Source organism: Crinia signifera, chromosome 4, assembly GCF_055691185.1.
Source record: "Crinia signifera chromosome 4, ASM5569118v1, whole genome shotgun sequence".
Lineage (NCBI taxonomy): Eukaryota > Metazoa > Chordata > Amphibia > Anura > Myobatrachidae > Crinia > Crinia signifera.
In genome coordinates, this window is record NC_139220.1 from 129929071 (window position 1) to 130064148 (window position 135078).

At 43.1% G+C, this 135078-nt stretch overlaps 1 protein-coding gene and 1 pseudogene across 2 annotated transcripts; one reads left to right on the forward strand and one right to left on the reverse strand.

The window, feature by feature from the left end:
- Positions 1-10124: 10124 nt before the first annotated feature.
- Positions 10125-109163, reverse strand: MSRB3 (methionine sulfoxide reductase B3). 2 transcript variants are annotated; one of them, XM_083182453.1, is made up of 7 exons: positions 108702-109163; positions 74372-74499; positions 47567-47675; positions 42204-42281; positions 27087-27115; positions 12557-12654; positions 10125-11031 (listed from the first exon to the last, which is right to left on the reverse strand). In XM_083182453.1, exons 2-7 carry the CDS (start codon positions 74445-74447, stop codon positions 10879-10881), a joined length of 543 nt encoding a protein of 180 aa, XP_083038579.1. In that variant the 5' UTR covers positions 74448-74499; positions 108702-109163; the 3' UTR covers positions 10125-10878. The 2 variants fall into 2 exon arrangements, with proteins under 2 accessions (XP_083038579.1, XP_083038580.1); XM_083182454.1 differs by lacking the exon at positions 74372-74499 and having other exon boundaries at positions 108702-109156.
- LOC146076187 (5S ribosomal RNA) lies at positions 61517-61635 on the forward strand (annotated as a pseudogene).
- Positions 109164-135078: the final 25915 nt, after the last annotated feature.

A 135078-nucleotide genomic window follows, 5' to 3' on the forward strand; every position in this document is an offset into this window, starting at 1 on the left:
CCAGAGTCGGAAGTAAAAACAGCTTAGTCGCAAGAGGTTGCCCTGCACCCAGCCCGCACCTGTGAGAGCATCCGGGGATACCATCTGCAGGACTGTGTGGTGGCACGCTACTTCAGGTATCTGTGTGAATGGACAACATACTATATAATATCTTAAACTAATCGATTACGTTATAAATACACACACTTTAAAATATCATAAAAACTTCACATCACAGTTTATTTGACATTGCTCAAAATTGCACTTGTTGGCTACATACTGATTTTGGTGTAATGGGTTGGGGGCCCAGTCATGTGTGAACTTGATGATGTTTTGACAAATGTTTAACATATTTCATTTATCATTTTTCTATATAGCTGATTATTGAGGCCATGTAAGGTGAATTGATTTGTATGTGTATTCTCCTTTAAGAGTCATGTTGGTATGTGTATTTTGTGTTTGTTGTACCTAGGTATTATATGGTGCTTAAGATTATTCAAATGTACAAATGACTATTTGAGTGGGTATAGAGTCAGGCTGGTATGGTCAGGAGTATAAACAAGGTTTAATAAAAACATGTAGGCAGGAAACATGCGCATATGTGTATTGCTACGTCGGACCATTGCTCAACTAGAGCGGCGATGGTCGGACTTGTGGAGGCGGCAGCCGGACTTCCTACAAGAACTGAGGCGCCGATTAAGACACTGTGAGTATTGTTGCATCCAACACATATTGATTGTTTATTGCTAATCTTTGCATGTGTTTGTTCATATTTGGCCATGTTAGCCTAATTGTATTAGTGTGAGAATTGTGAAACGAGTGTGAGTGTCAGTGTGAATGTCAGTGGTTTTTTTTAATTGAATTTTAAATTAGTAATTTTTAAATTTATCCTAACCTCAGATGTATTGTTTATAAAGAGTACTGTGTATTGCTTTCTAACTTCAGCAGTAAAATAATATTTTTTTTTTCACCAATCCCCATGGATTCCACCTACAACACAATTGAACAAAATATACACAGCACGACAAAGATCACGGCAGCAACGGTGGCAGGTGGAGGAGGCAGGCCAAGAAGAGGAGGCAGACAGGCAATGCACTACCTGCTCCCAATCCCCTACCCACTCCCAATACCTTACCTACTCCCAATACCTTACCCACTCCCAATACCTTACCCACTCCCAATCCCCTACCTGCTCCCAATACCCTCCCCGCTCCCAATACCTTACCCCTCCCCCCAGCCAATCCCATCTCCCAACACTCACCTACCCTCCCCCCACCACCCAGCCGGCAGGAATGCCATCACAAGATGTGGAGAGTGGTCAGTACACAATATGCCTCATAGAAACATAGATTTTTGACTTGAACTCATGTATTTGCGATGTAGTGTACATGCCACATGTAAGCTACTATGGTGTCCAATTATCACACTACATTTGTGGCTAAATATAGAGGGTTGTCCAGTTTGACACAGCCACAAGCCTAGGCCAGCTTTGCCAACATACATTTGTATTTGATGGCACAAGCCATACAGTTAATACACTAGACATCTGTGTGTCTCCCAACCATCGTAGTTAGTAACATGTTGACAGCAGGACCCTCTTTAATCCTGTATAGAAATGACTGTAGGGTTCCTAGCTCAATTCAAACAACTTTCGACAAAATATATTAACATGTGTAAATAATTAATAACACTAATGTGAAACCCCATTTCCCATGCCAACAGATCACCTGATCCAAGTACACGAGGCAGTGCAAGGAACACTGGCCAGACTACGCCAGTATTTGCTGGCAGCAGCGCTAGCCAACCTTTCAGACCTCCTGAATTTAAATTTTTTGTTATTTTTTTTTTCCAAATAAAAGTTTAGTACAAGTTAGAAGTTGTCTGTGTTTTGTTCAAATATGTTTGTGTATTGTGTTATGGTAAGGGAAATAGGTACATACTGTATACACATGTGTGATTGCTTTTTTATGTGTGGTATAAAGTGAAGGGTAATATATTTATTTATTAACTGTTTCATATATAGCGCATACATATTACGCAGCGCTTTGCAGAGTATAGTTGAACATTCACATCAGTCCCTGCCCCAGTGGAGCTTACAATCTATATTCTCTACCACATGTAAACGTGTACACAGACATTCTAGGGTTAATTTTGTTGGAAGCCAATTGACCTACCAGTATATTTTTGGATTGTGGGAGGACACCGGAGTACCCTGAGTAAACCCACGCAAACACAGGGAGACTATACAAACTCCTCACAGTTAGGTGGGTATTGAACCCATGACCTCAGCGCTGTGAGGTAGTAATGCCATAAACACCGTCCGTGCAGTTAGGGCCATGGTGGGTATTGAACCCATGACCTCAGCGCTGTGAGGTAGTAATGCCATAAACACCGTCCGTGCTGCCCCATAATGAATAAATGTTGCTGAATGTGTGGTGTGGTGTGTGTGTTTTCAGAATAAGGTTAGTGTGTGATGGCCATAAATATGACCATAATAATTAAAGCATGAATGTAAACACTGGTAACAGCAAACACTGGTTTTCCAAACACATGTACACATAAAACACACATTTGAGTCCAATTCAGAAATGTGTTTTGCAATGCTATCATAGATAAGTGATCAAGTACACACACGTACTTGCCCACATATGTATGGGAATGTAGTATATGGAAGTGACAGCATTGCATGACACAATAATTGAATACTCAATTTAATACTAACATTATTATGTGTAATGTTTATTAAAAAGATTAGATGTAGATGACATAATGGGTACACAACTGTGGCACATTGAAGGGGTGTTGAATAAACATTATATTGTAGTGGTGCAAAGGTAATTGCAGTATGTAAAATTGTGGCACCTAAACGCAGGTAGTTTTGAAAATACCACATTCTAAAGAATACATAGAAATATCATAAAGGTTAATGTTAAGTGCAATTTGGATTTAAAAGTATTTAATTGAAAGTAATAAAGACCATTGAGTTTGGATAATTGTTTAATAGGTTAGAAGCATGATTTCCATGCAGATTCATGCTGTGCTGTGTAAATATACAACAGAAGGCGTTTGTTCGGCTGTCTGGCCGCTTGGACGCTGAAAGACCGTGCAAACTTTGTGAGTTCCATTCACACATGGTGGTGTTCATTCATAATCACTCCCTCTTATGTGGTGGTCCGTCCGAACGGATGCGGAGGCCTTGTAGGCGTGTCTTTGCTCACCGTGTGGCTGTGCGGTCCGATACGAACGAACGCACATCCGACTGAGTGAACCAGAATAAGGCCCTTAAGGTGCGTACACACGGGGGCGATTTAGTACAATATCGCGGGAAATATGGTCGCATATTGCCCACGATGGGAGTGTGCACGCTCCCGTTTTTACCCCTGTAGTGATCGCTGGTCGCAGGAACATGCTCCTGCGACCAGCTGATTACCACTGCCGGGCTCCCCCCGGCAGTTTCTTTTTCATCAGCGACCATCTCTGGTCGCTGATGAAAAGGAGAAACTGAGCAATATATTGCTCAGCTATATATGGCTGAGCAATATATCTCCCCCGTGTGTACGGGGCTTTAGACCTGCACTTGTTAGGGCTCATCCCCAGTTACATTATCAGCAGTGACTAGATAATCTTACATTTTGTAAGCACATATATATATACTAGAGCATATTTTATCTATACCATATACTGTACCAATCCCCTAATTTTTTTTTAAACTTTCTTTTATTGAAGCATATGGAGAAATTTCAATACAATCCTTTCGTACATAAAGTACAATACACACACACATAAAAAAATAAATTTGTCAAGACATCGAGGTACAATCTACCAATAGAATAATAGAGTGAAGGTCTTTAGACTAAGGGAAAAGGTCATATAATAGCAATAGGAAAAAAAGGCAAATAGGAATGTCATGGCATGGTATGGTGGGCCCGAGCCCACATCCAAATCAATATTCCCACAGCGGGAGCTCCCAAATAAGAATCTAAATGATTAATGTTGTGTAATGTCAAAAGAAATCAGAAATCATGTACACTCTTACCGGTCTCATACCAAAGTGTATTCCAGAAACATTTCCATATCTGATCTTTTATTGCGCAGGGTTGAGTATCAATATAACTTTCCCATGTATTAAAAAAAATTTCAGGAGATATGTCTTTTCGCAGTGATACCTCCAACCACTCCATTTTGAAGATATGGTGTAGTTTATTAAGAAAAAGAGAGAATGGGATGCTGTGGGCTGCAACCAGAGTTGTAAAATCCATTTTTTCGCTGATATAATAATCTAAATATTGCCCATTCTAGGGTTAATAACAACACAGAGACTCTGGGGTAGATTTACGATTGTGCGCAGAGGGGTTTTTGCGCTATCCCCCTGCGCTAAAGCAGGGGATAGCGCTTCCCCTCATTTATCTGTCCTTATCGCCAGAAATGTCTGGCGCTGCAGGTCTCTCCTGCCGCTTGCTGGTGTTCGGCGTTTGCAAATTCAAACTGCGCATGCGCCGGGTACACAACGTCCCTGGCGAACATTACCCGTCGCATGCGCAGTATTAAACTGAAGACGCCGGAGACCAACAAGCGGCACCTAACATGAAAAACTGTGCATGCGCCGGGTATGTATTGCAAGAAAAAAGTATCCTGCGCATGCGCAGATAACAGGCGGACGGCAGCGCAGGAAACGTTATGGGAGGCAGCGTATCCCCGGCAGCAGGGGATAACGCACTCCCATAACGAAGCACTCTCTAATGATAAATTTGGGCGAATTGCAGGGGAGCTTCACCACGATAAAGTGGTGAAGCGAACCTGCGCCAATAAGGAACATTAGGGAACAATTGATAAATCTACCCCTAAGTATTGTGTGTTATATATTCATACCTGGACCCAGAAGCTCTTTATCACAGGGCAGTTCCATTACCATTGCACCACATCAAAGACACGAGTGGACAGGTAGTAGTCCCATCAGGTACCAACGATGTGGTGACAATAAGGTTCTATGTAACACATCGAGAAATAGTTCTACATAGGAAGCAGCTGGTACCAGTTTAATGGAAAATTCTAGAGATTTCAATAGTTTTTTTTGTAGTCAACATAGGGAGATGGTCTCTCCATTGTGTTATCCCAGTTTGTAGGTCATCATGTGGCAGAGGATCATGTAGAAATGAATAGTGGACCAAGATCGCCTTAACAGGGGCGTTTTCTTTTGTCAAAAGCGTATCCAACGGATTAGTGTAGTGCTTGGGAGAGAGCACTTTAGAGAGACCAGCCACATAATGTTGAGCTTGAAAAAATGCTAATGGGACAGATTGTAAAATTGGAAACTTGTCTACGGCCTGTGTAAATGTCAATGGTTTATTAGACGATCTGTCAACAAATTTGCCCAAGTTAGTGATCCCATGACACTGCCACAAGGTAAATGGGTAGTGGGCCGTGCCATGTTGAAACTGCAGGTTAGACACCAAAGGAAGATGAAAAGATATATAAGGGTTCAGTGATTGGTTGCGGCCTAGTAGATGCCATACTTTGTGTGTGGTCATGAGTAGCGGGTTATACTGTATCAGGAGAGGCAATTCCTTATCATGCCGATGCAGAAAAACAATTAGATTATCTTCATATAAACTGAGGATTCCACTGTGGTATTAGCATACATATCATTACCATGTTAATCAATCCCTAAGGTATCGTAGATGGGAGGCTTGGCTATATATTCCGTAATATTAGGGAGATTAATGCCTCCATTGAACTAGGTTGTTGCAATTTTATCAAACCAATCCTTGCCCTTTTGCCATTCCAAATGAATGTACGTATGATCTTATCAATGTCTTGTGTGTCACGTCTTGTTAATACCCAAATAAGTGCCATGCCGGGCGTACATAGCCTGGTTTTAGATAGAGGGCTGTTGATTTCTCGAATTAACTTCAAATCCCGAGACTGTGCCAAATTCCTTGATATGAGCTATCAGTGGTATCAAGGATCATCTAGGGTAGATATGAATAACAAGATGTCATCTGCAAAAGTGGATCCCATATACAGAGTGCTAATGCTGTACGGATCCCATATACAGAGTGCTAATGCTGTACGGATCCCATATACAGAGTGCCTGCCTATAGTAAACCCCAATTGATGCTTAGTGAGCATCGATGCTAGAAGACACTGAAGTCTATCAGCTAGTATCTTGGATAGTATCTTGAAATCAACATTCAATAATGTTATCGGGTGGTAAGAGGAAGGGAGTGTGATATCTTTGTCAGGATTTGGAATAAGGTAGATAAATGCCTGATTAAAAGTGGGGAAAATGGGATTACCATGTTGGATATAATTATAGAGATGAAGAAGTGAGGGTATAATATCAGGTTGCAGCATTTTAAAGTATTCTATGGAAAATCCATCTGGGCCAGGTGCTTTATTTAGACAGGATATCACCTTAGTAATCTCATCTTCCGTTAACGCAGCTTCCAGACTTTCTTGTTGCTGGGATGTCAGATAAGGCAAATTAGCCTCATCTAATAATCTATCATATAACGCCTGGTCTGCAGGGGTTGCCGTGTATAATGAGCTATAATAATTCTGGATTGTGGACAAGATGTCTAGTGTTCATTCTAGTATCTGCCACCTTTGAAAACCCATGCAGTTCCTCTTCCCTGCCTGGGGTGTCGCTAACTGCTGTAGTGCTTCTAGCACAGTGTGGTCTGTATATCAGCACTGATATGAAAACCAGACCTGTGCTAGAAACACCACAGCAGACAGCGACACCCCGAGCAGGGAACAGGAACTGCATGGGTTTTCAAAGATGGCAGGTGCTAGAATGAACACTTATGTCAGAGGTGTTAGTTAAAGTATTAGAATGGGTGTCTTTAACTGCAGCTATATGGTGTCTGCGGTTGGTCATATTTGCTAATACCAGTGCACCAGTGAAAATATTTTTGTTGAGTATAATCTAATTTAATTCTAGTTTGGGTCATCAAGAAGCTGTCCAAAGTTTGGCGAGTTTCGAGGTAGGCTTTATGGAAAGTGTCTGAGGGTTAGCAATGTATTAGTCTGCATAGATTTTTGTAAGTCTGTACAGTATATTGAGCATTGATCTCTTTGTTTTGTTTCAAAAAATAGGCATAATGTGGCCTCTCATCACTGCCTTCGATGTTTCCCAAAATAACACTGGGTTATCCCAATGTTCCAAGTGATCATCTAGGTAGTTTGCCCATTTTGATTTTAGGTATTGTTTAAATCGGTCAGAATGATAGAGATAAGATGGGAAGCGCCAATGAAAACTATGTGTTCCCACCGAGCATGCTTCAAGTGTCACAGAGATGGGAGCCTGATCCGAGACCACTATATCAGCTATAGAAGCTACAGTCGTGCTGGAGAGTAAAGGAGTGGAGAGTAAAATACAATCTATACAAAACAGGGATTTATGTACCTCTGAATGAAAGTGTAGGCTCTATCATTGGGGTTAAGCATCCTCCAGGGGTACACTAAAGAGTGCTCTGCTGGCATACAGGGAATAATATTCCAGTGGCGCCTGGAGAGAGCAAAGGATGTTAAGATTTATCTAGGGAGGGATCAGATACTGTATTAAAGTCACCAGCTACCCAATTGCCTGATTTATTTTCTACTAATAATGAACTATCACCCCTGACAATGGGCCTTTCTTCGTGTCAACTTGGCATTATTTCATTGTGTTAGTCTTGTGCCAACTACCTACAGCACTTAGCAGCACAAGTCAAAGCTTCTTTACAGAGTCCATTATGAATACCACAGCAGACTTTATCTACTGAGCCAAAGCAAATCAGTAGCATAATGATGGAATGGAATTGGTAGCTTAGAGCACCCTTATTACATAGATTTGTCTATTAATCTATATTCATTTTAAAATATGCAACTTGTCATATTGGCCCTTATTCTGGTTGGTGCGGTGTTTGCCGCTTGCGGTCGTACCGCCGATGTTTTTCGTCTGCGCATGTGCAGAGGTCACTCTGCGCATGTGCAAGCGGTTTCGCCGTACGTTTTTTTTAGACACCGCACAGGGGGCGGAGAGGGGCGTGAGGGGCTACTTAGCCTCATTACCCTATGCATATGCCCCGCGTTTCATGGGCGTTCCCATGCAAACGCTGGGCGTATGCATGGTAATAAAGCCGTGACGCATGTGTAGGGGGCGGGCATCTGACATCGCCGGATGTCAGCTGCCCGCCCCCATACATGATTTCATACGGACAAGTGTCCGTGTGGTCTAGGGTGGCGGGAGCTGGTGGAGCGTGCGGCCCTGCATTCGATGGTCGGCGACCATCGAATGCAGGGGCTGCTCCCAAGATGGAGGAGGCGTATCCCCGTCCACTTTCATGCGGACCGCCACATATCCGCGTACGGACGGTGGCGATCCGTATGGAAGGTGGGGATTCGCCTGCACGGTCCTGGCCGCATATTCTGATCTGGCCGCACAGATCAGAATAAGGGCCATTGTCTCATGTATGCACTAAGTAGGACATTACTATTCAATGCGCAATAGCACCTCCAACTACAGAAGAAGATATTTTCTTTCTATATTGAGAGCACTCCCAACAAACAATGGGAATCAGAATTATGAAAGCATTGCTGCTTACTGTATTTCCCCTCATTTGTAGCATGTGCATTTCTCTCACAGGCTATAATAATTTATGGCAAAGAAGTCAAGATGTGTGATACTAAGAAAAACAGATGTTACATTTTCTCAGGGCTTATTTGGTGATTCCACAGGAATTAAAGACCACAGCTGAGCTGGAGTCAGCAGGTGTGTGTAAAGTACTGAACCAAAGCCAATATATGTATAAGAATTAATGCCACTTTAGCTTCCTTGCTAAAGCGTCTCCACATCCCGAGTGCAGTCAGTGAGTGAGCAGAAGGGCAGCCTCTGCAGCGCCTGGAAACAGCTTTCCCATTACGCTGTTGTGCAGCTGCTAAAATATGTAGTCAGAAACAAATATGGTTCTTTACTATTCCGAGTTTCCTGTGTAACAGCTGTACACTAATATGATGGTGTAAGTGGCACATTTTATCCAAACTATTTACGATCACACATGGAGAACATCTATTTCATAATAATTCTGGCATTGGAGGTGCCAGGGCACGATGTTTGGACTGAATAGAACATATTATACTGTGTCCTTATCTGTACAGCAGGTAAATAGTGCACATGGGAAAGTTGTGAATGGACATACAATACAGACCTGAGCACATGGTGTTTTTAAGCTAAAATTCAAATCCATTTTTTTAAATGAGATAATATAGATGATAATATCTTTGATCTATTTTAAATACAAATCATGCTCACATATTTATATTGTTCATCACATATAAGACATGTGTTACTGGCTGTTACCCCACAGCTGTGACCGCTGTTTAGGACGGCCACAGCGAACCCTACACTTCTTATGTTGATCTGTCCTAAAGGATGGTCAGTATCTGCAGATGCTAAGGCTTCACCTTTAATCTCTACGTTTGAAGGGGCAAATTAAGTCTGCTCCAACTCTGATGCAACCAGGTCTTATGGTGGACATGGTACTAGAGATCGTTCAGGTACAGTCAAAATGTGAAAATGACTAACAGGGGCCTGACTGGAAGAAACATGAACTAACGGATCCTGAGCCAATCCCAGGGAAATGAGTACAGAAAATGTATAAGCGACATTGTCACAAACCAAGGACGACCTAGTCGTAAGCATAAGAAAAAACGCCACGCAATCTGAAAAAAAAAATACACAGCCCCCGGCAGCACTGCAAATACTCCCTAGAATAAGGCCCCCTAGGGCCGAAACGCATTGGGGACCAATCAGCATTTCCAACCTACACACAGCAGAGTTTTGCATGAGTGTTTGCTCTTCAGTGGAGGTGAGCCAGGGAGCTATAGAGAGGAGCTTTTTCAAACATACTGTACGAGTAGGCTCTGGCCCCACTTATTGGGCCATAAAGTAGGCTCTGGGTAAACATGTTACACATAAGATTGAGATTAGCCAGTCCATGAGCTTTCATAAACTTCCTTTTATTCTTTCCTTTTTCTTTTGAGTATTCTGAATAAGAAAATTAATGTACCCACAGATGCACTATCATGCTACAGTATATAACACAGCATTTCATTGTGAATTATCAGCATCACTCAGAAAAAAAGGGATAAAGACAAAGGTGAATACCTAATGTAATTTGCAATTTATTTTTCTTTGTAAGAACAAACTTTGGCCCACAGTGTTTCATTGAGTAGTAATAAAACTAATTAGAAACTTTTGAATATAATTCACACACCTCCATTTTGTATACACATCAATGACATAGCTGGAAATGAGTTATTGTTTAAAGGTTACTCAAGTTGTGTTGAGTTGTCATTAATTAAATATGTCCCAAGTGTTTTCCTCATAAGACTGATCTGCAGAGCTCCATGGAGACTGCTCTAGTAGGGAAATACAGCGTTATTTCAGATGATCAGGCTCAGGGAAGAGGGGTAACTAAGAGGATTGGCCTCTTACTTTCTGCACACGGGAGAGCATATTTAATTATAGTCTAAAGGCAGAGTTTAAATCAGTGGAAGCCAACTACGGTCCTCGAGAGCTACCAACAGTTCCCATTTTATAGACAACCTAGCTACTGCACAGGTGCACTCATTACTAGCTAAAACATTTTCAAAGATCCACAGGTGGAGCTAATGACTTCACTTGTGATTCTGTGAGGAGATCTGGAAAACATTAACTGTTGGTAGCTCTTGAGGACTGGAGTTGGCTACCCCAGGTTTAAAGAATAAATTATATGCAAAAGCAGAAAAATAATGTGTCTATATTGTACAGATAATGTATTATGATTTAGGCTTACAATTTATTTCTAGACTAGTAAGAAAATGCACAGTTCAGATAATGGTTATTACACTGCCGATTACTGTAGTTGTCGGTTATTATTCAGTCTTTCCAGGTGAGGCTGAGGTGCAGCTTCCTGCCGCATCACATTTCTCCTCTGGTATGAAGTTCAGTGATGCAGAGTTTATACAGTATCTTTTACCAGTTGGACGGGGCCCGTCATCGAAGACATGACCAAGATGTGCGCCACACTACAATAGAACAAGGTATACAGTTGTTATTTTCTTCTTCATTCATTTAACTTCACTTATAAAACAAGATGTCTGCTTATTATATGCTGTACAATTGTACATTCTATTTAATTAAGAAGTGATGGGGGGGGGGGGGGGGGGGTACATTGACATGTATACAGCAAAATGTTGCTTCTTTTTACAATGACCAGAACTTTGCATGTTCTCAACATCTCAGATCCTACATGCTCTACAAAGTTCTACATTCAGAGTTTAGTGTTCCCACGCAGTAGTGGCGGATCCAGGGGGAGACATTGGGGCAACATCCTCCCATTGCACTGAGTTTCAATCAGAGTGATCAATCAGTCCCTGCTGTTTGTAATCTCTAGTTTGCCGTGCTCAAAGACCTAAGATTGATTATACAGTAAGCAACAGTCTGAATGTGTGGAGTGCCACAGCTCGGCACTCTGCTAAGACCTGCGTCATCGGTCAATGTATCTCATCTCACTCTCTGCAGGACAAGGTGCTCCTGCTTTAACACAAGATAGTGGTACTAATGCATGAATGCTGAGCATGCTACCACAGTGGGGTTTCTAATGTATTTCATCTCTTGAAATTGGAAAGGTGTTATAATAACACAGCTATAGGCCATTGGAAAAATATGGCTAATTACAACATCTACACACCAGCCATTGCTCCCTTATGTTTCTAGCACATAAACCTGTATCATCATAAACAATATAACACTACACTTCTAGCTGTACTTATTACACACCAGATTTGTATCATAACGTTATTACATATTCATTTTTTCCAGTTCACGTATAAACAATCTGAACCATCCTGTATCTTAAATCATTAATTTGATGGTTTCCTATAAATAAAGTATACTAATATTAATAATAATAATAATTATTATAATAATAGTGTAGTTCAGGGTTTACAGGATTAGGACTGAAAAGGGGAGAAGTTGCCACCAAAAAAGAGATCCACCCCTGCCACGCAGAGAGACAGGGAGGCTCCATACTTCTGCCAGCAATGTGCTATTATTCCTAGTGTGCATGATATAGGCATTATAAGAAAGGAAGGCGCTCATGTACAGTCTCACGGCAGTGCACTGTGCCAATCTCCTGCGAATGTGACCAAAATGACCAATTGGCAGTTTCACTTTGAGGTATATAGTGTCAGTTAAAAACTAAGTACAGTAAAGTCTATGGGTGCAGGGTAAGCAGTGCAAGCTTCCCTTAACTAAAGGAAACTGCACTCCTCCAAAGTCTGGCCTTGGCACTCCTCCAAAGCCTGGCCTTGGCACTCCTCCAAAGCCTGGCCTTGGCACTCCTACAAAGCCTGGCCTTGATACGCCAACATAGTCTTGCCTCGGCACTACTACAAAGCCTGGCTTCTGCACTCCTACAAAGCATTGGGCTTATGTACTTCTCTCAATCATGCCTACAGTTTTCCATTAATTACTAAAGTAGATAATTAGTGTCATCTTTAATTGCTACAGCATGGATGGTCTTGCTCTAAACCATTGATATTGACTGACCTGACTGCAGCTAGTTTCCACTCTGTGCATCCCATATGAAAAATCATCAGTAAGAGTTATTGCTTCTGGATTGACAACATCATAAAATGAGGGCCAACCTGCACAAATCATAAAAGTTCGACAAAGTTATAAAAAATACATTATGTAAGGCAGGCAATTTAAACAGGAGTGGTATAGAAGTTCTACAGTAATTAGACAAGTCATTAGGTCAATTTTCATTTGGTCTATATCTTCAAAAACAGATTCTTGTTAAAAATGTAAAAATGTTGTTATGCCATATAATGCCACAAAGTAGTGGTGCCAAAGTCCAGACCACAAGAAATAGAAAAGTTAGAGAGAGAGGAGAGGAAGAGATTTAGGGGAACGATAGAGAGGGAGGGAGAGGAGAGAGAAGAGAATGAGGGGAGAGATTGAGGGAGAGAGAGAGTCATCCAGACTGTGCTAGTCTTCAATCGATCTACAATCCTCACAGCAAGCACGGATTTTCAAGCAGTGCTTGCTGTATTTTAGATCGATTGGCACAGTCCGAGTGAATGAAGCGCCATGATTGGTGCTAAAGGAGTCACTCTGAATCAGGTACTGATCCTAAAACTATAGTCCAGCAGGTGGCCAGCCAGCTAGAGGGTGGGGGGAAAAGCAGCTAGCTGAAGGAGCCGGGTGACCATCTCTGCGACCCCTTATATCTGGCACCTGGGACGCGTGCCCCCTTAGCCCACCCTCTAGTTGTGGCTCTGTCAAAAGGTTGACATGGAAAAGGTAGACAGTGGAAATGTTTGACAGGTACAAAAAGGTCAATATGAACACACAAAATGTCAACACACATTTATCTGGGTGTCATGTTCTATGTTTTATCGTATGTGACCCCCGAATATTGCAAACTTTTAATCTTGAGAGCGCAGTATGCTTCGGGCAAGATGCCTTGCTCTGCTACCACTGTGCTTGGCACAGGTTACTATTCCCAATTGTAGTCCATGCGGATGCTAAATAAAATATAAGTTGAACAGTATGTGAAAACCCCCAAAAATACCTGTTGGCTATATGTGTGACGACCATTGTCATGTGAACTTTTTCTACCTATTGAACTGAAGCACTGTTTACCTTTTACCTGTTGACCTTTTAACTCTGTTAACCCTATGGGGTCGACCTATTGACTGTCTATCTATAAATGGAACCCATCTTAACAGAAATTGAATTAATAACAGTGACTGTTATTTATTTCTGCTCAAGTTCTTAAGGTGCCCAAACACAGTGCGACAGGGCAACGTGCTCCCGTGCACATCCCATCGCAAAGCACATAAAGTATGTTCTGCCTGTGCTTTTAGTACTACATTGCATCGTATCTAGCACAAAAAGCACGGTCCTGTAGCACATTGTATGCTTTTTGTACTAGATGCTATGCAATCTTGTACTAAAGCAGAGTTCATCGCACCTTGTATGGGCACCTTAAAAGCACGGGCTGCACAGACTTTCTGTGCTGTGCGATGGGTTGTGCACGGGAGTGCACATCGCATTGCACCCGAAAAATGCACTGTGTAGGGGAACCTATAATATAAGACAGATGTGTGCAGTTTTTATTACGTTTATGATCAACATAATTATCGTCTCCAAGGTATTATTGAATTCTGTACAAAAAAGTAAAAATGTACATTAGGCCCATCAGAGCTTACAGTCTAAGGGCCTGATTCAGACCTGACCACTGTATGTTTGAATTCGCAAGGCGGACGTTTATGAAACGACTGCACATGCATACAGATCATAGCATGCTTGCGTGTCCAAATATCTACAAAATCTATCCTGGTCCCTAGCCGTTCGCAAGTTGATTGACAGGAAGCCACCATTTGTGGGTGATATCTGGACGTTTTCTGGGTGTGTCAGGAAAAACATAGGCGTGCCCAAACATTTTCAGGGAGGGTCTGTAACATCAGCTCTGGCCTCTACCAGCCTGTTTCTATCGCACAGTTAGAGTAGGTTCTGGTTACGCACAGAGTGGAAAGAATGGTATAATCGTACGATGGTGAGTGAGTTGCGAATGGATTTGAAGCTAGCTGCCACTCTGCGTGATTTTCGGCAGCCATTCGCACATTCTATTTAATGGTAGGGCACTGATAAATTGCCCAGCAGCATTAATGAATAACCCCCTAAAATTCTTTACCTCGCAAACACAGTAAGCCTCCAATAGTAGGGGTGTTGCTTCTTGGACCCCCACTCCTTTAGTTGCTGATTTAATTGGTTTGGAACTAGTATTGCTGATTCTAGTTATTGCCGCAGAGCAGGTTAGCACTTGGTACCTGACCTAATCTTGCAACAACAACAAAAACTGCACAAGCAGTGAAAGCAGTGAAACGCATTAGCATCCATCCGTGCTATCTTGGTGACTATCGAAACCGGACCAGCCCTGTACTTCTCCAGCTTGTGGGACTGCCATTAACCCGCCAGGATCGTTATTTCCTCATACAGCTTCACCTGACCAACTTACTCTTCCCATGGACATTCTCCTGAGGATTGATGTACATTACCCCCTACAGCCTTACAAGTTCTGAGGTACCTGGGATATGTATCATCAGCAATTAGATATAAGAGACATTGTCTACTGGGCAAAGTATACAATCCGCAAATGTAATAGAGTGTGATTTTGGAGGTGACACTCTGCGCACTTTGCATTACCACTCCCCTCCCACCTCGCCAGAAATAGGCTGTATTCTAACTGAATGTGCATGACCTCGTAGGTACCACATTTTTGTAATTTTGAGCCGTGTCCTAGAGATGCTCACTGCCCCCAAGAATGCCGGCTCTTTAACTGTGACAGGAGCCGAGTGCTTCAGGAGAGTAGCACACTCTACACTACAGAAGAGCAGACACTTTTGAGGGTGACACCCAGTGTGGGGCTCCAGCAGCCAGCCATGTCATACCACATCCGGGGGACACTTTTTATACAAGGTCCCCCAGCCGTACCATGAGCACCGTGGCTAGTTATGCCTAGACAGGGTCCGTGAGGGAGTTAGAACCTGCTGGGTCTTGTAGTTCACATATATAAAGCAATGCGCTTTTTTCTATTTGTTACACACATCAGCCTGGCATCCACCACTCTAAGACGCCGGGGACAGCACCAGGGGACCATATGCTTTTTGTCCCCATATTTTGGAACCAGGACCAGCTCAATGAGTCCAGGGCTGGTCTGGTTCAGGAGAGGGACCATTTTGGTTTTGAAAAATTCGCCAGTCTCAACCTGGTTTATTTGTTTTGCGATTTTTGGTAACGTTTACGAAAAATCACACTCTATTACATTTGCGGATTGTATACTTTATAATGGGAAAACATCTGGATGCGAATTGCACATAACAAAATGTGCGATAAATGTGTGAATTAAATCAGAATTCGCACACTGGGGGTTATTCTGATTCACTCGGAGAGGCACAATCACTCTCTAATGGACAAAACCATATGCACTGCAGGTGGGACTGATGTAACATGTGCAGAGAGTTAGATTTGGGTGGGGGTGTACTTTAAACTGATATCTATATTGCAGTGTAAAATTAAAGCAGCCACTATTTACCCTGCACAGAAACAATAAAACACCCAAATCTAACTCTCTCTGCACATGTTACATTAGCACCTGCAGTGCATATGGTTTTGTCCATTAGAGAGTGATTGTTCCTTATCGAGTGAATCAGAATACCCCCCACTATTACATTTGTGATTTTTTTTTTTTAACGTGCAAATTTTAACATATTTTGACCTAAAATGACAAAAGTCAGAAAATCACACCCTTTTACATTTCACCCTGGGCGTTGCACATGATTTGTTGTTCGGAACCCATCGTTATTGTCCACATCCTTTAAAAAATAATTTAATGTGTGAGCTATGACTGAGGTTGAGGATGTTTAATTAGTAATAGAAACATAAGAATACATTTACTAAAGCTTCTAAAAATAGTAATAATTGTGCTATGTAACAAGTATTGCAAACAAGAAGTACAATATTGAAAGGCAGCAATTGTATATAGTTAATGATGTTATATAGCAATATTTTACAGCATTACAAATAGTCAGATACGCCACGCAATGCGAAATTCTACTACCAACTATACTTCCCCCTGAAACTAGTTTTATAAAGTAAGCAAGTATGATTTACTGTATATTGCTGCACAAAAACTTCCCATGTTAAGCACAATAAGTTAAAATGTACTGGTGTCTTTCCTTTCCCAGGAGTCTAATATTTCAGGTAATTGTAAACAACATATAGATTATTCAATGATAACATGTGTTCAGCATTCCAAAGATTAAAACTGTCTGTATATACATGGACAGCAAGCAAAGGCTTTCCATTATCAGCTGTTGGATGCACACTTGTGTTCAGAATAATAAGATTATTTTATTACATAGTATAACAGACATATATCTATAGCACGCTCCTACAGTGCTGGCATTCAGTGCAGTCTGCAAATATTAGATTACCTCCAACAAAGGCCCTTATTCAGATCTGATCACAGTACAAATTTGTTCTCAAAATGGGCAAAACCATGGGGGTTATTCTAGTCCATTCTTTCTGACAAAATCCTTCTTAGATGGACAAAACCATGTGCACTGTGGGTGGGGCAGATGTAACTTGTGCAGAGAGAATTAGATTTGGGTGGGGTTTTTCTTCAAAGTGAGATCTATATTGAAGTGTAAAATCATGCAGTCAGTATTTTCCCTGCACAGAAACAAAATAACTCACCCAAATCTAATTCTCTCTGCACATGTTACATCTGCCCCCCCTGCAGTGCATATGGTTTTGTCCATCTAAGAAGGATTTTTTCAGAAAGAATGAACTAGAATAAACCCCCATGTGCACTGCAGGTGGGGCTGATGTAACATGTATAAAGAGAGTTAGATTTGTGTGACTTATTTTGTTTCTGTGCAGGGTAAATACTGGCTGCTTTATTTTTACACTGCAATTTATATTTCAGTTTCAACACACTGCACCCAAATCTAACTCTCTTTATACATGTTACATCTGCCCCACCTGCAGTGCACATGGTTTTGCCCATTTTGAGAACAAATTTGTACTGCGATCAGATTTGAATAAGGGCCAAAGTCCGTTAAACATTTCAAGCTGCAGTCAGCAATTTATGAGATTTGTGTATTTGTTTTCATTTTAACTATAGATGGTTTTATCAACTTTGACATTTCAAAGTGTTTCTGGATGCAGTTTTATGGTGCATTTGTCTAAGGCCAGGCAGGCTAGGTGGTAGGATTACTATAGAGGTGACCTATGCTTGGGCTATCATCAGCCCACAGGTTACATAGCTAACATGAGATGGGAAATGAAACACTTTGTCTTTATTCATATATATCTTTAGTATATTTCTATACACCTCAATAACAAAAGTAACATAAAAAAGATAGTGTTGTATTAAACATATCTGAATACAAAATGAGCTATAAACGGACACTCTCTAATGAGGAGATTGCATTCAAACAGTACTGCATTTTATTACCGTAATAAAAAAGGCATGTACAGGACTGGTCTAGTATTCTCTTTTAACCTGTACTTCACCTCATTTTAAACACAAAGAAGGTAAAATGATATCAAGTGGTATTCCTTTTGAACAGCCAAATGATCCTATATATGAGAAATTCTAGAATTACTTCCTTACATCAAGGCATTGATGAAAACCTGATGGGAAGAAGCCTGTAAACCAAAAGCCAATGGTGATCTATATGAGGTGATACAAGGGGTTAGTCACATACAAATCTACTAAGTAGAGTTTGGACTCTGCAAATTCCTATAGTCAGTAAGCAGCCTGTGAATGGGAAATGAAAAGGTTAAAAAGTTGAAGAAAGTTTCTGAATGAAATTACTCTAGCTAAAATGAAAGAGATCAATTTCCTTGAAAAACAGGAGTCGATCCGTGACCTCTCTCCCCAGGTATTTTACACACAGCCGTCCAAAAACATCCATTTGCACAGCACAGTAACTGGTTCAAGGAGCCAGCTAAAACTACAAAGACAAGGAACTCCAGTGAAGGAAATCCTTGTGGGAATAGAGGAATTCTATGACTCACATTCTGAAAATCCCCAGTAACACTCCAAAGACAAATGTAATGAAGGACAGCCACCACAACTGGAATGATATACAAGGAAAGTGTCCATAGGCACATAGTGCGAGATGACTCAAAATTAAATTATGGGGACACTCTATTAATTGGTTTCCACTTGTTGCATAGAGCATTATTTTTAACAAAGTGCATACAGCTGCTACATTAATTTTACCCCTAAGTAACATCGTGTCTAAATTGTAACTTGTTAACAGAGCAACAGACCGTAAAATGAATTGCATAGATTTGTTCTATTAAAACAACCATCAGCAGTATTACATTATACAATTAAAGAGGAAACATAAATGTTGAACAATGAAGAAAGAAGACAATACAGGAGTCTGTTTACTATTTTTTTTTTTAAATGTGTATGAAAACTGCTGTCAGCATTTGCATAAACACTATTAGGAACAATGCGCTTTAAGCTTTTTAAACATCTGGAAAGTTAGATCAGATTTCATAATAGGATGCAAAATAAGAAACCAAGGGGCCTTATGCAGACAGCATCTGCAAAGGTTATGCAAGGCTACTCAATTGCAATAATTAACAAGTATGTTTCACATCACCAATGTAAATAAATATGTAGGATTGTATCAGGACTACAGGAATACTTTACTTCCAAAAGGAAGACCATCAAACCAAGTCAAATATATGTGTGTGTTTGTGTGTGTATGTGGGTGTTCATATATTTGCTGGTCTCTACTACCTACTACAGTTCAAGAGATCAATTACAAGTACCTTATCTAGGAACAAAAACAGATGGGGGCGCCAGTGGCATGTTATCTTCCTACAGCACAACAGCAATATATCCAAATGGATGCATACTATAATAATGAGGCTTATTTTGTCTCTAATTCCAGTGTATATCCTTATTTACACAATGTTTTTCTTAATATAGGTGCCATTCAATAGAAGTGCAGCAGTTCTGAGCTCATTGACTAAATTCTTTACGTTTTCTTTAACCTCGACAATTTTCATCCGTATGTAGGGCAAATTGGATTTGCCCTATTCAATGCCCATGCTGATTTTTTGACAGCTCTAAAAAGGTAGCATGGTTGAAAATCACGTAGAACTGTGAATTTGCCACCGATCCACATGTTTTTGACCACTTTCAGTCGAATTTTTTGACTTTTGGGTCCATTTTCATCCATGACGATTCATTGTCATGGGTCCAATTGTAAAGCGCAACGGAATGTGCTGCGCTATATAAGAAACTGTAAATAAATTAATAAATGGGTCAAAATATACAAAAAATGTGTCAAACTCCCAGAATGGAATGCGGAGGGGCCTAATTAGTGCTGTATATTTCAGCTTCAATACCCCCCCCCCTATGAAAGTGAAACAGTCATTAAGGTAGAATGTGCTGATGTTTTACTACTGTCAACACACTATGCCTTCATTGCTGAGTGAGTGTCTGTTTTTCATTTTTCTAATAAGAGAACTGACAGGTTGGTATTTTATCTCTCTCTCTCCTATGATACATATGCTACAATATGTCTAAGATCTACCATTTGTTTGTTCACCTCTCCCTTGTGTTTTCCATGTGACCCTTACATATTTTCTTTGTCAACTCAGGTAATGCTCTGTATCACTCTACAAATGCTCTCATTTGTGTTTCATCAAATGCTTCTCTCTATTTTATTCATCCCTGCATCCATTTGTCTCTAACTCTCTGGTCCTTTAATTTCCTTATTCCCTCTCACCCATGTGTTTCTCACTCCTTGCTTCTCTTACTTAGCCTCTACACCTCTCACTCTCTACCTCCCTTTCTGACTCCCTGGTCCCCTCACACCTTACTTCCCTATCAGGTCCTGCTTCTGTATCCACCCTGCTTCCTTCTCTGTTCCTGCTTCCCTTCAGCTATTTTATCTATTTAACTTTGAGTCTCCCTCTCTAGACCATGGCCTTTTTACTCCTTCGTCCCTCATTGGTTGCTGCCTTTGGCTGTAGCATGGTATTTTTCCTTCCACACAGGCATCTCCCTCAGTCCCTCATATCTAGAAACCGCAGGCCGTTATCACCATTGGTTGGTACATAGGGGCCATTACAAGCTTTTACTTGGAGGTAATTGAATTTTCGGTACTTGTGTACTATCACAGCGCCCATCGCATCGAAGACCATATCGCATACGATGGTATGCGATGCGATATCGCGCGATGTTCCACAATGTCATTGGCATTGTATATGGCATACAATGCCATACAATGCGATGGGATGTGATTATAACTTGTATAAGCACCCTAATGGGTGCTTACAATGTTAAATGCATTGTAAGCATCCATTGCGATTTTGCCCCATATACGATATTAAATTGGGTGCTTACAATGTTAAATGCACCCCCACGCCACCCCCCAAGCATACCCGAACCGTGGCGAGTGCAGCGAGCCCGCGAGGGGCGGCGGTACGCGTCCTACGCCCTTTTCATACCCCCGCTATCCACGTCGGCGTGGAGTCGATTTTATATAGTGTGGCGAGCGCAGCGAGCCACCGCGCCCGAAGTGTGGCGAGCCCCGCGAGGGGACGCGTAGAACTTCACAGGTATACGCGTCCCCTCGCGGGGCACGCTGCGCTCGCCACACTTTGGGTTCACGTTTATACTTGGGGAGTGGCGTGGGGGTGCATTTAACACTGTAAGCACCCAATTTAATATCGTATATGGGGCGAAATCGCAACGCATCGCATGCCATCGGGTGTATGGCATGCGATGCGGTCAAAAATCGGGCGACTAATTATCGTGGGCGCAGTGCTAGTACACAAGTACCTAGTTTTCCCTTAAAGTTCTTATAGTATTATATTATCTGTAGCTGCAGCAAGTAAAAAAACAAATAGCTGAACCATATAATCTAGTATATCCAAATGAGGCAGTTTCCCTAGTTCCACATTAATGACGATCTAAAGATCAAAGATTGAAGCTGCTGATGGCAGGATTGCTATAAATACATGAAGCAAAGAGTTATTAAAGGTAAAATATATACCCTGTCATTATCTTTTGCCTGTTTAATCAACAATCTACCTGCAAACTGTTTTAAGTTTAATTTTGGAATCCATTTAAAATAGCCCATGTTTATGCTAAAAGGACATGAGAATGTGAGATATACTTCTACTGTCATGAGTGTTGTGAACCCTTGCAGCTGCCGGTGGAATGTGCCCCCAGCCAGAACATTTACTTTCAAATTATCAACTATTTTAACTATTGCGATTAATTGTTTCTATGTATGAAATATTTCTGCTTACTGTTCATGAAATAAATAAATGTACAGTGCTTGAACATTATATATTATCATTACTTAAATGACTTTGCTGATTCCTAAACGGTAGCTTTACAAGAGGATTCAGAGATAATATATTTGCCTAATCCTATTATATGTATCCTATTATATTTTAGATTTTCTATTTATTATCTCTTAAAATGCTAAAATAAAAGAATACATACAATATAGATAATATACACAAAATAAGCAATTAACCCTTTGAGTGCCAACGTTGCTGTGAGAGGTCCTCAAAATATCAGCTAAAAATGCCAGCGACTGTTCTTCTAGTATAAAAGCTCTGAGCGACGCTGGCATTTTTAGCTGATATTTTGAGGACCTCTCACAGCAACGTTGGCACTCAAAGGGTCGACCTATACACCAAGAACCTGAAAAACTTGTGCCAACCTTAAGCTTGTGTGAACCTTCTGGCAATGTCGTCCTATGGTATGTTGATCATTTCCAAGTGTCCACCTACTCACTGTTGACAATTAGTGGTCGAACAAGTGACTGCAGACCTAGATATTGTCGACCTGAGCTCTATGAGATTATGACTGCGGAGGGTCCGTGAGGAGCAAATTACACAAATCGTGCCATCGTAGCCCCGCTCCCTGCTGTGGCCTGTATTGCAAGCATTGCATTGGGGGGCATGGCCACAATGACATGATCGTGCTGGCCATGCACCCACACAGAGATCTTCCCATAAGCTCTGACTCAGTCCAGTCTCTTTTAAGACACCATCCAGTGGCCCTGCCCCCCGCTGCTTGGACATGGCTGCCCTCTCCTGGATTGAACAGCCTAAAAGTAGGCAAGTCTGCATATGTGTACCAAAAATGAATAAATAAGTATGAACATTGAGTTGTTTGTGTAATTGATCACTAATCAGCAATACGCCATACAAAGCTGTCATTATCAGGAATTGAACTCAAGCCTTCAAAGCTGTGAGGCAGTAATGCTAACCACTATGACAACCAGGGGGTCCTCAGTTTTAAGGTGATGTAATGTACTGTATGCCTGCCTACTAAATAAATAAAGTTATGTTATATAGCCGTAAGATAGGATTTACTTCAGCAGGGATCGATAAACAGAGAATTTGTAGTTGACTGCGAGTAGAAAGCTGCCACCCAGACAGAAAGAACAAAATGGCCAGTGAAAATTTATGAATGGATCGCAGATCACTATCAACACACTGTCATACTGATATCCCAAAACACTGAAGAGACTTTGCCATCTATGCAAATGTGGGTAAGTCTGAGGCTGCCACTTATCTGCAACTGAGGAAGGCTGGTAGTGGTCGGTGTTGGCATCAGAGACCCTCCCCAAAAACACCTGAGCATCGCAGTTATTCACCCAGAAACGCGGGCTTCCTGCCAGTCAAACTTTGGCTCTATTGCGTTTACAATCCATATGTATTTTCAGTCGCTATTCCCCCCCCCCACATGTGCAGTGTGACCGGTACACATGCAGTTATTTATCCCAGTTTTTTTTTTTAAATAGAGGTAGAGGTTCTTTCCAATGCTGTATGATAATGTAGGTATAACAGACTTTTATGACAGCACCCCCCCCCCCCCCCCCCCCAAACGAAATAACCTGTGTTATCTGGTGCCAGGCTGTCACATAGATTACGTAAGGCCCTGTTTATATGAAGGCAATCCGTACCACAAAAATCATAAAATGCTAAAACACACACTTGAAAGCTGTATCCCTTTTAATGTTTGAATGTATTTCTGTATGATTTGTGTATTTAGACATGGAGGTCTAATTAAAACCAGACCCTTAAATTTTGCTGATGATTTCATGGTAGCAGTATGCAATTCAGGCTGGTTAATGGAGGCCATGCACCTGGTGGATTCGAGATGTCACTTCACTCCTATAATTTCTCATTATTTCTAAATTTATTGTACCTAGTTAAACATATGCTCATTAAGCAAGGACCACTATATATGTTATTCTTTCAGAAACGTGTATATGTTTACATTTGTCCCTACACATTTTCAGTGATGTAAAGCATATCTTCTCATGTACTGTACTTATCTACCTGCTTATGTGTTTAATAGGAACTTTGATCTTCCTAGTGTACAGCACATAGATAGGGGGGAGCAGCATGACAGGCGAGACAATTGTTTTCAATACATTCATACTTCATACAAATCCTGGCATTATTCCGAGACAGAATAAATTGTAGTTTGGTGCAGTTTTGGGAAAGGCAGCTAATATGTCACTTTCTTAGAAAATAAATTTACATCAGAAGATCCTAATAGCTGGCATTAAACAGCGGTACTCAATTATGAAACATTGGATATGCACACCAACATTAACGCTTTAGTTTGCTTCTATTGCCTTGAGTTTTCCCCCATGGACCTTATAAAGGTGTTGGTATTGAAATATTGGTGGTTAGAATTGTGACAGCGGATTCCTGATGCTCAGAATGCTGACAGAACCGAGTAAGCATTTTAAGCCTAACCCTTCCCCACCCTCCTGCAGTCTAACCCTAACTGACCCTCCCGATGGCCTACTTAACTCTCCCCCAAGTGCCTGACTCTAATCCTGGAAACTAACCCTAATACGTACCTTGGGCATCCGTCAGCATTGTGAGCCTGTGTCTGAATTCTGACAGTCAGGATTCTGACCACTTTTTAGGTCTTTGCATAAGCATTACAACATCTCTTGGGGATTGTAGATCTGGTTCTTGTATGCCACTATATTAATAAGCTTGTATGCATTTATTCAAATTGCCCACAGGCTAAGAAAGAAGAAAGGTTACTGGTGTGAAACCTCCAGTGTTGTTGGTACTAAATTGAGCATGTGCAAGTTTCCTACAATTTGTTTATTGCCTCTTATCCCTGCTCCCTGGTGCTTTAAAACAGGGCGAGACCTAGTACTCAGTGCTAGGTGATTGTTTAGTATTTACTTTAACTCACTGTTTGACACTCTGGCAAAAAATATACTGTGTACTAATCTGGCTGTGATTCCTAACTTATTTCCCTGACTATTCCCTACAGTTACTGACCTACATATGTATCAGACATTTGCTAGACTTAAGTACAAAGTAGGGAAGGGTTTAGCAGCACTCGGGTGATTGTAAAACTGATTGCAATTAAATTGGCTAAATAAAGTGACATTTTCTACACTTAAACAATAATATTGTGAAGCACATAAAATGCAAAAAAAAGGCATACAATTTCAGCAGTTCAATTTGTCCCGGCTGAACACTACTGGAATAAATGGGGTGTCTGCTCCTATAACACCCCAGGAGATGGTTTTAAGTTCAGTCACAGGTATTAGGTATAATTTTGTTCTTTGTACAATTCTGTCAAACTATCAAATTTTTTTTCTTACGTGTGTAACTAACAGCGAGGAGTGGATCCAAAGCACTCCTTAGCAGGGGCAGGTTTGGCCATGTGAGTAGTGTGCCATCCTGCCATTGGGCCATTAAGGACAGATGTTCTAATCACAGGAGAGTGATAAAGGGAAGAGATATAAACTACCAGCAGCCCCATGCTTTCATTTTGAACATATCCTGACAGTTAAGAGCTACTTTACTCCACCATCACTCCCTAAGGCTTAGTACATCTTCCCCACAATCTAAATCTTTGGGCTCCAAGACATACAATATGCTGACAAACAATATGCAAAAATAAAAACATCTATCTATTTATACTTAAAGCCAGAAATCATAATATAAAACTTAATGTTTTATGCTAAGTTTAACAATTATTCCTTGTCTGTGTCTTTACATCTTTATGAATTTAAGCAGTGAAAATGTTGCTAGTGTACTTTCATGTGAAAAGATTATGTAATGTAAACACTTACAAAGTGAGAATTTAACATTGGAAGTAAAACGGTTACAAAATGCCATACTACTCATAACAAAACAGGCCTTATTTAAAGAAATTGGCACAGAATAAGAGACAACCCTATAAAAAGAAAACATACATCATACATAGATATATATACATGTGCATTGCACATGGATATCTATACTGGGTTTAAAATACAGGTTTTTGTAAAGGAACATCTCTGTGCATAGAACTACACTGAATAAACTAAGAAGAACATATTTAAATACTCAACAAACAAATAAAGTTAACAATTTAGGACATACCTCTTATTAGCCACAGTGTCAAAGAATACTACATACAGAGTTGTCTCAATTCCAGAGCCGTCAATAGGGGGGTGCTGTGGGCAGGGCCGGTGCAAGCCCCCGTCCGCTCCAGGCAAAACCCCCCGTGCCGCCCGCGCCTAGCCGGGGGGATGGTGTGTACGATACTGCAGCACGGGGGGGGGGGGGGTGTCGGGTTCGGCGGGTGCGATACGGCACGGGGGGGGGGGGGTGTGTGTGTGTGTGCGGGTGATACTGACGCGCTGAAATCCACCCAGCGGGGAGCAGGAAGCGGGTGGCGCGGGGGGAGCAGCGTTAATTAACGGGTGGGATGGGGGTCGGGGAGGGGGATTACATACTCACCTACTCCCCACTTTCTGGTACCTCTCTATGGTACCTTGGCAGTTCAGTACTGCCCTCCAGTGGCCGGCGCCCTAGGCAAATGCCTAGTCCTGCCTAGTGGTGGCGCCGGCCCTGGCTGTGGGTACAGCTGGAAGGGCCCGGGCACCTCATTTTGCCCACAGCAACCACCCCGACTGCCTCCGCTGTGCTGCGCTCAGTGCGCTGATTAAAGCAGTGCAGGCTTATTCAACCCAGGACGCCGGTAGCCAATTGAAATGCTGCATGGGCTTTTGAGCCAATCAGTGCTCACGTACCGGCAGTCAATCAGAGCAGCTGCCGGTACGCAAGCTCTGATTGACTCACCGGCCGGTGCTGCATTTTAATTGGCTGCCGGCATCATGAGTTGAAGAAGCCTGTGGTCTGGGACCACCGGGCTGCAGCTCAGCGGAAGAGGAGATGGGGGAGCAGCGGCTGGGTTACAGTAAGTCAAGTAAGGAGGGGGGGGGGGCGCTTGGGACTGGAAATGTTTGGCCCCCAAAATTCCTGATGGCAGCCCTGCTCAATTCAACTATATTATCCATAGTCATGACCATTATTCTACTAGAGAATTCACAGAAAACTACCTTCAGTTTGTGTAAACAGCATTAGGCCATTGTCATCTATTCTTGTACACCCTTCTTAATTTGGGTTTTGTTATTTAATGCATGTTAATGACTGCAATGGGCACATTTTAATGTTTGCATGGCGCAGTTAGACATACCTGAGTTGGAGTCAAATTTTTTTTCCGATCTGGAATAAAAGAAAAGCCATATGTCATGTTGTAGACCACATTGTAGTCAAAATATTGTATAAATATTTGTAATAAATATTGTAATCAAAATTAGAATACAATTTTAAAAAATACTAACCAAACACATTAATAAAATGACATGTATGCTGTGTTTAAACATAAACATTTCTATACACAAATTTTACACTTTAATAAACAATCAATGGGTCCAACGATTGAGTCATATTATCAGCAAAATCCAACATGGGAGAAAAGCTCAGTTTGCCAATTCTGACACATCAGTTATTTGTCCAGTTGGATTTTTAAATTTGCTGAGAATTAGAGATTATCAATTGGGGAATTGGGCTTGATGATGTGTTTGCCCCTTTTGTTGTTACATACCATAGTTAATAAAAACATATGTTACAATGTTTTACATAATGTACAAAATAAACAATTAATGTCATTGATGTATGGACACTGCCAATATCATTGAGAATCTCATCGTTCTGAATACACCAAACAGTAAGTTTCTCCCTATTCTTGCTTCAGGACAGCTGATATTTGTCAAAGCACTAACCGAAATTGTGGCACAGGAATACATGTCCACGTTAATGTGGCAAATAAAAGTTGTACTGGACTTCAATAAATGCTTTTTACATTTCATCCCACAGATGCTGTGTTTAGATTTGATGACTGAAAAGGCCACATAATATTCTTAATTCGTTTTGGCACACAATAATTTGTTTGCTAAAAAAGAAAATTTGGGAATTGTAGTTTTGTTGTTATAAAGAAAACCACCTGCTTTACTTTAGTCTTCATATATTATTATTTATTAACAGTTTCTTATATAGCACACACATATTCCATACCGCTGAACATTCACATCAGCCCCTGCCCCAGTGGAGCTTACAATCTATATTCACTACCACATGTACACACACACACAGGCATTCTAGGGTTAATTTGTGGTGAACCAATCTGCCTACCAGTATATTTTTGGATTGTGGGAGGAAACCGGAGTACCCAGAGGAAACCCACGCAAGTACAGGGAGAATATACAAACTCCGCACAGTTAGGGCTATGGTGGGAATTGAACCCATGAACCCAGATGTTTAAAAAAAACCTGCACAGCTACCATTGCATCAACAGACACAATGGCCCTTATTCAGATCTGATTGCAGTACAATTTGTATGGAAAATGGGCAAAACCATGTGCACTGCAAGTGGGGCAGATATAACATGTTAAAACTAAAATCTAAATTGCAGTGTAAAAATCATGCAGCCAGTATTTACCAACAAAATAACTCACCCAAATCTAACTCTCTCTGCATATGTTACATCTGCCCCACCTGCAGTGCACATGGTTTTGCCCATTTTACAAACAAATTTGTACTGCGATCAGATCTGAATAAAGGCCAATGTTTGTCACATCATTAGGCCACCATAATGACTTATTGACACCTAAAATAATGGAACCATAAACTCATGTGGATTCCTCCCATAAATGTGAAGCAGCAGAAACAATAGTTAATTTCCGGTTTTACATCAATAGAACTTTTAAAGACATATCCATGATAATGTACAAGGAGCAGTGCAACCTTCTACACTCATATATCCGATCAGTGTTATTAGTTACTATTTGGCTAGTGTCCATACTAAAGCACCAGAGACACTTTTTCACTTCAATCTGTGGTAATATCCATTTTGCACAAATGGGTTGGACCTGCCTACCTACATTAAACTACATTTTATGTAAGTATAATCTTATAATTGCTAGAGCAATCAAATACATGCAGAAGGCATGTTTACGAAATACTCAACACAAATTATCCTAATGTCCCATGATACGGGGGCGCCAAACAGAAATAAAAAAGTAAAATACTTGACCATATTGATTAAAAACTTGAACAAATAGTTTTTCCAGCAATGGAAAACCATATTTTATTTCTCTAGAAAATTTAAATGATGAATCAAAATGACTTTATTCATAATGCCTAATATACATTTATTTGTGCCCTTCAAAGGCTATTTTTCCTAGGTTTACAAGTAGACTGCATATAAATTAACTGTGTGTTAAGTAGCCAAAAGTCATAAACATTTTATACCAAAAAATATATAAAATAAACATAATGCAGAGACAAAATATTATAACTCTAAAAAGGGGGGTATTTATTCCTTGCCAAATTTATCATCAGGCAGAAAAAAAATGATTTGCCAATCAGTATTCAATCACTGTAGTTTTTGCCCATTTTTTAAATACATTTTCACCCATGCCGTTTCACTTTTTTTTTGTGTGTGTATGGGCGAAAAAGGCGGCAAATAAAAAAAAAAACAAGTGAATTTGTGGCCAATTCACCACTTCATGCAGTTTTTTTAATGCAGAATTTTTAACTCAGCACAGAGATTGAATATGGTGAATCTATTTCGCCTTAAAAATGGGCGAAAATGTAAGATTTTTCGCCTGGCTAAAAATCCGGCAAGGATTAAATTCTAATTCTCAAAATTATAATATTCAATACATTAAAAATATGGCTACGTGCGGAAGCCTTCTTAATAATTATTTAGCTTCTATTGGGTGAGTTCATAAACTTTGTGAATTCCCATCCTACTGCAACATTCCATCCTAATTAAACTATTTGTTTTAAGTACTTTCCATTTGTCAAAATGTAAATATACAGTTGCTAAAATAAAATTGCTAGAATAAAAACTGTAACAACATCATTAATTAATTTATTTATTTATCTATCAAAGAAAGAAAGTGTAATTAACACAAACTACTGTAACTGTCCAAGGTTTTAAACAAAAAAAAAATAACATCTAGGGTGAAATGTAATAGGGTGAGAGAATCAGAAAGTGAGCGATTTGGTAAGAAATGAAAAAAAAAAAGCGGCAATCATTTACACTGCACTGTGGCCCTTATTCAGATCTGATCGCAGTACACATTTGTTCTCTAAATGAGCAAAACCGTGTGCACCGCAGGTGAGGCAGATGTAACGTGTAGGGAAAGTTACATTTGGGTGGGGTGTGTTGAAACTGAAATCTAAATTGCAGTGTAAGAATAATGCAGCCAGTATTTACCCGGTGGGAAAAATCAAGAACAGAATTTTAGCAAGGAATAAAAAAACATGATAAGGCGGGGCAAGGAGCGGGCCACTGTATGGGAATCTCTCAACACAAAGGTGGTAATGATCATTTTATTATGGCAGTAGAGTATACATTGCTGGTGCAGGTGAATGGATTTCTCCCTATGCACATGGGATGGATTTCCATGGGCAGGGCGGCGTTCACCTGATCACTGGCCTCCGAATATACTCAGCCCATCAATCTCTGAATCAGACCCCAAGAACAGAAATGCACTGAATAAAATGGCCCCTGCTCCCACCCTTGGAATTCAAAACCAGCCATTTATATACATATTCTTTTACATGAAAGATTTTCAGCAAAGTCTTTTGCCTCCTGAAAATCTCTTGCTCTTTGGGAAAAATAGCTCAGTGTGTACGCACTACTTTGGAGAAAGGTATATCCTGATTTTGGTAAAGTCTTTTGAAATTAAAATCTCCTAATGTTTATTGGCCTTTAATGAGACATGGACCAGGGGAGGTAGAAGCTTTGTTCAAAAGGGTCAGACTTAGTAAGGCTGTGGGTCCTTATGGAGTGTTGCCATCTAACCTTAAAGGTCCATACACACTGGGCAACTATGCCCAGCCGTTATTATTCCGTCTCGACCCCCTGAACCCCCTGAACCATCTCGACCCCCTGCAGTTCGCCTGCCAAGCAAACAGAAGCGTCGAAGATGCCGTTAACCTAGGGCTGCATTATCTCCTGGAACACATGGAACATCCAGGCTGCTACGAGGGGGTCTTATTAATTGACTTCAGCTCGGCATTTACCACACTTGCCCCCTGCTATCCTACAGCCCAAACTTCTCTCCCTAGGAGTTCCAGAATCTACCTGCTCCTGAATTGTGGACATCCTGATGGCACAGAACTAGGTGGTGAAAGCTGGAGCCTTCACATCTGCCATACGTACGATCAGCACTGGTGCTCCCCAGGAATGTGTCCTTTCCCCCCGTGCTCTTCTCCCTCTACACTAACGACTGGACTCGAGTGACCAGTCAGTAAAAATCATAAAATTTGCTGATGACACCACCATCATCGGCCTAATCAAGGAGGCAGATGAGTCTGCATACAGGTGGAAAGTGAACAGGCTTTCACAGTGGTGCGGCAGAAACAACCTGGACCTAAACCCAATCAAAACAGTTGAGATGGTATTAGACTTCAGGAGAAAACCAAATGTCAAGGTCCCACTAGTAATTTCCAACATGGTGTCATGGGTAGAGACCTTTAAATTCCTTGGGACAAAAATCTCTTGCAACCTCAGATTGTCCAAAATGCCTACCATAACACAATGAAAAGAAAAGTGGTGGAAGACTTTTTGTTTGTTGTAGATAAAAAAAGGACATTTCATGCTTCGTAGGTTGTTCCGGTTGGCACTGAGATCCACTCATGTTGCAAATTGCTCCACACTGGTCTGTCCACACTGTTCCCACACAGAGCTTTCACTTGGCATGGATGGTAATTTCTGTGTTTCATCACTGTACTCTGGTTTTGCTGAGAATCCTGAATGCCAGGCTCCCATGAAGACAATGGAATGGGTGCTGCCATCTTGAGGTAGTCCTTAGACCCTACTCGTCCTATGCAGACATTGCTCCACGACCAGCTGATTGAAATTTCCAATCAGCTATGATTTAAATGCTATGATTTGTGCTGTAAAAAGGGCTTCTTGTCAGGACTATATAGCCAGTACAACATATCTTGCTACTACCTTGCAGAGTTTGCTCCCTTGATGCAGACACATTGTTAAAGCACTATGTCACGGGTGTCTGTGATTCATTTGCAGCCCTGGCTTTCCCATAGATGTGAATGTATCACGCCTGCGAATTTCAGGAGTTGACAGTCACACTGCATAAGTTATGCAGCAAGGCTGTAACAGGACACATCTATATACAGTATATGAATTACATATGAAAACTACTCATTCCACACATTTATATAGTTTCAACTCAAGTAACAGAATTAGGTATTTTAAACCCCAACAGTAAAAATAGGTCCTTTTAGGTACTAACACTCAGATTAGGTCATTTTAGGTGTAGAAATTAAGTATATTATTCCCTGGTTCATGCAGTAAAACATAATAAGGAAATTAAAACTGTGAGTGTTAGAATTGGTTAGAACCTAAGAATCCTGGGCTTACTAATTATAAGTATGTTAGTGACACTACATCTGTGTGCTGTGCAAATGAGTCTGAATTATAATAAATAAATAAATATATGCAAAGTACTATGATGAAGTAGCTATGGCTTTTCTATACACGGTTGTACTTGATCTACAACTGTTTATATTTTTTAGATATTTAACTTTTTATAGTTTTCACAGCCTGGTATCTCTGGTACACTATTAGTGGTGTCTCGCTGTTTCTGCAGTTCGGATAAGGCCCAAATGTATGGAAAAAGTAGCTACAACTACACCGTTCTGCATGGTTTACCTGTATCTATTGTCTAGCACTAAACGGCTTATTGAGGCTTGATGTATGAGGACATATCTGTCTCTCTCTAATTGTCAGCAGTGCTTTTGCTTCGGTCCCTATACTTTTGATACCTTGCTACAAGACCTGGAACCGGACTTTGACCTGCCTCTGCCTAGACCCCTGAACTTTGTATACCTTGTTGCCAAACCATCATCATCAACAACTATTTATAAAGAAGCTAAAAAAACGGCTTCAGCATCACACAGGGTTGAACTCCAGCAATAAGGATAGTTTGGATTTTGCAAAGGGTGTTGTTATTTTTTTTTGACAATACAAGAAGGATGATTGCTTGGCCAGCTGGAATCCCTTCATGCACAACATCAAAGGCTTTAGATAAGGTATCAGCTTTGGTGTTTTAGGTGCCTGTTTTATAGATTAAAATTAAATACTGACTGGAGAAGACTGCTCAATTGGCCTATACAGTATATGACATCTTCCAGGCTAACTGGAGGTTCGTTGTTCTTATGTTATATATAGATTGTAACAGGATGCACCAGATCCTCCAGCAAACAGTTCCAGTCCATTTGTTATAATGTATTACTTAGACAACTGCTTCAAAGGAGAGATAAGAAGGATGGTGCTTCACTTCTCATACAGTTTGTAAAAAAAAATTATGAAAAAGTGCATAATGATACAACTATATTGAAGATATTTTAGCTTTGTACACAAATAGAAGCATTCATACAAAAAAAAAAGAAAACTAGACTAAAGGCTTTAGAAAATAATTATACATTATTATTATTATTATTATTATTTATTGCCAGTTAGTTATTTAGCACGCACATATTCCGCAGCGCTTTACAGAAAATATTTGAACATTCAGTCCCTGCCCCAGTGGACATTACAAGCTATATACCCTACCAAATGCACACACATTTATTCTATGGCTTCTTCTGTGGGGTGCCACTTAACCTACCAGTATATTTTTGAATTGTGGGAGGAAACTGGAGTACCCGGAGTTTACCCACGCAAGCACGAGGAGAATATACAAACTCCACACAGTTAGGGCCATGAAGGGAATTGAATCCATAACCTCAGTGCTGTGAGGTAGTAATGCTAACCATTACACCATCCATGCTGCCCATTAATGAGGAAGCACAACCTGGGAATACTATACATTTATAGTTGGGACATATTGAACACATGGACATCAGTCAAGATTTCCAAACTAATAATAATAATAAAAAAAATTGATATGAGGTGTATTTGTTTATACTGTTTCAGTAATAGGGCAGCACGGACGGTGTAATGGTTAGCATTACTGCCTCATAGCACTGAGGCCATGGGTTCAATTCCTACCATGTGCGGTGTTTGTATATTCTCCCCGTGCTTGCGTGGGTTTACTCCGGGTACGCCGGGTTCCTCCCACAATCCAAAAATATACTGGTAGGCTAATTGGCACCCAACAAAATTAACCCTTGAATGTCTGTGTGTGCATGTAAATGTGGTAGGGAATATAGATTGTAAGCTCCTCTGGGACAGGGACTGATGTGAATGTTCAACTAAGCTCTGTAAAGTGCTGCAGAATATGTGTGTCCTATATAAGAAACTGATAATAAATAAATCTACAAGCCAACTTGTCACTCCAACGGTTCTTTGAGCCCGGGGCTGGTTATGCTCAGGAGGGGGGACCCCACACCATTGAAACATTTTTTTTTCTACTTTTGCAAAACAAAAAGTGTACCATAACTCACATCCTATTAAGTTGACAATTTCGGGAAAATGTGCAAATTCAGCCGTTTTTTACTTAAAATGGCAAAAGTCCAAATATCTCATCCCATTAAATGTCACCCCGAGCATCATATCCCACGGACTGGCAGAGCGCAGAATGTGTTTGTTTACATTCTGCACTCCGCCCCTGAAATGCGTGATTGGCCAGCAAGCACTGCTTAGCGTCCAATCACCAGCAAAGTTTCAGAATATTCGGCTCATAATTGGCCTCTAGGTGGCGCTAGCTGACTAATCACACATTTCGGGGGGAAGAGCGCAAAATGTAAACATGCTGGGACTTGTGTCAGTTCTGTGCAGGGTAAATACCGGCTGCATTATTTTTACACTGCAATTTCAGTTTCAACACACCCCACCCAAATATTAAAGGCCAGCTGCATTATTTTTACCGGCTGCATTATTTTTACACTGCAATTTCAGTTTCAACTGCAATTTCAGTTTCAACACACCCCACCCAAATTCACTGCAATTTCAGTTTCAACACACCCCACCCAAATATCAAAGGCCAGCATTTTGATGCTGGCCAACAGACTTGCTGGGACTCACAGTTCCACAGCAGAACCCATTAGTTCATTCATATTTTTACACCAATACCATCAGCCTGCACAGGGGCATCGGGGACAGCCCCGGGCTTCAGCCCGGGCAGGGTTAATCCTGGAAGGGGAGCGGGCCCGTCATTAAAATTAAAAAAATTATGAATGCCAAAAAATACCAATCATACGCATTTGCATGTTTGTAAATTTGCCGATGTGTGAAATACTTAGTTATTTCACATCGAATGGGTACAAATTTGAACATTCGTACCCATTCGATCTTAGTAAAATCCCCCCTATGAACTTTTTTGCAAATTGCCGATAGCAACAATAGTTTAGTAATACACAAGAATTCTATAGTTCTGCAGAGAGTCTTGAATGTGTTCTGGTCACACACAAAAATAATTTAAATGAAGTGGAAGTGTCTGGTCCTGACTACCAATTACATGAGAGACAAACTTGTGTTTATGGTTAAGATTTTTGTACCAAGGCAACCTGCATTTTCATCCATGTGTAACTTCATGAGCCCACATATTCATGTTCAGTAGCACTATATAGATTATTTTAGAAGAAGTAGGAAATAAAAACAATGTTTATTTTCATGGTAAAATATACATTTGAAGAGGCAAATGGATGGAAAATACACTGTATTTATGATTGAAACGTTGATAAAGTGTTTATTACATTGAAAAATCCCTGCATTGCCATGCCTGTGGATCACCCTATGATTGTTATACTATATAATACATGCTGTGCATGCAGGTGGATGTTACACACATAACACATACATATACACACACTCACACATAATTAGCTTGCCTTTTTTTGGTAACATTTTCCCAGCAGAAAACTGATTTTTACATGTTTACTACAGTAACTACACCCAAATATGATTTATTTAAAATAAATCCACTCAATGCTATAGATTAACTGAACAACCATAGAGAACTAGAAATTATGTAAAGAGTTGGTAAGTTTTTCCATTCCATGATTTAAATATACGTTATTTGTATCCTAATGCCTGAATGAACACTTTTGGTGTTCTACTTTACAATGCATTGCCACATTCAACATTAAATATATATATTTTTAACGCTATTAGCAGACATACTTTTACCGGTGCTTACAGAGTACATGACTCCAGGAGTCTATCCATTTTATAAGGTGCCTGTGGGGGAGAAATTCGGCCTTTGTGGGAATGTCATGTTTCAAATATAGGTTAATACTTGTTGTAAATTCAGAAGCCTTTGAAGCTGTGGGAAAACTCCACTTTGATAATTACTCTCAAGATGCTGCTGATGTGCTGTCATGCAGAATTAAACCAATGCCTGTGTCTATCTAACCAAACCTCTGTGTGGATGTATTGTCTTCAAATAGCTTTCAAATCAATTAGTGCATAGGTTTGAGGCATGTTCATGGTATGCTTTGCATATTGTGCAATGACTCTTTAGCAGCACCCCTTACAAGCAGGTGGAAACTTGTGTATGTATGCCAAATGGAACTTGTACAGGAGTGAATTCATACAGGAAAAAAGAGCGTAATAACTAATAAGTTTACAGGAAAATATAAAAATAAAATAAAAAGCCAGTGTGTAGTACTTACCTCAAGTTAGACATATTCAATTGTAAAGTGCTATAGAAAATGCTGAATATTGAATATGATAAATAAATGTTATTAATACTTTTGATGGAAATTTGTCAATAATATTTTTTTTTTCAATTAGATGATCATCTACTGAAGATTGGTAAATTGGAGGAAGAACTGTATCACGTATGGGCAATCTAGTGTAGCATTTGGCATTGTGAGAGCAAAAGGTGTTACTATATATGGTTGTGCGTGGACCTGGGGGTTATTCAGACCTGATCTCACAGCGCGAGCCATTATTGATAGATTGCAAATGCATACGGATTGTAGCGTGCATGCGTGAGGCCGTCCTGCAATAAAATCCTGCTACATTTTTATTGCTGGCTGTACGTAAGTTGAGTAACAGAAAGCCGGTGTTTGTAAGCGGTAACTGGCCATTCTCTGGGAGTGTCAGGGGAATGTAGATTTGCACAGGCATTTGAGGGAAAGTCGTGAGACATCGGCTCCGGACCCGATTCGAATTTTTCTACGCACAGACTGCACACACTGCAAAAATCATTTGATGGTGAGTGGCTTGCAATTTGCAGGCTTGCATGGGGCAGGTTTTCTCTCAGACTCGCAGCAGCTATCTAATCACAGGGTGATTGCATGGCACTGCTAAATCGCACAGCAGCGATCAGGTCTGAATAACCCCCCCTTATTCCCTGTTCATTTTGCAGCACTATGGGTTGAAATCAAATGGACATGAGGTAGAAATTTGCATAACTCGTTCCCAATTTTGGATTGCTGCGTGTATGCACACTTCCAATTCCTGCAGTATCCAATTTAAAAAAAATGATTGCAGGGTTGTCAGAGCTGAAAACCCTGCAGCATGAGTGGTCTCAGGTGGTCTCCACTCCATCTTCCCAATGCACTTACATACTCAATGCTGCTACAAGAGTCCAGATCCTCATGCTGTTTAATTTCCCGCTGGCAAATGAATTCTGCCATAGGAGTTTTGTGCTATAGACAATATTGTTCCTACGGACATTTAAGCATCTTAGGGGCTACTTAATCATGTAAAAGCAGCAGGAGGCATCTTAAGTAGATGCAGCACTGACCGTAATGAGTGAACTTAGGACATCTGAACAGAGGCAGATTTAAACCTCATGGGGCCCTAGGTAAGATACAAATTTGGCGCCCTCAAACAATCCATAGCACTATATGGTACTTGTGTAGTTTCACGGCGCTGCCGCACGCACAGTCTGTTACAGAAACTTGGCAGCTTGCCAGAGGCTCTGTTTATCTGTGCGCGTGCCGCTCTAGCTCTGCCTGACGGTGCTCGTGCCGCTCTAGCTGTAAGCTACGTATTGACAACTACGTTAACAGCGTAGCGGCCGGGCAGCAGCAGCGCGCTGTGTCTCCACTTGCCCCCGTTGTCAGCGCTGCCCAGGCGCTGCCTATTTCACTGTGGAACTACAAGTACCACAGTGACCTGTCAGTGCCTGGGCAGCGCGCTGCTGCTGCCCGGCCGCTACGCTGTTAACGTAGCTGTCAATACGTAGCTTACAGCTAGAGCGGCATGAGCACAGTCAGGCAGAGCTAGAGCGGCACGCGCACAGTTAAACAGAGCCTCTGGCAAGCTGCCAAGTTTCTGTAACAGACTGTGCGTGCGGCGGCGCCGTGAAACTACACAAGTACCCACTATATTTTTTGCTGCCGATTGCAGGCAGCATCAATAGAGTACCTTGACGCATGTGCAGTACAAATCTGAATCAGGCTCTAGGTCTTTTTGAGGTGTCATATTTAAAGTAAACTGATTACCCATACAGTGTAATCTGTATGTTTGTGTGTCCAAACATTTTTTTATCCTAACAAAGAATATCAAAGGGACAGTGTTGCCGGGTCCATGTGAGGTCATAACATCAAGCAATACTCATGCAATGCTCCTCCGGGAATGTTTTGGATGGCCAAGATACCTTTATGGGGCCCAATGGAACCTGCTGGGCCCTAGGCAGTCACCTAGGGTGCCTTGTGAAAAATCCGCCTCTGCATCTGAGTGATCCTCTGATTACTCCTGGGGCATTCTTTTAATCCTGGGATCCGGTATTGAAATATGATCAATCCCTGGACTCCCGGGATTGGCATTCCTAGAAAAAGCAAGCCCTGCCTCCCCTCCCCCCTCCCCACCACACACCTTGGGCCCCGCAGATTTACTTACATGGGCAGGTGGCCGGGAGTGGGGCAGAGAGCAGCTGAGCCGGGGGTCCGGTGCCTCTTGGCGGGTGGCGGATGTATCAGCAGGACTTGAGGTGCGGCCGGCAGTGGAGAACTGATGGTGCTGCATTGAGCAGGGATGTGACAATGCGGCCTTTGCAGCATGACAGTCAGAAGTCACGCTGCCCAGGCCAGACGCCGGAGTTGGGGACAGCCTGGCATTAGACTGCATATGCGCAGTCTAATTCCGGGATTAGAGTATCCAATCCTGGGATTGAAATTCCGGACATTTTGGGGCCAAATCCAGGGATCCCGCAAATCCTGATCCTGGGTGGCTATGCTACTTATGATCTCGTGAAATAATGCTGCTGGAGCCAGTGACACTCAGAAAGCGGGACCAACACACTCCCAGTTTCTGGAATGTTTCCTTTAACTGCCCACATCAGCAGCATATCATGCTGCAGTGTTTGGGGCACTGTGAGTAACATTGCTGCCAATATCCACCTCTGCATCAGACCCTTAAGGCCCCCTTACATTATGCGATTTGGGCACGATTTTGCCCGATTCGGATGAATCGGGCCGTGAAATTGTCCCAAATCGCATATGGTGACATCCCCTCCGACCCGATGCGCGGCCCCGTGCGCATCGGATCGGAGATGGGAGGTCGGACGGGCTGCACATAAGATTTGCTAAATCTTATGTGCTGCCCGGAGCCGTGCTCCCCACAACAGGGGACCTACCAGAGTCAGGAGTCAGGCGCCGGGCAGCATCAGCGGGAGCAGGGGGCCGGCGCAGAGTACCAGGGAGCCGTGCAGGAGAAGACGCTGCAACAGCAGCACTTCAAAAAAAAAAGGGCCATACAAACGCATAGGAAGCCATTCATTGGCTGAGACCTCTCTCAGCCAATCAGCGATTGGCTGAGACCTCTCTCAGCCAATCGCTGATTGGCTGAGAGAGGTCTCAGCCAATGAATGGCTTCCTATTCGTTTGTATGGGGTTTTTCTTTTTTTTTGGAAGTGCTGCTGCATCGTGTTCTCCTGCCCGGCTCCCTGGTACTCTGCGCCGCCGCCCCCCCTGCTCCCTGCCCAGCGGCTTCCTGCCCGGCTCCCTGCACCCCGACCCCCCCCCCTGCCCACTCTCTGTTTGCGGGCATATTCCTGCTGCTGTCCCCCGCTCCCATTGTCCCTGCAGCTCCCCGGGAGTGGCATGTGATAAATCGCATGCGATTTATCACATGCAAAACTTGGCACATGAAGTGCCATCGCATGTGATCCCTCCCGGGGAGCTGCTGGGACAATCGGGTCCGACTTGTCGTTATGACAAGTCGGACAAATGTAAGGGGGCCTTTAGATCAGAGCATTGCTAGGTGTTGTTTGAAAAGAGTAGTAACCACACTGTTGTCACATTTACATCAAGATAGGCTCCTTTATGATTATTTTTTCTATTGGTTTGTTAATCCTATAATGTTTTTAAATTATTTAAGGTGCTGCATACATTGTAGAGTGCAACTTGAAGAATCACATGTACATGCTGTAGCTGTTAATATGGTTTAATATGGAGATCACAATTGGCAACTTTAAACATCTCCACTTGAACATATGTTGGAACACTGGACTAGCTGTTCTAGCACTGCCGCTCCCTTGCCCAGCACCTGCTTCCCAGGTTACACAGAATGGGTGTGTTACAGCAGGTTGACATGCACAAGGTCGACACAGGAAAAAGAAAAGGTTGACACATGGAAAGTTTAAGTCAGTTTTGTGTGCGTCAATGTCGACACCTGAGAACATGGACCCCAATTAGTGTTCTGTGTCCCCTCACATTGCTCCTGTAATCTTGTAATGAATTAGTAATTTGGCATCTTTCAAAAAAAAGTAAGATGGGCCACATTTGATCCAGAAGAACAAAAAGAAGTCAGCCGGGCACAGATCCTGACTGTAGGGTGGTGGAGGCAGTGTTGTCACGTTATGCTTGGCCAAAAACTCTCACTTGCAGCGATTAACTTGGCATATTGTCGCAATCTCCTTGCGGACACGGTGGACCCTATGGGGGAAATTTACTAAAGGAAATTTGTAAAAAATAGGTGTATTTGTATCCAGAAATACACTTATTTTTGGCATTTACTATCCCGAAAATACGGCAATTCGTATTCGTATATATAGCACATCAATACGAATACGAATTGCCGTATTTTCGGGATAGTAAATGTCAAAAATAAGTGTATTTCTGGATACAAATACACCTATTTTTTTTACAAATTTTCTTTAATAAATTTCCCCCTATATCTCAAGCGACTGAGCACTCCTGTGTAAAATGCATCATTGACAGTTTGGCTGGTACTGTAGGTAGAATTCTTTGTGGACCACAACCTTGTTATTGAAAAAGACAATGAGCTTGCATGGATTTGGTCTTTGATTTGCTCATTCTGCCCTTTTTGGGGCAAGGCAACGATGGTGCCTGCCAGTCAGCACTTTGCATTTTGGTATCCATATTGAGTTCAAAGATCAAAATTTCATCACCTGTTATAACCTTTTTGTAGCACACGCTACAAAAGTTTGTGGGAAATTGCCACACACTTGTCTTTTTGATTATGAGTCAAACCTTGGATACCAATCTGGCACACACCTTTGGCATTGCTAATTCGTTCTCGGTACTGTATTTCCAGAGTTAAACACAAAACTTGGTCTCAGATCATTGCTCTTAGTGTACAGTTCGATCGGTACACTTTAAAGGCTCACAGGCAACTTCCACCAATGGGAATGTGTAGCTGAGACACCCCTCCGCCCATACCTCTTTACAGTGCCACCATGCGCCTGCTCTGCATGGCGTGAAAAAAATCAGTCTAATTACTTTCCGGGCAGACCCCGTATTTATTACATTTCCAATACCATCCCCGTGTTTAACCTTCAAAAAAGATATTACGTCAAATACCAAACTAGACAAATGGTAATAGAGAAAATAATTATATCAGAGTTAAACATAATTTATTGGTTTATTATTGCCTGCAGTGGTAACCCTTGGCAAACTGTTATTATTTTAGAGGAATAATGTCCATAATATATACTGTCCATAATACTTACTATTTTTTTACATTATACTTAACTTCTGGCTGGACTGGATGTTATTATCGCAAAGAATAACAGATCTCCAAGGGAGATATCACTGTACAGGGCCTCATTATTGCTGTTAATGGCCCTGACTAAAATGCAGACCGCGATTACTGCGCAGGGAAACTCATAGGGAGGGTAATATCATTGGTTGCTATGGGGAATATCTCACCTTTAATAGAACTTTCGTCTTTGTAAATTTATCCCATAGATTCCAGCACTTTACCCATGGTAGACAATGCTAGGACAATGCTGATTAAATAAATAGCATCAAAACTGGAGGTATTTCCCACATAGAAAAATCTGCCCCTAATTGAATACCCCTTTGATTATCAAGAACAAGATACAATGTATTTCTTGGTATAATGACGTACCTAAAAAGAATTGCCCCGCAGACCACACATTTGTATGTCCCAGCTGCTGCGTTGTGTGTATATTCTCCGTCAAAGGCACTGAAACAAAAGTTTGTTTACAAACATGAGTGCTGAAAGGTTACAACATTGCAGATTAATAAAATGAAAATATGTCTAATGAAATAGCCGTGCTTCAGTAAAGTATGCTTTCTCGGAACTTTGTTAAAATTTTACATGGGATTTTTAAGAATGACCTAATCTCTCACTGCTGGCATGCTCTAAATCATTTTGTTAGTAAGTGATCTGGATGGCAAGTCTTAAAAGCCAAGGTTATGATCTGCTGCCAGCTTATTTGATGGGCTGTAGTACAGTACCAGTGATTCACATTCAGAAAATAGTCTGCTGTCCAAGGAAGAGAGTACTGCCTATTAAGTGAGACCCCATGTGTGGTAAAGAGCCTTTTCAGGTCATGAATGGAAACAAGCAGTTACATCATTAATACTTTTGGATCAGAGGTAAGCCAGGGCTTGCTGCCAAGCTGCATGGTATAAATTAGACAACAAAATGGTTAGTCCTTGGCAGGCTACACTTCATGCTGGAATCAGCTGAGACAGACTTTATTCACTAAAAACACTTTTGGAAGGGAATACTTTTTTTTTTTTCAAGGCGTAGGGCTTGCGGCCAAGGACTAAAGCCATGTGAGGGCAGTTATTGAACATTTTTGACATTCCAACCACAAATGAGCCAATAAATATTTTCTCCACATGTGCTTCAAAAAGAAATTGGAGTGGAGTGAAAAGGAACTGAATTATGCTACCTTCTCACCCAGCCAAAACGTCTATGCTTACAATGACCACCTTTAGTATCAACTTCTTCTGACACACAACCACTGTGCTCTTAGCTGTGCTTTCCAGAAATATGTACCCAAACCCTTCTCACTTCTACACATTCTACAGTAACGTAAACAGCTCTTACGTGCTGCATTAAGGGCTTCATTGACAAAGTAGAAATCATTTGCAATAGAAAAGCATTTCAATCAAACATGTATTTTGAAGAAAAAGTAATGCAATTCCTTTCTAGATACACTAATCCACATCTATCTGCTCACACTATCTATGTTTCAGCCAGTACCGCAGTGTTTCCTGGTAATAAAACATAATACCACAAGTTCCCTCCTCAGGAGAAGAAAAAAAATTGTTAGGAAGGAAGTTTTAACGGAGTTATTGTTTACAGCATTAAGAGTATACTACGTATACAAAATGCCATCCTGCGTTTACTATCCTATATAATTAAAGGAAAATGCTGCTCCTCACCTTTGTGGGGAGAATTCAAGTGTTTTGCATGCCATTGGCCGCAAGATGATGCAGGACAGAACAATTCAAGTGTTGCTTCATTCGGGTGCACACAACTGGTGGGGTCGACGTTACTGTTATATTGTTCTGATATTTTGATGGGCTGGTAACTTGTATTGAATAATGCAAAGTAAAGCTATGGTGGTGGATTTTGCTGGTGCAGGACAAACCTACCAGGGCAGGTTTGTCCTGCCCCAGAAATACTCACCACTCAAGGGCACCCGCTGCAGCGGCCAGTTCTGACTCCCCACCTGCTCCAGTCCCGGGGCTCCCCTCTGGGAGGTTCGGGCGGCTTGGGGGGACTCGGGCGTGCCTGTGCACCCAAACTTCTGAGTGCTCCCAAGTATAGGCGCCGATTCTGTGGGTGCTCAAGGGCCCGAGCACCCATGGAAATTGCTGAGCACCCACGGGCCTGAGTCCTGCTGCTTGGCCTCTGTATTAACTTGCTAATTTGCGGCTGCAGCACCCACATCACCGGACCCACCGCCTGGGAAACAGTATTTTCAGCTCTTTAGTGACCCGGCGGCTGCCGCATGCACATTCGTGCATACAAGATGCTGCCCGGCGCCATTACCTGAGCTGACAGCAGCATCTGCCCGGCATTCCTGTGCATGGGGGTACGTACGGTTATCATATAGAAACAGCTGCAGGTCCACAAGTATGTGTAAAAAGGGGAACTCTGCTGCCGTAATTTAAATATTGGAAACTGTGCTGCATAATATAAATGGGTATTATGTTGTGGCCATGCCCCTTCCCCAGGAAGCCACTCCCCTATATTTTTGGCTTGAGCACCCACCAGCAAAAATATAAAATCGGCACCTATGCTCCCAAGTTCCCCCAAGCCGCCCTGAACCATCCAGAGCCGTCTGGTCACTGCAGCGAATGGCGGTGGGAGCAGCAGCAACGGAGTTCCGGCATATGATCCGCTTGAGCAGAGGTGAGCAACAGTGGGGGGAGCCATTAGAGGTGGTGCGCCGGTGGTGAACAGCTGAAGGCACCACTGGCGGAAATTTTTCGGGAGAGCGCGCTCCTGCAGTGCAACTCAGCCCGGAAACTTTCTGGGCATACCACCGAAGTGGTTAAGGTCATTACTTGTTGATCTATACTAGTGTAACCTGAACAAGAATCCATAACCAGAACACATGGGTGTGAATTCTCTACTTATTATAGTGGTATTAGGCTATCTAGCTTTCTATAATATAGCATCATAGGCAGGGTCGGTTTCAAAAGAGGAGGAGGCATGTATGCAGCCTCCCACAACTGGGCTCCCTACTCTCTGCTGGGAGTAGCAGGGTCTGAGCTCTAGAGCGTTCAGACCCCACTTCGCATGTGTAGATCTCCAAAAGATGGCTCAGTGGCCATTCTTCTAGCAATTTCTGCAGCACTGCTGCCTCCGTTGCTGGACTCTGGAGGCTAAGTATTTAAAAAATGGGTGCAGCTTGTGTGGTGTGGGGACCCCCTAGGACTCATGGTCCCGTGTGCACCACACACACACACAACACCCATTATAAATATGCCACTGATCATATGGGTTTCTATGGTGAAAGAGGATATAGTGCACATGAATTTATTACTGCATTATCAGCTAATATACTGTAGCTCTATTAAAGTGCACAGATCTTTGTATAGAGCTATGATGATCTGCGTAGGCAGCTATGATGTTAGGGTGTAGTTTGGTATTGTGTGCCCCGGGATTGGCATCCCTATTAGCAACATATAATAAAACAGTGAGATGATAAAAAAGAGCTTTAGTCGTTCTACTCTACAGCCTGCCTTACAAAAACGTTCATGGGAAAAGACACTTCCCTCTCTATCATAAGTGAGCAGTATACTGTGAGAATGCCAGGTAGCATGCTAAGGTCTTGAAATTGAAAGTAAAGTCTTGGCATTAGAGATTATTTCACTTTTACACTTCACAAGGAGCTTGTCCCTGCATGTGTTTTTTGCTAAATTTGGCTGTTTACCAATCAGTGGTAAAGTGGTGATAACAAATAATAAATATCAGGTTTAAAGGTACTCTTTACCTAGCACGGCGCCCATCGCGGCCACCGCGGGCATTGAGTGCACTTAAAAATCGGGTGCGACGCGACCGACGCGATGCCCGCGATTTCCCATAGGGAACAATGTTAAATTTCTCAATTGACCCGATTTTTCTGTTCAATGCCTCAATTGACCCGATTTTTCCATAGGAAACAATGTTAAATGGCCCACAGAGGCCAAATAGGCACCCTAAAGTGTGAAATGGCCCCCACAATTGTTAACGCCACCCCACGATCAACGTGAACCCGAAGCGTGGCGAGCCCGCGAGGGGCGGCGGTACGCGTCCTACGACCTTTTCATACCCCCACTATCCCCGTCGGCGTGGAGTTGAGAATAGAATAGTGTGGCGAGCGCAGCGAGCCACCGAGCCCGAAGCGTGGCGAGCGGACGCGGATACCTGTGAAGCCTGCGAAGGGACGCGTTTACCTGTAAACGTATCCGTGTCCCCTCGCGGGGCACGCTGTGCTCGCCACGCTTCGGGCTCGGTGGCTCGCTGCGCTCGCCACACTATTCTATTCTCAACTCCACGCCGACGTGGATAGTGGGGGTATGAAAAGGTCGTAGGACGCGTACCGCCGCCCCTCGCGGGCTCGCTGCGCTCGCCGCGCTTCGGGTTGACGTTGATCGTGGGGTGGCGTTAACAATTGTGGGGGCCATTTCACACTTCAGGGTGGCTATTTGGCCTCTGTGGGCCATTTAACATTGTTTCCTATGGAAAAATCGTGTCCATTGAGGCATTGAACAGTAAAATCGGGTCAATTGAGAAATTTAACATTGATCCCTATGGGAAATCGCGGGCATCGCGTCGGTTGCGTCGCATCCCGATTTTTAGTGCATTCAATGGCCGCGATGCCCGCGATTTTTTTACCTGCGATGCCCACGATCAAAATCGTGGGCGCCGTGCTAGGTAAAGAGTACCGGTTTAAAATATAATAAATAATAAATTTAATCTATAAAATGTGCTAGTCTACAAAATCCACCTACAATTCTTCTCCTACTTTAGAACCTTCCCGAAAAATGCAGTCGGAAGCCACTCTCTGTTCTCTTCTTGCAAATACTAATATTTATACTGTATAATAAATGTCAATTGACATTTTGGCTACAAGGACTCTGGGGTTTATTCATTTAGTGACAATTTTTCCAACAGTCGGAAAATCTCCACATTTCACCTATTTCTGGTCATATCTACCTTCAGCCTATTCAATTAAAGTGTAAATTTTCCAAGTGACAAAGAAATCTGCATGGTCGGAAAACTCATTTTTTAGTAAAAAATGCAGCCTTATTTTCCATCAAAACAGAATAGACTTTTTATCAAAGTCGAAACTGTATCAGCAAAAAAAAGTCTGAAAACGGACACAATTGAATAGGTATGTCCGGATGTTTTGGTCAGAAAAAAATCTGGATACAATTGAATACTTCCTCTATCTTATTTTTGTCCTGACCCACCCTACGCTACTCAACCTGTGAATTTTTAAATAGGCTCACTGAAACCTATCTTTTTTTTATTTAATTATTTATGTACTATATATCTTCGATAATATAGTTACCCACCTGCAGCTTCCATAGAAATTCCCACCAACTTACTTTTAAAATCCCCATACCTCTTAGAGTGCCAGGTTGTTTAGACAGGGCCACCCCTACCTCCTATTTTAACATGAAAATTGTCTATATTATGATCCCAATGTTGCATAAACTGTATACTGGGGGGAGCTAGGGTGTCAGATGCCCTGGGTGCTTGACGTGATACCCATATGCACATGCAGGGAGGGGGAGGGGGGGGAGCATAGCGGTTCCAATTTACTTGCCCAGAATGATGAAAATCCTAGTTTCAGCCCAATTATACTATGATGTTTTAGAAATAGTAGTAGCAGTAGTTGTAGTATTAATAATAATAATAATAAAATAGAGAATATGAACACCTGGCTTTGTCAGTGATAGTGATAGTATAGAAATGGTGATTTAGCTACATAAAAAACGCATATTCTATTTTACCTTTCTGTTCCCTTTTCTTGGGTAACACTGTATTGCTTAGGTGTCAGTCGTTTTCTTAATTCTTGCTCAGTAAAGACCACCTTACATGTCTTTTTTTCCTTTCGTGACCCTGGAAATAAAAAAAATTATTAAAAAAAGTCTCAGTCCATTTTTAATTGCCGTATTTATTGTTTGGTATTATTTGGTATTAAGCAACAGCCCAGCGTCTGCATAAGTCAATTTCTACATCTGTTCATAAACTGTAAGGAAGCATTCTACAGGTGGTAAAGTTAGATAAACAAGGAAAATGTGCTGCAGCCAAAGCCTTTGCTGTGCAATATTAAACAGCATCACACAACCAATTATAAAAAAATGTTGATGTCTTCCAAACATTATTCTCTCAAAGGGAAAGAAAAACAAGACCAGCTCAAAGCACACTCTCCTCACCAAAATGTGGAAACTAACAACCTTGGTTTTTGTTTTTGCTTAAATGCTAAATGAATACATATTTTATCGAACTTAATTAACAGATAATTTTATCATATGCTTAAGTATTTACAGTAGATGGGCAGAGGCATAGCAAGGGCGGACCTGGTGGAGCACAAGCTCCGGGCACTGACATACCACAGGGCGCCGGAGCCATGCACTCTGATGCCGGCACCCCCTCCCTGCTCGCCTGCTCCCCAGCTCGCCCTCTCCCTGCCGGAGTGCGCCGCAATTTTCACTGAAAGTCTCCCGCTGGCAGGGCGGCACTACACGCTGCCACTGCCACTGCCTGTTTTACATGGGGGGCGCTGTCAGCCGGCAGCAGCACAGGGGTGTTCAGCAACCAGACTCCATGCTGCTCCTACGCCCTGAATCGGTGTCTACCAGCCACAGCCAACATCCCTTCCCGGGGGCAGAGCTGAGGGTGGGAGTTAACCTCTGCCTTCTCCCATCACAGGAGGCAGGGAGAGGCGCAACAGATTAGGGGGAGAGCACCAAGGCATGTGCCTCTCTGCCCTGAGCTGCGGAGTAATTATGGAGCAAGGAAGGAGACGGCGGGGAGGGGGGATGGAGCCGCCGCCGGGTGCCAAGTGGAGTGGAGCCGGACCCTCAGCTGCTTCCATGAACCAGGTGAAGGCCATAGGGAGCCAAGTAGAAGAGGACAGAGCTGCTGATGTGTGCAGGTATGTGGGGAGATATGGGTACAGAGATGCCTTGCACATGCTGGGAGCCCAGGACCTGAACAACTAGAGGCCTGTGAGAAATCCAGGTCCCTGCTCAGCACTGACAAATTATAGCAATTGTGGCACAGGCATACTATAATTTACATTGTTACAAGAAATTAAAGTGCCTCCTAATACAATTGTTTGCACTATTTTTTTTTTATATTTTCTTTATTTGCATTCTATGTTTTTGACAAGAGAAGTAAAGGACTGCGATGTCAATATTAAGTAAATTCTGGAGAAGGTTTGATATGACAGAGAAAAACACGAGAATTGAGGACTTGTAGGGTTACGTTCACGCCAAATGTCCCGCCATCCTATATCCCGTATGAACCCTGCGAAGGGGGTACACGATGCTGACCCAGTGGAGGAACCTCCTCTCCATCTGTCCAATGCGGGGTCAAAGATATTATTAAAATCCCCAGCACACACCACCTCTACGGAGGGGCTGCGCGCCGCAAAGGCCACAGCCTTCACCAGGATTTCATACGAGAAAGGAGGGGGGATATATACTGCCAATAACACCAAGGGTAGAGAATTAATAATACAGTCCAGAAAAATGTTCCACCCGGTTACTAACAAAGGCTAACGACTTTCTTATAAGTATCGAAACCCCCCTAGATGAGGTTGTGAACGGGGCATGGTATGTCCAGCCTACCCAGCACTGTTTCAGGGCCAACAGCTTTCCACCTTCCAGGTGGGTCTCTGAGAGACAGGCAATGTCCATCCCATACGAGCGTAGCTGATTCAGCACCAGGGAACGTTTGATCTTATTATTTAGTCCCCTTATATTCCATGCTAACAACTTAATCATTTGTTATTTTACATTTTGTATATGTAAGTACGCTATAATAATTAACCTCCTACCGCAGGTTTGTATGTCACAAATCCCTTTTTGTGTAACCAAAAAAAAAGAAAAAGGAACAAACCCAGATCAAGACAGATATATCTTACCCCAACAGAAAAAAGGCCCTTTCTTCTTCTACTTATTTCCAAGCGGATCCCTCCCACCCCCCACCCTGTATACCCTATCCCTGTAGGCATACCTATCCTCCCCCCCCCCCCCCCCCCCCCCGAAGAAAAAATAACAAAACAAAACAGGAAGGAAAACAAATTTGAAATACATAAAATACTTAATGTAGACCACATGAAAAAAAACATCGTCATACTGTAGGGGCTGACGAAAAAAGGGCCACCCCTGAAAGGGTGGGGGAGCCCCCCCCAGCAGGGTACATTTGTCTTATTTACATCTTACTGGATAACTCTACACAGGCGCCTTACGCCTAGGTCCCGGAGATTTTGTTTCAAGCCACTGGGCTGCCTCACTGGGAGTAACAAAAAAATGGCATATATTCAATGCCGTGGGCGAGCGGTGACTGCGAGCAGGACTTTTTGCTCGCAGTCACCGCTCACCCTGTCAGTATTCAACTGACCCCCCTCATTCGCAAATTCCCCCTCGCTCCGTTTTTTGAGCGAGGGGGAATTTGCGAATGTGCCTCCAAAAGCTGCGAGAGCCGAGGCTAATTACAGCGAGTTTGCTGCACTAGCCGCGGCTCTCGCAGTTTAGGGGAATCCTCGCCGTTCTGTGACTGCGAGGATTCCCCCAGAACGTTGCATAGTGCGAGCGGCCGGCGCGGGGGTTAAACTGCGAGGATCACTGGTTTTCTGTGATCCTCGTAGTTTAACCCCCTCGCCGGCCGCTCGCACTGGCATTGAATACTGCACAAAGTGTTGTATTATTGTCCACCACTCTTAGTTTAGAAGGGAAGATCATGGAATAGCTAATATCCAAGTCGCACGGTTTTTTCTTTATATCTCCAAACTTTGCTCTCTCCTTTTGTACTTCTAACGCAAAGTCCGGGTACACGGCAATCATATTACCGTTATACATCAATGGGCCATTGGTCCTAATTGAGCGCAACACAATGTCTCTGTCCACAAAACTTAGGAATTCCACGATAAATGTTCGTGGTGGAGCTCACGGAGGAAAAGTCCTCGGCGGGACTCTATGTGCCCGTTCTGCCGCAAATTGTGCTGTAAATGCGTTTTTTCCTACAGTGTCCTTCAGCCAATTTTCTACAAATTTTTGGGGTTCTTGCCCCTCAGCATGCTCTGGTAGGCCCACGAACCATAAGTTATTGCGCCTGAGCCTTCCCTCCATCTCCACCAGTTTAGTTTTTAGTTCAGAGGTCTGTTGGGTGCAGTAGTTCATCTTATTAAGCCATTGAGTGTTAATATCCTCCAGACTCGATATCCGCTTTTCCGCTTCATCCATACGGACTGTAATCACATTGATATCTGATTTTAAGGACAATATTTCCGATTGGAGGTCTTTAATTTGCCCGGAGAGTCACTGTTCTGAGTTGGTGATGGCATCTAGAACCTGCTGAAGTGTTGGATCATTTATTGCTTCAGGGGTTTTAGCTTTCGTCGGGGTGGCATGAGGGGTTGTGGTTTTAGATTTCGTCGGAGTGGCGTGAGGGGTTGTGGACGGGGTCTGGGTAGTGTTGCCTGCTTGAGATCTGGCAAATTTCTCACGCCGTGCTGCGGCCGTGGCATTACCAGTTTTACCCATGTTTGCTCCCCCCCCCCTTTTTTTTATTTTTTTAATTTATCGACTAAGATTACCACAGTCTGATTTTGAGGGAGAGGAGAAGTAGTATTCCCTTGGATAACAGATGTTAGTCCTGCAGAGTAACTGCTAAATTTACTGTCCGTGGAACAGATGGCCCACCTTTTATGTAGCTTGTTTGACTTAGGCTATCAATGGGGGCCACTTTCCCAGGACAGATATAGCAAAACTCTGTTTGCAGGGGACCTCCGTGGGCTTGTTGACTGCTTGCTTAATAATACTGCTTAGTAGTCCTGCTGCCGGGAGTTTTACAGCAGGGGGTTAATGTGCGGTATACTAGGCTCTGTTAGGGACAGCTCTCACCTAGCCCTCTGTGGTATTATAATACAGTTCTGGATTTGTTTAAATTGCACTGGTACCCTGGTCCGCTCTCACCGGGGCCAGCGGTACCTGTGTGGACTGCGTTCCAGAGCAAGGTATACCGAGGGACCCTGTGCCAGAACCTACAACAAGCTTAGTGCCTGCTTGTTTTAGTAGTACTTCTGCCGGAGTTTTATAACAAAGAGTTGGAATGTGTGCCGTGAACTCTGTTAGGGACAGCTCTCAGCTGGCCCTTTAAAGTTTTGAGCAGGGATATTTTTACAGTTGGAATACTGTTCGAGTTTAATGTTCACACTGAAAGGAGTGCACACGGAGTTTGATGGTGCAGAGCTGTTTCCAGCTGGCAAAAGAGGTTTAGTGGCCCTCAGTGTCCTGCCGCCTAGCACAATCGTACCGCATATACAAGACTGTAAAAAAGCAACACCAAGCAACAGTTCCAGTCCAGGGCCACTGGCCCATTATATCTCACAGTAACCAGCAGAGTACAGCATAAAGAAAAAAGGATGGTATATCTGCACCCAGCTCCTGCATTCTGACCAGTCTGTCCGGGAGAAGAGTTCTTATGCAGGCTTTAGACGTCCAGTTAGTCCCCTGGCTCAGGCAGTGCAATTCCCGGCAGCGTGTCCCAGCCGTGTGTCACTAAGAGATGGCGGAGTGCTCCAGGCACCTTCCCCGGTGGGCGGCCGCCCAACTCCTATACAAAAAGATTTTAATCCAAAAAATCGTGCGCTTAATTAAGCAGCCCTGGTCACCACTTTCAAGATATTTTGAAGAACCACTTCAAAAAAGGGAGTTAACATACAATACCAATTTAGATTATGAACTGGTTTCCTAGGCGCTTTAGCAAACATCCAATAGAAGAAGTAATTGAGTCCAGAAGATATACCCAGAAGAAAAAAGAAATGCTACAATAGTGTAATATTGTTTAGACATTAATTCAATTCCGGCATTCATACAATAATGGACTCGTACCCTAAAAATTGGTCTACATGTGGTGTAGACAACAGCGCATAATCATGAGGGACGATACAAGCAGGAGGCCGCCCAACTCCTGCGTGTGCCGTTAGACTGTCTGTGACCGCGGCACTTCTCTCCTGTTCTCCGACACTCGGCAACCCAGCTGCAGAACGGGCAGCTGCTGGACTCTGTTGCCTAGTATGGGGGTTAGTAGCTCAGGCACCCGTAGTGAACAGCGAGTCCCGGCAGGGCACTTCCGGACGCCGCTATCACGTGGCGCCGCTCTGGCTCTCTGTGCCCGACTCTATGGTTCTGCTGCCGGGAGAGGATGTCAGCTTTCAGCGCCTGTGTAGATGCTGCATATTTCCCTGCTGGGGAGCTCACACACCTAGCATCTCACTCACGCTCCGTCGTGGCCCCGCCCCCCAAAATTTCGGACACTATGAAAATCCACAGTCAGCATAAGGGGCCACTGCAACATGAGCCAAAGCAGAGTGTATACTGCCAGAAGGAGGGAGATCTATGAGGTTACTCACACACTGTATATGGAAAGTGTGTATGTGGAGGTAACAAGAAATGTTGCCTTGTCCAATCAAGGCAAACTCATTGCCTCTCTCTTTATCTAACTGGGGCATGGTCATTCTGGCGTCAACCTCAAGTATGGCTCTCGGAATAGCCCAGCATTTGCTCCAAAGTAACAAAAGTGGGGTGAGTGTGCTGTGATGCCACACCGCTACCTGTGATGTCACACCATAACCACACCTTTTTAGATGGGATCTTGGGATTGACTTCCTTGATTGTGAAAGGAAACTAGAGTACATGGAGGAAACCCACACAGTATCGGGAAGAACATATAAACGCCATACTTTGAGGGCTTTGGAGGGAACTGAACATCAGACCTCAGTGCTTTGTAATGCTAACCATTACACCAACCATGGTATAAAACAATGGCAATACAGTTTAATAATTTGAGAGAGGAAATAATGCGCTATACCATTAACTCTCAGTATTAAGTTGAAGCAATGATTTCTGTGCAAGATGGCATTTTTGTCACTAAAATTTGTTTCAAAGTGCTAAAGTTAATTTCGGAGACCACTGAATTGGCCTGAAGTTATCAAAATTGCAAGAAATTCTTAACCTTCAGATAAATAAATATAAAAAAAATCTAAATCCAGGCAAATGTATTCAGGACAGGTTACAAAAATTCAAGCTCAAATGCTTAGGCTTTTAAATCCTGTCTACAGCCATATATACTCGAGTATAAGCCTACTTTTTCAGAACATTTTTTATGCTGAAAAAGCCCCCCTCGGCTTATACTCGAGTGAGAGTCCCATTTGAGTCAATAAGTTTTCCCAGCTTTTTGTTGTAAAATTAGGTGCCTCAGCTTATATTCGGGTCGACTTATACTCGAGTATATACGGTAAATTACATAATTACCTGCCTATCATGAGAGCACCAACTACAAAATCAATACAATAAATAACTTAAATAGACACTATATTTGGTTGTTAATGAAACACATTTCATAGAGTGTCTCATAAATTAAAATAAAAAAACAAATGCCCTGGGTCCATTGAGTCAAAGGTTTTAAAAATATTTTGCGCATGGCCTTCTTTCTCAAGTTGTTTTAATGGGATTTTGATAGTTTGCTAAACTATCTTGACATAAAACAATGTTTCATAACTAGTAGTAGAAGCGAACTATGTAAAAATAGAAATTGATAGTCCTGACACAAATACGGTGTGGCCGATATATGAATGTGCAACTACAAAAAGGGCACTTGTGATCCCAATCTTCCTGAAGAAGACTGACCATCTGTATGTCATTTAGCACAAGGAACCGGACTCCAGGCTCAAATTACATGGACTCATAATGCAATTCTAACATTTGAAGCTTTTACCATTTCTTCTCTCTATATATACTTCCTTCTGTATCTATGCATCCACAATAGTAAATGTGTAAATAGGGCACTCACCACATTTTCATTTAAAGAAAAGACACTTGAAATGTTATGCCACCAACAATAGTGCATCCCTCCTATATCCCTATAGATTGTAAGCTTGGAGCAGGACCCTCCTACCTCCAAGTTTGTCTGTTGTTAACCAGTTTGTTTTATCACTGTCTATCATTGTAAAGCGCAACGCAATCTGCTGCACTATATAAGAAACTGTAAATAAATAAATACAAAAAATCGAGCTTCACATGCTGTACATCAAGACCATATAGCTCAAGTCTCATCTGCGTAATGCATAATGTTATAATCAACATTTTAGTTCTATTCCAGACCATTTCTCAAGATTCCCAGCAGTGTAATAACAGCCACTCAAAAGTCAAACCAGGGAATTCACTGCAGATTATCAACACCAAATATAAATATCTATTTTATGTTTTAATTTTAGATATTCAATCCAGGTGACTGTATGTGAAGTACCATTAGGAACTGGATTTTCACAAATTAACAGGAATGTGCCCTGTGCCATAGCCTACAAACTATTTGGTTTTGGTGCACTTAAAGGTCACTATCCAAATGAACGAAATTTCCCAACATCCTGTCTTTTCAACCTTAGGAATAAATATAGTTTTCCTAATTGCAAGTGAGGTTTGGGATTTATAAAGAAAAATTGCTTATTTAAAGTTGTCATACTTTGGATGTTCTCATTTTCAGAGTATATATAGTCTGTTCTTAAACTAATAAACCAATGAAAGTGTAGCTAACAGCTTTATATATATATATAGTATAGAAATAAGATCGCACTCCATCCAACATAGGGCATCTCCTAGGGTGTCATCCAGAACCACAGTCCAAATATATAGAAAAAAAAGGGCGCACTCTCCAGTATTTTAAATGCAATTAAAGTCAGCTGTGTATTCAAAAAATACAAGTAGGAACCTGCTGTGTGGTCTGAGCTGTGCCCTCTGTTGGATTGTTGTAACTGATGCTTACCTCCTGATGAAGGTCCCAAGTGGACGGAAACGTTGAGTACCTGAAATTTATCCTTCTTGTATTTTTTGAATACACAGCTGACTTTAATTGCATTTAAAATACTGGAGAGTGCGTCCTTTTTTTCCTATATATATATATATATATATATATATATATATATATATATATATATATATATATATATATATATATATATATATATATATATATATATGCTGTAAATACATAAAACACTGCATTACGGGTCCGAATTCATCCCCTTCCCCGATGTTTGGGGTTTACGCATGCACAAACCTGGGAGCTAATGCCTTCAGAGTGTTTCACACTCGCCGAGCTGTTCGCTCTGGACAAGGAGGGACCTCCAAGTGATTTTTAGGCCAGACGGCTGCATGCGAGTGGATGTGTTCGCATACACATTCCCTGGCGTGCTAGTGAGAGGACTCGGGCGGGGGGCGTCCGGGCGGCTTTTACCTGTTCACTAGGCTGCAAACATATGCAGCCTAGGGATGGCCATCATTGCCTTTGCCATCGATGGCAAAAGTCCAACTGGCTATCGATAGTCTATAACTATTCAATGGATGACCATCAATGTTTTTACATATCGATGGTTATCAATTTTCTCTGATTGGCCTGTGGGCCAATCAAAATACAGGAGTGAGGCTTCACGGGTGTAGGGGGCAGGGCTATGTTCTGTGTCCCAGCAACTTGGGGAAAAAGCAAAAATAAAACTATTCGTTTAAGCTTGACATTGATGGTAAGAAACCATTATGTTCTTCCCCATCGATAGCAAAACTATTCAACATCGGCTATAAGCCATCGATGATTTTGAATCATCGATGGTCGATGGTCATCCCTAATGCAGCCTAGCAAAAAGGTCTGAATTAGGCCCTAAATATGACGATAAGCATATTAATCTACGATAAGCATATTTAAGCATAATAATCTACTTAAAGGTTTGCTAATCACTAAAGATCAAACTAGATGTATGTTTGCGGTCCATTCATCAGATAATTTATAAAAACAAGAGCTTAAAATTACTGTTTAGTTCAGCACAGGTCCAATTATATTTCTATAGCTATACAAATTATAAATGACCAATGTTAAGGACCACTTATTGGGCAGACTTTTTTTGTTACCTCCACTTGCACCACATATAAGAAACTGTAAATAAATAAATGATAATAATAAAGTAATGCAACATAATGCAATAGAACAATTTTTTTTTTTCTGAAGGCTTCCTGCAAATCAGTTATTACTTATTTATTTACAGTTTCTTATTTATCACAGCATATTCCGTTGCGCTTTACAATTGGAAACAACAGTGGTTAAACAAACTGGGTAGAAACAAACCAACATACTGTAGAGGTAGGACATAGAGGTAGTTATTTGTTCTAGCTGATAGTGAACAAGAGATTACAGTTCCCTAATCTTTTATTGATAAAAAAGCTCATTCTGCAATAACTTATATCTATTGTTTGTTTCTCCTACAGACTCCATTATTTTTGGTTTGACTACTCTGTAATAAAATGTAGTCAGAATGTAGTTCAGTGCCTGGAAAACAAGACTCACCGATATAGCTTCACTAAAATCGAGAATAGTCAAAGACAGCCATGTTTTCTTCCCAGTTAAACAGAGTAATGTAGAGACTGAGGGGGTTATTTTGGTTCACTCCTTCTGGCAAATTCCTTCTTAGATGGACAAAACCATGTGCACTGCAGGGGGCAAATATAAAAGGCGCAGAGAGAATTAGATTTGGGTGAGTTATTTTGTTTCTATGCAGGGAAAATACGGACTGCTTTATTTTTACACTGCAATATAGATCTCACTTTGAAGTAAAACCCCACCCAAATCGAATTCTCTTGGCACAAGTAACATCTGCCCCACCTGCAGTGCACATGGTTTTGTCCATCTAAGAAGGAATTTGTCAGAAACAGTGAACCAGAATAATCCCCTGAATGTGTAAGATAGAAGGAATGCGCCTTTACGTTACTTCAACACTTTGGAAAGAGAAGAGGAAAAAACATTGCATAATGAATTCAATATTTCTCATGTACTCGTAAAAATAAAACATATATTTTTATTAGGTATTTTGAGACTATAATATTAGTTTTAGAATTTAAAGAAATTCAATTTTATAGACTGAAATGCATTACCCAATGTTATAATTATTGTATTTAAAACATGCCTAGTACTGTTACAGAAAAACAGGTCTTAAAATATTTTAATTCTCAAAAACCCACCTAAATCCTGCTAAGGTCATGACAGCAACAAATCACATGTAAGACTAAATATGTCTCATGAAAAGTAAACAAGTAACTGCAGGAACTGTTTTTATTTGCTATAAGTGCTGGAACCTTTGTTTACATTCTTTTGGTTTTGGTTGATTATTTTTATTTTATGCTTTGCTGCCACTGTAGTCAAAAGGAAGTTTGGAACATACCTAACTGCCTAGTAGTGATTCATTATCACTAACAGGCCTGCAACATATTTCAGAGGTAAAGCTGCGAATGCTTCATACTGAAAAAAAAAGGTAGGAAGAGAAAAAAAACAAAAACAAAGAGGTTATGTGTAAACTTGTTTCCTCAGGAATGGGGTTAAATATTTTCCTGGAAGACAAAACCCCTTTTGCGCTATTATTTTATACTTTAGACTATTCATTGTATGTACACAAAATCTTAGCTTTGTGACATTACATTTTAGTAAAATTGCTGCTATGAGGTAAAGAATAGCTTGTATTTTGACAAACACTGTGTTTACACAGCCAAAGATCCCCACATTTACCAAATACTAGTATCCTAAAAGTGCTGGGTTTTTTTATCCATGTAAAACACACAAACCACATCATTACATGGCTGTATGAATTGACTGTTTTGGTGTTTTTTTGCAACATAATACTTGTCTACTTATGAATATTGTGGAGTTCTTCCACATTCCTGGCAGAATAGACCACATTTCTGGATTCCTGCCACTTCACCGGGGAAGTTGGTGGCAAGGGTGTGACTAGGTGCAGGAAATGTGCCCAAGGGTGAGAAGAGCCCATCTTCTCTGTCAAAGTTATTACTTACATATTTCACAAATTGGTGGTACGTAGGGGTCATTAAAACACTTGGTGCCACTGCCTACACACCTAAAATTATGCCTATACACTTGCTCATTGTAATGAAGAAGTGAAGGCACTACAGTGTAGAAAATATGAATGGAGCATTGTAATGTGGCATTAATATAGACTTGGGACATTATTAAAAGTTCATTTGGAGTGTTGGTTGCACAATGTTTACAGGCAGATCTACAATGTGGCATAATATTTACAAGGGTACTACTTTGGTTCATCATATATAAACTAGGACACTATTATGGGGCATAACATTTAATAAGGCATTTACTATGGGGAAAAAAAGAAGGGGTGTATGTAAGATAGTGGTGGTATAAATATCACCTTCCAAACTACAGATTCTGGCGCTTTAATATAATTAATACAATATCTAAAATGAATAGAAAGAATATCCACTGCTGCTGCAAGTGTTTCAATGAGTTAGCTTGAACTCACAAAAAAGGTGAAGGAAAGGGTTAAACACCATGCGCCGCTAGATGGACATAAAATACTGGGCGTACTTCGCTGAATAAAATGTACACTGGACACACTGAATAAATGTAAGTTTTATGTAAGAAATATAACATATTTAAGTCACAAATATGGTATTAGTACATAGATATAAGAGACACATGTAGCATAGAGAGTATCAATATGTTAAAATAGCACATGATACTTTATGCTACATGTGTCGTTTATATCTATGTACTAATACCATATTTGTGAATTAAATATATGTTATATTTCTTATATAAAACTTAAATTTATTCAGTGTGTCCAGTGTACATTTACTATGGGGCACTAATATGGGGCATAAAACAACTTCAGGGGAAAGGTGTCTTTAGAAGCATTGGGGGAAGGAGGCCCACACAGTTCGGATTATGCCCCTGGCCATTGTTTAGGGAGCTTATGAAAAGATTTGTGGGAAATTGCAGAATCACAGGGAATATGCGGCCATGATTACATGTTTGCATCACCACACCTCAATACTGCCCTTTTCTTCCTCCTCTCTGGGATCTCCTGAAGGATTGCAAACCAGAGATGTGCACAGAAAAGTTTTCTAATAGTGTTCAGAATGAGTGGGACAAAATTATTTATATGTGATAAAAGTAGTGTGGATTGCACGACTACGTTCTCCTTGTCTCCTTCTAAAATGGACTTGACTTTTCCTGCACCAATTTGCCTCATTTTTTACTTTTATTTAAGACACGTTTTCTCCCCTAAAACTATGAGCATACGAGTATCAATTTTTTTAAATCATTTTCAAAAATAAAAAGCAGTCTTATTTTCTGCAATGTGCTTTTTTCTCAGAACCTTTACTTCCTTTATTCAATACTAAGGATTGTGGAGATATGTTTTAGGATTTTTTTTTAAAACATTTGTTACGATTTTTTAATTTGGGAAGAAAACCCATAATAAGCTTGTGATTGTTCTGTAGGCAGACCATTTATTATTAAATTTTCACTTTATATATGTTATTATTATTTTTTTAAGACCTAGAAGTAACAGAACAAATACTGTCAATGAGTTTCTTGCAGCTCCAGCTAGGTACATTTTGTAAGGGAGCCACAAATAATGACACTGATGTCACCTTGGGATTTTTATCTTGTGTTTGCAAGAGGAGCAAACCAAGGACAGTAAACGCTTTGTGGGCGCACTCTTTAAATAATATTTTGTGTAATGGAATTAATTTAAAACTTAGCTTTTAATAAGAACTGCTTAAAAAGAGTTGGGCGCAATGAAAATTATAGTTTATAACTATGCTCTGTAAAGCGCTGCGGAATTTGTGTGCGCTATATAAGAAACTGTTAATAAATAAATAAATAAATATAATGTTGATTTTGTTGTGTGGTTATCTATTTTGATGTTAAATACTGTTATCCGAATAAATCACTTTACACCACTCATTTACAGCATGTAATCAACTCAGGTATATGGACCTGAGTGACAGTAGGCTGCAAAAATGAGTTTATCCCCAGGGGTAGGGATTTATTTAAGGGGGGGATTAGGCTACCCCTCGTCACTTATATGTAAAAATTATTATTTAGTAAAGTTGTGCCTAATGGCCGATTTCAGAACACAGATAGTAGGCGGCTCCAAAGCTGCTTATCAAATGATAGTGCAACCCCAAATGGGTAATACCACACCTGGACTTCTCCAGGGGTCTCCCACCTGGATACTGCCCAGGCCCTTTACTGCTCTTTGCCTCTGAGCGCTGCTCCCCAACACACGTACCCACTCTATCTCGACTGTGCAAAGTATGGTAATGACCCAGTTATACGTGTGAGGTATTCTAGGTGTATCTATTACAGCGCACCAACTACATTCTGAGATAGCAACTATTACATATGGGTAGATCAGATGGAATGGATTGATTCAGACTAACACTGTCCAGTTAGCTATATTGGCGGAACGGAGTGACTTAGACTAATGTAATTTAGTCAGCAATATTGGTACTAGTAACTGCTGCAAACACCACTCAGCCTAAGTGCCCTCCTGTTACACTGTGAGCAATTGTTTTCTTTGTGACCCAATCGTGGAATTACAACTCAGATGAACTGTTTCACAAGTGCGACTTTGTATATTTGACCCCAATTAAGTTTAATACGCTATACCAGCCCACAATTGTTACTTTTGGACACCATCAAGGTACAATGTACTTGTCAGCACTGTGCTATATCATCCACTCTCATACCATCAATTTAATCACAGTATGTCACTAAAGTTTGAGGTGTATTCTGAAAATACATGTTTGTGCAATTATCTATGATACCGATAGTTAACTGGAACAGCTGTCTGTGATTTGCACCTCTACCCATTATACCACCATACCTCACTGGTCTGCCCAAAACCCTTCCGAACTTGGAAGCCAAGCAGTGAAGGGCCTGGGCAGTATCCAGGTGGGAGACCCCTGGAGAAGTCCAGGTGTGGTATTACCCATTTGGGGTTGCACTATCATTTGATAAGCAGCTTTGGAGCCGCCTACTATCTGTGTTCTGAAATCGGCCATTAGGCACAACTTTACTAAATAATAATTTTTACATACAAGTGACGAGGGGTAGCCTAATCCCCCCCCTTAAATAAATCCCTACCCCTGGGGATAAACTCATTTTTGCAGCCTACTGTCACTCAGGTCCATATACCTGAGTTGATTACATGCAGTAAATGATACATTAAATGTGTGGTGTAAAGTGATTTATTCGGATAACAGTATTTAACATCAAAATAGATAACCACACAACAAAATCAACATTATATAAACTATAATTTTCATTGCGCCCAACTCTTTTTAAGCAGTTCCTATTAAAAGCTAAGTTTTAAATTAATTCCATTACACAAAATATTATTTAAAGAGTGCACCCACAAAGCGTTTACTGTCCTTGGTTTGCTCCTCTTGCAAACACAAGATAAAAATCCCACTTTCAGTCTAGTTATTGAACGCTGGGCGCACCACCAACACCACAACTACCAGCATCAGCCTGCAGTAGTTTCCACGTTGGTCAGAGATTATTCAACTGAATATCTAACCACTTATTTTCAGCTGTAGCGGGTCCACTCCCCCTTTTTTTCTAGAACGTGACTGATGTCACCTTATTATTATTATGAGCTGTTTTATATATCGTCATGCAATTAACTTACATTTCTAGAAGATAAAGTAATACCCCTTTTACACCAGAGCTGCGACCCGGATTATTGCCGCTCCAGTCCGGGACGGGGCTTGGTGTCAAATATATATAACCCGGGTCCTGTTACCCGGTGTCCGACCCGGCAAATGTACAGGGTCGGACATGGGGCTTCAGCGGAGTCAGGGGCCGTGTAAATGGATAACCCGGATCATCCGACCCAGGGACCCATTCCTCCAATCAGGGAGCCTGAACCTCCGGACCGCAGCGCCCTGAGGTCAGTCCGGAGGTTGGGCAGGGGCTGCGTACAGCCTCCGCTGCTGTCTGCGGTACTATGCAGACAGCAGCAGAGGTAAATGGATGCCTGTGTGCAGCATCCATTCACCTCATGCACGGAGGCTGGGGGCAGCTCAGCAGCTTACCAGGGTGCTGGGCTTACCCCCAGCGTGTCGGTCGTCATTGCGGGGGTGTCAGGCGGCGTTGCAGGGATGACGGTCTGTGGGTTTCCCGGCGCTTGGAGATGATGTCATCTCCGAGCACCTGCTCAGGGCCCGAATTCGCCGGCGTCCCCTACCCGGTATAATGCCACTAACAGAATAATTTCCACTCTAAATTCTGAGCTGACAAATCAGAATCTTGATCCTTGTGATAAACTTGCATAGTAAACATGTGGCAAAGGTAGACCAGTAGATTGAAATCAGAAATTTTGCATTCATTTACATCTCTGTTAGGGCAAATGAGAACATACACACCTAATATATAGATTGTATTTGGTTTCAAAAAGACCCAAACTCATAATTCTCCATACAATATTGAATAGGCTGCCCTTTAACATGCTCTTTATATCACATGTTTGCATTTCCTAAAGCTCTTTAGTTTCTGGCATGATGTTAAAAGTTTATATTCACTATTCTCCAGATCAGCAATCCTATGATCCTCAGGTTTATACTTCTGCCCCATGGAGTATCAAGAACTTATCATCAAAATAAATTCCTGAGGCAGGTAAACTTTGATTCTACATGCCAGTTGTGATTAAATGGGAACAATCAAACCCAATCTATAATTAATATAACTTTGCTCAATCATTATCTGGTTCCCAGACTTTTTTGAATCACGGTGCCCTACAGCATCAAAAAATGTTCACAGCACCCCTAGGCCAAATGTTTCTTATTGAAAAATTTAGAAAAAATATTCATTAAGTAGATTGGGTTATATAGGGTCAGTTTTGTGTTGAGGAGTTTTGTGCTGAGGAACAGGATTTGCTTCTGATTGTCCTCAATTTTCACGATCAACTGCCGGTAGCTCTGGTTTGGTCTATTACAGTGACCATAAATCATTTGAATTGGTTCTAGACCACCAACCCAAGGCATCACTGCAAGTGTCCTGATTCACCTCACAACTAGCATGTAACAAAACAAGTAAGAACAATTACGGTATATATCCTTTATCTAAATATGAAATCCTTGTTGAATGTATTTACACTTTTGTTCACTAAATTCATTGCATTAATTCCTAACTACCCTGACAATATGCGCAAATCTCCTCCCAACTCCCTCGCTCTTACTCTTTTCTGATATTACACCAGCCTATTTCCCATTATTCAGAAAACACTGTCTATGACATCTATCATATTTATCATACTGTATAAATCATTTTGCTATACACACTTTGCTATGTTTTGTTTTTTTGATCTTGTGGCTATTGTGAAATTATATGGCTGCCCTTCATTAAACATAAAAATAGATATCCAAATGTAATAGTAAACAGTATTATGAGGTGACATTTTAGATTGAGCAGACATTTATGTATTAAAATAAGAATTTGATAAATGTTTTTAAAATATGAAAAATTGGGCCGGAATTCAGGCATTGCGAGTGCAGGATACAAAACCTAACTTGTAAATGACGGCCTTTAAAAAAAAATTTTGACTTTGGCCAGGATTAGAAGCAATTCAACAAAATAAAATGTGCTTATTACCAGATCGTAAAATCGACCCCAAAGTGTTTTTATTTGTGAGAAAATATTAGCATGGATCATTTCAATGTATTTTTTTGTTTGCTTTTTAATTTTAACATAGAAACTTGAAACTTTTTTTTTTTTTTTTTTTTTTTTTTTTAAAACCAATGTTAAATTTTTCCATTTGGCATGCAAGCTTCAATGGTGTAACCTAATACTCTCCAAGACGACCAGTTACAATGACTTGAATGGGAGTTTCTCGGCAACTGCAAAGACATCAGGTACATAGCGTATTACTCCCTACATTTTGTTTTCATTTTTAAAGGTGTTTTTAGGCTAACCAAATCCTCCCATGAAAGTAAATTTCAGGTTTTTCTAATTTCAAAGCAAATTTAGCCCTAGAGCCTGTTATAACATATTTTTATCTGGAGAATGTACTGACATTTATCAGGTAACCTTGGCTTTAGAGAGTAATTACTCAAGCGTACAAGACTGTGCTTGGAACCATGCCACACTCAAGTAAAACAAGGAACACAAAACATTCTTTGTTTCTTCTTAAATGTAAATGGATGCTTGAGAATAAACTATGAGAATGGGATTATTTCACCTTCTGCTTGAAGGATTATTTTACAGTACACGAGTTACATACAGTAAATCAAACTCTTATGACAGCACTGAAATAGTGACATAACAATCGATATAAATAACATACCTACTACTTATCACTTACAATTATTCAGACAGCAGTATAATGAGTACATTTGGGATACAGGTATCACATGTAAAAGGTTGTGCATGTAGCTAAAGCAAACCAACAGTTCTTGTTCATAATTATTGATGATAGTTTCTAACTACTTTGACTATTCAGGTTTATGAATATTTTGTTAATACTTTGCAAGCCTTCAAGTTGGTCTGCCTAATTTCAGATATTTAATCCAATAAAATGTATATTTATCAGATAGCACGCTATATTAGAAAACTACAAGAAATTTTAGGCCTGGTGCAGAGTTGAACAAAATTCGGTCATATGCAGGTCTGGACTGGCCTACAGGGGTTCAGGTGTAAAGCCCTGGTGAGTCCCATTGCCTGAAGGCCCAAACACAGTGTCTTATATTTAGATATTTGTAGGCGTAGACCATATATACTGCTGCGTTTGAATACCTTTAGAATTATGTATACGCCCGCAGCAGGTTCTAGCAGCGTTAATATAGGCAATGCCAAAGATTGCAAAAACACAAAACACACATAAAACGCGCTGGAAACAATATTTATATAAAAATACAAATATTTATTATACTAAAATTTACTGGCCAGTGATAGGATTACAGAATGTAAAATTATACACAATAAAGTATGGAAATCAAATAAAAAAAAAAAAAAAAAAAAAAATATATATATATATATATATATATATATATATATATATTTTAGTACTACTTTAGTACTACTCCAGAGATAATTATTGGGTTAGTCTCTGTTGATACGGACAATTTCTGACACAGTAAGATCCAAGTGGGGTAGGTATGAGAGCTATTAATATCCCCAATACTCTATTTGTTCAACTGGGGGGGGGTGGGGGGGTGGAAGGATGATGTGTTCTCTAAATCTTGTCTGGCCAGACACAGTAAAAAAAAAAATTATCAAAAAAGAAAAGGGAGAGACCTCCCTGTACCTGCAGTATAGATACCGTGTTTTATATATTTGCAGCTGTATATCAGCAGTAGTCCAGTGTTGTGGATTCCTGGAAGCCCGGGCTCCTGGTTGGAGTGGAGATGGCAGAATCTTCAGAACAATAAACTTATTGCAGGTAACAGGCCAATGGTCCTCTTATTGAGCTCAATATCTGAGGAAGCTGTCGAGCCCCTAAGGAGGCCAGGAAACACGTCATTGCCAAATATGTTCATTGAGCAATCCTTCATCTCCAGAGTTTAGGAGGATCATTGCCGTTACCTGCAATAAGTTTATTTTTCTGAAGATTCTGCCATATCCACTTCAATTTTTACTGTGTCTGGCCGGACAAGATTTAGTGAACATATGCCTCTATTTCTCATGTAGGTGCACATTAACATCATCCCTTCACCCCCCAGTGGGACAAATAGAGTATTGGGGATATTAATAGCTCTCATACCTACCCCACTTGGATCTAACTGTGTCAGAAACTGCCTGTCCGTATCAACAGAGACTAACTCAATAATTATCTCTGGATGCTTAGTACAGTACTAAAATAATATTTTTTTAAATTTGATTGACTTGTTCTTCTAAAGACTAATTTAAAAGCGAGCAGTAGGCAGAATGATATACTTTTTATTATTTATATTTACATGATTTACTTACACACAGCAGGACCACACAGCAGGGTGTGGTGTGGTGTGTCCAAACTGAAATCTAAACAAGACTAAACAAGAATTTTGAAAGGGTGTATTATGATATGTGGACAGTCAAGTTGACTTAACTATGCTGATATTCATTATGTAGACAGCGATTATATGTCATCGTGTTAAAATGATGACTTATTGTCCCTGGTACACAGTGGTGACTTATGTGCTCCTGAGAGCCTGCATGCAGCTCCCATTTTTCTGCGTCTCGGTGGTGGTCATGTGACTCCTGGGCAAGATCTGTCATCCTCAGGTCAGGTGTTCAATTAAGTCTTTCTCCCCTAGGCTTAACCTTCCCCATTTAAAACCTGCCCCACAGCATAACCCTAACCTTCTTCCCTGTAGTCTTACCCTAATAATAACGTTATAAGAATGCTGACACATTGCCAACAATTTAACAATGTTAGCATCTATACATTCTATATTGACGTATTGGTGGAAATGAAAATATGGTGATATACATTGTTGCAAACGTGTAAAAACTATACTATGAGGGTAACTTTAGTACAGTGTTTTCCAAACAGTCCTCAGGCAGGACTAAAGGGCCCCTTGCACTTGTGAGATTTTATCAGATTGGGCAAATTTATCTGACAAAATCTGATGTGCCTGATGTGTAGGACCCAATGCACAACCCCGTGCGCATTGGGTCTAACCAAGAGATTGATCCTCCTGCACATAGGACAAATCTCAAGTCAATCAGGTCCAACTTGTTAGACAACAAGTTGGACCAGTGTAAGGGGGCCTAACAGTGCAGGTTTTACAGTTCTCGATATCATCAGTTAAATGCTTAGCACCACTTTTACAGTAGATCTTTTAACATGTGCCAGCCAGTAATGGATACACCTTGGCACCAGCTTCAAGTTTTGGAAAACACATACAATTATGGGTCCCTGAGGACTGAATTTGGTAGACACTACTTTAGAGCTTGAAATAGATCTGCAGTCAGGAATTATGGCTACAATCAGCACAAGGTTAATGTTTGGGATAGGTTCAGATGTTGATCAAATCCACATTTTTAACATTAAGACAAAATGTTTTAGAAATTAAATTGGGACACCTTAGCATGCCATGCAGCGAGAGATGAGTGAGCCACCAGGTCCAGTGTAATTCTCTTTATGTCGGGCATCTTTGTTTTGATGAAAACGCATCTTATTTGCAACACAATGTGAAGCAATGTGAGGAGAATGTGCTGCAAAATTTGATATATGACCCTTGTGTATCATGTGTTACTAAGGGCCTTATTTTGGTTCATTCTTTCTGACAAAATCCTTCTTAGATGGGCAAAACCATGTGCACTTCAGGTGGGGCAGATGTAACATGTGCAGAGAGAATTAGATTTGGGTGGGGTTTTACTTCAAAGTGAGATCTATATTGCAGTGTAAAAATAAAGCAGTCAGTATTTTCCCTGCACAGAAACAAAATTACTCACCCAAATTTAATTCTCTCTGCACATGTTACATCTGCCCCACCTGCTGTGCACATGGTTTTGTCCATCTAAGAAGGATTTTGTCAGAAAGAATGAACCAAAATAAGGCCCTAAGTCTGTACATGGAGCAGAATAGAACTTGTATTGGAAATAATTTGCAGCTGCTACATTTTAGCAATTTGTGTACAAATTCAGAGACACAGGGGTAAATGTATGTAACTTGGAGGCATGTTACCTATCCCCATAAAGAATGTTATGTGAAAGGTGATATTGCACCATCCAATCAGCTGGTTCTGGTGTATAGGCTCAAAGGATGGCTGATCGACAATACCATGGTCAACCACTAGAGGTCGACCTTCGCTAGATAGACCCGTAAACTTAGTCGTCGGGCTTTAGGCAGACAGGGATGGGAGATCGACGGAAGGTAAGCCTCGACAGAAACCTGATCAACAGTAGCAAGTTCGACACCGTTTTTCATCTTTTTTTGGTGCCCGTGGACACTGTGTATGTGCACAGTGTGCACTCGCCATGCTTCGGGCAAGGTGCCTCGCATTATATTCTTGCTCTATGTCCACTTGGATAGTAGAGTAGGAACTAAGTGGACTGGTACCAAAAAAAGACAAAGACCCCACATCGACTTAGCTACTGTCAACCAGGTTTCTGTCAATGCTTACCTTCCGTCCATCTCCGGTCCCTGTCTGTCTAGAGCCCGATGACCAAGTTTACATGTCTACCTAGCCAAGGTCAACCTCTAGTGGTCAACCACAAAATTGTCGATCAGCCGCCTGTCGATCGGCAGCCCGGATACCAATCAGCTACAATATGTAAATATATTTATTTAGTCTAACAAAAAAATGCTTTGGATTCTGGTGAGTGATTTGATTGATACAGTTACGCAAGCAGCAGCGAGTGGAGCTTGACGGTGAGCTGCTTGTCATCATGTCCCCACCCACAGCTGCATGCACACAGAACCAGTACTTTATATTAGGACTCAAGCACAACACCCCACAACTAACTCCTTTCCACATAACAGCCACTGGCATCCAGCTGCCCAGTTGGACAGCGCTAGGCATTCTGAGGCTAAGCAGGATTTGCCCTTCTTACTGATTGTTAACACAGAGATTGATTTAATCCATTCTCACTGAAGACCTTGTGAACAAAGACTGTCTCTGAATTTTCAGTAATGTCTGATATCCTCCCGTTTAACTAAATTACCGAGCCTTGTGGTTCCTTCACAAAAAGAGTGAAGGGACCACTAGACACTCCATTGAAAGACCCTTTATGCACTTTCTACTGGGTGCTCTCACTGGGAATGGGATACGCCCAACCATTAAGGCTCAGTATTTTAATTAAAAATTAGGATATCAGATGTTACTATTGTTTGTGTTTGTTTTTAATTTCTTCACATATTCCAATAAAAATCTATACGGGAGAAAATACACAAAACAACAAGCATACCTGTTGCTGAGGATATATCTCCATCACTGGGAAAACACATAAGGAACATACTGTATAGTATTTATATTCCTTTTTAGCACCTTGAGGCATGATCTGTTCAATTTTTTGTTGTAGCTTTATCTTTTATTGTATCTGTATTTTTTTAATCTATAGGATATCAGAACCATACTTTTATTATTGCAGGTAATTGAGTGTATTAACAGTCTAGTCTAAGGATGTTCAGATGTGGTTCCGTGTCTCCCCAGTGAACATTTAGATTTGGTTGTGTGATTCTGTACTATAATAATATATAAAACAATACATTGTTACCACTAGTATTAGTTAATAGTAGATGGCGCAACACATTATTAATACATACTTAAGAATAAAATCTATTATATATACTGTATGCCTCACCCAACAATTAGTAACGACAATGGTTGCTCGATGAATTAAATCATACTGCTCTTTCAAACATTTCTTTAAGCAACTGTAAACATTGTGAAATCTGTAACTTTATAAAATACAACAAGTAACACATGTAGGTCAAGAACACAGGAAAAAATAAAGAGAAAGAGGACCAGGTGCCTGATCCTCTGATGAAATTTGTTTGTACATAGTGCTCTTTGTACTAATACTTGTGAACCCACTGGCCCGGAAGTGAGCTTTCAAATGAAGTGTTCTGTTTACATGCTATGCTCTCTACTGGCCAGCTTTCTACAGATCACACAGTAGCAGGGAAACAGACCAGAAAACACGCACTCTAATTTGACAGCCCAATCACCTTCCATGTCAAGCATTAGTAGTTTTGTCTTCCCACTAGGCTGTTCCAGTCTGGCCATGCCTCAGCCTGTTCTGTGAATTATAATTAGAACTGTGCCCTTTACCAGAGCCAGAGACATAACTAGATATTAATGGGCCCCATAGCAAAAGTTTGTAAGGGCCCCCTATATAGCAACTGACAGTGAGAAATGTATGTAAAATATATCACTTATACAGTAAAGATGGGCTCCCTTCAGCTCTGGGCCCCATAGCAGCTATCTCCCCTGCACCTACGGTAGTTACGCCCTTGACCAGAGCGCTATGGCAGTTCATAAAGACCTGCTCTTACTCTTCGTTTGTACCTGACACTAACTCTCCCACTAACAGCACATGACACAACCACTTCCACTATCAACAATCAACATTTCATGTCAAATTGATTAAATCGTCTGAACAACAGTTTTTTTTCATCTATTTTCAAGTGTTTGGGAGCAAATGGTCGATTGTAATTTTCTCCCATACATTTACCAGATTTTCAATTCAACTAGCCAGATTGGACAGACGTTCTTCCAGATATTGGGGGATATTCAATCCTTCCGCAGCCATTTCCGATGGGAGAGATGGCAGCGGGGTCCTATTCAATGCTGTCTTCCCCGACAGCACTGAACAGGGGATCTCGGCAGAATGATCCCGACTTCACGAGCAGTCGGGCTCGTACTGCTGAGAACGGCCGGGAATTGACTATCTTCCGGCCGCAGCTCGCCGATTCTTGGCCGCTTCTCGCGGCCACGCCCCCTTATCATCCTGCGGCAGGCGGGACATTGAAACCCGCCTGCAAATTCTCAGTCGAGCAGACCTAGACCGGGACAGGGTCACGGCTGTCGGGTCAGCCAGACAGTCGTGGCCCAACATTGAATACCCCCATTGTCTAGTGCAGTGGTAGCCAACCCCATTCCTCAAGAGCTAGCAACAGTTCACATTTTCCAGACAACCTAGCTGCTGCACAGCTGCACTCATTACTCACTGACACATTTTAATAGATCCACAGGTGGAGCTAATTACTTCACCTGTGATTCTGTGAGGAGATCTGGAAAACGTTAACTGTTGGTAGCTCTCGAGGACTGGAGTTGGCTACCCCAGGTCTAGTGTATGCCCAGCTTTACTGTCTTGGTAACTGTACCTAGACTCTCCAACTAAACCTCAAAAACAGAAAATAAATATGTTACTGGTCTTAAACTAGATTTTGTGTTTATTGAATATAAATTCCTTTACAAAAAAAGTGTGCTTTGAAGAAGAAGATGCAAGAACAAAAGGGTTTCAAACATATGCAGTGGATAAATGTGCATTAAATACATGATGACAATTGCATACCCCAACTTGAGCGACATAATGTATCGCGTCCAAAATCTGTTCTTACAGTTCTGAATTTGGCCCTATCCCTGATGGTGGGGGTCTGCCCATGCGTGATAAGGCAGCGAGCGCCTTCAGGGAATATTTAATTCTCCGGGGCACCCGCTGCCTGACAGGCAGGGGGGCAGACGCTGGGATCCACCCAGTGAGTGTTTCATGGGCGTGCATATGAGAATGGTGTCCATGCCTGCTTGGGGCAGGCAGATAACGTCATATGATGTCAGTGCCCATCCCGAATTCAGCGGAAAGCGGCCATATGAAAAGTCTAGGCTTAATTTTCACCAGGAATGGAGGAAGAATCGTGAGTAACCATCGAATGATTTTTCCTCTATGCAGCGGCATGAGGAAAAAGCATCCCGAGGGGATTCGGCCAGTGGGGTGGGCGTGTGTTCGGCGGAGCATCATTAACCTGCTCACTAAGCGAATATACACAGCCTTGCCAGCAAGTCTGAATTACCCCAATCTTTTCACCCTTGAAAGCTCAACTGTGCAGTCAGGAGGAAGCCAGAAAGAGCATGGTACATAAACATCAATAACAAACTCTCCCGGGGACTAAAATGGTGACCCCATTTTTTTTATTTCTCTATAGTAAATACCGAATTACAAAGTAATGCCCCAACTTGTTTTGTTCTGTACAGTGCATTATATAGGAAAAAACTAGAAAACATACATATATATATATATATATCAGGGTTGGGCAACAGGTCCTCTTTAAATGATGCAACTATTTGCACACAAAGCCAACTTCATAGAACACACGCACAAACGTATTATATGAAATCATAATTTACATGCAGAGCACAGGTGATGCAGGCAACAAATCATGTGATCAAATACACACTTGGGAGATGAGAGCCCTTAACAAATAGTACATAGCAGCAGAGAATATGTTAATTGCTTTTAAACACCCTGGGTGGTCTGCTGCAGCAAATATACCTGTAAAACTCCACTTTGAACACTTTGCACTCAGTAGATGTTGAAATAAACAAAGAGTGAATTCATGATAATGAATTATGAACATTAATCTTTAAATGTGACTTTTGGTTTGGTACAAAGCATGATGTTTTAATGAATCACAAATGGGGTATTTCCAGTACACCCCATGTTTTGTGGCCCAGCATAGCTGCAGGAATTCCTTGCTACGTTCTGATATCTGGAATGCATTAAAGATCTGCTAAGCCACTTTCATTGTTTCTGATGCTGGAAAAGGTCTGTGATATATCAGGAAATAGCCTATTTGTGAGCAAACTTTGTGTGCATGAAAAATTAACCCTCCAATTGCAGGAGTTGAGCAAAATACGTATATGAGGAACTTCCTAATACATGGACCAAAAATAAGTATCTACTGCCACCTAGTGGATAGTGGCTTATTGTGCTGAACAACGGAAACTGACCAGATGTATTCTAGAAACGTAGTAGAAGATGTGATCTTCCATTTATTTGTTTATTATTTATTTAGTTTCTTATATAGCGCAGCATATTCCGCTTGGAATTCAGATGGCTCTTGAAATAAACATATACTAGTTTGCATATACTAGTTCTTCTGTACTAAACATTGGTTTATAGAATGTATGAGAATTTGTTCATCCTTTTAAAGAAGCACATTATATAGGATGATTACATTCTCACTAGTTATTAGTGTCAACATAAATATAAACATTATAAACGTTATCGCAAAACTTGTGCATCCAGACACGGACTGAGGCCGCGGAGCAGCCCTGATCATGTCACTTTGTGCACAGCAAGGAAGGTGGCAGTCATGGCTCATGGGGATAGGTCACGAGTCAGAGGGCCTGGTTTAGCAGCTCACCATGTATACCGGATATGGGATGGAGGGAGGGCAGGTAGTCAGCCAAACAAAGAGCAGAGAGGCTGCGTTGCTTTACCAGCTCCACTTTGTATGGCCGAAGGGCGTGTCCTGCCATCGGCCCTTCTGGTATTTGCCAGAAATATCAGATAGCCAATCTAGCCCTGCGTTCATTTATGGCATCATTGTCTAATATTGGTTTGCAAAGCATTCCACAGGGGTAAGAAATTCACAGAGCTGTCCCACTGATTATGCCAATGCTGCAGCATCAGCTACACAGCACAGTCAAGAAACATGGCGGCTAATTAAGCTTAAAGCTCCACCAGGCACCAAGCACTATGGGAGGAGACAGAAGAACTATCTGGAGCAGATGGGGAATAACTCACTAACAGGTAGATGCCCAGGCACCAACTAGCTTGGACATAATTAGCGCAGCTCTAAAAAACTTACATTATCATAAAAAACCTTATACAATTTAATAATCCAGAACCCATGATATAAATTAATTTGTCATTCATTTATATTATGGATTCTAGATAATTAAATTGTGTTAAGTGTAATAAATGTCAAATAAGTGATGGGTAACAATGCCTTTATTTTGTATTTGTTTTAAGAAATATGTTATGGGTCAGAAGCAATATTTTACTTCTCATGATAAAATACAATATATAATTTACTCATTTGTGTATGCAAAAAATGTGTAACTGATATGGATATGAACTAGCATCAAATATTCCAACAAGCCATGTGACATTTCTGAGGACTAGCCACATATAAATATTATCTAACATTTAATAGGCAGACATTTCCTGCAGCAGAAGCACCTGACGTTAAGGGCTCTCAGGATACATGACACAACAAGCAGCACCCAGTCAACCTGAGGGAAGCCCACAGGCCCGCAGGGCCACTGGCTGGCTCTTTGTCACCAAATGGAGCAGGTTGAATGCAGACATCACTGTGATATCCTCACCAACAAAACGATGTGGCAAAGAACAGGGACAAGAGCTGAGTGGGGAGAAAAAAAAAAGTTAACATCATTATGACAAATGATACATACAGTACAGTAGACAAGATGGCATGATTACTTATTGTACAGCAGTGGTGGGTGGTCAAACGCAGCACCCTGGGTGATTCATTAAATCCCATTTACAGCTTTGTTTAGCAATGATAATTCAGTTTATACATTCAAGTAACTAATAGGTTAATCCTGTGTAGTCACAACAATGACCACGCAATTATGGTTACCCTGCTGTACAGCTAGTGTGAAAGCATGTCACATAGGGAATCTAGGGGTAAGCTCGGTGATGTGATAAACTTTCTGGTTTTTATCACCAGCCAATCAGCTCCTACCTGTAAAGTTACAGGCTTGGTTTGAAAAATGACAGGTAGGAGCTGATTGGCCGGTAATAAAAACCAGACAGTTTATCACTGCACCGAGCTTAATAAATCTGCCCCCTAGTGTTCCAATTGCATGTACTGTACAGATAATGGGATTCAGTACTCAGAAAGGGGTGTGGATCATCTATTAGACCACACTTAGGTCGACAGTCATTAGGTCGACCACGTTGGGTCGACAGGGGGGAAGGTCGACAGGGTTGTAGGTCGACATAGGTCAACATGGGTTTAGGTCGACATGGGTCTAGGTCGACAGTCGCTAGGTTGACATGGGTTTTTCACTGGTTTTTGACCCGAATGTCGACACAGTCGACATGGACACAGTTGGAGGTGACCCTCAGCTCCTCGCATTGCTCGCAATGCTTCGGGCACGGTGCCTCACTGCGCTCGGCACACTATTTTATTCTCCCACCACGCCCTAGTGGATGGTAGGGCATGAAATACCACCTGTCAGCACATGTCGGCTCAAAAAACAGTGAAAAACCCATGTCGACCTAACGACTGTCGACCTAGACCCATATCGACCTTGGTCCATGTCGACCTAAACCCATGTCGACCTACAACCCTGTCGACCTAATGACTGTCGACCTAAGTGTGGTCTGATAGATGACCGTATCCCCTCAGAAAGAGCATTTGTGAATGTAAAAATGCAATAAGGTGTAATTGGAAACTATATGAGCCCCTTGGATGTAATCACACTGCCCACCACTGTTTAAAGCATACATTGTATAGACACATACAGTAAACACTGTCCATGATGCTGCAATAGTGACCTACTGAAGATTGCGCAATGCAAACTATTTTTTTTTTCATTTTTATTACATTATTATTATTACTACTACTACTACTACTACTACTACTACTAAATTTCTTATACAATAGGGTCATTCTAATTGTTTGCAAAGGGTGCAGGTTGTTGTGGCGTTTTAACACTGGCAATAGCACCGAAATGTGCACAAATGGAATGCCCTTAACAACTTAGGACCAAAAATGTTTGCACTTAAGGCCCCCCATACACTACTATGATTTTGACAGTTTTTCTGTGAATACGACGGATCGGGCCGAGAAATTTGGATGTGTTTGACATCGAATCCTATCCGATGCACGGCCCTGTGCGCATCATATTGGAGTTGGAGGTCGGAACTGTAGTATGTCCAACCTCAGATTAAGACCCCCTTCTGGCAGCGGGGAATGGGGTTGCATGCGATACATCACATGTCAAAGCATCACCAGGGTTCGCAAAAACGCGCTATACCGCGTATTTTACTCCAAATTGGCACCCGAAAACTCAGTTTCTAAAACTGAAGGAGTCCCCGGGGACGCGATGTGCTGCAGCCGAGAACCGCCCATGAGCCAATCACTGGAGCGGCTGCCGGGACCCAATCATTGTGCCGGCAGCCAATCACAGGTGGCTTGTTTTACACGTCGCTACGCTCTGCGCAGGTTTCACTGAGTGTGCGGCTGTGCGGTCCACCGCCGCCCCCGCCACGCTGTTTACGTAAGTACAGTCTGTCTGCTGCAGTGCTGAGAGCAGGGGTGGAACATGACTGGATGGGATGCACCTGTAACAGCTGATAGCCGCTCTCAGCAGGAGAGGTGAGCGGGCTGTCTGCGTGGCGGGGGACTGGATGTGGCTGGAAGAGCTGACATGCTGCTCAATTCAGAGCAGCACATCAGCTATTTCAGCCGCATCTCATCCCCCGCCGCGCAGACAGCCCGCTCACCTACTCTGCTGAGCGCCTTGTAAGCATTTCCAGCCCCCTGGACAATGAGCATGAACTGCCCCCCCCCCCCCCCCCCTGGAAAAGTGCATAAAATGCCCTCTTTGCAACCAGCATGAAATGCCCCCTTTGCAACCAGCATGAAATGCCCCCTTTGCAACCAGCATACAAACACCCCCACCCCCCGGTGGCAACCAGCATGTAACTCCTACAACCAGCATGTAGGTAAGCAGCACTTATCTGGTTTAATATGTACTGGGCACTACGGTGTGTGCTATAATGTGTACTGGGTATAGCGGTGTGTTCTATCATGTGTACTGGGTATATCGGTGTGTGCTATAATGTGTACTGGGCATTACGGTGTGTGCTATAATGTGTACTGGGTATGGCGGTGTGTGCTATAATGTGTACTGGGTATAGCGGTGTGTGCTATAATGTGTACTCGAAATAACGGTGTGCCATAATGTGTACTGGACATAACAGTGTGTGCTATAATGTGTACTGGGCATAACAGTGTGTGCTGTAATGTGTACTGGGCATTACGGTGTGTGTGCTATAATGTGTACTGGGCATTACGGTGTGTGTGCTATAATGTGTACTGGGCATTACGGTGTTTGCTATGTGTACTGGGCATAACGGTGTGTGCTGTAATGTGTACTGGGCATTACGGTGTGTGCTGTAATGTGTACTGGGCATTACGGTGTGTGCTGTAATGTGTACTGGGCATTACGGTGTGTGCTGTAATGTGTACTGGGCATTACGGTGTGTGCTGTAATGTGTACTGGGCATTACGGTGTGTGCTGTAATGTGTACTGGGCATTACGGTGTGTGCTGTAATGTGAATTGGTACTACTATGCGACCACACTACTTCCCCCAAAAAAACCTGCCCTAAATTTTTAGCGCGTGCCTTCCGCGCGCACTGTCCCTGTTTTCGGATTTATATACTTTCTAGTATATATGTACCTTTTATGCAAGTGAGCCAATTGATACTTCCCCCCCGGCCCACATGTGCCATGCTGGGGAGAAGGGGAGAGGAGGCTTTATTCCGTTGGGACCCAGAAAAGGTTAGGTAGAACCCCAATTTTTAGAAGTGAAGGGTCCCCGGGACCCACTTTTTTGGGTGGTTTTCGCGAATACTGATCACATGCAATGTATTGCACGTGAGCCTGCCAGCCAGGAAGGTTCCGAGGGGCTCAAGGAGGATCGGATGGCTCTACACTACAGTGAGACATCGAAGCAGTGTATGGTCACCTCTACAGCATTACTGTTCAGTGTGGGTGATCCATATGATTTGGCTTTTAAAATTCTTTTGAAAATACTTTCGAAGCAAAAGTGATGTAACTCAGGCCTGCTACCAAGATGTTATTCTGAGGACAGTCTGCAACATTTACCAAAAATGGTAACAATATTTTGAAAACAACATGCTTACTTTATGTATTGCATGGCAACGCTAACAAAAATCCTTTGTTCGTATAAAGTTACTGAAATTATAAGCAGTAAGAGGCTATTGCAAAGACTGCAATTGCACACAAAGGGATCAAGCCTTGTGCAAGCTTTTCGTTGCCATTTTCACAGGAAATTCACAATGCAAATTCATTTAGCAATCCAATTACATACTTGCATTGAAGTTGTCAGAGTAAACTCACAGTTTTATGTTCGCTACCCCCTAAGGGTGAGAAGTAGTAGGGGAAATCTTTATTCTTTATTTTAAGGTAAAAATGCCTAGACGTGTTTCAGAACCTCTTTGACACACCTCCCCGACCCATATAACTAATTAAGCATTTCACTTAATTTGGACAAAAATGATTTATTACCATAAATCATCTCTTTATTAGATTATGCACCCCAAATTTAGTGAAATCTAATTGGATTGACCTAAAAATCTCAGGTTAATCTGCATTTGTTACAATATGAGGAAGAAGCAGCAATAGAGGCCATATGCAAAGTAGCAAATGTATTAAGATGCGCCTAGTCAGCAACAGTAGCATAAGCAAGGGGTTTATGGCAGGCACATATCACACTTATGGGGCCAGCACATGGGGAGATATGCTGAGCGTTCTGTTCAATACTATACCGCTCAGAACGCTCAGCAAGATCTCTCAGCACACAGTGATTTGCCAGCACTGTGTGCTGAGTGATCTGTCAGCGCCAGTCTTCTCCGCCAGGGCCCGCTCCCCACTCCCTCCTGCCAGGGAGCCAGGCAGTGGTAAAAGGGATGACAGGCTGCCACCGCAGCACTGCCTCTTTCCCCTGCTCAGTGCCGTGTGTTGAGCTGGTGAGAGAGATAGCTGCAGTGGCAGGCTGTAAACTCTCTCCCTAAGTATGTGTGTGAGGAGGACTCATCACACCAAACAAATTATGTTTTTTTTTTCTTCACTGGGGCATGGCCACGCCTCTCCAGGAAGCCATGGCCCCACTTTGTTTTACTGGAGCCCAGCCGTCCTGTTGGTGCCCATGTTCATTTCTCTATTGCATTATGGTGGGACCTTACTCCCAACATTAGAATGCTGCAACCACTCACTTTGTGTCATCTCTTCTAGGCATAACTTATTCTACCTGTGTAATCCTACAAAGTGCACCCATGATGGCTTCCTCGTCTAGTACCTTTTGTGGGTGGAAAAATAGGAATTTAATACCTACCGGTAATTCCTTTTTACGTAGTCCTTATGGGATACTGGGATTGTCTCGAGACATTGGGTATTAGAGGGTATCCTTAGGACACAGGCACATCTATAACTTTGAACTGAGTGTATTGGCTCCTCCCCTCTGATTCCCCGCTCACGAACCAGTTAAGGTAAAACTGTGCCCGAAGGAGGATGAACGTATGAGAGGCATGATATATGTCACTATGTAAATACATATGCGTGAAATATGTGGTGAGATTTATGCCAGCACACCCGCAAAAAAACAAAAAACAACAATGAATTCAACATTGAAGTCACCAACAAGGTGAAACTTTAATAACAGAGCAAGAATCTGCAGCGAGACCCCGCACTGAGCGGGTGCCTAGTATCCCATAAGGACTATGTGAAAAGGAATTACCGGTAGGTATTAAATTCCTATTTTCACTAACGTCCTATGGGATACTGGGATCGTCTCAAGACATTGGGGATGTCCCAAAGCTTCCAGAAGGGGCGGGAACATGCGGAGACTGCTGCAGTACCGCCCACCCAAACTGGGTATCCTCTTTGGCCAGGGCATCAAATTTGTAAAATTGTACAAAAGTATGCTGATCCGACCAAGTTGCAGCTCTACAGAGCTGTAAGGCAGAAACACCCCGAGCAGCCGCCAAGGATGCACCCACTGACCTAGTGGAATGCGCCTTCAATCCTGAAAAAGTAGGAAAGCCCACTACCACATAAGCCTGCTGTACCACTGCACGGATCCAACGTGCAATGGACTGTTTTGATGCTGGACGTCCCTTCTTCTGTGCATTGTAAAGCACAAAGAGGCAGTCCGTCTTTTGAACTCTCGCTGTTCTCTGAACGTAGACAAGCAGAGCACGAACCACATCCAAGGACTCCAGAATATCCGGAGAACTTGAACTAGAAGGAACCACAAGAGGTTGGTTCAGATGAAATAAGGCGATCACCTTAGGGAGGAACTGCGGGTTTGTTCTCAACTCCGCTCTGTCCTCGTGAAAAACCAAGTAGGGACTCTTACAAGATAGAGCCCCTTACTCAGAGACTCTACGAGCCGAGGCTATTGCCAAAAGTACCACCATTTTCCAGGTGACATACTTCAAGTCCACCACTGCCAAAGGTTCAAACCAGGACGACTGTAAGAAGGCTAAAACCACGTCCAAGCTCCATGGCACTGTAGGTGGTACAAAAGGAGGCTGAATATGAAGGATTCCTTGCAGGAAAGTCTGCACCTCTGGTAATCCAGCCAACTTTTTCTGGAAGAAAATTGACAGGGATGAAATCTGGACCTTTAAAGAGCCCAAGCGTAGGCCCAAATCCAACCCAGCTTGCAGGAATCTAAGAAACCTATCCAGGTTAAATTCTGCTGGTGAAAATCCTTTTTTCCTCATACCACCCTACACATTTTCTCCAAATATGGTGGTAATGGGCCGCTGTTACCGGCTTCCTGGCCTGAGTCATTGTGGATATGACTGATGCGTGATGGCCTTCATGAGCTAGAATCTGCCTCTTAACCTCCAGGCCATTAAACAAAGCCACCCTAAATCCTGGTAGACTCAGGGGCCTTGAGTGAGCAGATCGCTTCTGAAAGGTAGACACCAAGGTTCCTCCAGCAACAGGGGCTGAAGATCTGCGTACCACGCCCTTCTTGGCCAATCTGGTGCTACTAGAATGGCTTCCACCCTTTGACTTCGTACTCTTTTGAGCACCCTTGCCAGCAATAGAAGCGTTGGAAACAGGTACACTAGGCTGAAGGACCACGTGTCGTCAGGGCATGTACGGCTTTTGACCGAGGATCCCTGGTTCTTGAGCAGTACCTGGCGACCTTGTTGTTGAACTTGGACGCCATGAGGTCAATTTGTGGACGACCCTATTGAGCCACAATGCTCAAAAACTCCTGAGGGTTGAGACTCCACTCCCCGGGGTGGAGGTCGGCCTCCCAGTTGTCCACTCCCGGGATGAAGATGACTGAGATTGCCATCACATGCAGTTCTTCCCAAGACAGAATCTTGGAGACCTCCCTCATGCAAGAGCTGCTTTTCGTTCCCCCTTGGCAGTTGATGTATGCAACCATTGTAGCATTGTCGGATTGCACCTGGACCGCCCGATTCTGGAGAAATGATTGAGCCTGTAGTATCGCGTAATGCACAGCTCTCAATTCCAGGACATTGATGTGGAGTGTCGACTCCCACAATGTCTAACGGCCCTGAAAGGACCTGCCCTGAGACACCGCTCCCCATCCCAACAGACTGGCGTCCGTTGTTAGGTGGATCCAAACCTGGATCCCGAACCTCCTTCCTGCTAACAGGTTTGGAGAATGGGTTCACCACAGGATCGATTGTCGGGCCTGATGTGACAGGAAAATCCTCTTGTGCATCAGGAGATGTGACCCTGACCACTTGCTCAGCAAGTCCAGTTGGAACACTCTGGAGTGGAACTTCCCAAACTGAATCGCCTCTAAGGTAGCCACCATTTTCCCCAGAAGTTGGATACATTGCTGAACCGATACTTGAGGCTTGGCCAGAATCTCTGTGACCAGAATTTGAATGGCCATCGTTTTCTCCTGGGGAAGAAAAACTTTTTGTTCCTCGGTGTCCAACATTATTCCCAGAAAGAGAAGGCGACGTGTTGGGTTCAAGGAGGACTTGGGGATATTGAGAATCCACCCATGGTCTGACAGAACCTGTCTGGTTATGACAATATCCTGTACCAGAATCCGTTCCGATCTTGCTTTGATTAGGACATCGTCTACGTAAGGGATGATGTTGATCCCTGTCCTCCTCAGCCGCCACGACCTTTGTAAAGATGCATGGCATCGTTGACAGACCAAATGGCAGAGCGGAAACTGAAAGTGCTCGTCTTTCAGAGCAAATCTCAGAAATGCCTGATGAGAGCCCCAGATAGGGATGTGGAGGTATGCTTCCTTCAACAACGCTAGGAATTCTCCCTCCTCCAGGCTTGCTATTACTGCCCTCAGAGACTCCATTCTGAACTTGCACACATTTAAAAAGGGGTTCAGGGACTTTAGATTCAGTATGGGCCGTACCGACCTGTCCGGTTTCGGTACAACAAACAGGTTGGAGTAATAACCCTTTTCCTGTTCCTCCACTGGGACTGGTACGATGACCAGCGATTTTACCAGCCTGTTGGTCAGCAAGATTACCTGATTCTCTGCAGCCGCTGGTAAGCCCCATGGAGGAACCTGTGAGGGGGAGGTCCTGCGAACTCCAGCCTATAGCCATTGGAAATAAGATCCCTCACCCAGGAGTCCATGTGAGAGGCATCCCACACGTGGCCAAAATGCGCCAACCGGCCCCCCACTTCGCCAGAGACTCGTGGGGAGACCCCGAGTCATGCAGAGGGCTTTGGGTTGGCTGTCCCAGGAGCACGGTCCTGGGGCTGCATCCTTTCTGAACTTGCCCCGGCCACCTCTGGCAGCAGAGGAAGCTCCTCTTGCCCACTGCTTGGGCCTGGCAGGCCGAAAGGACTGAAACGGCTGATATGACTGCCCAGATAATGGACATCTAGTCTGAGTGGACATTGTCGGCACAAAATGTGGATTTTCCTGCTGTTGCTTTGGAAATTAGGTTATCTAACTCACTGCTGAACAGCTTCTCCCCTTTAAAGGGAAGGTTTTCAACACTATGCTTGGAGTCAGCGTCTGCTACCCACTGGCATAACCACAGGGCCCTACGACCTGACACTACCATGGCAGAGGTGCAGGTGTTAATGGCTCCTAGCTCATTTTGAGCATCACACAGCACTTTTGCAGTGTCTTGGATCTCTCAGCGACCTGCGCCAATGACATGTCTGCCAACAAGCCCTCCTGGATTTGTGAAGCCCAGGTATGGATAGACTTTGTCATCCAGCAGCTGGCGAGGACTGGCCTCTGAGATGCACCACTTGCCGTTTATATGGCTTTCAGGGTGGTATCCAGCTTCTTATCCGAACTATACTTAAGTGAGGCAGACCCAGGGATAGGGAGTACCACCTTTTTGGATAACCTGGACACCGAAGAATCCACAACCGGTGGCTCCTCCCACACTTTCCTACTGACTGGGTCAAAAGGAAAGGCGGATTTAAACCTTTTAGGCAGCTGAAAACGCTTTTCCGGCTGTTTCCAGGCTTCCTTAAATGTGTCCTCTAAATCAACCTGTTCAGGAAAGACAATGTTTTGTTTTCGCTGCAAAACAAAAAATGGGACCCCCCTCTTCTGACTCCACCAGTGGGCGATCTAACACCTCTCTTATTGCCATAATGAGAGGTTCTGGGCCACGCAGGGATGACTGAGAATCCTATAATGGTTCCTCGTCATCACCGCTGTTCTGTGAGTATGTATCAGACTCAGGCAACATGGCGGCTGAGGCGCGCTTGCACGATTTGCCAGTGTTGGAGGTAGTGTTATCCACCCTTGCCAACAGGACTGTTAAATCATGTTGCACTTGATTGGTCTGCACAGTATTTGCAGCCAGCTGTGAGAACATAGTTTGCAACATATTTTTAATATCTGTGGCCCACTCAGGCTCCTGGGAGTCTAACTGCGGCGTCGCACTAAGCTGGGGTGAGACCCCACTGAGTTGTGGGGACATGCATTGTTCACAAGTAATGTGTGAGGTGGACACAGGCACAAACTTTGCACTGCATATGACACAGGTTATTTTTCTCACCATGCTGGAGACTGTAACCTTCCCACAACCACACAGAAGAACACAGTTAAATATATATATAAATCAGTGTGAAGTGTCTACAAACTATGTGAGAGCTTCTAACAATGTATGTGTGTAAAGCTTAACAAGCCTGTGGGGGAGCGCTCAGAGATACTGAGGGGACCAGCACACCCTTAACCTAAACTCCCAGAATGAGGAGTTGGTTTACAAGCACATATACATACAGTTAATATGCTATAAAGTATTGAGTGCACAGTGTAACACACAATAAGCGCTTTTTAAGCATTAAACACTTGCTGTTTCTGCAGCCGATTTCCCTTTCCAATGCCTCACCGCTGGGGAGCATCTGACAGGCAGTAATGGCGCCACAGGGAAAAGCAGGAAGCAGTTTTGGCACCCACAGAGCTCTCTGGTGCCGCTCTGAGCAAGCCCCGCCCTCTGTAATAGCTCCGGGCTTATACTAATATTTATACTGGGGCTTGCTGTAGGGAACAGCATTTTTATGGGGAACTGCCCTGGTGGTCCAGTGGCTAGCCCCTAGCGTCCAGTCTGTGACGGGGGGCCTGTGCGGTTCCTGTGCAGGGACACCACGACCGCCGCCGCCATCTTGCCGCACAATGCACTGGGGTACCCCACTGTGAGGACCCCGGTATGTACTCACCACTGACGTCTTCGGACTGATTCAGGAGTATGCGGCATGCTGGAGGTGTGTAACGCTGCAGTGCAATGCCCACGATGACAACAACCCTCTCAGGACAGTGGTCCTACAGAAGGGACAGCTCGGTACCTTAAGATGCCTGCAACTTAACCCTTCTCCTGACTTACCACGAAGCAGGAATGCTGTTAAGTCCAACACAGCAGGGCACATTTTTCTAAACTGGTTCGTGGGCGGGGAATCAGAGGGGAGAACCAGTACATCCAGTTCAAAGTTATAGATGTTCCTGTCTCCTGCGGATACCCTCTAATACTCAATGTCTTAAGACAATCCCAGTATCCCATAGGACGTTAGTGAAATACACTCAAAAGTGCAAAATCTACAGCGAAGGATTCAACTCCTCAAAAGGCTAAGAGCTATATCAACCTATATGGGTAAACTCCTAGAAGTGCACAAAACCTCCAATCTCAACCCCGTGATGTGTTTCACTTAGATGGAACGCAAAGAACTTCACAGAGGTATTTTTTGTGCAATTCTAGTTTACCCATATAGGTTGATATAGCTCTTACCTGGGGAGTTATGTAAAATATATGAATCCTTTGCTGTAGATTTTGCACTTTTTAGTGTATTTCCACCCACAAATGGTACTAGACGAGGTAGCCATCATGGGTGCACTATGAATCCTTTGCTGTAGATTTTGCACTTTTGAGTCATTTTGGTTCTATTGTTTTCCTATTGGATGAAATTTTGACTTCCTGTCTATGGGCAGTATTCAATGAGAAAAATTCTCTGTGTTTTATGGCGAGTTTGTGCTTTTCTCGCCTTGGACGGAGACTTTTGCTCTCAAAAAGCGAGCAACCCTATTCAACGTGCACTTCTCGCTGTCTTTTTAAGTGATTTTCGCCGTGTCTCTCCGTGTAGCAATTCTCCATCTTTTCATGGAGAAGTGGAATATGAACTTTTACAATAAAAGGTTTTTTGTTTTAATTTTGGTGTAAAAAAATCAGGCATTTTATTCTGTGAAAGGGCATGCTATTTTTATTCATGTGCTTATAGCACATGAATATATATTTAATTTGAAAAAAATATTATTATAATTTTTTTTTTTTTACACAGAGCAGCCAGCAGGGGACCGGGAGCCGAGCCGCTCATTAGATATTCATATATTCACTGCACCCGATCATTACATATGCACGATCGGGTGCAGTGAATACCCAGCCCCCTGTTGGCTCTCCGGGGGGGCAGCCTGTACTGCCTGGCTCCCGGGGAGCCCACCTCCCCCCCACATACGTTCTGGGGCAGGCAGGGAGACTTCCATCTCCCTGCCTGCTGCCGTCCTCAGGCACCCTGCGGCGTCACCTCATACGCCGGATTGGCTGATACTCGCCGCGAGGGGCGGCGAGTATCAGTCACATTGAATACTATCTAAAGTGCCGTGGCAGAGAATCTCCAAACATGGAGAATCTCTGCAAAAACACGGCGAGTGCATGGCGAGCGAAAAAAAACGCAAACCATGCACGGAGAATATTTTCATTGAATACGGCCCTATGTGGGTATATAAGCTCGCTCCTGAGCCATATGTAGTTAGGTCTCTCATGGAGTAGGATCTCATCCTAATACGTGGCCTGATGTCTTAAAAAAGTTCTGAGATACAGACCGAAACGATGACAGAATTATTCATGTAAATATGGCACAATAAATTATTTTTCTGAATGGTGAGTGCTAACTTTTTGCTTTATATATTGTGCTCTCTAGGTCTTTGTTGCATATAATTTTTTCATAATCCTTGTATTATGTAATGTGAAAGTAATTGTGTCCTGCTGGAGAAAAACATTATATAAATAAAATTATTACTGTTACTATTATAAAAAATGATAGAATCTGGCTGTAAATCGAAGTCATATTAATGTTACACATGTACATGGCTAATTTAGGGGCAGATTTAACAAGTGACATTTTTGTTATCACCCATTACTAACCTCAAATGATGCACCATGTATCAATCGTAATGAGTGATAGAAAACTATCACTTGTTATATCTGCCCCTTAATATGAACTACTTTTTAAAGGGACTGATGATCAAATATTTGATAAAAACATTTTATTTATCAATCATGGTTCTGCACTAGTAAAAAATTAAAATAATGCAAATAATGGGCTCGATTTAGCCAAAAAGGTACTAATCAAGAGTGAGACTGCAGCTTAACTGTTAAGAAAGATAAGTAGCTGCAAAAGAATAGCTGGTGCTATTACAGGGACACCAGAAATGGATCAAAAGAAAATTAATTGGAAACATACCCTACATTTTCCAAGTGGCATTGAGATTTTATCAATGTCTCCAATTGTAGTTACATGGTTATTAAGTGTGCACAATTGTAACTTGTCTGGCACTTATTGTATAATTTGAAGGTTCATATACTTGCCACAGATAAATATACAGCTGGATCTTTCTTCAACTAGCCTGGCTCACCAAGGCTTATTATCATCTATTGTTGTCAGCTGCAATACAATACATAGAACAATGCACTAGGGGATAATCAAAGGATTAAATCCAACAGCTCTGGCTCACATACCCAGGGCCGGACTGGGACTAGAAATCAGCCCTGGCATTTTGAGCACACTGGCCCACCTGTAGCAGGCGGGACCCTTGCATGGCGAAGCCACGTGGCGAGAAGGAGGTATGGCCTCATGGAAAGGAGGCGTGGCATCACAAAAAGGAGGCAATACACATTATGGGACACACCGTTATGCCCATTACGGAACACACTGTAATGCCCATTACACATTTTGGAACACACCGTAATGTCCATTACACATAATGCCACACACCATAATACCCATCACACATGCCACACACCATATGGCATTACGGACATTACACATTATGCCAGGGCTTGACACATTTTTGTAAAATAGGGTCAGTAGGGACAGCGCGCGCCCAAAAATAGTATACCATATGCCATAATGTCCATTACAGGTTATTCCACAAACTGTAATGCCCATTACAGGTTATGCCACACACTGCAATGCCCATTACACATTACACCTAATACTGTAATGCCCATTACATGTTGTGCCTCACACCGTGATGCCCCATACACATTACAACTCAGAAAGTGATGCCCATTACACATTACGCCTCACACTGTGATGCCCATTACACATTCCACCTCACACCATGATGCCCATTACGCCACACACGGTAATGCCCATTACGCAACATATCGTAATGCCCATTACATGTTGTGCCTCACACTGTGATGCTCATTACACATTGTCGCTTACCTACATGTTAATTGCTAGGGGTTTCATGCTCGATGCCATGGGGGCTTATATGCTCAGAGGGCTTAGGAGGACTCTGAGACAGCACACACAGGGCTGGAGCCTGGAGCACACTGGGGCAGCGAACTGGGCACACTGAGACTGGCTGGACAATGACAGGAAGCAGCCAGCGCAGCCAGATGTCAGCCAGCCTTGTAAATTTAAATGGTGCTGGTTGCAGTGTCCTTCAGTAGCTTCTGCGCATAAGCGGGACACACAGATGGGGACAGAGTGCCATGGAGACGGGGGCAGAGCGCAGAGCCAGCCCTAGGCATAGGCAAACTAGGCAACTGCCTAGGGCATTTGGAATGCCTAGGGGCATCAGCAGCTTCTGCTGATTAAAATGATATGCAGCATGCCTATATTCTGTGTGTGAGTGAGGCTGTATCTGCATATGAAATAGTGTATTCATGGAAATCACTGTAACATAGCATTCCATATGCAGGTACAGCCACAGTCGCACACAGAATATTGGCATGCTGCATATCATTTTGATCATCGGAAGCTCCTTGTGTGTCCTGGTCACATAACAATGCAAATAAGACAAATTGTCAGCAAAAAAAGGCACCCAACGTGAGCAGAACTGGCCAGGAGCTGCATGGCCTATTGAGGCAAGATGTATGAGGAAACATCTGTATCCAAGCAGAGGCAGAGGTCACAGTGTTAGCGGCTGTGCGAGTGCTTTCTGCGGGTGGGTTGGTTGTGCAATAGTGTTCAGCATATGTGTAAGGGGCATTATGTGTGTCATGTATAAATGCATTAATAATGTGCAACATATGTGTAACAGGCATTATGTGTGTCATATGTATAAGGTCATTAATAATGTGCAACATATGTGTAATGGCCATTATGTGTGTCATGTGTATAAGGGCATTCATAATGTGCAACATCTGTGTAAAGTGCATTATGTGTGTCATTATGTTTATGAAGGGCATTAATAAAGGTTGGCATAATGTGTATGGGGCATTAGGTTTATAACGACATTAATAATGTGTGTCATGTGTAAGGGGCATTACTGTGTTGTATTATCAGGGTTGCAGAGAGAAAGGGGTAGGGAGTACAAACTACCCAGGCCAAAGTCTGATGAAAGGGCACAGTGGGGATCCAGGGCCCCCTCCCCTTAAGTGACAACTGCAGCTCTTCTCCTCTGCCCAGCACACACTGCTTTGTGCTGGGTTGCAGTGTGGCCATGAAGGTGCTTAAAATACAATATTTTCTCAGGATTTTTTTCTAAGGGTATAATGTGAATAATTTGAGGAGTAATGTATATAAGGTAAAGTGGTACTACTGTGTGATGTAACGTGAATAAGGGACACCATCGCATGATATCATGTGAATAAAGTTGCACTACTGTGTGGCATAATTTAAATTGGGGGTACTATTGTGTGGCCATGCCCCTTCCCAGCAAGAACACACCCCTGTTTGGGCTGCGCACCAAATGTGTGCACTGTTTCTATTTAAAATATTGCGGGTAGAAGCACCAAAATGATAACTGCTATGATGAGGGTTGATGGTACTGGGAAAGGGGAGCAGGGTCAGAGGCAGAACAAGTGGCAATGCTAAGGGGCACCAGCCAAAATCTTGCCTAGGGCGCCATTTAGGCTAGGGCCGGCTCTGGCAGAGCGTCTGGCAGAGCAGCTGGCAGAGGGGGAACAGAAAGTCAGGGAGAGAGGGGGGAGCAGTGTCAGGGAGAGGGGGGGCAGTGTCAGGGAGAGGGGGGCATTGTCAGAGAGGGGGCAGAGTGTCAGGGAGAGCAGAGTGTGAGGGAGAGGGGGGCAGTGTCAGAGAGGGAGGGGACAGAGTGTCAGGGAGAGAGAGGGGGCAAAGTGTCCGAGAGAGGGGGAGAGTGTTAGAGAGAGAGAGGGCTGGGGGGCCAGCACACTAGCTACCTTATCCAAGCCATACTTGCCTACTTTTGGAAACTAGTTTCAGGGAGATTATAGTTGGTAGTAGAATTTTGCACAGTGCCCCATTGAGGGGGGAGTGTCATGCTCCACCCAAAGGGTGTCGTGTTCCGTATACTGTATGGAGAGATTGTGAAAAGGAATTGTGAACGTGGCACCTTGAATCGTTGGTGTGTACTGCTGCATCTGAGAGGAATCTTTTAAAATAACATATCCAAATGTAGATGAGCCCCAAAGCAGTTAGTAAGAGCTAATATACTTGCTAAAGTGCTGAGAAATGGTGCTGATGATTCAATGTAAATTGATCTCTCTCTCATCCCTTTTTCCCCAAAAATGTAACAGTGTAATGTGGGTTAGGTGAAATGAGGGAGATTGCTAGACTAATATGGGAGAGAGGGAGATTGCTGCTATTTCAGGGAGTCCCCTGCAGAATGCAGGAGGGTAGGCAACTATGATCCAGGCTCCAGCCAAGATTTCTGATGAGGGCAGTCATTTTGCAGCATTAAGCCCCGTCCCCTTAATACCTGCGAATCGCGGAACCCTATCCCCTCTGACTCTGAGCGGCTGCACTGCTGCAGCCTTGTTGTGAGGACTCAGGAGTCAGGACTGGGAACTCAAACTCTGTCCAAGATCAGCCATTTTCTAAGTGTTCTGACTATGTTGCTGATGGTAGTTGCAGTTTTTGCAATACTGCAACTCATGTGGATTAAGGCACAAAAACATCATGGAACTTGGAAATATACCTAGATGTGCTTCAGCAAACAAACGGAAATTGTAAAAGCTTGGAGTATTTTTAGAGAAGCTTGCACAGGTTAGTCAGATCCATGCAGGCTTTCCTATGTAAATGTGTTAAAACTGTTAACAACTATTTTGTTACCACTTGTTACTAATCATATATGATGCTCCAGCCACTAAGCTCCTAACTGCCATGTGTTTGGAAAGTGACAGGAACATGATTAATCATTAAACAAGTGATAACAGGATATCATTAGTTGTTAAATATACCCCTAATGCTGCTTTCAGACCGCATAACTGGCTTTGACCCTGTATTTGAAAACATTTCCAAAAACGGATCTGCCAGGTTAAACCCCTTTCACACCCCATCTGCCGCAGTGCCGTTTTTTTGACACTGGCAGACCCGTTTTTGGAAACTTTCCAAATACAGGGTCAAAGCCAGTGCAGTCTCATTGGCTGGGTCCTAAATACCGTTTCAGACCCGATTTTGATGCCAAAATACCGGGTATGAAACGGGTAGGACCCTCCATGTTAACCGTTTTACAAAAACGGCTTTTGTAAAATGGTAAAGTGGTCCTGCACCTTTCAGACCGCACAGATTATCGTTTTAAAACGGTTAAAAATCGGCAAAATATCGGTTTTTAAGTGAAGTCTGAAAGGGGCATCAGTTTCTCTAACAAGACAGCAACAAGAACAAGAACAAGAACAACAACAGGAGAGTGGGATTAGAATTCTTGTAAATAATACTATTCATGGAAAATGTATGTTTTCCTTTATATTTTAAGGAAGACTCACCAGACAGATTTGCATATATGGTAACAATTGAAATGGGTACAGAAACTCTATTCATGAACTTTTTCCATTCTTCCGAGCTTCATTGTTTTTGTCTTGTTAAAATATAAACAAAGTTGTCTAGTGAATCTAGCGTTTGCTTATTCTCTGCCACATCATGTACAGTATCAGTCCAAAACCTACTACTGACCATGCACCTTGCATTATCCTGTTGCCTGGTTATAGAGTTATCATGTTCACTCTTCTGTATTCCAGGCCAACTAATTTCTTCCTGACAACTGATGGCCAGCTTGTTGTTATTATTAATATTAACAGGTTATTATGTAGCAAATTCTGTTGGCAGATGTAACATGTGCAGAGAGAATTAGATTTGGGTGAGTTATTTTGTTTCTGTGCAGGGAAAGTACTGACTGCTTTATTTCTACACTGCAATATAGATCTCACTTTGCAGTAAAACCCCACCCAAATTTAATTCTATCTGCAAGTGTTACATCTTACCTCCTGCAGTGCACATGGTTTTGTCCATATCAAAAGGGATTTGCCTTTGCGAGTGAACCAAAATGTCTTGCTTTTAAATCACTCGCTACAAACGGACTTGACTGTGGTATCCCTGGGCTCCAGCTTCTCCCAGTATCCGGACCTGGTGTGAGTCTGCACCCTGGAATAATCTTTTGGACCGCAGTATTGCCTTGAGCGATGCTTGCATTGAGCATTTAAATTGTAAGTGCACTTCTTTATTAAATTCATTTGTTTAAAAAGTTATGCACTATATTTTTCTTCATTGTGTCATTTCATATATGTGCCATTATTGAGGACGTGACTTTTGGAGGATTCAACAAGCAATAATCCTACCTTTTATGGAATCTTCATTTGGTGACATTATTTCTTTGAGCAGTATTCAATGAGAAAAATTTGCCCTGTTTTATGGCGAATTTGTGCTTTTTTCGCCTTGGACGGAGCATTTTGCTCTCCAAAAGCGAGCAACCCTATTCAATGTGAAATATTCGCCATCTTTCTAAGGGGGTTATTCTAGTTCATTCTTTCTGACAAAATCCTTCTTAGATGGACAAAACCATGTGCACTGCGGGTGGGGCAGATGTAACTTGTGCAGAGATAATTCGATTTGGGTGGGGTTTTTCTTCAAAGTGAGATCTATATTGCAGTGTAAAATCATGCAGTCAGTATTTTCCCTGCACAGAAACAAAAAAACTCACCCAAATCTAATTCTCTCTGCACAAGTTACATCTGCCCCACCTGCAGTGCACATGGTTTTGTCCATCTAAGAAGGATTTTGTCAGAAATAATGAACTAGAATAAACCCCTAAGTGATTTTCGCCGTCTCTCTCCGTGTAGCAATTCTCCATCTTTTAATGGAGAGCTGGAATGTGAACTTTTAAACTAAAAGTTTTTTTTTTTTAATTTTGGTGTAAAAAAAATCAGGATTTTTTTTCTGTGAAGGGGCATGTTATTTTTATTCATGTGCTTATAGCACATGAATATATATTTAATTTTAAAAAAATATATATTTTTTAAATTTTTTTTTTTTTTTACACAGAGCAGCCAGCAGGGGGCCGGAGCGCTCGAGCCGCTCATTAGATATTCATATATTCACTGCATCCGATCATTACATATGCACGATTGGGTGCAGTGAATACTGGGTCCCCCGCTGGCTATAGGGGGGGGCAGCTTGTGCTGCCTGGGTCCCGGGGAGCCCCCTCCCCTCCACATATGTTCTGGGGCAGCCAGAGAGACTTTAATCTCCCTGGCTGCCACCGTCCCACGGCTCCCTGCCAGCTCCCTGCCGCGGATGCTCGTCCGCTGCAGGGGTTAAGACTCGCCGCGAGTGGCGGCGAGTCTTAACCACATTGAATAGAGGGAGCAGGAGTGGCAGCGAGCCCTCCGGAACAGGGCGAGTGCATGGCGAGAGAAAAAATCTCTCGCCATGCACGGCGAATTTTTCACATTGAATACTGCCCTTTGTGATAATTCACACGGACTGAGTTTTTTGAGAACACCACTAGCACTAATTCTGCAGTTTCACTTTTTCTCTGTTACATGTTACAGGCTGTGTTTGAAAAATGGCAGTTAGGAAGTTACTATTGTAAAGCGCAACGGAATCTGCTGCGCTATATAAGAAACTGTAAATAAATAAATAAATAAATAAATAAATAAGTGATTGTCTGGGTGTTTATCACTCTATAGCCCTCACATTTATCTCTTTTTAAGGTTTAATACATCTGCCCCTCTATTCCAACTGGTTCCCATTGATAGAGCTACAGTGCCTAGATAGGTTTATGGTGACCTTTTGGGGTAGACCTATTGACACTGTCTATCTCATCATCTACACCCATTCCAACTGGGATAGTACCCACTTTGCATCAGCACTTAAATACTAACTTTCACATTTAACCATACTGTATAAAATTCTTAATCTGCAGAATAGCAGCAGAAGCAGATTTTCCAGATCTTATAGTAAGTATATTAAAAACCAAATTGCTTTCTAGCAACCTCTGCTGCTTTGTCAATATATCTCCACCGACCTCTCCACTATACACAGGATCTGCGTCTCTCATCCACATACATTACTAGATTACTAGATCCCATTCACAATTGCAGGACTTTCTTCGAGCAGCATTCACCCTATAGAATGCCTTTCCACGTACATTAAGGCTTTCCTCTAGCCTCTAAACCAGCGGTTCTCAAACTGTGGGTCCTGACCCCAAAGTGGGTCCCAACCTACTCAGCATGGGGTCGCGACTCCATGTTGCTGACCATCAGGCTGATGACCTCAGTCAGTGATTCAAGGAGTCTGATAAGTCTGTTGAATTGTCTGTTATTTTAGACTCCTCCCATCACTTTGTGCCTCCACAATGCTGCCATATAGGTGCTGTCTGCTGACTACACATGTGATGTGATGACCTTCTGCAGTAACTTGCTGGAGTCCTGTCATAATTTTTATTGTCTGATGGGGCCCCAGAGCAAAATAGTTTGAGGACCCCTGCTCTCAACTTTCAAGTGTTACCTAAAAACTCACATTTTCAGGAATAACCTCCAGTAGTAATCATATCTAATTGCATCTTGTAATCTGATGGGACTGCAATGCTATGGAATCCTATCCTTATGTACCCCTCCTATTATCCCTATAGATTGTAAACTTGCGAGCAGGGCCCTCCTACCTTTATGTCGGTTTGTTACTACCAAGTTTGTTTTATTATTGCTTCCAACTGTAAAGCGCAACATAATATGTTGCGCTATATACGAAACTGTAAGTAAATTAATACTTTTGACAGAGTCTTTTGCATCATGACTGCTAAATTTCAAACACAGAGTTTTTGGCTTGGTCCTTAATGCAGAATACCTGACCGAGGATGCAGTGACAATTCCAGCGGCATTCCTTTTACCACTGCAAACTTTGGGCAGCATGACTAAATTGGAAGTGCTCCATGGTGGATCAATAGCCCCCAAAGACCCCGCTGTTTGCACTTGGGGTCTGCAGGGATTATTGCTACACCCCTGAAGATACTTGTGTGTGGTCCCAATGTACCTGTCTCCATTGTAAATGTCCCTCCCATTTTAGGAGGGACGTATTTACTTGTGGTTATTTATTGGGTACTCTTTACCTAGAACGGCGCCCAAGATTTGGATCTTGGGCATCGCAAGGTAAAAAATTGCGTCGGCCCAAATAGCCACCCTCAAGTGTGAAATGGCCCCCCCAATTGTTAACGCCACCCCACGATCAATGTCAACCCGAAGTGTGGCGAGCGCAGCGAGCCTGCGAGGGGCGGCGGTACGTGTCCTCCGACTTTTTCATACCCCCACTATCCACGTCGGCGTGGAGTTGAGAATAGAAAGTGTGGCGAGCGCAGCGAGCCACCAGCGAGTGCAGCGAGCGGACGCAGATACCTTCACAGGTATCCGCGTCCCCTCGCGGGCTCCACAGTTATCCGCTGCGCTCGCCACACTTTCTATTCTCAACTCTACGCCGACGTGGATAGTGGGGGTATAAAAAGGTCGGAGGACACGTACCGCTGCGCTCGCCACGCTTCGGGTTGATGTTGATCGTGGGGTGGCGTTAACAATTGGGGGGGCCATTTCACACTTGAGGGTGGCTATTTGGGCCCTGTGGGCCATTTAACATTGTTCCCTATGTAAAATCAGGTCAATTGGGCCATTTAACATTGTTCCCTATGTAAAATTGCGGTAATCGCGTCGGTCGCATCGCATGCGATGCGACCGACGCGATTTACATTTTAACATGTATTTCTATGTGAAATCGCGGGCATCGCATCGGTCGCATCGCATGCCATTATAATGGCATGCGATGTACATGCGATGCCGGCGATGGGCGCCGTTCTAGGTAAAGAGTACCATTTATTGGTATCTATTGTGGTTGTATTGCTGGTATTATGCCCAGGCTTATTTTAGATAATTAAAATTGTTTGTAAAGACAATCCCTCTACCAACTTTAGACTTTATTCATCCATTAATGAGAGTGCAGGGAGGGTGCCTTAAACCTTTCTGATGGGGGGACATGGATGGTTTATAGTTACAGCACTGGAATTACTACCACAACGTTCACTGCTGTTCTCTTTATTGTCTACTGAATTTGGTCAATGGGATCAAATGGAGGGTACCATGATGTCTAAAGGCCCCCATACATTAGGCCAACTTGTCCTAGGGACAAGTCGGACCCAATTTACCTGCGAGCCGCCCGGCAGCTCCCCGGGAGGCTCACATACAATTTGGCACTTGATGTGCCATTTTTTACATGGGATAAATCGCATGCGATATCAAGGTTACAAACCTTGATATTGAATGGTAAACAGCATTTTTCTTCCTTATTTAAAAACAGACTGGTCTGACAGCAGTCATTGCTGGTATACCATGATATATCGCAATCCGCAAACGCAGGTAAAGTTATCGCACCTATCCCGTTTATTGACCTATTCTATTAGAAAATTGTGATAACAGGTGACCTAATATGTATTAACCAGTGAAAAGTGCAGTAGAAAATAGGGAAATCAGCCTGTACCCCCCAAAATGGCAAATTAACATAGGATATCAAGTATATAAGAGGGCATAATTTAAAAAAATTGTCAACTGGGTGAAATATGTTTTTTTTTAAACAGTGAAAAAAAACAAGGCGGGGAGACTCCTAGCGAGGAAACTGAGGGGGAGGAGAGCTAAAAATAGGGTCGACCTCCTGATCAACTCCAAGGGAGCTAGAATAATCGACCCTTTTCAGATTGCGGACACCTTCGCAGACTACTATGCTAAATTATATAACTTGAACTCCGACACTCTCCAGCCGACGAACGAAGGGATCACCTCCTTTCTTGACAGTATTAGTTTGCCAGAGCTGGATTCCGAGGTGGGGCAGGCTCTCAACTTGCCCTGGTCCAAAATAGAGGTAGAAACCGCCATCGACGGGTTACCCAAGGATAAGGCCCCCGGCCCAGACGGCTACCCCACTAACTTCTATAAATGCTTCAAATATGAACTGAGCCCGCTATTGACCAGCGTCTTCAACGAGGCTTCCCAGTCGGGAGTATTCCCCAGAGAAATGTTAGAGGCCCGGATTGTGACCATCCCTAAGCCCGGTAAACCGCCCACCTCGGTCCAAAACTATAGACCTATTGCACTACTAAATACGGACTTAAAACTATACGCCAAGCTGCTGGCAAACAGACTGGCCCCCCTCCTCCCATTTCTGGTGGGGGGGGACCAGGTGGGCTTTGTGCCGGGGAGACAGGCCCCGGACAACACCCGTAGAGTGTTCAATGTGCTGGAGAGGTGCGATCGGACTAAATCCCCCCTATTGCTGCTGTCACTAGACGCCGAGAAGGCGTTTGACCGACTTCATTGGGGCTATTTTAAAGAAGTGCTGAAGCGCTTTGGTGTGGGAGGCAGATTCCTGGACTCAATATTTGCCCTTTACTCCCACCCGTCTGCGAGGGTGTTCGTTAATGGCTGCCTCTCTTCCAGTTTCCCAATATCCAACGGTACCAGACAGGGGTGCCCCCTCTCCCCGTTAATCTTTGTCCTCGCGATGGAGCCCCTAGCAACTAAAATCAGAACAGATGACCACATCCTAGGCCCGCAGATTGGGACAACCTCCCACAAGATCTGCCTATTCGCAGACGATGTCCTTTTATGCCTTCTGCAACCGGAGAAATCCCTACCAGCGGTACATAAAGTATTAGATGCTTACTCCGCGGTCTCTTACTATAAATTGAACACAAACAAAACAGAAGCCCTACCGGTAAACATCCCTTTAGCCACTGTAGCTCGTCTTAAAGATGCATATCGGTACGCCTGGCAGGAGAGAGCCATCAAATATTTAGGGGTACAGGTCGCAAGAGACGCCCACGTAATAGAGTGTAATTTTAACCCGCTCATAAACTCCTTTCAAAAACTTATTAAGGAATGGTCCCTTCATGAAATTTCATGGCTGGGCAGACTGGCGGCGTCCAAAATGATTCTGCTCCCTAAGCTCCTATACCTATTTTGCGCGATCCCCAGAAACCTTCCCAAGTCGCTACTCTGTAAACTTAACGCACTATTTACTAAATATATATGGAAGGGGTCAAAACCGAGAGTATCAAGGAAAACCATGGCTCTACCTAAGAATCTGGGAGGAGCAGGATACCCCGATCTAGAAACATACCGACAGGCCTGTCTCCTCAGTCAAGCCGGGGACTGGTTTAACTCTCAGAACCCAAAACCCTGGGTTTTAATCGAACAAACCATGGCGAACCAGTTCCCTCTTACTGACATGTTCTGGCTTCCCATTAAAAACATCCCCGGAAAGCCGGAGCTTTGTATGGCCACTAGGGCGACACTGGAGGTGTGGGCCAGAATTTCAGGATATGTGGGAGAGATTGCCCTTCCAAGCACCAACCTCTCCCTCCCAGCTATTGCAAAAACGATCCCCAACCTAAATTTGGATGTATGGATTAAAGCTGGCATTACTGATCTGGGACATTTGGTCCAAGGGGGATCTCTGATACAATTCTCAGAGCTGCGGGAGAGGTTTGGGCTTCCCAAGAGCGATTTCTTCAAGTATTTACAAATTAGACACTGGTTATCCGCCCTAAAGGAGGGCACGGACCCCTTCCTGCCAGCCCCCACTCTTATCGCCTCCAGATTACAGAATGGCTCAAATAAAGGGGGAATTTCCAGATGGTATAATCACCTGATAGCATCATCGAAACAAGGGAAACTCTCCGCCCAGCTTAAGTGGGAGTCTGACCTTAATATCACACTAGACGAGGAAACTTGGGATTCTATCCTATACTCAGGGTTCAAAATGTCCAAATGTCTACTACATTCAGAGATGTTTTTTAAGTTGTGCCATAGGGCCTATTTCACCCCCCTTCGCCTCCACGCTATTTGGCCAGAGGTCTCGCAATTATGCTGGAGAGGATGCGGGGATACTGGGTCTATCCTCCACATATTCTGGCAATGCCCCCTCATTAGGCCCTTCTGGGAGGAAATATCCTCCCTGATCGGGAAAGTAATGAAGTACACGATCCAGCTAGAACCCATTACAGCATTGCTCCATTACACCAGTGTGGTTACGGGAGGTGACCTCTACATCCTAAAACATATCTTGATTGCAGCGAAAGCCGCTATAGGGCTCCTATGGAAATCGGCAGAAACCCCTTCGATACGAGGCGTCATCAACAAGGTGCACACACATTTTCTTTACGAGACGGCAAATATACGCTACTCCTCGTCAGCCTCCTCAATACACCTGAAATGGCTTAAATGGATGGACTTTAGAGAATCCCAGGGTCTACCAGTTTGCTCTAGCGTAGCTTGGGACGATACCGCATTTCACTCCCCACCCCTCCTGCCAAACTGCTAACATGCACATGCTTACAATTTATAATGTACCTTGCAATGTCCCCAACCTGTGCTTATATATACCCTTCCCGCCCCCTTTTGTGTCCGTCTCCCCCCACTCTGCTCCTCATCTTTCTCCTGCTCCCTCTCTCCCTCCCTCTATCTTCACTAGACTTCCCTTTTTCACTGTTATTCTAACTGTAATTTTTTTGGGGCGCAGTTTCATTTAACTAGTATTTAATAGAGTGTAAGACAGACAGTTGTATTAGTGGAACTAATGTTTAATAATTCTATGTTGGATTCACTGTTTTACCTCTGTTCCCGATATGTACATGTCTATTCTTTGCTGACCCAATAAAAATTGAATATTTAAAAAAATGGTACTCTTTACTTAGAAGGGCGCCCACGATTTTGATCGTGGGCATCGTTAGTAAAAAATCTCGGGCATTTCGGGCATTGAATGCACTAAAAAATCGGGTGCGATCAACCGACGAGATGCCCGAGATTTCCCATAGGGAACAATGTTAAATGTCTCAATTGACCCAATTTTCCTGTTCAATGCCTCAATTGACCCGATTTTTCCATAGGAAACAATGTTAAATGGGCCACAGAGGCCAAATAGGCACCCTGAAGTGTATAATGGCCACCCGAATTGTTAACGCCACCCCACGATCAACGTCAACCCGATGCATGGCGAGCGCAGCGAGCCCGCGAGGGGCGGCGGTACGCGTCCTACGACCTTTTCATACCCCCACTATCCACGTCGGCGTGGAGTTGAGAATAGAAAGTGTGGTGAGCGCAGCGAGCCACCGAGCCCGAAGCGTGGCGAGCGCACGCGGACAACTGTGAAGCCCGCGAGGGGACACGGATACCTGTGAAGGTATCCGCGTCCCCTCGCGGGGCTCGCTGCGCTCGCCACGCTTCGGGCTCGGTGGCTCGCTGCGCTCGCCACACTTTCTATTCTCAACTCCACGCCGACGTGGATAGTGGGGGTATGAAAAGGTCGTAGGACGCGTACCGCCGCCCCTTGCGGGCTCGCTGCGCTCGCCACGCTTCGGGTTGACGTTGATCGTGGGGTGGCGTTAACAATTCGGGTGGCCATTATTCACTTCAGGGTGCCTATTTGGCCTCTGTGGCCCATTTAACATTGTTTCCTATGGAAAAATTGGGTCAATTGAGGCATTGAACAGGAAAATCGGGTCAATTGAGACATTTAACATTGTTCCCTATGGGAAATCTCGGGCATCTCGTCTGTCGCATCGCACCTGATTTTTTAGTGCATTCAATGCCCGAGATGGCCGAGATGGGCGCCCTTCTAAGTAAAGAGTACCAAAAAAATAAACAGTGAAAAAAGCTAAAAAGCAAGTTTTGTGTAAAAAAAATAAAAAAAAAACTTTCATAATGATGGGTGTAAGTATGTATTTGGGTCAATTAAAGGCACTTTCCAAAACCTTGCAAAAGAAACCAATTGTTCTCACCTGCAAGCCTAAAAAACACTGGGCCCACTCATAAAGCACACCAATATACCTGTCCCATATATTCTATTGCCATTTCCATCACTTGTCAGTTTTGGGGTGAAAAAGTGCAAACTCAGTATAGGCTAATTAAAATAAATATAAAATGTCAAAGTGCCTTATTAGTCATAAAGGTGGATGGTCTGTACAAAATCCAAACATTTTTATACAAAAATAAGGATTTACCCCAAACTACTCAGAGTTGGTGAAGAGAAATTCATGATAGACCCTATGGAGATATATATCATGCAAGCAACTGGATAGCTGCGATGAAGCGGATTGCAAAATAAGCAGAGTTTTGGAAATGTCTGAGGTATTTTTGGCGGAAATGAGTTATCGCAGCTAATTGGATACCCCCATTGTGAAAGTTTTGCCCATTGTTTCCCTTTCTTATTACAAGGATTAAAAGACCATGGGTGACATTCTATGGGATGAGAATTTTTCGCACTTTCAAAATCGCCCATTATCGCACTTTTTTAATATCGCATTTTTGCTGCGAATTCGCATATTTAATGAGGTGCGAATTCTGGAATGAAAAGTGCGATTAGGTGCGATAATGTGCGAATTTTAGGCATGAAAATGTGCGAATTTTAGGCATGAAAATGTGCGAATTTAAGGAAATTCATAAAAAAAAAAAAAAAATGGCGTGGGGTCCCCCCTCCTGAGCATAACCAGCCCCGGGCTCATTGAGCTGGGGTTGGTTCCAAAAATACGGGGGACAAAAAGCATAGGGGTCCCCCGTATTTCTGAAACCAGCCCCGGACTCTTGGACCGGTGCTGGTTTCAAAATACGGGGGACCCCCAGATTTTTTGTCCCCCGTATTTTTGGAACCAGGACCGGTCCAAAAGTCCGGGGCTGGTTTCAGAAATACGGGGGACCCCTATGCTTTTTGTCCCCCGTATTTTTGGAACCAGCCCTGGCTCAATGAGCCCGGGGCTGGTTATGCTCAGGAGGGGGGACCCCACGCAATTTTTTTTGTCAAAAAACACTTTTCCACATTTTTTAACACAGGGCCATGCACAGATCTCTATGATCTGTGCAGGGTTCTGGCCAAATCGCATATCAGAACCTGGTCTGATTTTTTTGAGATTTTTAGACACATTTTTCAAATTCGCATCTCATTAAATATGCGAATTGTATACTTTTCAATGTGAAAACATCTGGATGCGAGTTCTGGCGAAAACTAAAAATCGCATTTCTAAAAAGTGCGATTTCGCGGCAAAACCGCACTTTTTGCTGATTTTCGCATCTCATTAAATATGCGAATTCGGGAAAAAGTGCGAAAACGGCCGTTTTTGCGATAAAATTCGCCAAAGTCAGATTATCTCATCCCATAGAATGTCACCCCATTAGTCAATGAACAATAGATTTGTACTTCACTGAATTGTTGGTGAGAAGAAGGGAAACTTCTTCAATCTTGTACTAAGTTATTCCTTGCCTGCAGTGACTTTTAAACATTGTGTCCATCTTTCCCCAAACAGAAAAGCTTCTAAATTGTAAGACAACCTATCCAGTGTCGGACTGGGGCATGAAGGGCCCACCAGGGAAATGCACTCATAGGGGCCCACCAAGGTGTGTTGTCTTTTTGAAGGGGTGTGACCACCTGACTATGGGCCTTATTTTGGTTCATTCTTTCTGACAAAATCCTTCTTAGATTGACAAAACCATGTGCATTGCAGGGGGGACAGATGTAACATGTGCAGAGAGAATTAGATTTGGGTGAGTTATTTTGTTTCTGTGCAGGAAAAATACTGACTGCTTTATTTTTACACTGCAATATAGATCTCACTTTGAAGTAAAACCCCACCCAAATCTAATTCTCTCTGCACATGTTACATCTGCCCCCCCTGCAGTGCACATGGTTTTGTCCATCTAAGAAGGATTTTGTAAGAAAGAATGAACCAAAATAAGGCCCTATGTGATTTTGAGGCAATTTCATCCGATTTAGTCACTTTGGGCCAATAAGCAGGCGAAATCGGCCCAAAATCGCAAGTGTGTAACAACTGATCTGTAAGTCCTCCACCCTGATAATATTGCACATAGGTTCCACAGATAATAATACATCAAATAGCCCCCCTAAATAATACAGCAAATAGGTCCCCACACATATAATACAGCACAAGGATCCTCCCCAACTAGATAATAGTACAGCACATAGCCCCCCCCCCCCCCCAAATATAATACAGCACATGGATCCTCCCCACCCAGATAATAGTACAGCACATAGCCCCCCACATATAATATAGCACATGGGTCCTCCCCACACAGATAATAGTACAGCACATAACTCCCCACACTGATAATAGTACAGCACATAACCTCCCCACAAATAATACAGCACATGGGTCCTCCCCACCCAGCACATAGCCCAGCCCCCCCCCCCCCCCCCATATAATACATTACATAGGTCCCCCCAGCGGGGTACTGGATGCGGCAGGAATAGCTGACAAGCTGCTCAGAGTTAAGCAGCTTGTCAGCTCTTCCAGTTACATCCAGTCCCCTGCCGCACACACAGCCCGCTCACCTCTTCTGCTGAGAGTGTCAGAGCTGTCAGTAACATCCCGTCCCGTCCCCCAGCTCTCAGCAGACCAGACACGGGACTTACACAATGCGGCGTGGGGCGGCAGGAGGACGGCTTTTGAAATACTGTAGAAGCCACTAGTGATTGGCTGCCGGGTGGCCACTGGGTTCCGGCGGCCAATGCAGTGATTGGCTCACAGGCGGCAGCTCAGCGCGTCCCCGGGGGACCCCTCCAGTTTATGAAACTGAGTCCCCGGGGACCAATGTGGAGTAAAATATGCACGCTATAGCGCGTTTTTTGCGAACCCTGCAGCGGTGCAGCGCAGCCACGCCCACATACAAAATCTATGAATCGGTAGGGCCCACCGGAGATTTCCCCAGCTCCCTGCTGGGCCAGTCTGAGCCTGAACCTATCTACTCAAATCAGGACACTTTTGTGTATATTGATGCCAAAATGAGGGAGATTTGGGAATTAGGACCACTTATCTCTGGATTTTTCAATCTGTTCAATATGGTGATGGGTTATATTGTATAGAAATCACTGGACAAGAACTAGGGTACATCATTTAACATAAAGATGCATGATAGAACCCACCCTATATGCTGGCTCAGCTAAGCTTTTTATAGTGCAAGGAGATATTGCCTGGTGATCACATGTATGGTATCCAGGGGCCTCACAGAAAATGGGGGTTATTCTGATTCACTCGGAAAGGCACAATCACTCTCTAATGGACAAAATTATGTGCACTGCAGGTGGCGCTGATGTAACATATGTAGAGAGAGTTAGATTTGGGTGTTTTATTGTTTCTGTGCAGGGAAAATACTGGCTGCTTTATTTTTACACTGCAATATAGATATCAGTTTGAAGTACACCCCCCCACCCAAATCTAACTCTCTCTGCACATGGTTTTGTCCATAAGAGAGTGATTGTGCCTTTCCGAGTGAATCAGAATAACTCCCAATGTTCAGATCGACAGTCAATATGTTGACACCTAAAGGTCGACATTCACTAGGTTGGGATTGATAAAAAGTTGACATGAAAAAAAGGTTGACAAAATCAAAGTCAACATGCCAATTGTCGACACATGAAAAGGTTGCCCTTTGTTTTTCGCAATTTTTTTCAATATTTTATACTTTTCTACACTTTACCTACCACCCGCGTGGACTTCGATTGGGAATGGTAAAATGTGCTGAGCACAATGATAGCCATACTCGCCTACCTGACCCACTCCATGAGGGAGAAAATGCTCTGTTCCTGGACTTCCCTGGTAATGTATGATTGCCGGCACCTGTGGAGCAGGTGTACCACATTCACACTGAAAGCAAATTACCAGGTCAAGCATTTGAACCTGGTAATTTGAAAAAAAAAAAAAACAGTGAATCAAGCAAGGTCAAAGACACAGGAATGTTCACCCGGGTTGACACTTTCACACAAGAAAAGGTCCTGTGTTGAAAGGCTTTTCAGTGTGAACTGTGTCAGACTAGAACCATTGAAATGCTGGGTAAAGGTATTAAAAAGCAAAAGTAGTATTATTGAAAAAAAAAAAAGGAAAAGAAATGATAACATAACTGAATAAAACACATCAGAGATGAATACTTCTTTATAAACAGAATAGCACACTTCTTTTCCACCAAAATCCCGGATTTGGAACACGGTTTCAATCCAGGTCGGAACTGGGATTTTTCCAGTTTACACTGTGGTGTCGACCCGCAGTGTCAATGGGGGCGGCGCTTGGAGATGACATCATTTCCAAGCGCCGGGACTGCCAATCGCCCCGCCGGGACCCCTGCGCTGGGGGCAAGTCCAGCTCCAACATAAGCTGCTGGGCTGCCTCCAGCCTCCGTGCACCGCTAGCTCCCGCACAAAGGCATCCAATCACCTCCTTCCTGCCTCCGCTGCTGTCAGCACAGTACAGCAGACAGCAGCAGAGGCTGTGTGCGCCTCCCACCAAAACTCCAAACTGACCGCAAGGTGCTGTGGTCACGAGGTTGGGCTCCCCCATTGCTGTAAACTGGAGCCGAGTCAGATGATCCGGCATACCCGTTTACACTGCCCCACACCCAGGTCCTCTCATACTCCTTTCACACCAGCCTAAATTCCCGGGTTGGGTCCGGGAACAACCTGGTACTAGTGCTGGTGTGAAAGGTTCCAGGGACAAATTCCCGGGTTAATTTGCTGGCAAATCAACCCTGCTAGGTAGCAGGGTTACTCCAGGGTCGTTCCCGGACTACTGGCTGGTGTGAAAGGTGCAGGGACATGTCCCTGCTTCCCGTGTTGCCTCTGCTAATGCTGATTTGCTAGCAGGGCAACTTCCTGTTGTGGTGGACACTCACAGAGGCAGCATACAGCGTGCAGGGAGACACTGTGCACGTTCTGTGACACCACAGGCCCCAGAAGTGCGTTTTAACCCCTGACAGCCTGAAAGCCAAGAATGTCTGCATTGGTAATCACACAGCATACAAGAAGACACTGTGCAAGCTCTGTGGCACAACATACCCCAGCAGTGCTATTTCACCCCTGAAAGCCTGCAATGTCTGTAAAGACCGGCCCTCCCTTTCTCCCTTTACCTCTCTCCCTAATTACCTCATCTTTGTGGGCCAAAAAACGGCCATTTTCAATGATATTCTCATAGAATTGCAGGGTCATCCCGGGTTCAGTGTGAAAGGCGCCGACCCGGGTTGTCCCTGCTTCAAAAACATGTGTGAATGGGTCCCAACCCGGAAATGTCCCTGTTTGTCCCTGGAATTTAATTCCCGGGTTGGTCTTTGCATTTTAGGATTGTCAGGATTTGCGGGGAAATAGACCCGGGTTTTTTTTCCATGTACCCCTTTGACACCGACATTGACCCAGGTCCACTAGTCAAAAACCCGGGTTTTTGCCTCTGTGTAAAAGGATTAGAAACTCAGGAATTTTAAGCTTATATGACACTAGGTTTATTTAAATTTAATTAAAAGCAGGAATATTCCCATAGAAAAAAATTGAAAGTTTTTACTGTTACATCAAAGAGGAAAAAAGAAATATCCCCAATATGTCACTCAGTACTTCACTACAACTGCACAGTATTAATTACAAAAACTGGCAGTATTCCCACATCTATTATGGATGATGCCTTGTGAAGGAACATGCTGCCTGGCCTTGTAATAAGTGTAATTGCATATACACTGCAAGACTGCATATTAGAATTCAAAATACTACCGATTCTTATTATTTCCACCCTGATTAACAGTAACCATACAATAAAACTGCACAAGTTCCAAATAACTGAGTTAAAGCAAACTCATTCTAATCAAGCTCTCTTTGGTACTGATCAGTTGTTGTCTGGAAATGGTCTAAATATGGATGATGACCATGATCTACTGCATGCTTGTTTCTATATAGGTGCTATTTAATTGATTATTACACTTCTGATAAGCAGGGAACCATACAGCTAGTTTAGTCCAATTTCAGTACATCTGAGAAATAAAATTGCATTATTTAAGCCCCTTGGGGATACATTTGCTATATGGCAACTTTTTCCGGGTGTGGTATAGGGGTCCGACAATCAGGATCCCGACAGTCATTATCCCGATGTCAGGATCCCGACAGTCATTATCCCGATGTCGGGATCCCGACTGGCCGGACCCAGACAGCATGGTGAGCGCAACTAAGCCCCTTGCGCTCGCCACGCTGCGGGTACGCGAGCCAACTATTCTATTCTTTCTCTATGGGGGTTGTGGACCCCCCACGAGGGAAAATAGCCAACGGCCGTCGGGAACCCGGCTGTCAGTGTTTTCACAGTCGGGATCCCGATGTCGGGTGAATGCCTGTCGAAATCCCGACTGTCGGGACCCGGTCCGGCACCCCTTTTTCCCTTTGTTTTTACTTGGCCAAAGGGGTACATTTTCTGCTCCTTCTTCTGGATGTGCTTTAGCAAGAAATTTATACTAGCAATGCTAGTTTATGCAAAACATGTCATGTACTGCTTAATCACACTGACAAGCTGTACACATTAACACAACTTTGCTGAATTATAGTGAACAAAGAACACCTTTTTGTTCCGCACAGGATTCCTACCCCAATAGTTCCGAGATTTCAGTAATTTTGGGGTTTAGATATAGATTTAACCAACTTCATATATACATTTTATTTGTGATGAATGTAAGTGGTTTCATCACCCTGAAAAATTCAGTGGTTGGTGGTGCTCCCAGAGTCAGAAAACAGATGTATTTACAAACAGAAAAAGAAGACTCTTTTTTGGGGCACTGGTCGTGAGTGCCCAAAAAAAGAGTCTGAATTATTGTGAGAATGGTGTCCTCATATTTTACTCTGGCCCAACGTGTCCACAAAGCATCTTATATTGCAATGTCACATTTGCATGGGTGGATATTATTTATTTAATCACCGCCTATGAGCCACCTACAATTACTCCCTATTAGCACAGCTCATCACTGGAAGATACAGATGCTGTGTATAGCAACACATATCAGACAGTCCTCATAGTGCAGGCATATGTTCAGTAGCAAGTATCCACCAAATTATGGTTTGGATGACCAGGACTAAAGGGCAGTACAGGATGGCCATAGTGTGCCCAGCAGATGTTGCCAAATACAAGCTTGACTTAACCATTTTAGGGTACTTTCTCCTTTTTGTGGCCACAGCTGACGCCAGTTACGTTAGCCGCTTTCAGAATAGCATTATCTTTCGCTTGCCACGCTTCGCTCACCATAACTTTACTAAAGGTAATAGATGGTGGCGTGGATCCAGGGTGGTGCAGGCTATGCTACATAAGTTCCGTAACGTAAGCTGTGGGCGCAAAAGATGAAGAAGTACCCATTTTAGTTATCAACTGTTAATTAACATCTCTAGGAATATGACAGTATGAGAAAATGGTATTTCCCAATAAGAGATATGTATGCACACATATAAATGTAGACAAAATAACAAAATGATCTAGCACTACCCCTATGCCACGGGGTAGCAGCCCTGAGCTCACACCGTGTATCAGTCAGGGTGGCTGCAGGTGGAGCTCAAACATGTCCACACTTGAGACAGGTACAGCAGCCGCTGCTGGGGACTCCCCAGCAGCGGCTGCTGTACCTGTGCTGCCCACATCAGGCCATTGCTGCTGACTAATGCCCCGGCACCAGCCAGTGTTATGTATGGCCAGGCCCGGCCATACATAACACTGGCTGGTGCCGGGGCATTAGTCAGCTCACTATTAGCGCGGGTCAAACTACTTTCATGAACTTTAAGTACAGTAATATGAGCATCAGCATTGACACATGTGTGCGGTGCCCGGCTCCCCGCGTCAGCAGCAGCTGCCTGGGGCACGATGACAGCATGCAGGGGGACATGTGATGCCATGACGGCTGCTGCCGTGCCACCTACGGAAGCTCCAGAACAGGGGGTAAGGCGGCGGCAGCGGCTGCGATCAGCATCAGATGGAGGTGCGGTCGCCTCTCTACCCCACACACATGATGAGCAGCCGCACCAGCATCCCGGCGCTCTTACCTGCTGTAGGCAGAGTCAGCAGGAGGCAGACCAGCAATGGGCGCAGCATGGGTCCCGGCTACCTGCAACACTTTGCTGTCAGTGTCTCCTGGGATAGCAGCCCGTCTTCTGCTTCACCTTTACTTTGCGCCCTCCCCTTTCAGCGGTCTCTCTTATGTCAGGCTGCTGCTGCTGCGGTGACAGGCATGCCGCCTGCGGGGGATGTCGGGAAATTCCTGTGCAACCAGCTCCAAATATGAGCATGGAATGAGCCTTGGCAGCTACAACACTAGGGCTTTTCTTTTTTGGCCCAGTATCCGCCTCCTCCTAAGCCACAGGCCCCCTTCATCCAGCACAGTGCACACAGGAGTAATGTCCCCCTGCCAGCCAGCAGCAGCAGCAGCAGTGGAGGCAGGGGAGGGAACTTGGGCGCCCTTTGCACCGGTCTATAGAGAACTTCGGGGATGCATTGGAGCACGACATGGCCGGCCCACAGCACATCCCCCATGTAGCCTGTCAGTGCATCACCTCTCCTGTCACTACAGCATACCCTCCAACATCTGAAGGCAAGAAATCGGTACGCACCCAAAAAGTGGGCGTGGCCACAGGCAAAGGGGGCGTGGTCCCACACCCTTTCCGAATGTGTACTGATATATACAAATTTCATTCTTCCCATATTTACAGTTATTTTACATGCTGTAGATATGGAATCAGGCACCTGGGGCAACATAATTGATTAGCTTATTGTGACCCTAATTAATATCAACATGCATTAAATGCATAAATAAATTAGTTTAATATAAATAAATTACCCTAGTTGTCAATTGAGAGTGATACTAGTGCTGCGGCCGGCCACTCCGAATCCCGCTACAGACGTGGCTCTGCTGCACTGTCCGGCTATATCGGCGGTACATGCACCGGCCGGGCGTCCTTTACCGCGTCATAATGGACAGCGACAACAGCCCTGCGGGAGGAGGTCTGCGAGCCGCGTGCGTGAGCTGCTGCTGTGACAGTGACACACGCTGCTGGCTGCCGTGCCCGGACCGCACAGCAGCGGGTACAGGTTCTTCACTGCTGGGCAGTATTAACTCCTTACACCCCCGCTGGGACCAATCCGACCAGTGGAGCGGCAGCCATGTTAACATCAGAATTATCAGAATTGGGGGAAATCGGTACAATCGGTACATTTATTTTTAGCCGGTACAGACCGTTAAAAAACGGTACTGTACCGGCTAAATCGCTACACTTGGAGGGTATGTTCCAGTCGGAAGCCAGACACTGCCAGATCTGTAGCAGTGCTGCAGCTATGTTTTCTATAGATAGATAGATTAATTACAGGAAAAGTGGCCCTGGGGAGGTGGGGGAACTAATTTCCCTGAGCCACATAATTACCCCTTCCCCATTACACATGCCAGGGCCAGTGGTAGGGTATTTGGCACCCCCCTGTAAACTAATGCTTTTCTGCTAGAATTACTGTGGAGGTTAAACTAGTTCCACATCACCATTACAGGTGTTCGAACTCCTATATATATCACTACTCTAGGGCCTCACTGTTAATAGAGGTCCAATGGAAATAGATAAAGAGAAAGGTGTAGAGGTGCGCTTAGATGTGTTTCACCAACAACAGACTTCTCTTAAAAATAGAATGTGTTTATTCCAAACAATAAAAAGATTTTCATATAAAGTATATAAAATACAGAATACAGCAATTTTCCGGTAAGTATTTTCACATAGGTGTATTGATTCCTGATTTGACCTCAGATGTATATTGGTCTGAGAAACCCTACACGTTTCGTCCCTTAGGGACTTCTTCAGGAGTAATACACCGAGATCTATAAATGTGAAACAATGCCGTAAATGGGTAATGTTTTAATATCCAATGATATCACTTGATATCACTTACACCTTGACAAAGGGGCGTATAATCCCCGAAACGTTGGACCGTTTTGCTGTGACTTAAAATATTTTGAAAAGTTCCCGACTGAGTGCCGCTGTTGTCTCTCTACATTCTATACATATATACATATATATATATATATATATATATATATATATAAATAAATAAAGTCTAATGGGCAGCACCACCGTTGACAAATGGAACGGCTCCGGTGCCTACCCAGACACTCCACTTGGAGTGACCGTAAATACACTCCACAGAGGCAGCACACTGATGAAAAGGAAAACAATCATGCAGTTGAGGAACCTCAACTGCGTGATTGTTTTCCTTTTCATCCGTGTGCTGCCTCTGTGGAGTGTGTGTATATATATATATATATATATATATATATATATATATATATATATATATATATATATATATATGGGATGCAGTCAAAATCCCGAATGGGTCATAATACCGACAAGGACAAAATCCCGACATTTAAAATCCTGACAAGGACAAAATCCCGACATTTAAAATCCCGACAGGGTCAAAATACCGACATATAGAATGTACAGGTGAAACAGTCAACATGACTTTCCATCGACAGGTCGCAAGGACGACATGGGTTTTTCACTGTTTTTTGACCCGACATGTGCCGACAGGCAGTATTTCATGCCCTGGAAAAAGTATTCGCTGGGAATAATCAGGCGCCTAATGGGATTGGAACACGTGCCACCCACCAAAAGGGGTGGCGACAGGTTCCGAACTCTCTGCAAACAGGAGATATTCTGGACTTTTAAAATGGACTGCCTCTTTCCAAGAGGCCTAAACGAAGCAATGGAATTAAACATTGTTTTGTGAACCCTTTTCCATCTCCCCCTCCCCTCTTCCTTCTTTTTCTTTTATTAAATAACGAACTATCTTTTGGAACTTTAACAACAATATAAATATAGATATGAATAATATTAATAATGGAAATGCAGTGTAACAACGAAAAATGAAATATGTAAAATGAAATATGATGTGATCTTTTATTGGGACAGCCCTCTTCTCACGTTTCTCATAAACACAGGATTTTAGGATCATTATTGATAAAATCTTATAAATTAAATAATTATTTTTATGTATGTACACATATTTATTTCTTCTGTATACTTGGGGACTGTTTACCTTGACAAATTTGTTTCATTTATTACCTCTTATTTAAATCATTTATTATTATTTTTGTATTCCCTTGATTGGATACTATTGCTGAATTTTGTAACCATGTGATCGCAGCTGTGGAACGCATAATGCGTTCCACACATTAATATACGTTTTATACATTAGGTCACATGACCTCATTCTCCCCTCCGTCTCTCCTAGGTTGCTTTATACTCGCATTATTGGTTATTGATGTCGCCCACTTTTTATTATTAATTTATTCCAGAAATCCACGCTGGTGTTTTATTTTAAAATCAGAGGTATATTTTCGTTTCTCAATATCATTGCTAATAGCTCTACATCTGAGTCTCATTTCCGGGATCTAGACGGGAGTATGTCTATCCAGCTGCACGGTGGAGCGCATATGCGTTCCAAACACGGAGACTATTCAGCAAACACCAATGCACTTGGCTCCGCTTTCACTTCCGGAGTGCGAGCGGAAGTGCTTCATGTGTGGAATGAATATGCGCTACTTCTGCATAACAAATCTTTAATAAAGTGCGCTATATACAATCGCCTCTATATATGAACAGCCCACCCTCTCCCAGATATATCCATCATAAGGTGAGGCTGTTATCAGTTCACAAACGAACTAGTTTATTGCTATATCCCTCTATTTACCCCGATCATGTGACCAGTCTCAGTCACATGATCGGAGACTACAATGGAGTTTCTAATAGGGATTCCTTATTATCATTACTGTTTTTTCATGTTTCTCATATGAATTTCGTATTTCTATTTTCTTAATGTGTTTTATACTTAGGATATATGTCTGCCTCTATAGTCTTGTATTAATATTCTGCATGGTATATGTATAGGCTATGTTAATTGAACCAACAGGTGTTTTGATTGTTTCATTAAGAATGGTATATATACCTGGCCCAAACCCACAGTCCCCCACACCTTTGATAAAGCTGCAGGACGCAGTGAAACGCGTTAGATGATTGCCCCCCACCTCTGGACCCAGCTGTGACACTCCAGCTCCATTTGGATTCCTTATTTCCTTTTCACTGGACGTTCATTTGGCGGACACCGTGCTATTGATCCACTGGTATACTACATCTAGACCAGCGTGGACTGTCACTCAGCACGGAAGCCACTTCTTCATTGCATTGTTTCCACCTACACCTGGGATATCGCTGCAGACAACTCGGTGGTCTGAACCCCCAAGATCGGCTCCACACCGACACAAGGTCTGCTCCACTTCTAGCGACATTTATTCCTCCAACGGCTGTTCCACAAGCCGTCAACATCGTGAGGACTCCCAGCTTAAAGGATCCATGAAAATTATTGGTAAAGTGCACTTACCCATTTCTTCCATACAAAGTGTCGACACAGCTCAATCCGACGTGTCCATTGAGGCGGGGCATTTATTATTATTTTCATTTTGACTTTCATTCCAATTTACTTTTTTTTCCCCCCCTATACCATTACACCATTATTGTCATTATTGTTTTTATTTATGTTTTTTATATTGTATTTTAATCAACAGTAAAAAATTATTTTCAAAAACTTGTTTCATTCATTGAATTGAGCGCTGCTATTCTCACCTAGTGTGAGACACTTTGCAGTATTTCATGCCCTACCATCCACTAGGGCGTGGTGGGCGAATAAAATAGTGTGCCGAGCGCAGCGAGGCACCGTGCCCGAAGCATTGCGAGCGAAGCGAGGGGCTGCGGTTCACTTCCAACTGTGTCGACATTCGGATCAAAAAACAGTGAAAAAACCCATGTCGACCTTGCAACCTGTCGACAGAAAGTCATGTTGACTGTTTCACCTGTACATTCTATATGTCGGTATTTTGACCCTGTCGGGATTTTAAATGTCGGAATTTTGTCCTTGTCGGGATTTTAAATGTTGGGATTTTGTCCCATTCGGGATTTTGACCATGTCGGGATTTTAACCGTCGAGATTTTATACCGAATCCATATATATCGAGGAGTCTAAGAAGGAGTATGAGCTGGCCAAAAGAAAATGCCAAGAATTTGCTGATACAAATCTGTCTAAGCTTAAAAGTGAAACATCTACAGACTGGATAACCAAATTGAGTGCTGATGTGGATAAGTATAAAGAAGAACTTATCCAATTTAAAAAAAACAAACGCAGTAAGGTCGACCAGGATTACGAATGCCAAAGGGTGTATGGTTGGTTGACAGGGGCTCCATCTGCCATTGAAGAACGGCAGGGGCCTAGACGTAGAGCATACCGACACCGACCCAGATACACGGCAGATTCGGCTACCACAGGCACTGATAGTGACACTGGTGATAGTAGACCTACCCCTGGTTCACGCCCTTTAGGGGTGCTGACGCGGGCACAAATTGCTGGCAAAAGTCCGCGAGAACAAGAAGGGGGCACCAAAACTGCAGGGAGAGGAAAACAAGCCAGAAAGCCTCCCAGGTCTCGGAAGACCTAATATTCAACCTCTCTACACGATCATTGACAACAACAGGGGTTAGCGTTTTACATAAAGGACTGTCCTTCATCCCAACCTGCCCAGTGGATCCTCTGCAAAATAAAATTGAAAGCTACCAGCTTAATTGCAAGATTAGACTGAAGGAACACTTCAAAAATAAGCCAAGTCAAGACTGGTCTACTTCCGTCCCTCAGCACATTATGGGGTTTAAACCGTGCTCTACATTTGAGCCATTCAGCAACAACGCGTCATTAAAGACATTCACACGTCTCCTAGAAACTGAGTCCACTAGTCCTGTCGAAAAGATACAACCTCATCAATGGAACCTGTCCGAGACGGAGCGTAAAGCGCTTAAAGATTTATCTTCTTATGATGACATTACCATCCGCCAGTCTGACAAAGGGGGATCCATCGTAATACAAAATGTATCTGACTATCGTGCAGAAATTTAGCGACAGCTAGCGGACACTTATGTTTACTCTAAACTCAGGGGAGACCCCACCACTACCTTTAAAAAGGACTTGGATCTTTGTCTGGAAAGGGGTGTACAGGATGGGTTTATCACGGACACATGTAGAAAATACCTTACTGTGGAATTTCCTGTTAAGCCCATCCTGTACACTATTCCTAAAATTCACAAAAATGCTGTTAAGCCTCCAGGTAGGCCGATAATTTCTGCTAGAGGTTCCATCTTTCAGCCAGTTGCGGTCTACCTGGATGGCTTCATTCAACCCATTATCCAAAATAAATCCACGTTCCTTAAAGACACCACGTCTTTACTAGTTGCATTAAATGACATGGGGCAGGTGCCTGAGGGATGTTTTTTGATCACAATTGATGTATGCAATTTGTACACATGCTTCCCACACCATGCTGGGATCCAAGCAGTAAGAAGATTGATTAACAATAACATGGAGTACAAGGGCCCTGATTCTGGCTTTTTTCTTGAATTGTTGAAGATGGTACTAACAAAAAATTATTTTTTCTTTGACGGTCACCACTACCTGCAAACATCGGGGGTGCCGATGGGGTCGAATGTGGCCCCATCGCTAGCCAACACCTATATGTTTGAGGTGGAAAATGACATCCTTTTTTCAGATACCAATGTTAGCGGGAGTATTGTGAGAAACTTCCGCTACATTGATGACATTTTACTTTTTTGGTCAGGCCCAGAGGGAAGATTTAGGGAAATAATTGATTCCCATAATGGGACAGATCATGCCATAAAATTCACATAATCCATCGAAACCCAGACCATCAATTACCTTGATGTAGCAATCTCCTTGGGCCCCACAGGTATAACCACCAACATCTTTAGAAAACCCACAGACCGCAATAATTTTTTGCTTGCATCCAGTGCCCATCCCATTCATAGTAAACAGTCACTCCACTATAGCCAATTTCTTCGGGTCCTACGAATTGTCAGTGACCCAGAAACTGCTCGTAACGAGTTAGAAGTTATGGCCAAAAAATTCCGTGATAGAGGTTATAAGCAAAAAGATTTGGACATCCAACACCAGAAGGCCCTTGTTAAAACCAGACAGGAATTGCTAGCCCCCAAAGTCCCGACCAGAAGCCAGGCAGAAAAACTTGTTTGGGTTATTCAGTTTACACACCTGTCCCCTGAAAAGGTAAAAACTGCGAAAAATTCTGGCCGATCATAGCTAGTGATCCAGGTTTAAATTTACAACAAAGCCAAATAATGCCAGCATACAAAAGGGGTAGAAACCTTAAAGACTACCTGTTCAGGACTGACATAACGAATTGGGGCAAAAGCACCAAAACAACATTTCTAACTACCACCAAAAGAGGCTGCTTTAACTGCCCAAATTGCACCACATGTAGCTCCATGCTAGCAGGGACCACAGTGTGTCATCCTTATACTGGTAAAAGATTTCCTATCAAATTCTATTTAACATGCACTTCCAGTTTCGTAGTTTACATCATCTCTTGCCCATGCTCATTAATGTATGTAGGAAAGACGTAGAGGCAGTTTCGAGAACGCATGGCAGCGCATCGGTCGGCAATACGTGCTGCCTTGAATAAGGGCACCAGTGATCAGCCACTGGCATGGCATTTTGCCCAAGCCCAACACCCCTTGGCTTCAGCTCGATGCATGGTAATTGACCATGTCCCCCCACTAGTGAGGGGAGGTAATCGAGGGAGAAAATTACTCCAACTCGAGACGCGGTGGATTTTCAAACTGGATTGTTTGGCCCCTAAGGGGTTAAATGAACAGTTGGGACTCCACTGTTTTCTTTGAAGGTATACCCTGCAGTAATATAGAGGATACAGTAATAGTGACATTGTGTGGGGGGTCAGGCCAGTGAGGTCCGAGCTTATGCTATTATTACACCTAGATCCCCTTATCTTGAGGTTATTATTGGGTGTGAACACAGGATAGAGCCTAGAGGTGGTTTTAAGAGTAGTACGTACTCTAACACCACATGAATAAATGTTTTTTTCACATATCATTAGGCATCACATTTATTATTACATTGTATCATGTTTGTCTTTTATGTAGTATATTTGTTCATTGTTTGTTTTGGTCTGACAGTACAACATCGGAGTCAGTACCATGAGTGATGTATAAGCTAATATGTATCCCGCATTTATATTTATGTTTGGTTAACTTTTATATAGTTTGCAGTGTCACGTTTGGATTTTAGTGTCAGCGGGCCTCGTTTTAGCTTAAATTCCATTCTTTGTCATTTAGTAGTATTCACACAGTGATTGTGTCACTTACAAGTCCCATGCCTTTGTTGCATGGGTCGTATTCACATTGGTCCGGCACAGGACACAGGTTTAAACTAAACAATTTTTTCCCTTTTGTCTTTAACACGCAACTTTATTGTTCCAGCCCATAGAGCACATGGTTGCCCCGGCAACCGGCTGGACTGAGAATGACGTCACAGACCGGCGCCTATCGGAAGTCCGGAAGTGCACGCTGCCCCTGGAATCTTGGGTGATACTGCACGCTATTTAGAGGTGAGTTTTCACTTGCATTTTCATGTAAAGCTGTTTTGAGAAAAGCCTATGATTAAAGGCTGAAACTTCAACAGAGAACCAGCTTCCTGTTTCGTTTGTATTTGAAGTCCCCAGTGCCGCGGTCATATCGAAGCTATATATATATATATATATATATATATATATATATATATATATATATCTATATCTATATCTATCTATCTATATATATATATCCGTGAATCTGCCATAGAAGCAGGGGCGTCACTCTGAGTATTTCAAATAAAGTGCTTTATTCAAGAAGAGGGTACAATCCAACAATTGCTTTGAGCCGTGTGCTCGTCCTCAGGGCTTGAAACAATTGTTGGATTGTACCCTCTTCTTGAATAAAGCACTTTATTTGAAATACTCCGAGTGACGCCCCTGCTTCTACGTCAGATCCACGGACATATTTGGCTTATAACCCTGGGAGGGCACCAGAGTGAGTAACGCAATATTGGTGTGGAGTGCCGGATTCTTGGTGGTGTATATGTATATGTGTATATGGTGTGTGTGTGTGTGTGTGTGTGTGTGTGTGTGTGTGTGTATATATGTATATATATGTATATATGTATATATATATATATATATATATATATATATATATATATATATATATATATATAAGAAAGGCAAGGGGTACCCAACACCGCGCCCTATTAGCCCAAAGCTGCACCTCTGAAGGATCCCTGTTAGCTGAGACCCGGGACGGACAGAAATACAAAGAAGATCAGGGTGCGCTAAGGTAAATTACACAACTTTCTCATTAAAACATAAATATTTAATAAAAAGCCTCTGATAATGCTTAGAATAAATCAAATCAAAAAGAGTTACACAGCCATTTCATAGAATAATTTAACAATCCACAGTATGGAACAGGGCCTGTTCCATACTGTGGATTGTTAAATTATTCTATGAAATGGCTGTGTAACTCTTTTTGATTTGATTTATTCTAAGCATTATCAGAGGCTTTTTATTAAATATTTATGTTTTAATGAGAAAGTTGTGTAATTTACCTTAGCGCACCCTGATCTTCTTTGTATATATATATATATATATATATATATGGAGAGCAGACTATTGTGTCGCGCCCAGAGAATTGATGTAATTGTGCGGGGGCTGCCTATCTCACAAGATCCCCTGTTGGATGGGGGCTATGGGGAAGATATGGAGCACAGTCGTGAGTTGGCGCCCCCAGTAATGATTTTCACAATTAGATCAGGCCAGCCTTAATTTAAATCACTCTAGTATATAGATTAAGAGTCCAAATAATTTTAGAAATGTATTAAAAAAAAGTCTGTTGCCCAGTGTTTATGGACAGTGATGATCGCATTCATCGCTGGTGGGAAAGCCACTCAGTGCATACACACTGAGCTGCTTTCCCCCTGCCCGGCACCAACGGATGGGGGGAGGGCGGCTTTGCATAGCACAGTGCTATGCAATGCTGTCCTCAATGCCGCTCATCTGCTGGTAATACCAGCAGATGAGCAGCTTTCCCAGCTATGATGCGGGAGCGCGCAGCAGCGCTCACTGCTCATCACAGTAGCAAACACACTGGGCGACTTTGAGCTGAAAGCCACTCAAACCTCCTGTTTTGAGCAACTTTCAGCTCAACGTCGCCCAGTGTGTATGGGCCTTTAGCGTTTGCCCCTGCTGAAGAGCAAATACACGCCAATGATGACTTGACAAAAACTAGACAAACATGCTGCTATTGGCCAGGATGCCACATAGATATATATGTATGGCTCTGCATCTATGTGTAAATACTCTGCTTTTCTTTTCTCTACTCACATAATATAAAAATATTTTGCCAGTATCTCTGTCCTTTCTAGCCAATCTGCATCTCCTGTTTGTTCAGGGTGTCCTCAGTTTTGATCTGGCTGTGGATAGAACAATCTTTTGCTAATCAGATTATTGGAATGTTTTTAGCAGTACAGACAATTTAAGGAGATTTGTGTCCTGATTTTGTGTGACTGTAAGGACAAGGCTGCATGCATGTAATTGGGGTACGCAAGGAGAGAAACAAGTAGCCATGTAGGAAAGTACAGAAATCTAGATAGGGGAAGCTAGATCATCTTACAGCAGATAGTAATAGATGTTAGAGTCCATAGCAAACCGGTGCAGAATGGTTGTGGCATCAAATGCACAGGTATGCAAAACGTGTGTGTTTCTGTTTCTTTTGCTGTCCATGAGGTGCTGTATGTGGCTGTATTGAGAACAGGTTTCCTAATCAGTCAGTAAAGCAGGCATTCCCAACCACGGTCCTCAACGCACACCAACAGTGAGATATCCAGACTTGACAACAGGTGACTTAATTAGTACCTGAGTGATTCTGATTTAACCATCTGTGCTGAAACCTGGATATCATTAAAACCTGCACTGTTGGTGTGCCTTGAGGACCATGGTTGGGAATGCCTGCAGTAGAGGATAATCTATCTATACGGCAATGATTGGGACTAAAGCCCCGTACACACGGGGAAGATATATTGCTCAGTTTCTCCTTTTCATCAGCGACCAGAGATGGTCACTGATGAAAAAGAAACTGCCGGGGGATCCCGGCAGTGGTAATCAGCTGGTCGCAGGAGCATGTTCATGCGACCAGCGATCACTACAGGGGTAAAAACGGGAGCGCGCACCCGGCGATATATCGCCGGTGCACACTCCCATCGTGGGCAATATGGTCGCTTAGCGACCAATTTCTCACGATATTATACAAAATCGCCTCCGTGTGTACGCACCTTTATTCAGCTTGCTGCCTTGCCTGTCACAGAGACTTAGGCCCTTTATAACCCATATCACAGCAGCATTTGAGGGGAGTGGGCTTTAGTATTTCTCTTTTCTTATGCGCAGCTTTGTTACGTGCCTGGTTTATTGGTATACGTTCAGAATATAAACAGAATGTTGGCATGGTCTGAATGTCAACACTGATGTCATGAATGGAAGGTCAACATTCTTCTGAATCACCTAAGTCTGTCTGTCCCTTCCCTTTCAAATGTAAGCTCTCACGAGCAGGGCCCTTCCTCCTCATGTGCTTTTCTCAGACTATGGGCAGTATTCAATGAAGATATTCTCCGTGCACGGCGAGCATTTTTTTTTGCTCGCCGTGCACTCTCCGTGTTCCGGAGGGCTCGCTGCCACTCCTGCTCCCCCTATTCAACGTGTTAAAGACTCGCCGCCACTCGCGGCGAGTCTTAACCCCTGCAGCGGACGAGCGTCCGCGGCAGGGAGCTGTCAGGGAGCCGGGGGACGTAGCAGGCAAGAGAGATTAAAGTCTCTCTTGGCTGCTGTAGGGGATATGAGGAGGGGAGCAGGGCTCCCCTGGACCCAGGCAGCACAGGCTGCCCCCCCTATAGCCAGCGGGGGACCCAGTATTCACTGTACCCGAACGTGCTTCGGGTGCAGTGAATATATGAATATCTAATGAGCGGCTCGAGCGCTCCGGCCCCCTGCTGGCTGCACTGTGTAAAAAAAAAAAAAAAAAAATGTAAAAAAATATTTTTTTTAAAATTAAATATATATTCATGTGCTATAGGCACATGAATAAAAATAACATGGCCCTTCACAGAAAAAAAAACATGATTTTTGGACACCAAAATTAAAAAAAACACCCTTTTAGTTTAAAAGTTCACATTCCTGCTCTCCATCAAAAGATGGAGAATTTCTACACGGAGAGAGGCGGCGAGAATAACTTAGAAAGACGGAGAATATTTCACATTGAATAGGGTGGCTCGCCTTTGGAGAAAAAAAACCTCTCTCCACGGCGTGAAAAGCACAAACTCGCCATGAAACACGGCGAATTTTTGTCATTGAATACTGCCCAATATCTCTGCCACCCTGATAATTGTGTCAGTGTCCTGTCCCCTGATGAAACAGTCTCTATTTACCATGTACTTGTCCTAAATTGCCTTGTACTGTAATTCATTACTTTCTTGTTTTTCACTCATCTATGTACTGTCAGGCACTGTTGCGGGGACATATAACAATAATAACAACAATGTGTCAACATTGTGAATGTGAACAGACACACTGTATTATGTCAGACTCCATCCATGTACACATTCTGAACATCGACTATTTCTAACACACTTGTATGATTACATCTCTAATACATCTGGAAATGGCTTACTTGGTAGAGGCATGACTTCTGAAATGTTATTGGAATAACAAACTAATAGAGGGTACACACGGTGAAAGGGTGTGGTGTGCCATTCCGACAGTCTGGATCCCAACTGGCCGGACTCAGACCGCATGGCCAGCGCAACAAAGCCCTTTGCGGGCACGGTGGCTGTCTGCGCTCACCACCTATTCTATTCTCCCTCTATGGGGGTCGTGGACCCCCATGAGGGAGAATAGCTGACGGCCATCGGGATCCTGGCCGTCTGTGTTTTAACATTCGGGATCCCGACGTCGGGTTAATGACTGTCGGGATCCCGACTATCAGGACCCCGTCCGGAACCCCAGTGAAATGTCCACTATTTTTCTATTCGATTTTGCTTATAGAAGTAAAATCAAATAGAAATCGAATGGTTTTTCTACATTCAATGCAGATTCGATCCCAATGCGCGCTCCCGTGTAGTGTAATCGAATAGAAAAATAGTCTTGGCAAGCAAGACTATATAGTACAGATCTGTACTAGATGGTCAAAATCGAATGTGAACACTGTAACCAACACAGATCCAGATCGAATACTGGTCTTATAGAAAGTAAAATATCATGGTGTGCGCACCATAACAGCCTGTATAAATTGCACTCTTAACCTAGTGATTGAGGTATTTTCTTTTTCCCACCAACTAGCTGTGTGTAATATCAGTATTCACAGGTGTTTTTAGAATTCTGGGTGGTCACACATCAGGATGAACCCAGGAGTACAGACTGTAAGGGGTAAATTAACTAAAATCAACTGGCTACAAATGAGGCAATCTTGGTTGAAAATCAAATTTTGGAAATTTACTAAACAGCAAAATCAGCCGAGTTTGCTCAAATAAAATAAAATCATGGTAGAACACACATGTACGAATCAATAGACCACAGTCCAAACAAGGCAGAACTTTCCAACTTGATTTGCAAGTGCTTTTACACTAGCTGGCCGACCCGGCATAACGCTGGGCAGGTGATGTCATCTGGAGGCGGGGCTGGCAGATGACAGCAACTCCCAACAGCTCCTTTACAGTGCAGTGAACGGGACCTGAGTCGCATCAACCCGGGATAACCGTTCACATTGCGCCTAGACCTGTGAGCGTTCCGGGTCAAGACCTGGGTTGACATCCCGGTATGCTGGATCCGGCATAATCTACCAGGACCCTTTCACACTGACCAATTCCTGGATTGATGCGCGTTCATGTGCAATAACCCGGGAAATATTTGTCAGTGTGAAAGAGGTATTAGACAACAATGTAGCCCCCTCAGGTAAACTAAGAGGGCTATATGGCTCTATATGACAGTCTGGCTGCTATTGCTACTTATAGAATTTGGTCAAGGTTGAAGATCGCTGAATCTACTGTTATGGGGCCTATACACAAACAGCAAATTTTAGCTATTTTCTAAGCAATCTGACTAACCTCAGATAGTGGCTTTTGAGGATTGCCAAAATAATGTGGGGTCAGTGTCTAGGATATCCAAGTTAGATTGTTTATATAGATCCCAAACCTTCCAGACCTCCTCCTTCAACCTAGAGGAGGTGGCTAATGAGGAGAAACAATGCCACAAAATGAATGAGTCTCATTCTTTAGCTACATGTAATTTGAACCAGGTGACCGCATGATCAGATATCACTATTGGTTCTATTTTAGTTTCGTCTACTTCTGGAGAGTCTTTTTTTAGAAGCACATAAACACGTATATTCTCTTCCAATTGGATTCAGTGCTCTCAATATGTCACCAAGTTGCAATTGGGATGCTAAGATGGGTATGCCCAGTTAGGTCATTTTCTGGTAGTTGTTTATCTGGTAGTTTTTCATGTAGTCCTTATAGGATCCTGGGATCGTCTCAAAACATTGGGCGTTAGTAGGTATCCGCAGGAGACAAGCACATCTATAACTTTGAACTGGGTGTACTGGCTCCTCCCCTCTGATTCCCCACCCACGAACCAGTTAAGGTAAAACTGTGCCCGAAGGAGGATGAACATATGAGATGAATGATATATGTCACTATGTAAATACATACTGTATGTGTGAAACATGTGGTGAGATTTATACCAGCACACCCGCATGCAACCAAAATAAAAAAAATTGATCTCAACAATGAGGCCACCAAAAACAAGGTGGACTTTTTTATCAAACAGACTAAGTATCTGCAGCGAGACCCCACAATAGGCGGGTGCCCAGTATCCCCAAAGGACTACTTGAAAAGGATTTACCGGTAGGTATTAAAATCCTATTTTCACAAACGTCCTACGGATACTAGGATCGTCTCAAGACATTGGGGATGTCCCAAAGCTCCCAGAAGGGACAGGAACATGCGGAGTCTGCTGCAGTACTGCCCGCCCAAACTGGATATCCTCTTTGGCCAGGGAGTCAAATTTGTAAAATTTTACAAAAGTATGCTGACCAAGTTGCGGCTCTACAGAGCTGTAAGGCAAAAACTCCCCGAGCAGCCGCCCAGGATGAGCCCACTGCCATAGTGGAATGCGCCTTCAATCCTGATGTGTAGGCAAGCACGCTTCCACATAAGCCTGTTGTACCGTTGCACGAATCCAACGTGCAATGGATTGTTTTAATGCCAGACGACCCTTCTTCTGTGCATCGTAGAGCACAAAGAGACAGTCCGTCTTGCGAACTCTCGCTGTTCTCTGGACGTATACATGCAGAGCTTGAACCATGTCCAAGGACTCCGGGATATCTGGAGAATTTGAACCGGAAGGAACCACAAGAAGTTGGTTCAGATGAAATGAAGCGATCACCTTAGGGAGGAACTGCGGGTTTGTTCTCAACTCCGCCCTGTCCTCGTGAAAAATCAAGTAGGGACTCTTACAAGACAGAGCCCCTTACTCAGATACTCTAAAAGCCAAGGCCAACGCCAATGGTACAACAGTTTTCCAGGTGAGGTACTTCACGTCCACCAATGCTAAAAGGTTCAAACCAGGATGATTGTAAAAAATTAAAACTACGTTCAAGCTCCAGGGCTCTGTAGGTGGAACAAAAGGAGGCTGTATATGAAGGACTCCCTGGAGGAAAGTTTGCACCTCTGGTAAGCTAGCCAATTTCTCCTGGAAAAAAATTGACAGGGACGAATGTGGACCTTTAAAGAGCCCAAGCGTAGGCCCAAATCCAAACCGGCCTGCAGGAATCCGAGAAACCTATCCAGGTTAATTTCCGCTGGTGGAAATCCTTTTTTTTCTCACACCACCCTACATACTTTCTCCAAATATGGTGGTAGTGGGTCTGTTACTGGTTTCTGGGCTTTAGTCATCGTGGTTATGACTGATGCGTGGAGGCCCTTATGAGCTAGAATCAACATCCAGGCCATTAAACAAAGCCGCCTGAAGTCCTGGTAGATGCCATGGATCCTCCACCAACAGGGCCTGGAGATCCCCGTACCACGCCCTCCTTGGCCAATCTGGCGCCACCAGAATGGCATCCACTCTTTGATTTCACACTCTTTTGAGAACCTTTGCCAGCAGCGGAAGTGGTGGAAAAAGGTACACCAGTCTGAAGGACCATGCTGTCGTCAGAGCATCTACAGCCTCCGCCCAAGGATCTCTGGTTCTCGAGCAGTATTTGGTGACCTTGTTATTGAACTTGGATGCCATGAGTTCTATTTCTGTTCGACCCTAACGATCCACAATGCTTGCAAACACTTGGGGGCTGAGACTCCACTCCCCGGGGTGGAGGTCGTGGCGACTGAGGAAATACGCCTCCCAGTTGTCCACCCCCGGGATAAAGATGGCTGAGATTGCAATCACATGTAGTTCTGCTCAGGACAGAATCTTGGAGATCTCCCTCAAGCAAGACCTGCTTTTTTGTTGGTTGGTGGTTTACATACGCCACCATTGTGGCGTTGTCGAATTGCACCTGGACAGCCCGAATCTGGAGAAGCGATTGAGCCTGCAGCTCTCAACTCCAGGATATTGATGTGTAGCTTCAACTCCCACAATGTCCAACGGCCCTGAAAGGACCTGCCACCGCTCCCCATTCTAACAGACTGGCGTCCGTTGTTAGAAGGATCCAATCGTGGATCCTGAACCTCCTTCCTGCTAACTGGTTGGGAGCATGGGTCCACCACAGGAGTGGCTGTCAGGCCTGATGTGACAGGAATATCCGGTACTTGTGTATTATCATGGCGCCCACTACTCCATTTGCGTAGTGGGCTATTCACGGTAGTGAAATCGCATCACCATATTGTATGGCTTGCAATGCGATGCGATTTTCCTATCAAATGTATTCACTGCTCTGTGTCAGTGAATCCATTAAAAAGATAGGGTGCGATAAAAAATCGCATCGCATGCCATTATTGTACGGCATGCGATGCGATGAGATATCGGTTCTGATGGAACCTAGAATAATGCCATTTAATGGTAAAATGACATATAATGTCATTTATTTTGGCCCCCCAATAGCCACGTCATCCCGAAGCATGGCGAGCGGCGGCGGTACGCGCCCGACCGACCTTTTCATACCCCCCACTATCCACGTCGGCGTGGAGTTGACTTTATGTAGTGTGGCGAGCGCAGCGAGCCACCGAGCCCAAAGCGTGGCGAGCCCCGCGAGGGGACGCGTAATACATGTAACATAATAGAGGTCTGCTAGCGGGGCTCGCTGCGCTCGCCACACTATATAAAATCAACTCCACGCCGACGTGGATAGTGGGGTATGAAAAAGGTAGGTCGGACGCGTACCACTGCGCTCGCCACGCTTCGGGATCACGTCAATACTGGGGGGGGGGGCCTTAATAAATTACATTATATGTAATTTAATGCTATAGTACTGTGGTAGCCAACCCTAGTCCTCGAGAGCTACCAACAGTGCATGTTTTGCAGGTCTCCTCATTAGCTGATTAGCTCCATCTGTGTATCTTTTAAAATGTGTCAGTGACTAATGAGTGCAGCTGTGCAGCAGCTAGGTTGTCTGGAAAATGTGAACTGTTGGTAGCTCTTGAGGGCTAGGGTTGGCTACCACTGCTATAGTACATTAAATGCCATTATAAGCGTCAAAATCGCTTTGCATGCCATACCATAATGTCTTGCGATGCGATTTCACTACGTTTGCATACGTAGTAAAATCAGGTGCCTTGCTAATACACAAGTACCGAATATCCTCTTGTACTTCAGGAGATGTGACCCTGACCACTTGTTCAGCAAATCCACTTGGAATACTCTGGAGTGGAACCTCCCAAACTGGATCGCCTCAAAGGTAGCCACCATTTTCCCCAGAAGTTGGATACATTGGTGTACAGACACCTGAGGCTTGGCCAGAATCTCTGAGACCAGATTTCGAATGCCCATTATATTTTCCTGGGGAAGAAAAAGTTTTTGTTGTTCTTTGGTGTCCAAAATCATTCCCAGAAAGAGAAGGCGTCAAGGAGGACTTGGGGATATTGAGAATCCACCCATGGTCTGACAGAACCTGTCTGGTCATGACAATATCCTGTTCCGACCTTGCTTTGAGCAGTAAATCGTCTAGGTAAGGGATGATGTTGATCCCTTTCCTCCTCAGCAGAATCATCATTTCCGCCATCACCTTTGTAAAATGCGTGGTGCATTCGACAGACCGAATGGTAATGCTCTGAACTGAAAGTGCTCGTCTTTCAGAGCAAACCTCAGAAACGGAAACAAAACTTATTTATATACTTAATAACCATTAACTAGAAATACAATTTTATCGATATATATATATATATATATATATATATATATACACATACATACATACATACATATATATATATATACACATACATACATACATATATATATATATATATATATATATATATATATATATATATATATATATATATATATATATATATATATATATACATACATACATACATACACACACACACACACACACACAATGCGATGAGGCCGGCACTCAGGTCTGGGGGTGGATGCCAATAATTACTTGCTCCGGTGCCTTCTCTCGAGAGGATATGGATCCTCAGGGAATATGCAGCAGTAATAAGCGGCACTCGGAGGCTGATGTAAATGGTGAAAACAGCAGGAACTTTATTCCTTGTGAAGGAGTGAAAACGTTTCGGAGCTCGGGGGCCCCGTCGTCAGTTCAGGGAATGCATTCCCTGAACTGATGACGGGGCCCCCGAGCTCCGAAACATTTTCACTCCTGCACAAGGAATAAAGTTCCCGTTGTTTTCACCATTTACATCAGCCTCCGAGTGCCGCTTATTACTGCTGTATATATATATATATATATATATATATATATATATATATATATATATATATATATATATATATATATATATATATATATATATATATATATATATATATATATATATGAAAAGAGCGCCACACACCTGAATAGAATTAGGATAATAAACAGTTTTACTGTAATTTATTTGTATAAAAAAATCAATAAACATAAAATATCATTCAGTACAGCATAATTAGCTCCTGATAAAAAATATATAAAGGTAATAGATAAAATTGAGCTAGACCACCTTCGGAATGATAAAGTGCCTGTGGGATAGTTTATATGACAACAGTGTCTTTAGGATGTCGGTATAAAGCAACTATATTTAATCAGTACTCAGTGGTCAGAGATATTGGTAGAAATTGGTACTCATCCAATATTTATAACATTAACGATCAGATGTAGGGATAAACACCACAGGTTATTGTGGCTCACTCCCTGCTGATTCATCAACGGCGGCCAGCCAGCAAATTGCCGACCACCTTGCGGGTTTCATTCTAGTATAACTATATATATATATATATATATATATATATACTTAGAAAGGTGGAGCTATCAACTGAATATCGCGCTTGATTGAATTGTTGTTGCAAACCTCAGAAACGCCTAATGAGGGCCCCAAATAGGGATGTGGAGCTAGGTGTCCTTCACGTCGAACGACGCTAGGAACTCTCCCTCCTCCAGGCTTGCTATTACTGCCCTCAGAGACTCCATTCTGAACTTGCACACCTTTAAGGCCCATACACACTAGAAGATTTTCATTTCAAAAGACTTTGCCAAAATCTCTGATAGATTTATCTTTCACCAAAGTAGTGTGTACACACTGAGCTATTTTCCCCAATGAGCAAGAGATTTTCAGGAGGCGAAAGACTTTGCTGAAAATCTTTCATTATATGGCTATTTACATAATGGGCGGGGTTTAGGGCCCATTTTATTCAATGCATTTCTGTTCTTGGGGCCTGATTCAGAGCTGATCATTGGGCTGCATATATTTAGAGCCCAGTGATCAGGTAAATGCAGGGCCAGCGCCACCACTAGACAGCTTTAGATATTTCCCTAGGGTGCAAGCCACTGGAGGGTGGCATTTAGGAGCAGCTTCCCTACTTGGTTGGAGCCGGGTGAGCGTCGCCCCACTCCAGCCCCCCAACCGAGCATCACCCCTCCCCCCAGACTTGGAGGAGGCAGCCGCATCAAGCCCCCCCCCCTGGATTCGGCGGCCGCAGGGGCCGCTTCACCCCTTTCCCCCTGGACTCAGAGGGGCAGCCGCATCAAGCCCCTCCCCCCCCCATTTGGCGGTGGCCGCTTCACCCCCTTCCCCCTGGACTCGGAGGGAGAAGGGGGTGGCTTATACATTGCGTTGATGGGCAGTGGTGCCAGCAATGTATACACTACTGGCTAATACATAACGTTGGTGGGCAGTGGTGCCAGTTATATATACATTGCTGGCATGTGCCAGCAATGTATATATTACTGGCTTATATATATATATATATATATATATATATATATATATATATACATTGGTGCCCAGTGGTACCTGTAATACATAGATTGCTGGCATGTGCCAGCAATCTATATATTACTGGCTTAAAAAACACATTGGTGGCCAGTGGCGTTTATATGCTCCACAGTCGCACTGTGGAGCAGCAGAGCATTCAGCTGGGGGCGGGGCGCTCCGCCGGGATGCGTGTGTGTGACCTTGCCGGGGACTGACTGGGAGACGCAGAGCAGCGGCGTGGACACGGTGGCAGGTAAGTATGTGACAGGGGGTGCGGGGGCGACGGGGGTGCGGTGATTGTGGGCGGCGGGGGTGATGGGGGGCGGTAGCGGCCGGTCAGCTGGGCTGAAAGTCTCTGATCTTTCAGCCCGGCTGCCGTACACACCTGGCGATGATGGCTCAAATATGAGCCATCATCTCCAGACATGCTGGTAAAACCAGCAGACAGCCCACTTTGCTAGCGATGATGCGGGAGCGCGCATCATCGCTAGTCAGGCATCGGTGGCCTATACACACTTGGAGACTTTAAGCTTAAAGTCGGCAAGTGTGTATGGGCCTTTAGGAAGGGGTTCAGAGTCTTTAGACCATCCGGTTTCGGTACAACGAACAGGTTGGAGTAATAACCCCTGCCCCGTTCCTCCACTGGGACCGTTACAATGACCAGCACTTGTTCCAGTCTGTGTATTGCTTGGTGCAAGATTACCTGATTCTCCGCAGCTGCTGGTAAGCCTGATCGGAAGAACCTGTGAGGGGGAGGTCCTGCAAACTCCAGCCTGTAGCCGTTGGAAATAAGATCCCTCACCCAGGTATCCAGGAGAGAGGCATCCCACACGTGGCCGAAATGCACCAGCCGAGTCCCCACTTCGCAAGAGACTCGTGGAGGGATCCCCAAGTCATGCGGAGGACGTTGTGGTGGATGTACCAGGAGCACCGTCCTGTGACACTGGGCCACCACCTCTTACCGGCTGCTTAGGCCTGGAAGGCCGAAAGGACTGAAACAGCTGATATGACTGCCCAGAGAAAGGGCATCTGGTCTGCGTGGACGTTGTCGACAGAAATGTGGATTTTCCTGCTGTTGCTTTGGAAATGAGGTCATCTAACTCACTGTCAAACAGCTTCTCCCCTTTAAAAGGGAAGGTTTTCTATGCTACGCTTGGAGTCAGTGTCTGCTAACCACAGGGCCCTGCGACCCAACACCGCCATGGCAGAGGTTCAGGCGTTAATGGCTCCTAGCTCTTTTTGAGCATCACACCACTTTAACAGTGTCTTGGATATGGCACAATCTCTCAGCGACTTGGCCGCTGACATGTCTGCCAACAAACCCTCCTGGATTTGTGAAGCCCAGGTATGGACAGCCTTTGCCATCCAGCAGCTGGCAAGGACTGGTCTCTGAGAAGCACCGCTTGCCATGTATATGGCTTTAAGGGTGGTATCCAGCATTTTATCAGAACTAGCTTTTAGCGTGGCAGACCCTGGGACAGGGAGTACCACCTTTTTGGACAACCTGGATACTGAAGCATCAACTACCGGTGGCTCCTCCCACACTTTCCTATTGACTGGGTCAAAGGGAAAGGTGGATTTTAACTTTTTGGACAGCTGAAAACGCTGTTTCAGCTGTTTCCAGGCTTCCTTAAATGTTTCCTCCAAGTGAGCCTGCTCAGGAAAGACAATGCTTTGTTTGCTCTGTGAAACAAAAAACGGGTCCCCAATTGCTGACTGGCTGAGAGCGCTTAACCAATCACTGGCTGCTCATTCATTGTATGGGCTTTTTTTCCCCCCCTTGCAGCATGTAACTGACAGCTCCCTGCTCCGGCTCCACCTGCCCGACGTCTGCCGCCTCTGTGTCCAGCTGCCTCACAGTGTCCACCATCCCCCCTACTCCCTCCACCTTGCAGCTCCCATAGAGTTGTATATGATAACTCGCATTCGATTTATCATATGCAAAACTTGGCACATCAAGTGCCTAATTGGGTCTCCCCCTGCCAGGGAGCTGCAGGGGAAACCAGGTCTGACTTGTCCTTAGGACAAGTCGGACTATTGTATGGGGGCCCTAACCTTCCCACAAACACAGAATACACAGTGAAATATATATATAAATCAGGGTGAAGTGTATAGAAACTATGGGCCTCAATCTAGTTCACTCTTAGAGCAAATTCCTTCTCAAATGACCAAAACCATGTGCACTTCAGGTGGAGCAGATGTAACATGTGCAGATAGAATTAGATTTGGGCAAGTTATTTTGTTTCTGTGCAGGGAAAATACTGCTTTATTTCTACACTGAAATATAAGTCTCACTTTGAAGAAAACCCCCCACCAAAATCTAATTCTATCTACACGTTACATCTGCCCCACCTGCAGTGCACATGATTTTGTCCATGTGAGAAGGAATTTGCCTCTAAGAGTGAACCAGAATAAGGCCCTATGTGTGAGCTCCTAACACTGCATGTCTATAGCTTTAACAAGCCTGTACAGCATTTTTATGGGTAACTGCTCTGGTGGTCCAGTGGCTAGCCTCTAGCATCCAGTCTGTGACAGGGGGCCTTGCACGGTCCCTGTGCAGGGACACTGCGACCGCTGCCATCTTGCTGCACAATGCACGGTATGTGCTCACCACTGATTTTTTTCAGACTCAGTCAGGAGTGTGCGGCAAGGTAGTGGAGGGAGGGAGGGAGGGGGCAACACTGCAGCACAATGCCCGCGATGACAATCACCCTCAGGACAGCGGCCCTGAAGCAGGGACAGCTCGGCAGCTTAAAAGGCCTTAACCCTTCTCCTGACTTCCCACAAAGCAGTAATGCTGTGAAGTCCAACACAGCAACCCCAAAATAATATAAGAAATAAAACTGAAGACAAACTCGCTGTAGCTCCAGCAGTGTACATCCTCTCCTGAGGGCACATTTTTCTAAACTGGTTTTTGACTGGGGAATCAGTGAGGAGTTGCCAGTACACCCAGTTCAAAGTTATAGCCGTGACTGTATCCTGCGGATACCCTCTAATACCCAATGTCTTGAGACGATCCCAGTATCCCATAGAACGTTAGTGAAAAGTAACATGTGACTTAAGGTCACCGAATGGAGTGTAGCACCACATCATAGAGAACACTACAATAACCCTTATTGATGATTATCCTGCTTGTGTATATGCTTGTAGAGGAGAGGGGGTTGTGGAGACTGAAAAAATATGGAGTAGTAAATCTCATTGCAAATAAGAAGATATATAAAGCATGGTGGTGAACAGGACTGGTTACAAGATAGCAATCAATGGGGGGGTGTTTGGGAAGGGGGTAGAGATTAGGTCAGCTGATATCTGCAGTTTGTTCATTTAATTAAGGGCCTATGGCTGCCCTTATGGCTTGTACCCTGTCCCCATATGTAACTGGATCTGTGGGTGCAGGCAATACCTTGTCAGTTGTTGAAGCGGTAGTGTCATTCTGTTCTGATGAGTGACTGGAATGCCCCCGTCTCCTGAACAGGTCCCCTTGTCAACATTGTGTGGTTGAGCTGTTCCATTCTCCCTGGAAAGCATAAAGGTGGGGTACTCCAACAACCCAGAGGTACCAATCCAACAGTAATCCATTTGATAGGCTGAAAACCGTTGGTTTGGAGAAGTCTCATGTGAGTAGTTAAAAATCAGACCAGGAAGACTTCACATCCAGTTTAACCAACTTGGGGCACCCTTTGCATTAGCCAAGCTATTCTAGGTAGGCCGACGATCAAAGATCAATTACAGATGGGATGAACCTGCAAGGTGCTGCTTTCCACATCAGAGCCTTAAAGGGTGTACACACAGGGAGATTTTGACTAATGGACAATTTTGACTAAGCAATTTTGGGAGAGATTTTGGCTAGATGCATTGGAGATTTTGTCTAAGCAATGATAGTCTATGATCTAGTCAAAATGCCCTTGCCTGCAAAGTCAATCTATGCTAAGCAATTTCTGCTAGACAATATTGACTAAGCAGGAGAAAAAAAAAAGGGAAAAATTGGCTAACCTTCTATGAGATTTTGACTATCTAGTCCAAGCATGTCCAAACTGTGGCCCTTCAGCTGTTGTGAAACTACACATCCCAGCATGCCTTGCCATAGTTTTAGCATTCCCCAATAACAACATTGTGGAAAGGTATGATGGGACTTGTAGTTTCATAACAGCTGGAGGGCCATAGTTTGGACATGCCTGATCTAGTCAAACTCTCACTGTTGCTTTGCTCTTCTAGATAGAGACAGTGTTTTATCAGGGCATTGACTAATTCACATTTTTGTTTTGGTAATATGTGAATAGATCAAGAGTTAATAACCTAATTTTAAAAGCCTATAGAATATAACATTTGGATACACACTTGCAGTTAAATAGTCATAATAAAAACCCACTGAAAACTTGACAAAAGAACACACTTTTTATTTAATGTAAAAATATATATTTACCAAAAATACATTTCGCCAGAAAAGATATCTTGCCAGGACTAGAGTAAAGAAATCACAAAATCTCTTGAGATGATTTGTGAGACGCCTGAAGTACCTGGATGCCAAGACATAATAAACGCAACCATCATATATAGTAGATCATTAATTATATGAATCCTGTGTACTTAGACAGTACATCCATTATTTAAATTTGATACATCGGCACTGTTGCATTATGATCAATGTGGGGTCGGCAGGTTGACATTAAATAGATGAACAGTCCCCTTGTCAACACATGAAAAAGGTTGACACATACAATAGGTCAACATGAAAAAAGTCTTCATGAGTTTTCAAATTTTTTGCCCAAACAGGTTTTTTTCATACTATACTTTCCAAGTGGACACAAAGGGAGAATATAATAGTGTGCCGAGCGCAGCGAGACATCGTGCCCAAAGCATGGCAAGTGAAATGTGCCATGCGAGGGAATGTATACGGTGTCCATGTTGACCTATTGCTTTTGTTGGGCTTTTTAATGTGTGAACCTATGGCCTGTCAACCAATAGTGGTCAACCCAATGACTGTCATGGCAGGAAAATATAATGGTGTGCCCGAAGCATGGCGAGCGCAGTGGTACACTTAGACCTGTCCATACAGACCTATGTCGACAGACACCAAAAATACATGAAAACCTCATGTCAACCTAGACATTGTAGATCTAATATACCATAACCGACCCATACTTGTATTAAAGGAGCAACAATTGCTAATGATCCTCTGGCAATATGTATAGTGTCTTTGGAATGATTACGACTGTACATTCAAAATTGTGTGTTTGGTTGCAAGGACGGAACTACCATTGCTTCGTTTGTAAAATCGTTCAGGTGTGTACTCCATTTCAGCCACGGATCACGTGGCTAAGTGGCATGGTCAGACCCTGGACTTGGTGACTTTTGTACACAGCTTTATGGTACAGCACAAAAAAAAACAAAAAACTGCGAGACCAAAAAGCACCATACGTCAGTGAATATAGTACACTATTTGCAGCTGTACTTAATCTGTGCCCGCGTGAATGGATCCTTATAAGTGAAAATATTGCCACTAATTTAAGTATGAGCTAAAAACTAAATATACTGTAACCTTGGTCTGCCATGAAAAAGATCATAATTCTTGGCCCTGCACTATTATACACTTAAAGCACCCATTGTTGCCCCAATGATTCCAGAATTCAGCTCACCGCTGGTTGAATCTGACATGTGGCAAAATGAACAGATTATAGCTACGCACATGGCCAATACAGTGGTGCACATTTTATTCCTCAGTTGATCGCATTGGACATGAACTGCATCCAATCAGCTACAATACACTGCGCATATTATACCATTACAAACATACTAATTAACAGGAAATTGGACAGCTCCATATTCATTCTCTCGGCGTTCGTCTCTCTATACAGACCAAGAGGTTCTCCCGAACAGAAAAATACAATGCTATAAATAGAGTTGTGTCAATAAGCATGTACTTTATGGAAAATAGCCTGCTCATTTATTTGTATCCTAACACTATGTTCCAAGATTACAAAGTAAAAGTAGCAAAACGGTTAAACTGTTTTACAAACAATTACA

Excerpts from the sequence above, each read along its gene's own strand:
- MSRB3 (XM_083182453.1), bottom strand. The coding sequence starts at position 74,447 with ATGTCTGCATTCAACCTGCTCCATTTGGTGACAAAGAGCCAGCCAGTG. Across the intron at positions 47,676-74,371 it reads GGCCTGTGGGCTTCCCTCAG|GGTCACGAAAGGAAAAAAAG; the intron begins GTTGACTGGGTG and ends TTTTATTTCCAG. Across the intron at positions 27,116-42,203 it reads TGCGGGGCAATTCTTTTTAG|ATCGGAAAAAAAATTTGACT; the intron begins GTACGTCATTAT and ends CTTTTATTCCAG.